This window comes from Echeneis naucrates, chromosome 21 (genome assembly GCF_900963305.1).
Source record: "Echeneis naucrates chromosome 21, fEcheNa1.1, whole genome shotgun sequence".
NCBI classification, from domain to species: domain Eukaryota; kingdom Metazoa; phylum Chordata; class Actinopteri; order Carangiformes; family Echeneidae; genus Echeneis; species Echeneis naucrates.
The window spans coordinates 9,286,228-9,403,897 of record NC_042531.1 but is presented as its reverse complement, the minus strand read 5'-3'; the positions used below and the strand labels follow the sequence as shown (position 1 = coordinate 9,403,897).

Sequence of the window (117,670 nt, the reverse complement as noted above, 5' to 3'; positions counted from 1 at the left end):
GCTATCACAGAATGATTCCCCTCTGAGCTGCTATTAGATTACTTTGTCTCCTAATTACTCCGTCTGAATTAGCATAATATTTCAGCTCCATCCTCTGAAAGTTTACAACGTAAAGCTGCAAGCAATTATGTGTCACCAACTTCAGTCGGGAAAATTGATGGTCTGACCCCACTCGACTGAAAATCAAGCTCAACACTCGTACTACTGTAGGCAATGTCAAATGAGACAGCTGGGGCTAATTCTGGATGACACGCGTCACTGAGTGACTGCTAAAGATGTACTATTTGTCAAAAATAAACTAAAATCTCCTTTTACACAAAGATCTCTGTTCCACTGTGTTTCAAAATTGCTGCAAGGCAGCTCTGAATGTATCCTAAACTGGAAAGATCTCCCGTGACGCGCACAACTGTGGCAGTGACATGCCCTTTGTCCTAAATGTACGAGCTAGTCTTTCTGCTAATGTGACCCAAAGAGTTCTCAGAAAGTGTGCTCAGGATTGACTTTACTCACAGAGTTTTGACAAGAAACTTGGCGATGCTGCCAATTCTGAGAGGACTTCAGTGAATTGCCCACCAGAGAGGCGGCCAGATATTCTACAAGACTACAGTAAAGTTTATCATAGCTTGCTTCAGTGCCACAACCTTCACTCTATGAAGGTTGTGCAATTGAACCACTCCTTAATTGCACATCAGTGAAGATGTTTGGATTGCTTTGTAAAGAGAGGAAATCAAAGACGGATTCCAACCATAGAAATGTGTGGGATTGCTTGAAAACAAGAGGCTTAGAAGTTTATTGATAAATTAGTGGGCACATTGCACTCCAGGCACATCTAAACCTCTTCAAATGCATCTACAGCATTTTGTTTTAGGGCGACTGTGTTTTTCATTAGACAAAAAATAGATTTCATTTCATTAAAGGAGATTTTCCCTTGAAGTTAATAGCTGCTCATTCAACATTACCATAATTTAATGTCCATTTAGCTTTTTCTTATAAGAGCTGTACACAATTATGCAATCTATCTGAAGGTTAGAACATCTCTTAGGAGTCCTATCTGTCCTTCCACAAATGAGGATCTTAACCTCATCAAAGTACAAGTAATAGTGGCTTTGAAGTAATGAGCTGTGGCGCTGTCATCTCAGCAGTGGCGTGTGGACGGAACAAGTTCACATCATCTCTTTGTCATGGAGCATAGGGCTCAGAGGAACCTGCTTAATTAGAAAAATAAGGCAGAGATGTGACTTTTAGCTTCGGTTGTGCAAATGCAGTGGTTTATAATTCTGGGCTGTTTGGTCACCCCATAGCCTCAAAGGGCTTTAAGGAGTACATTCTAAACTGACCAGCTGGTTAGATTACAATGACCCTTCTCATTCATTAGTTTTTCCACTTGTCTGTTCTTGAACTGTCTGGCTCTAACTATATCCAGTTTCCATTTTTATTCCGGCTAGTAAGTATTCACAAGGGATCAATTAAAGGAATTAAAATGCTTTTACAGCTAAAGACAGTGTAGTTGTTCTCTCTCGAACTTTAAAATTATCCACATTTCAATGTTAAAATGGAAAATTTAAGAAATTGTAAGTGCCAAATAAGATCCACAAGAGAAACATTAGGGAGGTCAGTCATCCCATTCTGATTGGATCACAGTATCACATAGTATTTCACTTTGATGGTTCAATAATTTCATTTTCAGTTAAGTGTTCTTCTCCAGTTTAATTATCTCCTTTATGAGTCGTCTCACATTTTCTTTCCTTAAAAAATATATCCAACCCTAAATTTTTCTTCATACATAACCATCTAGTGATTTTTTTATTTTATTTTATTATTATTATTTTTTTTTTTATTTGAGTGATTTCGTTGCAAACAATTTCATTTTGTCTGTATTTGTGTTTTTAATCTGCATGCTGTCTAATTATCACAGGATGCTCATCGGGTTCTGTCTAATTGTAAACATGTGCTTCCACACAATGCTATGTATTTATCAAACATTACGCCTGCAAGAATGAAAGAGGAAAGAAATGATGTGTGCAAATGAGCTGCAAGATCTGTGTTTTTTTTTTTTGTTTTTTTTTTTTTTGTTTCATGTAAATGACAGCATCAACATTAAAGTAAAGTCAATAAATAACTTGTAGAATTTGCAAAGACTCATTTTGAATGCTGTCTCTTTTTTTTCTATTCACATATTTTCATTTTGACTGTGTTTTGAAACGTTTTTACAGAATTGTCGGTAAATTTCCGTCCAAGTATTTTAATCCAAACCTTGATAACTTTTTTTTTTTTTTTTTTTAAATCAACATGGTTGGCTGGCAAACATCAAATGTTACATTCATGATGTTTGAAATCAATAGCAGCAAGCACCGCCTCTCCACCCAGCAGTTTCTACAGAATTTGGTGTACATTTTAATTTGTAGAAAAACAACAGTCATAACAGTTAGCAGTTAATCGTGCCAAATCAGCTACTCCTGCTCAAACATGAACACACGTACCAAAAGAAATGTAAAAAGCTACCACGATTTAAAAATGGGATTCTATACCTCTTAAGTTATTCTTCATATCCAGGTGATTAATAACGCTTATCACCTCTTTCTATAGGTTAAAGATTTTATGGACTTATTATGATATTATGGAAATAACTCCAAACATATTCCCTCTCAGTGGCGGCTGTCTCCCAACCAAACACCAATGATGAAACGATAGTTCTGCTCTAATGGGCAGTGCTTGCATGTGAGTCACTAAAGCCACAAGGAAGAAGCAGAAGGCAATGCCACAAAACCAGGTTTCATGCTGCAGATCGTACAGTCTCTCATGACTCGAATAAACTTAGTCTGGCCCTTCTACCTTGTGGGATATACAGTGATAAATGCTAATAATCATGGTTTCAAACCTCCCTTTGTCAATGACCAAGCATGATATTAGATTTTTTTTATTTTTATTTTTTTTTTCATTTAGATGTACATGGCTTCTTCATTAGCTCTCTGCTCTGATCCATTGATTACCCTCTTTAATCAGCTTTTTTACCGGCCGGTTTATTTATTTCAATTACAGGCAACCATAAAGGGCCAGAAATCTGTCGATTGCTGATGCAATATCTTGGCTACAGACAGAAGCTGATTAATGTACCATTTATTTTTATAATTCCATTATCTTCTTGCCCTTGAGTTACATCATTTCTTCATGTTTGATTGGGCCTGCATTGATTTCACGTGCAGTATGGAACAATTCAGCTCTTTCTACCGCCAGCTGGGTCCATTTACAAGTGAGTGTGAATGTCTGAAAATCTTTTTGGAATCCTTTTTGTTTTTTTCATAAGCAATACCAAGCAGATTAGCTTCCTTTACTTAATATTTTAATTTGCCATAACCAGCATGTGTTCCTGATCAAATGTTCAACAACTACGTTCCGACAAAATGGCACAAACCTCAGGAGTAATGATGTTTGTATATCTTAGGCCTCAGGTCTTGCCTTGAATATGTGCACTGCTCCAAGGACTCATTGCCACTTTCCACTTATTGTTGGCCTCAGCTTATTATGAGGTCAGAAGCTATATAATCATGAACTCTACACTCGGTTTGTATTGAGTTGCTGTGACCTCATATTGAAGGTGTGCTGACATTGAACGTTGTGCAGTTCAGCTATGAAGTTTTTTTTTTTTATTTTTTTTTATTTGTTGTTGGTGGGTTTTTTTTTTAAGAAATCTGATCGCTAACCGACCCGGGCTAGACAATTTTATCAAGAAAAACAAAGAAATATTTCCAACATTTATTATCTGATTAAAAATGTTTGGTGGCACCCATTCTTAGGACGTGAAGACTGATAATGTTTCAAAACTTGTCAAATTTATCAGGGATTCCTTCAGCTTTCCAGTCACATCTAACATGCAGTCATTCAAAGGGTTTTTCATTTTCTTTTCAAGTAGTTTGATGTTTGAAATTGAATGTATTCCTGATGAGGGAAGCTGGGAATTGGCTGGCTGTCAGATCAGCTCTATTATCTGCCTTTTAGGCTTGAAGCAAATTAGACTCGGGGTCCCCAAGGTGCCTGGACCCTTGCATTACTGGCGGTGTTGGATTCTCACAGCGTGTCACTTCCCTGATGGAAATTCCCTTTAATCAGAAGGAGATTCACAACCCCTCTGGATTTGTTCACAGCTTTTGATTTGTTTTAAGGGCGTGTCAGATACCACAATTTTACCTGGTGCAAAGAAATGCTCAAGTGTTAATTACTCTCCAACTTCTTGGCCAGTTACTTATCTAACAGTGGCACACAACTTCAAAACGTTGTTACACCCAACCTTGACACATTATAGGCCCAGGAGTGATACTTAGATACTGAGACAAGATGCAGAGAAGTGACCAAAAACATTTTAATCAAAAGAGTATGGCAAATGAACTTGTAGGTATGCAGTTGAAGATGCATTAGCATAATTATACACAGTTTCACTGGCGGGTGTCTAAACACAGGGAACACCAAACACAGTTAATTAGATCCGTAGTTGGCTAATGTGCACTGAAACTGTTTCCTCTTAATCGTGTTGATCTGACAGTTTGGTGCGGTGCCTAACAGGTCATTCTTAAAATATAAGTATCTCTACAAACTGAATGTACTCTGAAACCAAGCCCATATTTTAGTTAGACATATAAGCAAATTCAAGGGCTTGCAGGAAGCTGGTAGTCTGAGCTCAGTGTTAACCAGCACTGTGAAGTTAATACACTCTCACTGATGGTGCTAAAAAGCTGATGTTCAACAGATGTAACCTTCACATCTTTTAACACGCTAACAAGCTAAAGTCATTGGCTTCAGTAGGACTGCGTGGCTTCCCTTTTTTCAAGTTGGTGCATTTAACAGATGTTGAAATATTTCAGGTCTTGAAACAAAGCCGTGGTCCGCTGACCTACAAATGTCTTCACCACCCAAAGTGTCAAACCACAAATAATGCTTGAAAATAAAAACTACGCGTCGCAAGCGGCATAATGTGCTTTGATTTCGCTTTACGCAGTCTCTCTGAGCTTTAAGTTTTGTTCCCTGTCAAACATCGGTTTCAAGAACCCAGAATGGCAAAGGGAAGTTGACCTTTATTGTTGGACCACTTTAGTGTAAAATACATGTACAGGGGAAGTGATTTTTCTCTTTGTGTATTGGATCTTAGTAACCCCATACCAAAATGTAAATGAAACACATGCTGTCAGTGGGCTTGCATGAACATATCCATGACAAAACAATTTGGATCTTGGTGCTCCTTCTCTCTACCCATCTGTCTTGTCTTATCTGTGTTTATAAGCCATCAGGTGTGTTGTATCTTACTGATTCCCACAGGTAATATGTCTTGCAATATATTTTTGGAACGTGCAGGCATGTGCATAGTCCAAATCATTATGGTTCCTGGCAGATACAGAGCTGTTGAAGGATTAAAGCAGAGAGAAGCCAAGGAGTGTTGGGATTTAGTTTGTTTGTCCCAGCTGTGTTGTTTAGAACTCCCCAATGCTTTAGTCCGTTCAGCCCAGCACAACAGAACACAGACAGTCGAGTGGCGTCGAACTCCAGGAGCTTTATCTCCTCTCACACTCATCTGCAGGCGCTCTGTGTCCACCACTGGAGAGTGATTGACCGCTAGCCTTAGATTGAAATTGATTGCATAAGGGCTATAACAATGAAAGGCTGTTGGTATTCTGGCAGGGGTATTGGAAGAGTGTCAAAGGATGGGATACTGCTGTCACTGGAACAACTGGGTTCTGTATTAACGTATTGTCTCGTAGTCAGATTCTTAAGATCGTAGAGGGCCTTTGATCCGAGAGATACTGTGTCTCTAATTGGGTTCTATTGATCCGTCCTGCTCTTGTTCATGACAGCGAAGTCTTGATGAATGTCAGTCTGCTGTGCTGAATGAATAACTGGAGTAACCAACCAAATATTGCTTCAAGTTCAGCTGGGTTGACTGCACAAAATGAGGTGCCAGATCTTAGACGTTTAGAAGAGAATGAACCCTAAGAGGCAGAAAAGAGATTATTACCTGCCTCTTTCAAAGTTTCGTGTGTGATAACTTTGAACCAGTTCAGTATTTCGATTCCTTTTTCCCTATCATCAAACATCATTTTTTTAAAACCAGTTCAGTCTTTTGACAAAGACTGAAAGAAAAGTCAGATGACATCACATCCAAATGTTTACTGGAAGAGGGTGTATATGCACGGCTGTTGTGGGAAATGCCACAGCAGCTAATAAAAAAAAGGAAAACAGTTGTATCTTTCGTGCGTAATTTGAGTGTATGTTTCCTTTAAGACACACACTGCTTAGTGCTGTGAGTATGAATGATAATCGAAGGATAAACCTCATCTTGCCCCGAAGCCCATCGAGTTTATGATGTGTTTATCATTTTGACATTCATGTACGAGTTGTACAACCATCACTTTTTATATGTTATGTGACATTCGCTTTAGTTGCTCTGAACAAATGGCATTAACTCATTTGTCAGCTCAATATGTTGCTCTGAAAAGTCATCTGACATTTAGAATAAGTGCCACAGTAGTACACAAATACATGACATGTTTTGGATCATTTATGAGAGTTTCCTAGATCCATACTATTGACGTTGCCACAGACTTTATCTAAGACTATCTACCACTGATTCATTATGCTGCATTAGCTGCCCTGGGAGGAGGAAAGGGACAAAGCTTGAAGGATTGCGCTGCATATTAAATCTGTCTTGCTGAACATCAGTGGAATGAAAAAAATCCCCATGAATATCCAAATGCAGATGTGAAATAGCACATCGCTGGTTGAAAACAAATTTGACTCACACGCAATTCCAGGAAATGGAGTGAAGCATGAATTGGAAGAAGTAATATGGGAGGCAAAAAAAGGGGGGGGGGTTAATGTAATACTTACTGTAGGAATGGGTGACTTCATTGATAGATTTTTGTTTGTTTGCTATTTTAAAATTGAATTTTAAAACATGCGTATGTCTTTCTGCAGCCTCAATCATTCAAAGCACAATACAGCAAGTGAAGTATGTGAAGCACATCTAAATAATTAGGGTGTAATTGAGGAAAACGTATCATTACATCTGGTTATGGATGCGTGTCCGCAGGAAATGGTCTGACAGTTGTTAAATCCATAGCAGATTAATTCACAGTTCTTGATTATGGCCAGCTAAGTATTGGTACTTGAATCGAACCAAAAACTCTTAAACTCCATTATCATGAAAGAGTCCAGACTCAACTGGGACTGCCAAGGCCATCAGACTAAATATGTATCATCCAAATGGACAGGTTTAATGACATCACACTGGTATTTATGTGCTTGTCTTTATTGCTTTACCCTTTGCAGGCGCTGCAGGATCTGTCAGGTGGCATTCCTCTGCTCCTGGTGGTCAACATTAAGCTCCAACTGCTAACCAGAATGCTAATTCATTTCCAGCCGTACCTCAGGGAGGAAAGTGTCTTGAGCTTTACTTTTCTGCAGCATAAAAAAATGATAATGATTCAGTGTTGTGAAATTTGTGGATTTCTTTTCAAACTGGCAGCAGCTTGAGGAGAGCGCATGAAAGAAGGCTAAATGTAAGCAAACAAAACATCTTGATAGGCGAGAATTGAAAAGAATCGTCAATTTCACAAAACGCACAATTCAATGCGCACAACCACATCGACAAATGGGCCGAAAATGCACACAACACAACAAAAAATATGGAGATGAGCTTTAACTACCACAGGTAAGAATGGAGATATTTCCAGGAACTGCAAATAAATGATGGTCAGTTACTCGCCTCTGGTGATGACGGAAGTTTAGTTTTTTGTAGTCATAGCCTTTTGCTTATCATTAGCCTGTCCGTTCAGATCACATTTAGGAAAATTTTTACTCACAATCAGTTGATTTCATAATTAACATCCCAATGGCATTCATTTTTTGTGTCACCCAGAATAACACCAGTTGTGTTTTTTTGTGCTATTTGTAGCACATTTGGCTGTCTGGTTTTATTTGTCTATTTGCGCTTGCATTTGCTGTCAAACTGATGAAGATGTTGTCTTGATTTGCTCGTGCTTAGCCTGTGTGCATGTGTTTCAGAACAGGGTTGTGCTACAGTGCAACACGGCAGACAGATTTATCATGAAGAAAACGTGTTTAGCTGTTTGCTGTATTTGCATACTGTAACTGTTGATCATTCTTCATTATGTAATGGATCCATTTCTCACAGTCAGTCCAAGACATGGCCTACAGACATGTTTGTTTCTAGTGCAATGAACAATTGCTGAGATGATGAAGAATGAGTAATGAAAATATATTCTGTTTTCCCTTGCCTCGGGCTTGCAGAGAATGTGTGGGACCTCTCTGGCCATATTTTACAGGCGCTTCATTGGTGAACCAAAAGAAGACAACGAGTACTGATGCTGTCAAGACACACACAGATTTCTAGAACTTTTTTTTTTTTCCCCCACTCATATCTTTTTTTTTTTTCATATATGCCCTTGTATTGGATGTAGGAGTAAGGAGTTATATTCATAAATGTAACATGTAATTAGTTTGATGAGGAGGGTGAAAGTAATTGGCATGTTGTACAAATGCCACGTTTTGCGCGTCTTTACATAATAAATGCATATTGTACTAATATTATGTGTGCTTGAATAAGATGAGAACAAGCTCTTAGAGATCAGCTTGATCACCGTCGTGGAGGTAATGATATATTTAGAAAAGATGGATGGATTTGCATTATGTTAGTTAAAACTGATATCCTGAGAGTTTTGGTTGCAACTGTTTCAAATGGTGTGTTCATTTAGAACAGGGCAACCGATAACTAGGGACAATCTAAAACCTGACACCTTTTCTCAATCATGGCATCCGATTTTCATATGCATAAGCACACTGTGTGAAAAGCTAACATCCTCATGCTTGACAGTGTTTGCTTTGCTCTTTTGGTGCCGGGCTGCATAGGTTTTTTTGTTTTAGGAGTCCTAACTGTACATAATTGTGACAAGATTAAAGGCTCGCATTAGCACAAAGCCCCCCGCACAAAAAAAGAAGTAAATGTATGGACTGGCTGCCATAATCAGTGTACTTGTAAGGAGGGAGAGTCTTCGTGATTAGTTTTATCTTTGTGGGACCATCCATCATGAAGAAAGAGTCTAATATTATCAAATTATCTAACGGGTACGTTTTGGTGGTCATAAACATGACCATGTGGAGCTCAATAGTAGATTGTTACTCATGCTTGAGTGTGGTGGAAATAAAAGTACATCACAAGTAAGCATTGTGCTCTATAAATGTGTTTCTCTAGTATCTTTTTTTTGGTGTCAAATTAAACCTCATGTTTCAGAGGGGAAGTTCAGAGTTCAGAGGGGAAATGATTAACCTGCCAGCATCTAAACTCACTTTAGATGAACTTTGCATTTTACTGCAATGAGCCACAGGTTGAATGTGTCGGAAAACGTGTTTATTCTTTAAATGTACAGTGCAGTCACACTCTAGCAAATTTTTTCATTTATAAAATCTTAAATATAAGAAAGTAGGAACCAAAGCCAAAAATAAATTGATATCATTAATCATAAAATGAAGATGGTAAATTCAAATCTAAACATATTTCTGCATTTCAACTTCATCTGCTGCGAAAGCGTTTTTACGTTTGAGCATTTTCTTTATTTCAATTTGCCATCTATACCACGCAGCAAAATCAGTAAAAAAATGGTCTTATCAAGAGTGATGATGAGACGTTTCATTTCATGCCTTCTCTGGATACATGAGAATGAATAGAATGTAAATAAAAAAAATGACTTCCATTGATTTAATTTTTTGACATTTTCCATCTGAACCTGCCGTCCTGCTGTGCTGGAGTTTGCAAACTCTGCTAACAAGATTTTAACGCGCATGCAACCAAAGTCGGAGTGGTCTCAGGTGGAGGTTCTTACAAAAGCAATTTAACAAAAGCCTTTAAAACTATTTAATAAAAACCAAGTGAACCTCACCTGGAGTGGCGGCTTGGGATCGGTGCACCCAGCCAACGGTTCGGTCACTAGGTAACCCCTTCAGCTCAAGAACGGTCTAATTATTTTCATTGCTAATTTAGAAGCCAGTGTTTGTTTATTCCGCTCCCAATAGATCTTCAGCTCCCCACCCTAATGAAACACGGGGGCTGATTTCCCCGGGAGTGGATTAAGAGTTACCGTCCTCTGAGCATCCGCTCAGCGTGCAGGAGGAAATGTTGTGTCTCCCACAGCTGCAGACTATTCATGCAAAACCATGTGTTTCCACATCTCAGAGAAATGTGAATGAGGACACAGTCATTGTGTATGTAGACTTATCCAGACTATTTCTCTCAGGAAAGGTTTCAATTTTTGAATCCAAAAAAAATAAATAAAAAAATAAAAAACATTACAACAGAAGGCTGGGAGAATTTCTAAGGGGCCAATAGAGGGAGAAAAAAAAACATATAAACAAAGAAACTTTTTACATGCACTTATTTCCCATAAATACTGTGTTCAAATACTCCCAGTGAGGGGTGAAGTAGTTTGGCACTTAGAGAAGTTCACTGCATAATATGGTTGAAAGAAAATGGCTTTGCAACTGACTGTTGGCGGGCTCTCATTTTGAAGTTGAAGGGTTTGTGAAGAGTTCCTTCCACTTTCGGTGCTTCGGAGCGTAAATACAAAATAAAATATTTTTAGTTTGGAATAATCATCAAGATGAACTTCATACTTTCTAAAAGCTGGGGTGAACTCTTTGAAAAGTAAAATTTACAACTAAAAATTCACCTTTCCAGATTTTTCCAGATCTGTTAAGGCACCTCTCAGAAAGTGTTTCACAGAAAGAAGATGAGCAGGTATGTCCTTCCTTTCTTCCTTCCCGCCTCACTGACAAAAATCACATTAAGACATCTGAATTGGTGCGATGATTGCATAATAAAATCCAAAATAAAATGGTAGCTGACTGAATGGGTAAATGCCTGGTAGACAGGAACAAACTTGTGCAATTGTCAATGTGATTCAGGCATGTAAAAGCTATTACCAATATCTAAAATAAATGATGAAAGAAGCCAACATTTTTTTATGTCTTTTATCAGTGGTATGGTGTAAAAAAAAAAATAAAAGGCTGAATGACTGCAAAAAGACAAAGGGACACAGCAGTACACTGAATTAGAAACAACATCAAAACAACATCAGATTTTTTTTTTTTTGTTTGTTTGTTTGTTCGGCTTTTTTGTCTGGCTGAGCTATAAGCACACTGTCTGTCGTTTCAGCTGCAAAACAGAGCTGTTTCTGTTGTTCCGTTCTGAAGTGTCAGGGAGGTAGTGAATGATTATAATCAGGTTAGCTGACACTGTGACGTGAAGATGAAATGGAATTTGATACTGAACAGAAACGCTTATTTGGAAATGTGATGTAAAATAGAAGCCCTCATCCATTAATCAGACAATTCAACTCAGCCGGAATCCAGGACTTCTGCTGAACCAGTCCCATAAATCCCAATCATATAAACATCCTAACAAGACTAATACTAATTACTGTTATCATTATCTGTACGTAAACAAGACCACTGGCCACGCTCGGGTTTTTCCTTTCTGACTATCAAATTTTATCATTTGAGAATAGCAATGGCAACGACTGCAAACAGGAAGAAGAACAAAGAAAATAGAGGAACTGTAGCAGCCATTTTAAGAACTGATAAAATGCTCCATTACATTAATATTATTGCTACTAAACTCTGCTGTACTATACTATAGCTCTCAGTGAATGAGAAGATGATAAGATGAAATGTGCCAAGTAAGTAAATCATGTAATTGCTGTTATTTCTTTGTTTTGTTCACAGTAAGCACTTTTTAATGAAATGTATGCCTCAGAAGCTCCATCTGACAGTGCACAGACTAGGACAGTAGTTATAATATGGATTTCTGGTCAGAGAGATGATTTCCACGGCAGGACTCTTGAATTTAATACGTCAAGTTGAGATACGAGTAGACTTATTCCACCACGGACGCGGTCTTTGTGATTGACAGTGGCTACATTAAAACTGGAAAACAGGAACAATATGTCTTGTCTCCTTGGCATGTGCTTATTAAAAACCTCAGGTTTTCATGTAAACAATGAGACTATGATATGCTGTGATATAATTTCACCAAATCGTTGTAGATATTGCAAACAAACCGTACACACTGATCAAACATGATGGATTCACTTCATATGCAGACTACAGACTGAGACACTGGCAGCAACTGGGGCACCTGCTGCGGATTTTCTTGTAAAGATGTGACTGCTCTCAGATAAAACAAACAACAGCGGTCCACACTCTACATGGCACCAGAGCAACAGAGGGCGCGTGTCAGTTGTCTGTTTTGTGTTTTATTTAATCAGACCTGAGAGCATATTTATTAGGCCTCCTGGCTGGCAGGGGAAAGGCTGTCTTCAGATGAAATAAAAAATTGAGCATAATCATCATTATTATTTTACGCTCATAATTGTCACGATCATTATTTCACACAGCTTCAACAACCTCTGATTTAAATAGCATTTGAATGCTAATCATTTTTGGGCGACAGCGATTGTTTCTTCATTGTTGACACAATTTGGAAGCAGCACCTGTGGAATATACAGACAAGGCACAATCTCTCAAGAAAAGCTAATGCCAGGCGGGCATGAAAGGAAATTAATTCTGCTGCTTGATCCTTAGATTCATGAGTAATTTCAGATTGTGGAGCAACACACAGTGTTTTTTTTACTTCGACCAAGATAATTAAGGAATTGCAGCAATACATGTGGTGGCTTAAGTAAACAAGCACATGGAATATAGATATATAGATGTATATAACTTGAACTTCTACCAGCAAAGGCTTAACACTCTTTTTTGGTTTTTTGTTTATGGTGTTCATAGACACAGTCAGTGTGTTGAAAAACAACGCGAGTTTTGAGTCAGTCTGTTATTTGCAGATGATTCTGGTTTCATTAGATCGTGGCGTCAGCTCTTGGTCTCTCCCTGCCTCCAACTCTGACACCTTGGTTGCTGTTTGGAATAAATATGAATCTTTTCACCCATGTGTGGAGTGTGCATTAGGATGCCGCTCAGGGATAATACTTTGACTCTTATTCCAATATTGAGTCACTTTCTTGTTTCTGTTGTCATAAAGGACAGAGATGAGGTCATCTGCGCGTGACGGTCAATCAGCATCCTCTATATCACTATTCATTTTCCAACTAAATGCAGAAAAGTTTGAAAGACTTTGTCTAGTTTTTTTTTTTTTTTTTTTTTTTTTTTAACTCTGGGCCCTTTTTGTTTTTCCACACTTAGCGGCCTTTTAATTGTGGTCTCAACAAAAGTGGTACAAGTTGTGGACTGTGGTACGATAGTCACAGATCTTTCTTGATAACGAGCCCCACCTACAAACACAAGGGTTTGCAGTGAGACAATTCTCAGGTTGCTAGTCTCATTCTGACATATAATGAACCTGTGGTTTGTCTCAGAGAATCTCGATATCTTCTAACGGCCTTTCCACATCAGATGAATTCCAGCTGAGGTGATGCAGGTGGAGGTGGAGCTCTCCAGGGTGCTGATCACGTTGCTGGCTGTTTCAGATGAACTGCCTCAGGTACTCTACTCTAGCTTTTCTACCTTTTTTATTTATTTATCTATCTATCTATCTATTTATCTACAGATATAATGGCAGAAGTCAATAGGAAGTTATGATTGACTAGCTCTTTTATCTCAGAGATTGGTTGTATATGTGGTTGCTTGTGTTGTATCCCCCCGGTTGCAGAGATTTGGAGAGCTGCTCCCACGAGCCTTCTCTCGATAATGTGTTCATTGCATGTACCGTTTGTGTGACAGCTCACCTCATTTATATCCAAATTCTGCCTCTTGCCTTCTGAAATGTCAGTGTGACAGTTTCCAACGTTATAGTTTAGTCAACTTGATAGCTGCATACCATTTACTGCTTTCCAAAACAGGGCTTGCGGTTTTTTCCATCATCATGAAATTCAATTTTAAGTGCATCCGCCGTCTCCTACCTTTTAACTGCTCTTGACTTTGTGACTATTTTTTACACCTTCCTTCGGAGGAGTACTGGATATTACCAGCTGGAAGGAGAGCCTAACATAAACATAGAGTACACTTCTCTAGCTGGTCTGGAAATCTCTGGGAGCCACAAGAGAGCTGTAGTATCTTACTGATGAAAAAAAAAAAGTCACAACATGTCACAACATGCACACACAAAAACCACTGCTGCAGTGGTATATAGTTTCAATGGGCAACTGGACAGAGATCTTTGCTAAGATTTTTTCAGGAAATTCATGTTTCATTTAATTCATTCATGAAAATTTTCCCCAGAGTCCCCAGAGTTGGGTGTATTAATAAACCGTGACATGTCCTGGTCAGTAGTGTCAGACTGAGTTCCTCTCTACAGATTGAAACCTATTTTGCTTTGTTGCATCATCTTTCTTTCTTTCTTTCTTTCTCTTTTTTTTTACAGAAAACATTCACATTTGCAGAAAACTTGCATTGATATGAACGTAATACTTATTTTTTATAGACTAAAGACTGTCTTCCAGAGTGACCTCCTCAAGAGAATGATGGAGATTATTTCACCACAAAATAATCAAACCTGTCTAATCATTCTCCCCTAAACTTGAATGACATCTAATCCAAAATCTTCCAGGGCAGCATCCGCCACTGAAGCAAGCCAATGTCACTTCAGAGCACCTTTCAAGATGTGGCTTGCCATACCAATAGCAATTCTTGCACAGCCGTGGCAGCCATGTTAATCCACTGTTGAGCTACCCAAAGATCAAGCTGGTCCAAAATCAATAAAGCCATGCAAGCTTGCCTTCTGGTCTTCGTCACATCTTTTGCTTCCCCTGATTAATACAGTTTGAAACTGCACTTCTGGTCTTTTCGATCTTTATAGTTTGTGAATTCTGCAAAAATCAATATGTCACTGGAAAACCACCAAACTACATTACAGGCCAAACAGCCGAAGGTTGTTGAATTTTGAATTTTCCAATGAAGATGTATGTATGTACATTTGCAGTTACCTAATCGCTGTGTAGCTTTACTCAAAAACACTGTTTTTTTTTTGTTTTTTTTTTTTTACCCTGATTGACTTTTTTTTTTTTTTTTTTGGGAAGCTGTTCGGTGGGCGGGGCCGACGTTCAGCCCCGCCCCCTGCCGGAGCGGTGCAGGCTGGATTCCGGTCCCTGATTTGCGCTCCGCTTCGCCCCTGCCGGTGGATCTGCTGTGGACTCGGAGCGCTCCCCCTCCGCACCGCATTTCCACTCCGGCACGCCGACCAGGGGCTGCGTCCGCCCAGCGAAGTTGGCTTCAGCACGCCGGGATACGCGCCGTCTGGATTCATGAGGCACCTCCACACTCGCAGTCAGCTCTTCTCCGCGGACTCCGGGGGAATCTGAACCTCCTCCTGCCACAGCAGAGCCCCGTTTATTTGTTTTGTTTGGTTTGGTTTCGCGGGGAAATGCGCTGCTTGGCTCTCAGAGTTTAGTTGCAACCATCACTGAGTACCTGCTGGACCTGCTGCAGAGGAGTTACACACCGGCAGGCGGGACACAGTCCACCGCAGAGAGCGTCTAAAGTGTGAGGGTCTTCCCAGAAGTGAACCATGCTCAGACTAGAGACAATCATCTGCACTTTTTCTGTGCTGTCGGTGGCAGCGAGGGCAGATTTCAAAGCGCGGAACTGCAGCGAGGTGAGGGAGGCTTGTGTCACCAAAGGCTTCGGCTTCGCACATGTTCCCCTTCAGGAGATCCCAGGTAAGGTTGGACTCCAGGAGATCTGCCCGTCCGGCTCAGGACACTTTCACAATCATTAGGAACGAAAAACAAAACGCCACATCTGCACTGAATGTTTAGTTTTGGGTGGAAAAGTTAAACGCCTCGAACCGTCCAGCTGCGACTCATTCACTATGCCAAAGAAAAAAAAAAAAGAAAAAAAAAAAGTGGGGATTTGCCGGAAACTGCATCAAACTGCGCCCCAAGCACCTGTCAGGCGCTGATGAAAGTTTTTAACCAGTTGGCAAAAGGCTCATAAATGACCTGAAAGGAAGGTGAGCAACAGCTGGGGCAGCGTCCTGCAGCCTGCAGCAGTGAAGTGACAGGCCTGCTGCGATGAGAAACGGTGCAGCACACGGCACCAACAGTCACTATGCTCATGCAGTGTGGAAAATATCCCATAATGTGAGCCGGTATCATGACTGCGCTGTGCTTTTTGTTGTGCTTTTGCTATAATTTTATACTACCTCAGCTCAGTTTGCTCTCCGGGTTGCCATTGTTGTGATCCCGGGCCCATAAGTCCTTCTGTAAAGTGGGGAACCTGGCACGGTGAAAGGCTGCATGTTTGATAGCGGGCACACCTGTTCAGAGATGGGCTGAATAACAAACTGATTAAATCCTTTGGATCCACGTCCCTGACATCACAGCTAATCTCGCAAATGAGTGGGGAAAAATTAGATCTCTCTCATCCTCCGATTGATGTCACCCTGAATAAACGCCTTTTGATCTGGCCTTCCAGTGAGACATAACCTTACATGTCTGCTGGAGAGACAATGTATTTCCAACACTTCAGCACATTTAGACAGTGATGGGCATGTCCTTTGGGCCTCTGACTTATTCACTTTTAGTCATACGAACAATTTTGAGCGACACCAAAGCATGACTATCAATGTGGAAATGCCTTTTTTCTAAAGCCGACCTCAAGAGCTGATCGAAAAGTGACAGAAATACTGTCGATATCTTTGTTACTCAGATCTACCATCTCCAGTTTAGTTTTTTTTTGCCCCACAGTAAATATACATGTAATCGATATCATCTGACTCTGGGTGCTCTGATTGACTTGTTTATTTGCCTTTAAGCTAATGGTTAGTTCATTTCTTTATATTTGCATAATTTCGATGTTGTGCTTTAGGTTCTAAAGCACGCTCAAATACACAAGTAGCAGTTGCAGTCCTGCTCTATTAAAGGTTCTGCGGAGGCCACGGGGGGTGTACACGCTGCCAGGTTTGTAATATGAGCTGTTGAGGAGGTGGCACTGAAGGGGTTAACAGCGTCCATATGGCAGGTGGGGAGCGTGTTCAGTCATGAGATTAGTTTGGAGTTAATATTCCAGTACTTGTACATTAGTTGGCCCCTGTGGGACTTGGTCTAGAGCGGCCCTTGAAGCTTCCCCCTATAGCTTTGTGTCCGTGACCGTCTCACACTTTATTAGCACCCTGATGATTTGGGGAAAACGTGAGCTGTCACATCATTAGACCTCCTATACATACAGGGCCTTTGCTTCTTTTTATATAGCATATGCATTTGTCGAACGACACCTCTTTGGCGTTGGATTCTTTTAAGTCCATGTTAGCTTAGCCGATAACCTTTGACAACAAATTGTTACAGCAGATGGATACGTGTGCGCCTGATATTGATGTCAGTTGCCACTGGAGACTGTTGCATATTAAATTACTTTGAAAACACATATGATGCTGATATACGCCACTGTTTCTAATCTGTTTAATGTTGATCACGTTAGATGAAAGATTTCTTTCTCACGTTGATGAAAGCTCACGTTGTCTGCACAAACACATTGTTCTCATATAGGGGGAATCTATTATGTGTAGTGGTTGAATTATTCCTATTATCGTAGAGAAAATACAGCAGTGCATACCGTGCACACTGCTCAGCCACAACTGCAGAATGCTTTTCGTTGGAAGTCTTAAAATCACAGATTTTTATTTTATTTTTTTTCTCCATTGTGTTTGGTCAAACAGAAGGAACCAGGTCATGACAGCCGTGAAACAAGTGCGCTATTGACAGAAGTGTTGTTGAAATCCAAAAGCCTTAAGGTTCAGCTGGTGCGGTCGTTCTATAAGACTTGGGCAGTGTTTGTGACTGCTGACCAAACTTTCAGACTGCTCTGAAGGCCTTTTGAGAGTTTACACATAAAAAAAAAAAAAAAGACCCAGAGCCCCTCGCTCACCACAGCAAACTTGACTTTGTCTGTATTTAAAAAAAAAAAAAAAAATTGAAAATAAAACTAAATCTAACTCTAAAACTTCCTCACTCTTCATTGCTCTGGCGAAAGATCAGACCTGCGTTTAGTCTTGCTCCGACTGTCTCAGTTTTCACTCGGTGGATTACACAAAGTCTGAGACACGGTGAGAAGATATGGAAAGTGATTCATGCTGCAGACTGCCGGATTCGACAGGACTTCCTAGCATGTCATATTTTGTCATGCGGTCATTTGACATCCAGCTCTGTTTACTCCCAGCCAGGGAGATGGAGATGGGACTGAAATAACGCTGCTGATATTTTATGTGTTCCTTGGCCCGCCTGCACAACGTTGCAAATGATCTTAGCTGAGGCGTGTAATGTGCACAGGTTCTCTGCTGTCATGTAATGGGATGGAGGGGATTAAAAAGGGCTAAATGGGAGTGCCTGCAGAGGGGATGGCCAGGTGACTTTGTTCGGCCCTTCAGCGCCCGTCAGTATCGCTGTGATGTATTGTCAGATTATTGTGACCTTGCTGTCAGTCACATGTGTGGAACTAGATCTCGAAGTGGAGCCCTGAGAGGGATCGCAGTTTCTGTCGCGTTTATGGCGTGTTTATGTCTTTTTAAATTTCATCATCATATTTTTGATGGCGTTTGCAGATAATTGGACTTTTAGATTTCAGCTGTTATTGTTTGGGTTTGTATATATTGCCCCAGCGTTCGAGGCTTCACTCTCCTATATAATTCATTGTGAAAATGTCCCACTGAGAAGCAGAGGGGGGATACTATCAGGCACGAAGAATCCAAACAATCATGGTTTTTTGTTTTTTTTTTTTTTTCCTGCGGCAGAGAGGATTTCTCAAATGCTGCCTCCATCCCTCTGTCATCAATCATGCTCATGAATTCCAAAATGGCCTCATGATGGCCTCTCTCCGCGGGTGTTCCCTCTGTGAGCTGCAGGAAACATTTGTTCCTGCAAGAGTCTCAGGGTTGCAGCATTGGTGGCAGGACCGCCCGACTCTGAAAGCATGTCAAAAAGCTTCAGGGGAATGTTTGATTATTTTGTAATATAGTTGTTTTTCAACCTTTGCGTGTCGCTTCAGATCAATGATAGGTGATTTGCTTTTCCCCTGAATAAAACTGAGATTCAGCAGAATGCAGATGAGTCACGAGTACAATACACCTGTACAATTTAATGCTATCGAGCCTTAGCTGGGAAAAGGTGAAAGTATCAACTTCTCAATACTGAATCATAGTTCAGCAAAATTTTTATTTTTTTTTTATTTGACTCTTGCTTTTTTCTTCATCAGCACTGTCTCCATCATGTTCCAGGAAAATATGAAAACGGTGATGGATGATTAATCTATTTACAAATCTAAATCTATTCATTATTTCACATTTTCTTTTTTTTCCCTGCCAGTGCAACAGTGAAAAATAATCAGCAGATGAGTCAGTAATGAAAATAAACATTCATTGTAGTCCTATATTATAGTCGTTGTAAAGCTTTGGAGGGGCAACCTGTCTTGTTATTTTGAGTTATTGCCAAACAGCTCTTGTACATAATAAGCGAATTCAAATCATTCTTGTGTTTTATATCCATTCAGTGTTTGTTCTTCAGTCAGGTTTTGCGTCATGTATACCCACTTTGTCTAACACTGTCAGGGATGCTATATTTATTGCCATACAGGCTATTTGACTTGCTCACATTGTAGCCATGGAAAGTGCCCGTGTTTGTCGTGCACTTTTTCACAAAGGTAATTTCATTCTTCCGCTGAGGAATTTACAGTTTATGTAATAATGCTTTTCTGCAGTTTCCCAAAAGGAAAATATCCTCAGCTGTGAATTTTGATGTGATGGAGTTTGTTTAGGAATGAGGGAGAGTCGAGCCTTCAGGGCTACTGTACATTTTTTAACACCTAAAAGTTCTTTCTGGTAATATTTCTAAACCCTAATCCTGTCTCTGACCCAAGCCTCGTGTTTATTTTGTTTGTGGCCTTCAGCGGGGTTTATGTCCAACTTTCTGTTGCTCATAACTCTGGTTGCTGAGATTTTAATACAACGTACGTGTTTTAAAAACCAGAAGGGATTTTAGTTGGCAGTTGGGCAGTTTATAGCAGCGCTGTTTACTTCATGCTAATTTATAGTGCACATTATGTGAAATCATTAATCACACGTTTTCAGAAAACTCTCCACTAGTTTTAGTTTTACCGGGTGGCGTCAAAGCTCAGTTCTTCTGCTAGAAAATCTCATTTCTGAATACATTAAGAACGGGGACAAAAACACATAAAAGAGACACTGGTTTACTGAGGCTTGGCCAAATACTTTAAGCATGATGTGCCATATTTGCCTGATAAGCAGCATTCGCCACATAGGTTTCTGGAGAAGAGGAGGCATGAACACAGCCATGAAGAATTAATGTCTGTCAAAGTCATTCTAGACAAATCTGCTGTGACAATCAAGGAAATGGATTGGAGTTGTTCTCCCGAGACGGCTTGGCAATAGCTGTTTAATGGTTTAAGAATTATTTGAAATGTGAAAGATTGCGTAATCGTGTTGTCAACAAGAGATCGAGTAGATGTTATTTTGATCTATTACTTCCTGTCAACAACTGCCCAATTAAACCCTAACCTGGAGCTACTGAGAATTTACGAAGCTGGATTACACACATTTCTACCAAGCATTGATTGATATTGATTTGGAAGGGAGTGTGTTTCTGTGAGCCTTTCTTGTTAATTCCTTAAATAAATCCCCTCAAATCAGACACAAAATCAGCTTTGACTTTTAGTTTGAACTTATCACAATCTAGCAATTCATGGCCAATATTAATTTGACCTCTCCCACACTTGGATTCTAAACTTTGATTTTTTTTTCATACAAATCTAATTGGATAAAAATAATGACAATTTATATCCAAAAGTGCAAAGGTCAGGAAAAAAATGCGTTTTTCGAACATAGTCCAACCATAACTGTGAAAATGTTCGGATTACTGAGTTTCCGACACTAAGGTCAGTGCACACCATGAAACTGGTGATTGTGTAGAGCCTCTGTGCTGTCAAGGCGAAGGTTTGTGTCAAGCATCAATGCTTTCATGACATGTGAGTCTGAACAGACATGGATGTAAACTGCAATCGACTGTTTGTGTACAGCTGAAAGGCGGCAGTGCTAGTTTTCGCTCTTTCCTATCCGAATAGACACCTACAGTACAACGTGCCGGATTTGTTATAAAAATAGAAGCCCTCGGCTAGTTTTAGCAGGTTACATCGTACATCTATTACAATCAAATTCCACTGATCCAGTGGACATAACCTCTCTAAACTTGCAGGCTCAAAATATAATTTCTCCTCAAATTGAAGTTGAAGGAAGGAGGAAGAATGCCAAACCACTAGTTATGTTTCTTTGTGTTTAACTGTGTGTTTATCTCTTTACATGATTTCTGACTAACTTGTCTAATTCTAAGTATTTTTCTTCTGTTAGAATTGTTACACTTTCCAGTAGATCACGTCATTCGGGTGTCTTTTTTTTTTTTAATCTGTCCACGGATCACAGATTTCCAGGAAACAATCCTCAGGATCGATGTGTGTTACTTCATTGATATGGGAATAAAATTTTGGCTTTTGGCGGTAACATAAAACTGGTACTTTTCCCCAACACCTCATCTGCCTGTCAAAACCAAGCCATCATGAAATACAGCCCCCTCAGATGCCTCGTTTCTGTCGTTGGATCTATTTTTAGCCACATGTCTGCCACTGCTGTCTTGTTGATGTCTGACTAGACCTGATGTGCAACTGGAGAGGATGTTTGCCTTTACATTGCTCCTGAGGACGGTTCAGTTCATGCGGTGCATTGCCTTGCGTTGCAGCAGCCTGCTGTGACTCAGAGGACCCTTGCTTATCAGAGCTGATAATGTCCGGTGTTGGTAAATTAAAGTGTGGATGCTGAGTGAAAGGTAACGATCAGAGCAGCTCTCAGGTCTCTCCATGTCTCCAAACAGCCACCAGGTCCTCCTCCATGCTCCACTCAGCAAGGTGAAGCTGAAAAGAGTGGCTTGCCTGCTCAGGTCTTATTCTCAGGGGCTTCTCGGCATGCTGACCATGTGGATCGAATATCCACGCTGGTCCCCTCATGCCTGCACTCGGCTTTACATTCTTTTCAATAATATCAAAGCCAGACATGGTGCTACATATGCTTATTATGCTGTCCCTGGCATTCCTAAATGTGCTGCACATGGTGTTAAAGAAATCCATACATTAACATAACATATTGGTGCACCTTGCAGAAGCACATGAATATTCCATAGCTATTACCCTTGAGGTCAAACATATTGTACTCCTGGGCTGTGTATTTATCTTCATGGCAACTGTTTGTACAAGGATAAAGTATATTTTTAACATGCAGGATTGCTCCATTGAAATATGTAATATGGCACTGGAAGGAAAAAGAAAAACAAGACGAAAAACATTGTAGATTCATGTGCTGCGTATTTTCTGAATTGTTGGTATGTGAAATTTCAGTGGATTAGGGAAAAATAGTCAGTTTATTATCATTAAATTATTTGACGAGCTGGACGCCCAAAAACGTGCAAATTCGCTTAAGGATCTTAAATTACTTGAAACCATTGATCAGTTCTCAAACTCGAGCAAAACGATTAATCTAAAAATGTATTAATCTCAAGTGGAGTGTGGAACACTTTTAACTTGCATGGTCATCTCCACATCCAGAATTCTTGTCTTTGAACCCAGACAAGTAAGTATCAGCTGCAGCCTCAGAGACGGTTCTACGTTTCAATGTCACAGCGAAGCCCAGAATTGGGAACGATCAGCATAAAAAGTAAGTATATTGTCTAGAAAAACCTATTTCTCCTCCACAATTTCTTCAATGGCCCTTAAAAATTGTTCCTTTGCAGCGACAGAAGACAGTTGTGCATTTGCTTTTTTCCCCTTCAAAGAGTTTTTAGAAATATTTCAATATGAAACAGTACAATCGAGTCGACACTTGGCTATTTTATCCACACGCGCAGCCTTCCACATGGCATGTTGCAGCGGCATACCTTGACATATTCATATAAAAATAAATACAAAAAATATAAATAATAAAAAAAAAAGCCTAATACATTTCCAAGGTGTATGAAATTGTTCCAACATCTTTATTCCTGTCTTTTTTCCCTTCACACCGACTCTCCTGAGGATGAAGAATACCACCGTATCATTGTGCTGTGCTGCTTTTATTGTGGACTGTTTTATGTCGGTGAGATTTCATTTCCTCTTGAACCTGTCCTCATTCACCCAAGGACGTATGCACCTCTCTATCAGCGTTCCCCAGTTATTTAAAACACAAGCGTGCCTTTCATTATGACTTCTGACATGACCCAAAATGTGATTGGAATAATGTCATTCCATTCTGATTGATGCGCGCTCCAACTTAAGTGAGAAACTTGGCTATTCTATACACAAAATCCTCTGGAGAGGTTATTAAAAGTGCAAAGGAAAGACAGACTTAAAGATCCATTCTCATATTCATTTGCATTTTATTTCATTCTTATGTACTGTCTTTCCTGGGGATTTAATGTGACTTTTTACAGGCCGTTTTCTCATCAGGGTGTGATTATCCCTCACTTGGGGGGCCAAGGGTTTCAGTGTGTTCTGTCTATGCACATCAAGTAACTTGCATGTCTGGACGCATATACGACATTAATGGAATATGATCAGCAGTAGATAGGCCAGCAAGTTTTAGCCACCTCTGGCTAACCTCTTGATTTATTATTGACAAGAAACTGACACACTTGAGCTAACTTAGTCTGTTTAGGTCAGCTGTAATGAGCTCCTTGCAGTGTATCACGTGGAAACGTGATCCTCGTGGATCCAGAAAATACCAAACTCACTTGACAGTTTTTGTTTTTTTTTTTTGTTTGTTTGTTTGTTAGTTTGTTTTTTTTTGTTTGTTTGTTTGTTTGTTTTTTAGCTTTTTTTGTGTTTTGTTTTTCTTTTGTTTGTTTGTTTGTTTGTTCTACTTAACTTCATGTGGGTTCACCTGTTCAAACAACGTCCTTGCTGAAAAAGGGGGAATAAATCCCCGGACAGCAATGTGATTGAAGACAGTCACAGTTACATGAATGATATGCATACAGTATGCGGCCAAATTGTTGATCAAAAAAGATCTTTGCGAATCTTGGCAAATAAAATCGATAATGGAGACAGCTGGTGTGCTGAGAAAATAATCAGGCAGATAATCCCATTCAAGTTACTTAGGACACACTCAAAAAGGAGAGTGAGAATATTGCACGCTTGGACACAGGCTCTGATGAATCCCGGAGTAAAATCTCAGCTTGACAACATCTACAGTTTCTGCTGACTAAAAATTTGACCCAGAAATGTGAAAATAAAAAAGCTGCAAGGAAAACAAACAAACATATGAACTATCAACCTCAGGGCGAGCAACTCCTAACAAGCCACTAAAATTAAGAGCGCTTTGCATCTGTTGTCTGTTGATGAGATGGCGTGACAAGGAAAAAGCAACTTCCCTGGTATTAGAAACGTTGATCTCATTAGGGCAGACTGTAGCTTCAACTGTGAATGCATAAAAAGTTAGTCGGAGGGGACTGTGGGACACAGCAGATGGCAGAGCACATATGCTGTGGGTGTCTTTGGCCAGGTACACTGATGAATACTTCTGAGAGTTGGCCTACCTTTGCTGGTGTACACAGGAACTACTCTAAGCTGTCTCACAAATGAGTTGTGGTACGTTACCTTCTGAACATGAAATATATTTTGATATAAACGCAAAAAAAAAAAAAGATTTTCCATAGAAAGACTATCAGACAGTTTCAGTAATTTTACAATGTTACTGAAACGGAATTGGCAGCATGTGTGCACCCACACCTTCCCCGCTAAATTTGTCCCATTTCACTTCCTTATTACATCAAAAGCTTAAGTGCAAGAGTTGGTAATTGTTTGCAAGCTGGATATTAATATTCCTACTAACTTAAAAAGGTGCGACTCAGGCAATTATTAAAATAGAGGGAATTAGAAAGGCACCCATGGAAGGAATATTAACCCTAAACCTGACCAAAATGAAAGACGCTCGGAAAGCTTCAAATGTGTAGACATGAGGCATGAAATGTCCTTAAGAGTGCCTAGCTATTAATACGCCATTGCATGATATCATGTAGCATCATGATGCCTCAGTGTGAAAGCTGCTGAACTCCGGTGAAGGACAGGGAAAGGACTGCCGATACTTACGACAAAGTAGACGTCTAAATGTACCGCAGTTACAGTCTATGATCACATGAACTGACACTGCGTCTTGAAATGGCAGATATTCACTGTTGTGTATGAGCTGTAGTACATCAGCAAATCTCAGATGGGGGACAGCTGAATAGGGCTGCTAATGGAGGAGCTCCATTGGCACTGATAATAACCTGGTTCATCTGACTTCATTTGACTGCAGACATGGGACTGACATCAAGTGATTGCCTTTTATTTTTATATACAGTAGGACTGGGAATCTTCAATTCTGACTTTTGGGGCTACGATTCAATTCAGAATCGATTTTTGATTCATAATGATTTCTGCTTCAATCTGTAGGTGAGCAAAGGATCCTCATGATCTACTCCACTCTGCTTTGCAAGACAGAGTGACAAGTGGAGACATTGAAGTGTCTTTATCACATTTATTAACTTTTAAGCTTTTATCCATGCTTAGATGGAATTGTTTTATAAAAGCAATATCACATATTGCTTAAGTTACAAAAATAAAAGTGTCTCTTTTATAAAAAAAAGTATTGCAGTTAAACATGGGTTCCTCATTTTGCAAACCTTGCACACTGTGAAGCTCATGTCAAGCTCGGTCACCCAGGACATTCAGTAAATGGAGCCCTATAAAGGCTGCGATCACAGAACCACGGAATTAAACATTAAAAACAGAATTCATTATAAACATTTCACATAAACTTTACATTTTTTTCCCCGGAATAAAAAGGAAAGTATCTGTCGGGAAAATGCTCCTGGGGGGGGTCACTAATAACGCACACCCCCCAACCCATGAATGAATGAAAATATAAACAAACAAATAAATAAATGAATTAAATGCGGTCACTTCAGCATAGTGGGTGCAGTTCGATTCCCAGTGGGGGCACCTGAATATGATGATCATGTTCAAAGTGGAGCTGTAGTCAGTAAAAAGTATGCTGATGTAGGACTCTTTATTTTCCAGGTGGGAGAGGGAGTAGTGAGGGGCAGCAGCGATGGCGTCCGAGGTGGCCCTGTTGGCGTACTGCAGGGAGTCCAGGGTGTCTGACATGCTGCTCTGAATGTGGGCCAGCACCACTCTCTCAAAACACATCTTAATGATTGGCTTGAGTGTCAGTCAGTGAGTTAGCAATCAGTGGTGCTCCCCTTAACAGTCATCATCATCAGCCGTGGCACTCCCCAAATGCTCACCAATCACCTGTGCTTACAAAATCATCAGCAGACCTCCGCTCCATCTGTGGGTTGCTGCCTCTTAGATTCCTCCAGTGTGAAGATACAGCGAAGTACTCGTGCTTTAACATTCAACGCGATGTGCAGCCCGCCATCTGACAAAAACATTTCCACGTACACGTACCTGACTGTTTATCCCGGGCTTCTGGTCGGGAAACTTCTTGACTTGTACGTTGGGCACAATGTCGTCAACATACGTGCTAATGTACCCAGTCACATACTCAACACGGTCCTGCCTGCTGCCAGAAGAGTCCTCCAGGGTGGCTGCAGTTTAAAACACATCCCACTCTGTCCTGCAGGGTGCTCTCAGTCTCAGGTGTCCAGAGTTTAATCAGTTTGATGACAGGGTTTGTTTGTTTCAGTCATTATCAGGAGCTAAGAGATGTGGTTGGAGTGTCCGAAGTGGGGGCGGGGTGCAGCCCTGCATACAACACGTATGCTGCATGGTCCAGTGCGTTCTTATCATGGGTGGGAATGTCCACGGACTGATAATAAAGTAAAGTATGGCAAAGTATGGCATGCTCAGGAATCACAGACAACTTTAGGTGGAAATCATTCTTGATACCATACAAGACAAAAGTGAGCAGAAATCCCATCTGTGTACTACTTGGCTAACTGCAGACCTAATGAGCAAAGGAACAAGGGGACTATCCCAAAGCTGTGCTGAGACGTTTGCTCGAAGAGGACTTTGCTTTTCAGAAATTGTTTCCAAAGACCCCTTTGCGAATCACACAGGTCTACGCTCACGTTGATTTTGTTTGAAAGCTGATAAAACCGTAACACGTCAAACTTCCTTAAAGGAAATATATCCAAATCTGAGGAACTGTGATGTTCCAAGAATGTGACTGGCCACAGATTGTGTGTGTGTTTGAGTGTGTGAGACATGGAGACTTACATTACTTAGACATTTTTATCAATGCAGAGAAGCTTTTTAATGTTTCACCTCTCTGCAAAGGTGCGGCCTTGTTGTGAACCACAGTAGATTACTGTCATTGCCAGTTTGCAGTTTATTTGGAGAAATTTGCTGAGTTCTGCAGAACTGATAATAATGGAACTGTATTTATCCAATAATGTTTGGAGGCAGACTTGGGGTCACCACCGACTCCCATCTCCCACTTCCCACATCACACAAGATGTTTTGTTTTTTGTTTTTTTTTTTTCATTCCAAAGCTGTGAACCAGCAACACTCCATTATAGTGGAGCAGTTAGTGCTCACAAGTGCGACCTGTGACTTTCACCTGTTGTCACTGCAAACACAGGAATCATTGGCAGAGACCTGCGCTGGGCTGCAGGACTGGTCTGAAGACCTCCTGAGCTTTTCTATTCGTTGTTTCTTTGGGCCTGATTACTACGATGTGCGTACTTAGGGGAAAAAATATCCAGAAATAAGCCACTCTCTGATCACAGCAAGAAAATCTCGTAAAAAAAAAAAAAATAAATAAAAATGGGTGATGAACTACATTCCTGCAAAAGTTGTGGCTGAAGAAAGAGCCGGATTCGCCATCGATTCTTCCATTCAGGTTGTTTGTCCTGATGCGACCTACATGAGCAGAGTGACGGCAGACATGCCAGACCATTGTTGCCAAGGCTGCTGTAACAAAACACGCTGCTATGATTGTAGAACGGCTACGGTTTGGTTAAGTTTAGACACAAAAAACTACTTGGTTATGTTTAGGGAAAGCTGGTCAGTTAAAATAAATATTTTCTCAGGAGTAGAGGCCCTTCCCGTCTTCGTCATTGTTACAATAATGTGGTTATGGTTGTGGGATGGCCTTGGTTTAAAGAAAGAATGGTGAGGTCTCCTTTGTTAACATCTCGTGTTTTGTTGACGCGGTCGTTCATCCAACCCAACCTACCTCCCAACAGCAACTCTGCTGCTCTGTATATTGTTTTGCCCGTTAGAGGTCACCCTGCAGTAAAATAGAATGATGGGTTACGGGTTACAAAACCTACAACACCGAGCTTTTTTCAATTGGATAGTCTGAATGTAACAAACTCTATGCATTAGAGAAAAAAAAAAAAAACCCATCAAAGAAATGAAGAGAAATCAAAAGTAGCTGAGTGTGAGCGCTGATAAAACATAGAGTGCACTGAGAGGAGATGAAGCTTCAATTGAAGCGTATACACTTAGAGAACTCAGGTTTAAGTGCGCGTTTAATTAATGAAGCGCTGAGTGCCGAATGAATGCATTTGCTGAGAAGTATCATCAGAGGCAGAAAAGACATCACACTTATAATAAATTCCTGCAGCCACGTTTCACCACCTTCTAGACCCTTTGGGAGACCCAGTGATATGCCTGAATGCGTTCACTTCAATGGCCCCAATGTCACCAAAATATTAAAGTAAAATAAAAGACAAAAAGCTTCCAATTAGCCGTAGACTAAAGTTATGTTATATTTGGTTAGGTAGACATATCAGGAGAAAATACATTTTTATTTTAAAAACAGTTTCCATCCAAGCAAACACATCCAAGATCTGGTCAAGCTCATCTCTCTGTTGCTTTTAGTCAGATTTTTATGGAAGAGCAGCAGCTGGTCTTTCCAACTTGTTACGCAGAAGTTAAGTTAATGATAATAATGACAGCATTCTCAGACGTTTAGCTGATTTTGTAAGAGAATGCTATTGGACTGATTGTGCTATTAAGATATCAAGCTTGTGACAAGCATTCACGACTGCACCGACTTAAGAGACAGGAAATAAATATAATTTGATCCACTTCTCCAAAAATTAAGTGAAATGACTAATTTTATTATCCGAATTTTATCAGTTATATCCATTTTAGGGCGACTAGACATCCAAGGGACACTCTTTTTGGTGACCTGTCACTGGTTCTGTCCCTCTCTCTGGTTCTGTTTAATATATGCAACATGTTGCTTAAATAATGAAAAATGTTGTCAAATCCTCATGTGTGTGACACTACTGCAGTGTTATTGTTCATGACAGAATTGCATTTTGGTCCATACCCCATCCTGTTTGATGCTAATGTGTTGTCTGTTCCCAAGTAGTGGGTTATCTCTGAGAGTACAGTGCTGTTTTAACCTTGGCCAGGAAGGTCGTGGCACTTTGCTGAGTGGCAGAGTCCCCTGAAAGCTCCTTCTTATATGTTGATGTGTGACAAGTGCATTTTTAAGTGATGTTATGCTCTGTTGAGACTGCTGGAGCACACAGTAGGGTTGTCATGTCAAGATGGATTTTTGTTCCCCTTCTTGACATTTCCGTAAAAAAAAGGCGCACACAAAATTTGTAGCCTGAGGGACTTTACAGAAACATGTCTCTGACTTGGCCACTCTAACGTGATTGTTAATAAATATCTCACCTGCTTTGCAGTCAGTTAAGGTGCTGGCGTTATGAGCCATTTAACCAAACAGCTGGCCACCCGAACGCACCAGTGACACAGTTGCACTTAAATTCCATCCCGAAGAAAACGGTAATTTAAGTAGGCCTCTTGATATTTTCTTTTAAATGCCGCTTTCTTTTTTGCTGTCTCTTTGAGGCCCCTCTGGTGTCTCCTCGTTGGCTCCTTCTCCCCTTATCAAACAAACACTCCAGCGACCATGTTTGCGGGCCTTTTTTGCAAGCGTTAGCTTGCCAACTTAATGAGGCATGGAAAACAACTGGGAGTCAAGTGCAGCAGGGAGGCGCGGGCCGATGTGGCAGTTTTTCATAATAAAATACCCGGAAAACTATTGAAAATAAAATGCATATCATTTTAAACAATTTTACTCTTTCTGTGCGGCCCGGGGTTGGGGACCCCTGCCTCAGTTCAAAGCTTTTCTTTTTTTTTTTTTTTCCATAGTGGATTATACTGTGAGTAAATTTCTTATATTGCCTTGTTTTCTCGCAATCTTCTTGTTTCATCAGAACCATGAAAATACCATTTTCTTTGGAAATTAACGCTAACACAGTAAATGTTGAAATTTATTTCAAGATTCAGCACAATGATTTTGATTACAGAAAACTGTGTGTGTATTTGTAAGGTGTCGTATGGTTATTTGATGGATTTTGCCGTCATGGGTTTCAGGGGCATTCATGAAAATAGGAACAACACCAAAATTATAAAATAGACAGGTAAAATAAAGTGAATGCTTTATATTACACATTGAATTCTATTTAAATATTCTATTCTAATGGTAAATAAACACCCATGGCTAAAATAATGTCTAAAATCATCTGCCTGTTGAATAGTAACATTTGTGTTCAGTTTATTAACACACGAGAAATGAACTTATTTTGCTTTTATTTTGCAGTTGCTCGAAAGCTCTTTTCTTTGCATTCATACATTCATTGCTAAACTTTCTGATCACCATTTAAATGTAACTGCTGTCACTAGACGCAGTTTAAATGTTAAATATTGAACTTAGTAAACTTAGCACTTGGTAAAAGTAAAAGGCAGATATAAATCATCATCGTACTTGAAATTTAGCGATTTGATGTTTTTCACATTTTTATATCTTCCCTTGAGTCACTGTTTTCTGCAGAGAAATCTCAGTACTGCTCAGGTTATTTCTCACTTTAAGATCCTCACACAGTAAAATTATTTTTCTCACATGCCATAATGCTGCGCCGTCTACATGTGTCTGTGGCTGCATGCAGTAAGAATCTTGGAGTTGCCATCAGCTTACAGCTGCTTTTCTGATTGAAAGCCCATGATCATTGTCAACAATGAACCTGGAACATGCATTTTTATGACAAATCTGATCCCTTTGAAGTGCTTTGCATGAAAGAGAAATCGGTAATGGCAAGCTACGAGCGTCTATGAGTGTCCAGTGTCCATACAAGTCAGGATACAATTGAACACAGGAAAGATCCCAAACCAAGTTGAGTTTAGACTTGAACTATGGCCCCCTTGATGTCTTCACGAAGAATGTATAGTCATCTTGATGTGGCATTATAGCCATGTCATTGTATTTCGTTTTCATGTCCTGTTGTGTTTACCCTCCCACAGTGATATTCAGTGTTAGACTGTGAAATGCAGCTATAAGTGCTGTTACAGACTGAGTTTGTAATATCTCAATGGACAATGGAAAAAATGGAAACTGAGGACGTTTGATTCACTCGAATAATCACTCAGTGTCATGAATTAGGTGTAGAAACCCAAGTGAAAACATCATTACTTACATAAAAATGCTTCCGTTGTTGTACACATGTATATCTGACAATGGCAGCCCTGAGATGTAAATACGCAAGTGATAAAAATGTGGACTGTGAATTTACTTGCTTTCAGAAGTTGTTTATAGTGGTTGGAAAAAAAAAAGTCTGTAATTGCGTATAAAGTGAAAGAAAAAAAATATTTCCTGCTTCCTGGTTGATTTAGTTACTGCTCAGGTGAATGAGGAGCCACACAGTTGAAAAGAGTAATGTTAAAGAGCCTGCAGTGGATGTTGTACTCCGTACAGAAACAATGTCTAACTTGGCAGAAAGAATGAAAAATATGGTAGAAGTGCATGCTCGTAATGGTGGCCAATGACCATTTCCCCGTATGAAATGAGATGGATTTCATGTTTGACGTCTGACACTGTGTTTGGGAGCTGCAGTTGTGATAGAGCGAGCTTAGCAATAATTCAGTTCTATTGCTTTATGTACTCCACTCCCCATTCTCTGTATTGTTTCATTCCTGAGATAGTTGAATAGAGTTTAATCTTGTCCTTCGTGAATTGCATTGTCTCATAATTAGTACACATGTGCCAAAAAAAATCGATTCATGTCGTGTCAGTTTCTGGAGGGGGGTCTGATCTGGTTGAGCCTCTACTCTCTGCAGGGGTCCGGTCTCTGGTCTGGTCTAGTCTGGTTTAGTCTGGTCTGGTCCGGAGCTGGGGAGGTTGCTGCTCCTTGTTATAGCCCAGTCCATTACTTGTTACCAATGAACCTTGACATGTTCAGGTTACCCCCACTGGGAATTGATTATTATTTTATTTTTTTGTTTTTATAAAGTGACAGTTTTATTTTTGTTACTTAAGCAATATGTGATATTGCTTTTATGCAACAATTCCATCTAAGCATGGATAAAAGCTTAAAAGTTAATAAATGTGAAAAGGCACTTTAATGTCTCCATTTGTCATTCTGTCTTGCAAAGCAGACTGGAGTAGATCATCCACACCTATAGATTGAAGCAGAAATCATTACAAATCGTTTTGAATCGGATCATGAAACAGTAAAATATTCCCACTCCTAATAATTGCCATTGTAGCGCTCTCTCTCAAGCTAATTTATTTTGCAAGGGAAGGGACTAACATATCACTAGCCAGGTGCATTATGGGGTCACAGGTCATGAACAAGCCCCATTCACTCACATGCTGTGCATACGCTGACACATTCAATACGAGGCCAAGACGAGGCCAGCACATGGTCACCCGGTGGATACCGTGCGAATATACATTACCCCACTAGAACTGTCATGACTACAAGAAGGGTTAACACCATCGGGCAACTTGTAAACTTGCCTCCCCTTAGGTAGCATTCTCAGCAGTCAATAGTGAAAAAAGTCCTCCTTTGCTATGAAAGCCTGGTCTTCCTTGTGCAAATGTCACTCATTCCATTTTTATCTCTGCGGTTTACCTCCTTTTGCCCCTCTTTGGATTTTTTGAATTGTTTTAGGCCAATTTTATTGCACTGGGAAACTGTGTGACATCTGTGAGCAATCTACTATTGATATTTCCCCCCTAAAGGGGGGGGGTTAGGGTTTTGATTCAGTCAGTCCTGCTCTGCTTCCTATCATGAATAGCTTTCTGTCCTCTGGATGTGATCTTTTTAAAAGTGCTCCCATTCATCTGAAGAGAACTGATCCCTAGGCTTCAAAGACCTAGACAATTTCTAAACCACACAAATCCTAAAAAGAAAAGAAGGTAGAGCCTGACCATCTTTCACGGACACCTAATAAGAGTGTTGTATTTTCTTGTTTTTTGGAAGTGACGCAGCATTGAGGCAGCTCTTCTTATTGATACAAAGGATTTACCAAGAGCTCTCAGTTCACGAGCACGTTTTTTCTCGACCCTTTGTCGCTGTTGCATGAGCTCAGTGCAGCATCCGATGGCATTGATTACGCCAGAGTCAGACAATGGCTAGGTTGCCCATATATATCATCCATCACCACAACGTCTCAGTTCATAGCGACGTAGAAAATACACGGCTGTACATGTAATTTAAACCTTCTGGCAGTAGTTTTTATATCACCACTCGAGTTAGTCAACAGTTGTGCTATGAAGAAGCCTCAGATTTTCCAAAATTGAGCAGCTAGAATACTGTCAAGAACACACACTTCATACGTGACACCACTCTTAGCTTTTATTTTTCCCTTCCCTGAGGTTAGCCTAACTCAGGTTTGCTATCTTTAAATAGAGTAGCCTTTCTTGCCAGCTCGTATACTGCAGTCCTCATCATGTAGTGGTTCTTGTCCTCTTTTTGTGTTTGTTTGTTTTGTAAACCATCCCTTTAAATTTTCAACTTATTGATTGACACTGAAATCTCATCCCTCATTCCCTTATCAACTTCAAGTTTTAATTCAAATATTGAGTAGTTCCGAGCATCCATCCAGTGAGAGCAAGTGAGAGCATTGGATTTTTGTGTGACTCAGCTGAGTTTCCTGTGAATTTGCATAGCAGTCATCACTTTCATAGAAAAATCATGCATCCAATATTGATGGCATTGGATGAATTGAAGCAAGAATAAGGACAGCGCTGCACTATGGAGAAGGGGGATATTTGGGAAATGGTGCAGTAGTCTTGCAAATATTATTATTTGGTGCTCTAATTATTAAGAGGGGATGGTCAGTGTCACTTTTGGTGTCTACAAAAGACAAAAACAATTTTTGTCTGTTTTGCAGGTGAACATCTCCGTGTATGTCCTCAGGGAAACACATGTTGCACCCAGGAAATGGAGGACAAATTTGGTCAGCAGAGTAAAGAGGACTTTGATAATCTCATTGGTGAAACGAGTCATGAATTGAGAAGCACCTTTGTTTCCAGACATCAGAGGTTTGATGGTAAGTTTCAATTCTTTTTTTAAATACATATTTTATCCTTATTGATTTTACTGCTTTGTTTCTTTCTTTTTTTTTTATGGTTAGTCAGAGCAGAACAAATGCTAGAAAAAGAAAAATCAGAGGATGGGCATGGTATGCGTTCATTAAAAAAAAAAAAAAAAAAAAAAAAGTACATTTGTACATTTTTATCTGCTCTCCCTCAAGAGGAGATGAAATGTGAAAATCTCATCAATATGCCTTGGAGTGGAGAAGCCTCTTTTTGGATTAGACAAATGTGGCTTCTCCACTCCAGCACAGCATACTGACGGCTTGAAGAGCAGCACAGAGCCAAACTCTGCATTATTAAGGTTGTTTGTTGGTCCTGTGCTGTGTGTGATCCCGTCCTTATGCCGTGGTGACTTGACCGCCGCACATCCTCTGAGTTTCTGCCACGGGAGCAGACACATTCATTACAGGAGCGGGCTCGCTCAACCTCTCCCTCTCTCCATCTGTGGAGTCAGCTCCTCGTAGTTACACTTTAATGAGAAATAATAATCACTCCAGCTCTCAAGATTAGCGTTTGGAGAGCAGAAGCTTATCAGCATGGACAATGGTGAAAGGTGGTGGAGGTGAAAATTGTGGAGCACAGCCACCTGTCAGCATTGTCAAACAGTTCATTAGGAATACAATATCAAGCCCGTTAATACGTTTTAACTCAGAAACCTCAAAAAGATGACTGAATAGTTTTTTGGTTTTTTTTTCTAGAGATGAATGGCAGGACAAAACTATTCAAAAGGAGAAGACAACACAATGGTTCCTTTTTTTAGATTCTCTTTTTGGCTTAATATATGATATTAATGAGGAATAATACAGAAGAAGACAGCGGCCATTGTCGTTACTATGACGGCCACTTCGTTGCTAATTTCAGTGAGTCCTCCTGAAGCAAAGCTGTCTGAAACAATCAAACTTTGGCAACCTTCACAGAAATAACAGGTAATTTCTGTAAAAGTAAACATCAAGTGGCAGAATAAGCAATCATTATTTATTGATGCACTCTCCGCAACTGTAACAAAGTTTATATTAGAGGAAACCCAGCAACAGTTTTGAACAGTAAGTAGTACAAAGCTGAGGGAAACCTCCGTTAATCACACTTAAAGCTGCCCTGTCTAATAAAACCAGCAAAAAATCCTGTCTCTGTTGCATGTTTTAACCTTAATACCATTCCATTTGAACAAATTAAAAGATGTCCCTGATGAGCACGGATCCAAGAGAAACGCTTTAAATAATGCATTGCACTTAAACCGAACCTTTCAGATTATGGTTAACTCAATCTACTACAATTTTTGTCAGACTAAAATCACTATGGTGTGTAGTCGACTAAAACTAGAGAAAAATGTAAGCGTTCCAGAAGGCAAAAATTATGACTGAAGCTACATGGCATCTTTATGAAAAGACTAAAAATATAAAAGAAATTAAAGTTACCTGTCAAAATTAACCCTGGGGTGATTCCAGGTGCATAAGCAACACAAGGCAAACCAGCTAAAAATATAAAAGTGACAATATTCACATCATACAACACATCGTATATGTTTTCACAGATTTTGATTTGTTTTTTTTGTTTTTTTAATGGTTGTGCTTCAGAATGGGAACTCACTCAACTCTAGTTTGCTTTATAGTATAAACTGTAATACTAATCTTTGTATCAAAGTGGGTGGCTAAAGCATAGATTTAATCTAATATCTGTTACAACTAAATAACATTTGAGTGTTTAATAGTGCAATTTAATACCCAGCAGTCAGTGCAGTCATACATCCTACCTCATGCTTTTCAACCATTCACCATATTGTATTAAACAAATAATATTGAGTTACAGTATGTGACAGTAGATGATTGTGCATTGCCCAGAAACTCAGTCTCACAATGCCTGGGTGATGGCTGTCTGTTGTCTTAATATATTTTGTATTTTTCTTTTTTCCTTTTCTTTTTTCCCAGGAATACACACATCTTGGTCTTATATGTGATTCCTGGAAGCATGCATAAATAAATAAGTGTTATTTTGATCAGCTGCTGTCAGGATAGTGAATGTCATAAGGAGGGCTCCAGTGAGGGAGGAAATAAGGTTTGTCCGGCAGCACTTAGATGCATGACTCCAGGCGCCCCTCTCCCTCCTGGGGTTTGCTGCCACTCTCCATAATTTCATCAGGGTCAAAGCAGATGTTATATGCAGGTTGCAACTCCAAAGAACCTCCAATGTCTGGAGACTCAGTGTCTGCTGAGGTTGTTGACTGGCCACCTCACTCGGGAAATATGAAGTATTTCTTGGCAGATTTAAATTTAATCTGTGTACGTATATATGTCATTAATTGAATCTGAGTGTTAGAAGTTGTGCAGTTGGTAAGCAGGGGATATCAAATTTAACAAACCAGAGCCATTGGAAAAATAAAAAGAAGAAGAAGAAGAAGAAAGGAAAACAAAGAATACAGCATACTTTCTACTTCAGCAGTTATTTATTTAGGAATCTGTATTTTTCATTTTGGGTCTGTGTTCCTTTTTACTGAAATAAGTGTGTTGGTCTTGATACAGTGCCAGAATGTATAGCTAAAGATCCAAACAATACAGGAATGTAAGTTCATTGAGATGCACTTTACCACCTATTTTGCACCTGGCTCCGGCGTGCCGCCTACACGGAGTCATTATGTGTACATTTCCCTCTCTTTATGCAGAGTTGGTGATGAGAGTTAGCGTGGCTGGCAGTAGCCGGCCAGCCCACGCGTACCTGACACCGCAGCCTATGTGTCACAGTGAGAGGGCGCAGTCTCAACTCTGCCAAGTCTGAGGTAGAAATGCAGGAATATCCACAACAAGCCAGCTACATACTGTAGTACAGCTGTGTGGCTCTAAGAGAGAAACAGAACCACCTAAAAACAAAAAAACAACAACATTTCCTCCAAATCATATGTGTAAGCTTTTTGATAAAATGGCACGTTTCAATCTTCTTATTGTTTTCATCAAAATATGCATCAGAAGCCACAGGAAACCACAGGAAAGATTTGGCTCCCTCTCTTGCTTATTAAAGACTATATCAGGAGGGGGGGGGGGCTTAATTGCTAATCAGTGGTGGGGCTTCTGACTATAACACCAGGGTTCTGGGTGTCCTTGCAGAGCATTAATGTGCTCCACCATCTCAAATTGAGCTTTATATTTGCAGCCTCGCGCAATGATATGTTATTGGAAGGTTGTTGAATACGTTTTATATACTTGCGCAAGAATATAAAACGTGAATTCTCTCCCCCCCTTAGCAGCCATTGTTGAGATGCCCTTGAGCAGAGCACTTAAACCAGAATTACTACAAACAAGCTGCCAACCATAGAAGACTGTGCTGTGCTGGCTGGATACCAGGTGTAGATGAATGTGAAGCTGGGTAGTGCTGAAAAGGGCATGCTGGTTCAGCGAAATGAGTCTTTTGCTAAAAAGCCCGACTGAACAATCCGGGCCGTGTGTGCAGGGTTCAAAAATTCTACAATACACTGTAGAAATTTTACTTAGAAAACATCTAGGACTGTAACACTTCCTCACATGTTCTGATTCTTTTGGAAATTCGGCATATTATATGCACTCTTGTTGGTTTAGAAATTTTCACTGGAGTTTTTATGTAAGACACTAATTCAAGTTCACATTATAAACCGCTTCTTTATGTATTAAAATTTACACCGATGAGTTTTTTTCCCCAGCAGATATATTTGCAATGAGGCTGCAAATAAATTTTTTTACAAATGCAAGAAATCCACACACATAAATAAATCAAAGCATTTAAGTCCATAAAGTTCAGTCTAATGAGGTGGAATGGAACAGTAAAAAAAAAAGTGTTCAATACACCAGCTAAAGCTTATTTAATACTTAGTGGAGAAGCATTTGCTTGTACTGACAGCTTCAAGACGCTTCCTGTATAAAGAAACTAATTCGCAGCGTTGCTCTGCGGTGTGACAGATTGTCTTTAATTCTCAGATTTCCCGAGGGGACCCTCTCATGAACCCTGATCTATAGTTCCTCCCTCAGACGCTTGAATAGATTTAAGTCAGGCGATTGACTGGGCACTTTTAACAGCTTCATTTTCTTTCTCTGGATCCCATAGAAGGGGAGCTTTATGTTTTGGATCATTGTCTTGCAGGAAGATCCTCTCACGTCTAATTCCCATCCTCCTGATGGATGCCAGGAGAGTCATTTCAGGAACCCCCATTCATTGTTCCCATCTGCTTGTACAAACAAAATGAGAAATAGCCCCATGGCATGATGTTTCCACCTGCAAACTTCACTGTTGGTGTAGTGCTTTTTTATTTTTTTGGCTGATGTGGAGTGCCATTTGTCCTCCAAACATGGTGTGTATGACAGCAAAAAAGTCAAATTTTCTATATATATATAATTTTTTTTTCCTTGACTGGCAGGACTACACTCTGGTCCCAGCTTGTCCAAATGGTCTGTTGCGAACTTTAAACCAGCTTCAAGATGCTTTTTCTTTAGTAATGGAGTCTTGCTGGATGAGTGGGCATTGAATCCAAGGCGTTGGAGTGGATAGCCTATTTTTTTTATTTATTTATTTTTTTTTTTTTTCTGTGACAATTTTCTGGAGCTCTCTCTAAGTGGTCCTTGGCTATTGGGCTAAGAAGTTCTGAAATACACCTGCAACCATTTCCAGTGAGAATCAATTTGCAAAGGTCTAGGGAGAGGTCTTATCCATCATGAGATATCTGGTGTGACACCCTGGTGACAAAAAAATCTTTTTATAGCCCATTAATGTGTACTAACCTAGTCGATATTAATTTGCACAGATGGGAGGTAGAATTACTTTCTAACTACTGATGGATTCCGACTGCTTTTTGCCTTTTCTTTTTACATTACATTTACATTTTCCTTCATTTCTATCATCAAAAATAACCTTGTATATGGACTTAAATATTCCGATTTATTTATATATGTACAGTAATATCACAAATACATTTACAGGGCCATTTATTCATCTCAACAGCAGAAGGTAAGAGGCCCATCTTTGAGGCAGCTATTAATAAAGCCAGGCCTTTATGTCTAATGACTTCATTGGTTATATTAGGGTAAGAGGCCTCCTGTTGATATGCTCCCATTTGCCCTGTTAAAGTCTGGGCTCAATACTTATAATTGTTTCAAATTAGGGCAACTGTACAATCTAGATCAAGGTGAAGATGAGTAGTACAGAACAAAGTGTTCACAATAGCAGGATTATAAATTTAAATTAATTGGTGGATTACATGAAAGTTTTTGTTGGTTATCTGTGCCTGGACTCAGCAGCATATCATTCCCTTTTTTATTTATCAGCTGTAGGCTTTCCGTTGAATCATTGTGCTTTTAACTGTCAGTCTCAATAGGCACGTAACAGAGATTAACAACATGTCATGTCCTCTGCAGCTGCGGAACACTCAAAGCAGCTCTCGAAAGACTAATACTTCCTGTCAGACCCATCAGTGACCCATCTTACGATTTACATGTGCTATTCAAAGGTTTTGACAGAAAAAATGCCAGCTTCAGTTTCCCGTGCAGACACGAGAGCTCAAAGAGGCTGCCAACTTATACGTGCACTTTGTTTTGTGCAGTTTTGAATAATCCTAAAGTGAGAGGTGGGCTGCGGTCCTGTCGGAGAAGGCCCTGACTGCTGGCGGCATTGGATGCTGGATGACGGCCAACAATGTCATATTTTGAGTTTACACAGGGTAGCTCCACTAATAAATTCCACATAGATCCTGCAATGCTCCGCTTGCAGCAAAGTGTTTTGCAAAGGAGACAGCAAACGTTGTATTAAATTAATTATTGTCTTTGAGTGTATTCGGCTTCCTCTCTTCAACTCAAACTTCACTTCAAGAGCTATATGGTGAAATTTTAGTATGGATTAGTTTCTGAAGGAATGCCTCATTTTCTACTCGCAAAAGAGAAATAATTTCCTGCTTGTTGTGTTGATATGGGATCTGTGAGCAGTTCCACAATATTTCAAGTGTAAAGTATAAAACAATCCAATTCACTGCCAATTTCGCAGGCCAACATATATTAGTCTTCAACGGTGTCTCGTCTCAGACGTGTTGTTGCATATAATTCACCAATGAAGCCGCTGCAGACATTAATTTCTTACTGCAGAAGGGGTGAGTCATTCGTAAAGGTTTTACTGAGGACACGTTTTTTTGGCAAATAAAGATGAACAAGAGACCAAATCAAGTCAGATTGCTGGCACACACTGCTGACATTTCTGACATCTAAGGGAGCATCCATCAGTAGGTTTCTGTGAGAGCAGGCACCTGTGGAAGCACCGCCGCACACACACACACATTCTCTCTTCACGGCAGAGAGGATGGCTCTGTGTAACTCGCTCTGTGAAAGGTGAGGAATAGGAGGCAAACTGAGCTTTATCACTGAGACGTAATGAACTCCCTGCAGTTGGGCTGTATAAGAATTGGCCCTGTCTAGCTTTTCAGCTTCACCATCCACTCTTTGCCGCTCCCACAGCCTTTCTTTTGGACAGACATCTTAATTACTACCATGTGTTAAGGATTTATGTAAGCTTTCCTGTTCATTTTTAGCCCCTGACATTTCACTAAATTTGTGCTCCCTCTCATGAAATTTCACTAATAAGATTAAGATTTCTTTTTTTATATAAATATGGATATTTTAGGCACTGAATTGCACCAACCACACTTAATGTAATTATTAACTGTAATCACTCCAATACAGAGGTTAGAATTACATTATCTATACTGTCCACACTGACAATGCAGTTTGCCTTAATTACTTTTTTCCTATTAAATTAATATCGTAGTTGACAGCCGAAGCTGTCAGCTGAGATAATGTCATATGAATTTTTTTTTTTTTTTTTCTAAGCTGCACCTTTTTAAATAAAATTAGTAATGAAGTGAACATTAATCAGTGTGCAGGTTGCTCAACACCGTTGACTGTTTTCATAGCAAAACATTAGCAGAGGTGTAAATCATGCTTGAAGCTTTGCATATTCAAGCAGCTGCTCACTTTTCACTGTTTTTCATTCACTCTATAGTCAAGTAAATAATCAAACCGTCATTGCCACTAATCCCGTGCACTATCGTGTACACACGAAAGGACTATAAAGTCATTATTTGAACAAAAGTAAAAGCATCTTTGAAAATTGTATAATGTTCCTTTTTATCAGATTTTCCTACATTTTACTTCATCTTCGGTTAGCAACATATGTCTAATCAGATGTGAGTTGCAGTGATAGCATAGACAATCATGCCATTTCGTTTCTCTGCTTCTCTAATCTGTAATTTCACCTGCATTTCTGAGCACTAATGACCACTTCAAAGCCATTATGGCTTTTCAGGGCCATTCTGATAAGTGCATGTAATGTGCGTGGCTCAGTGGTGCCAGATGCATCTCGGAGTGTCATGTGTTCAGAGAATGCCGTGTGACATAATAGGTGCCATGAACTGGTTTACAGCTGCGTTTCAGATAGTCATTTGGGAGGAGACCCACCTCTAACATTTAATCCTAATTAGGAGGAGATCAGTGGATGGAATCAGAGCGACAAAGTTCATGTCAGGACAGATGAACGAAATGTGTGTGTTTTATGATTAAATGAAAGTCCTCAAATGTTAGGAAGTACTTATCTCGACCCAAGTTCTTCTACCTAATCGGATAGCTTTTGTGCTTAGCGTTGCCATGATATAAAATGCCCGTGTGTACGCTCCCCTGATTGTATATAGGCCTTAACAAACGGCAGGGACAAATTGTATATGAACAGAAAAGACGTGCGTGGTCATTCGGGCCGATTGCTGGTAGATTCAAAACATATTGTGAGATATACAAGGATTGTAGTTACTGTAAAATTTATGTTTCACCTAGTATACTTCAACATCTGCACACTGTTAACTGTCCACAACTTCATCTGCTGTTCAAAGGACCGCCCACAAACCTCCTGATTTTTAATTATTAATTCAGTGACTGTGTGTGATGGTGAAAGATGTCGTTTTCGGTCACAACTCCACAGAGAAACTACTTTCAATGTTGAAGCGTTTGCATGGTTTTGTGGGTTAAATATTGGGCTTTAAAAATTTATGTTGTCCAGAAATGGGGCTCCAAAGAAATGCTAATGCGTCTGGCTGAAGTGTAAATGGACAAAAGTTCGCTACATAAATTGGATAGGACAATATATGTGTATTGCTTTTCCAATACCTCCAAGTGGCCTCTCAAAAAAAAAAAAAAATCATTAATCCTGCTTTAAAGTATTGGATTGGATTTACTGGCCTGTAAAAACACAATAATTTAGGAATATAAAAGACTTTCTTTTCCAGTATCCTTCATAAGATTGGAGTCTCCTCTGAATTGTCGTGAACTATTTCACTTTGCAGCTTTGAAGCCTATTTAAATTTTAATCTTGGTCCTTGAAAGCCAGAGCTATCATTGTGAATAGCAGATGGCCAGAAATATTATCATCTCATCTCACTTTCTGGCTTATTCATAGAGGTCATAAGGCAAACAACATGGTGCCTAAAAGGAAAATGTAGAATGGCTGCAAACCCTACAGCCAAACCGTATTGTTTAATCAGCATGTTACCGAGACATAATTTATAGAACAGCATATGAAAATCTGATGTTTCCGGCATGTGGGGCATTGCTCCCGTCGGAGGCTGTAAATAAAATCATTCACTAGTATATATTAAGGTACACACATGTATTTGGGCTTCAAAGGCAAGCTATGGGCAATACAGACCACATGCACTGCAAACACTGAACTTATTGCTTTCCATAAATATATGAGGTAGGCTCCTATTGCAATGTCAAAAGTAGAGTATTGCAGATAAAAACTGACAATGCTGTGAGGCATCTTCAAAGTGAAATCAACATCCTAGATGATTTGCTATTGGTGTTTTGATTTTTTTTTTTTTTTTTTTTTTTTTTTTTTTGCAATCAGGCAAGCTTCCTTCTACAGAGCATTTCGACTTGCAATCAGCAACGTTTAATGGAATTTTTATATATTTCTATTTTAATCACAAATGTAAAGAGGGTTACTTTTGCATCTTATGCTGTTATATCAATGACTGCCATACACTGAGTCCTTTTTATATAGAATATGGAAGAAGAAATGTTTGATGTCTTCAGTAACACATTTTTATTTCCTCATAACACAGAATTCTTCCTGGAGCTGCTGGAGAACACAGAGAGGTCTTTGAACGAGATGTTCGTGAGGACTTATGGAAAGCCTTACATGCAGAACTCAGAGGTCTTTGAGAATTTGTTTGCTGAGCTGAAGCGCTATTACACAGGAGGAAACGTTAACCTGGAGGAAATGCTTAATGACTTTTGGTCGCGGCTACTGGAGCGCATGTTCACCCTGCTCAACTCCCAGTACATCATCACTGAGGACTATCTGGAGTGTATCAGTAAGTACACCGACCAACTCAAGCCCTTTGGAGACGTGCCCAGGAAGCTCAAGGCTCAAGTTACCCGGGCATTCATCGCTGCACGCACATTTGTCCAAGGGCTCTCTGTCGGTCGGGAAGTGGCCATGAGAGTGTCTAAGGTAAATGTTCAAATTTAATTGCAATTAAAAAACCCCCACTCACATGCTTGTTTCTGTCAATTCAAACTTAATTTCACATTACTGATTCTAAATGAAAATATTCATTGTTTGACCTTTGCTGAGTTAGGACCTGCTCTGTATCCACACAATTTTAACAAGCCCAAGGTCTTGTTTGCTTTTTCTGCACACATTTCCCCTGGGTTTTTCACACGTACAAACCCCTGCCAGATTCTTCTCTGACTAATGTGGGCTCTGTTGTTGTATATCTTCAGAAAGTTTGGGCCCAAGGCGCCTTTTTTTCAGGTACTGTCTAGAAAGAGTTGGTGAAGGGTACGTGGATTACTCTGGGCAAATGCCCAAACAGTGAAAAGGGAGAAGAATGAAATTCCTTCCATTACTGTTTATTGCTCTCTTGCCTAATGTTTGTCTAGCTGCGATAGAAGCCATTATTCATGCTGTAGCCTTAGAACTACGCTATCCTTGATGCGGTTGTAATCTTAACACAGCGTATCATGGCGTTCTGTGTTTGTAATTTTGATCAAGTACAGCTAGATTAAATGAAAAGCAAAATGCTAAGGCTTGGATTTATCAAGCCTCAACAACAGGGCTGCTTCTGCGAACCTATTTGTGGGTTGAGAGAAGCCCTAAAAGCGCTACATTACTAATTCCTCCAGCCACTATGGTTTCTTTTCACTGCTGTATTAATATCAATTGGATTGGACAATCAAAACTGTTATAAATATTTATGGAGCTGCTTTAAGTGCAGATGAATCGGCCAATACAAATATAGCAACCCTCGTAATCATCAGTGGCAAAACACTAAGCTGTTAGTCCCAGCGCACTTGTTGAACTTTAAACACGCTCTTGTCACCATCCGTATCAGTTCCCCCACCCTCACCAGTAGTAGTGGGGAGGCTCATCTAGAAGCAGCCAAGGAGGATGTGTTGTTAGTATGCGTTTACTTCGTTACACCCCGCGTTTATTACAAGCCGGCATGTCCCAGCCTCACCTCTTGACATTTCAGTGGGACCTGAGATCCGGGTCATGTGTCTGGGACTGCAGCCCTTTGATCCCCAGGGTATAAACTCATCATGAGGGATTGGGTGTAGGCATAATGAAATAAGACACCCTGCTAGAGGTGTCTGTTGCACAGCATCTCTAAGATGTGACAGCTATGTTTATTGCTGCTGGGGTATATATTGAATTAAAGAAGATGATGTCATTCTTTATTTCTTTTCACAGCTTAAGAGATAAACCACAAAACTCAGCAGAGCTTTGAGGAAGCAGAAATGCGTCTCTAGAGTTTGCATCTCACAAACAAAGCTCAAACTTATTCCAGATCATTAGCCAAAAAGTACAGTACATCTGCGTCTGATTATGTGAAGTGACAAAAATCTTATAATTATGTGCCTGGCTGTTGATTCTGTCTCCTATGGGAAACAAAAAGACGACGGAAGAACACGATTATTAATCAGAGCACACAGACTGTCGGAAGATGACAAGGTATATAACAGGTACAAACGTGTTGATTAAATGGAAAAAACAAAAGTTAACACCTGGGCTGTTGCTTTGCTGACATACTTGGAAGTTGAAATATGACGGTTTAACAACAATAATAATAATGATTATTATTATAAAAAAAATCATATTCATATTTACACTACCAGTCAGACATTTGTGTGGCAGTGTAAATATGCCATCATATCAATGATAAATGATGAATCGTATCATTTTTACAATTACTATTCATGGAGACAGTAATAACGGTATAGCCTGTCACCTTGTTATTTTTTTATATAGATAATAAAGGTAACAATTATCTTTTTGCTATCCATAATTTGCAACACTGTATTCACTTTTGTGTTGAGAAATGGGATAGACCTGTGATTTTGGTGTGGTTTTACGATGGTCTACATAAACTATCTCTCACCAGTTAGTTTGTGTGACATGGTGTGTGCACCAGCAATGGCAAATTCAGCTGTAGATAAATCATATGAACTACATAAGTACTTCAGATGGTGTAGTCGCATGTCTTCAGAAGAGTTGTGCAATAGCCAAGCCCTAAAAATAAAATAACCCTCACCCTAACTGAAAGCTAATTATCAAATGTGCCTGTGGTTGCTTAGCAATAACATCACAATAATCCGGATGTTCCATGTAGACATGTACAGTTTAACCAAACTAATTTAACCCTGCTGAGTATCAAAGGGTTTAGGAACCAGGGTTATTTATTTTTTTATCGCTTGCTTCTTGTAAGGCAATCAAATTTTTGAACTTTGAAGAACACATAAATCTTAGTTATCTAAGGTGCAAAACATTGTTGTAAATGTAGCAAAGATTAAAAAAAAAAAAAAAAAAAAAAAACCTGTCTCAAAAGCAAAGGGAATAAATTATTTCATCACTTCAAAAATTCAGCCATTAGAGGAAGACATTTAAAGTGCCGAGAGAAGTGGTTGGTAGAAGCCTACACAAGTTTAAAACCTCATGGTACAGCGGCAAATATTCCTGGGCGAGGAAGAAAGGGTGACATTTTGCAGGAGCGTATCAGACATTTAAAAACAGTGAAGAAAAGAAGCCCATTTACTGGCAAAACCGACCTGATGAAAGCAGGAACAAAAGTATTCATCAGTTTCAGACGATAAGAGGAGCTCTGGCCACATTAAAAACAAGTTGAAAAAATTGGGTGGGGTGCTGACTATTGCAGCAGCAAAAAAAAAAACCTTTGTGGGATTTAAGGAAAGCAGTGGCAGAACAGAAATCAGTGGACGGGTTGAAACTTTTGCTCGTGAGGAAGGGATGAAAGTGCAGAGAGAGAGAAATGTTTAGTGGAGCTCATGGAGGTCAAAAGTTGCTCAACAATGAGAATAATTTAGCTCGTAGGTCATTTTGGAGAGAAAACACAGTTCATCTGTGTAAGTAGCATATTATGACCTCCTGGTAATGTTTCACTGTCCAGCTGATAATTATGGTGGAAGCAAAGAAATAATTGTGGTGAATTGATACATACAGTGAGTGTTTGGTTCGCAGGAGAGGTTGAGGGGGATGTGTTGACGTGGGGTCATGTGAGGTACTCGTCCAAAGTCAGCTGAAAAGAAAAGATGGATTTTAGCCACAAATGTTCTGAAGAAAAGAAATAGTTCATGTGTACGAGTTTTTGGAATAATAAATAATAACTTTTCCTTTGGAGTAATTGCTGTACTCCTGCACACAACCACACCCATAACAGCCTTCTACCGCACAGATTAGCTTTCTGAGTTGAAGATGCACATGCTGATGCTGCTTGTGCGTTTTTGTGCAATTTTTCAAGTTGCAAAATACGATTTGTTCCTCCTTGTTATCAAAGTTTAGTTTATATTTTCACTCCCAACTTTCCCATCTTTTCCCACTTAGTTCTCTCGCCATTAAATTCTCTCGTTTTATCGTTATTCAATACACCTTCCCTTTTCTTTCCATGTCTTATTCTTGTCCTTGATTGGATTTCAGTTCATGTGTTGCCTTGAAATTCTTCACACCCTTTGCACACAAAACAGCCAATTTTCCTTTGCATGACAAGCCATGACGAGGACATACAACAATGAAATGGTTACATTCAGGTGTTTGTTTGTTTGTTTGTTTTTTATTTGTTTTTTATTTGTTTTTTTTCCCTCTCTCGCTCTCTCTCTCACTTACATGCTTACAGTCCATCACTTGCACTGAACTGTGTATATACTGCAGTTAATACAGTGACTATGGAGTTAGAGTTGTCCTTGTGTAACCCCACATCAAATAACCAGATTATGACTTTAGGGAAGTTCCTTCTTGCTATAATTCAAACCACAGTAGTTTCCTGAACCTAAACAAGCCATTTTTTTCCCTCAAACCTCACAATAACCAATCAACATGCGCAAAAGTTGGATAAAAAAAAAAATATATATATATATATAAAAGCTTTTTTGACAATTTAACAAGGTCTTAGTTGAGGTGTCTGCACTGTTTTGAGGGTAAAGATTAAAATATTGCTTTCTTTGCTCTGCAGTTGCATCAGCCTTCATTTCCATCGTTTTTCTCACCCAAGTATGAAAATGATGATGTTTTGTCTACAACTTGATGCATATTCACATTCCTGTCACAGTATTTACATTGTGTTCATTCAGCATTTCATTTAGTGTATGCATCTTCTACCGTGTCCTCAAACGCCTTCCTCAGTGCAACACTGTGGATGCTTGCTATTGATTTGGTTTCTTTAAGACATTAAGAAATGCTTCCATTGCAACTCGGGGTGCAGTATTAAACGGCAGATTTTCAGCCTGAAAGATGCTTATTAAGATGCTTGTTGGTGCTTTATGGAACACTTTAAAAAAAAAAAAAACAAATCCATTAGCTGTGACCCAGGAGCTTTCATTTCAAACGTCTTGACAGGGCTTAAGAGTGCACACATTTGAGTGCAGAGAGTAAGAGTGTTGAGTGCTGCATGCTCCTCGGAAAATCATGTAATAAAATCAGTTTTAGTAGGTCATGCAGTCAAGCTTGTATTTGCTATCTCAAATACCGCTATAGAAGCTCACACACGGCAAAACGCTGATAAGGTATTGCACTTTGGATATAATACAGCAGAGCAGCTGATCCAGCCAATGGCCAGCTTTGTCCACTTGCTCTGTGGGTGTTTTTCTTCACCATCACATCTCCTGAATGAGGCATAAATAGCATAAGTTTGAGTAAGTCTTGACCTACAGCACATCGAGGTCCCACCAGTCAAACAAAGTATGTTGGAGTTACTGGAAACGATCTCAAGCAATCATCAATTTTATACAGCGCACAGCCTTCACTCATCTAATGAAACTGTTTCAAGAAAAGAATCTGAATTCACTGAATCCTTATAATTTAATGTGAGTCTAATTAAGCTGCAAATGTATCTAATTTATCTTTTCTGCCAAAAGTATGTCTACGTTTGCACATCCTACTTCTCCCTAAAATAAATCAGTCTTGGGAAATGGTTGAAAGCACTCAGTGCTGGGGGTTGTGCAGCATAGTGTGTAGCTTTGGCATGGGGGGAAAAAAGAAGGCATTGAAACACTCAATTATGACCACAGCTGATTGTTAAACTTCATGGTTATGCAGTCTTTATCTTTCGCCCTCTCAGAAAATCTTCAGATTCTTGTGACCAAAACTACGCGAAAATGGCAATTGCCGAACTAGGATGCTGCAGTAGGATGGAGCTAAACCTGGAACTTTTATTAGTTTAATATGTATCAAATGGTCAGACATTCTTTACAACAATATAACGTAGAAAGTACAAATTTTAAGGCGTTTTGTTTGCAGCTTTTGGCCTATTGCTTATTTATGCTTTCTGTCTTTCAGATTTTATTGCTGTGGACTCATTCTCTGTGATAACACATTTCACATCTGTGATAGTATTTACTATTCTACTAGCTTTTTTTTTTTTTTTTTTTGAATGTGTGTTTACAACTCTATGACTAATGAGGCTGTCGTGCCATCTTCAAAGCCCACCTGTCACAGAATAACATCATATCTTTTTGGTATGTGAAATCAGAAAAAATACAACATGGAGGGGAAAAAGGGACATAAAGAAAGTAAATCAGGAGCAAAATACCTGCCAGGCAAAACCTGACTGAAGAACAGACAAAGGAATATATTTGTTTTCATTTAGTTTTGGCATTTAAAAGCAGGCCAAATATGACTGTCACTGTGATTGACAGCGATTGGATCTGATAAAACATTTTTTGTTCAGCAGACACTCTCTGACTTTCACTTTCGAGCTTTGGCGACATTCGTGAATGTACACAGCAGCACAAATCTTCGGCGAAATACATTGGAAATGCAGGAGAGGGAGATTGCAAAAAGCACATTATCCACATGGCTGTTTACAAGTGACAGGGTATAATTTAAAGGATGGTGGATTTCAATGGGTCTGTCCAGGTGCTAATTTCACACTCTCTGTCTCTTACAGGTAAGCAGCACTCCAGCATGCACACGAGCGCTGACAAAGATGCTGTACTGCCCTTTTTGTCAGGGCATGCCAGCAGTTAAAGCCTGTAAGAACTACTGTCTGAATGTCATGAAGGGCTGCCTGGCCAATCAAGCTGACCTTGATCCAGAGTGGAATCTGTACATCGGTAAGTCATTTTTTTGTTCAGTTATGTAGAAATGGATGTGGTGGGTAATAAACACAGAAAGTTGTGTATTAGCACTTACAGTAATGAGACATTTATATTCAATTTTCACCTTCAGTATAACCTTTTGAATACCGCTATCTCCTTTTACTCTTTTTGCTGCAGGCAGGAGTGACAATTTGGTGATATCAGCAATATGTTAAGAAAATCGCTTAAGTTGGTTCATATTTTCTATTTTCATTGAAGAGTGAACTCATTAGTGCTGTAACACTAAGATTACAATACTTTGAACTTAAAGACGAATGTCATATGGGCGTAAAGAAGTACCATAAAAATTGATTTGGCATTGGAATATTTTTACTTCATAAATGCATGAGGCAGCCCGGCGGCATTGTGGTCAGCACATTTTCCCCACAACAAGAAGGTCTCGGGCTCGGTTCCCGGCCTGGGGCTTTTCTGTATGGAGTTTGCACGTTCTCCCTCTGGGTTTCCTCTGGGTACCCTGGTTTCCTCCCACTGCCCAAAGACGTGCGTGTTTGGGTTAACTGGTGGCTCTAAATTGTCTGTAGGTCTGAGTGTGAGTGAGTGGTTGTTCATCTCCGTATGTCTCCGTATGTGTGTTGGCCCTTTGACGGACTGGTGACCTGTCCAGTGTGTGCCCCACCCTCACCCAGTGCGAGCTGGGATTGGCTCCAGCACCACCCAGAAACGGATAAGCGGTCAAAGATGAATTAATGAATTCATATGAGAAATAAAACTTTATATTTATAAAGGACTGACTTTCCATTTGAAGAGAAGTTAGAGTTAGACTCTGCTGCAGTTTGACAACATCAGATTCTTTAACGCATTTTTTGCCCTCAGATAAGAAGGTGTTTGGTTTTCTCTCTTCTATCAATATTTTCCTGCATGAAAAAGGTTTTATTCATTCTGCTCCCCTGCTGGGCTAAATGGGGAGATGTAATAGGGCAGAAGTGCACTGCGGGGAGTGTCGAGTTCTGCGAAGAGACTTTCAACAGGAACTTGTTCGACTCTGAAACAAAGAACACAAACATGTAATATTTATATTTTTTTACGGAATGTCTCAAAGAATGTCTTACACAAATGATCCCTGCTGTCGGCCTAATAGGCTCAATGTGTGGGGCTGCCCTGGAGAAGCAACAGTGAAAATGTACCTGGGCTGTTGTGAGAAATAAAGTAAGATTTTGGTGGATCAGGGTTAGATGGAATACATTGTATCAACCAATAACCGTCATACAAATCCGTACTAATGTTGGTTTTAATACAGTGATGTCAGGGTCAGAGGTTTATTTTTAGATTAAAGTTAGAAAAAAAAACCAAACTCACATTTGCAGTTCTAACATTGCTGGTGGTAATTCAAAACGTCTTAGGTAGTCAAATAAAATCCCACAGATCTGATCCCATTCCCCTTAAGACCCTCCTCTTCTTAGTACTTGTTATGATATAACGTCTGTTACAGATGTTCGAACAGCAGATTCAATCCAAAATAGGCGACACATTCCCTTAGCTTGTCTATTAGCTCCTGTTCGCTGCTCCCTCTCCTGAGAAAACGTTAGCGTTTTTTTTTTTTTTTTTTTGTTTATTTTGGTTCGTTTGTCCTCCTCACCAGTCCCTCTTCATCTTTGGCACTTGTCGATTTTATGCGTGGAGTGTACATCAAGCTTGTGTAATCTTGTGACCTTGATGCAGCTGCATAAAGCTTTGTGTCAGTCTTTGTGAGAGCCACTGGGGCTGTATGGACCAACGAGCCAAAACAAAGTGCAGCGAGAGCTTCAGGGTATGGCGCTGATTCTCAGTGGGATCTGCAGCATTAGGCTTCAATTATTACACATTAAGGGCTTATTTTATTTCTTGTTATTAGCAAGGATATCTTATAATGAAGCTTTAAAGACACAGTTAATTTGTGTAGACACATAGCTTATATGTAAGCCATTTTTCATTTTTCCCCCCCGTTGATTCTGTCATTTTCTATCCTTCACATCATACCAGTCACTATGAGACAGTGTTTTAGTAGTGTTTCATTAGCTCATGTTTAATATTATTTGTTTTGGATTAGCAGTACCCCTCTGAGTATACCAGGAGACCTGCTTTGGATCTGAAGCAGATCCGTTTCACGTATTATCCGTGGTGGTCTGAGTGGCTCTATGGCACGCTCTATGTCCCGCCAGCTGCAGGGCAGCAGGAGGAACAACAGATTCCCTTTCATCAGAGATGTTGTGCACTATTATCCTGCATAATTAGCTCAAGAAACGCTAATTGAAAGATTGCATTTGGAAACTGCAGTATGCTTTCTGGCTCTATTATGTACTCTAGGGTCAGTAATTTTATGTTCCAGCTGACCGTGGCATTCTCAGACGTGTGTAGAACAAAGCACCGCCTACAAGTGGGAATAAAAGCAAACGGTTTTCTGAGAAACACAGCAGAAGCATTAACTGGTACAGATTCCAAGGGATGCACATGACAGTGGTGGCCTCCATAGACATCTGATAGTATTCAAAGCATGCTGTGTTAGTTCAGTGTACTTTGTGCCAGCTGACATATCCCTGCAGTTTGGATCACATTCACGACTTGGAGGTTAAATTTAAAGCCAACTATATAACCCTCATCGTTTCATAGAGGGACCCTTTGTTTTGTGGTGATGGCGAAGTTTAAAATAAAGTCACTTGAAGTTTTTTTTTTTATTTTTTTTTTTTTTATTGCTAATGTATTCAGTGAAATGAACAGCAGGCTGCTTCATGTGATCTTTCCAGACACGAAAGAGATCCAATTATTAATCATATTAGGTCAAATCAATTTAGACAGAAAATAATAAAATTGCACGTTAACCTGCTGCTCGTATTAAACTCGACAGGGTGCAGTACGTGCATTTTGCAAAAGGATTTCACTTTTAATTTCACTTTGCAGTTGCCTTTGTTCCCTTTCAACCATTGTTATTTAAATTTGAATAGTTTCTTATTTATTCTACTGGAATAAGCACTCCAATTTATATTGTAAGCTTCAGTAGATGTTTTTCAGTCCTTTTAGAAGTTTTTTATTCACTTACATTAATTGTCATTACAGTTGTCATCACGGTCAACATTTTATAGCTTACCTCAGATTTAGCTCACATTGCGTACCAGCACAGAATTAGAGGGACAGCATCCTCCAGGCTTGGATGTTCCATCGTCAAAGTCCCACAGTAACTAAGTTCACTTCATAACTGGATTGCATCAATCCAGGTTCCATAGTTTGGTTGTCTAATAGTATTTTAACTGATGCACACACATTAGCCTAGCAGGGTCATTGCAGTGAGTGTCAACTTGTCAATGATGGATTGAAGGTAATGGCGTGCTTCTGCTGTGCTGACCTTTGATGGGAGTTTTTAGATAAATCAGTCTTGTATTTAGCAAGGTATGTCACAAATGGAGGTCAGTCTATTTTAATTGTTATACTTGTACACAACACAGTACGCCGTACACTGCACATGAGTTTTCAACCTGACAGAGATATCGCTGTGAAATGTGTGACCTACCATTAGCACTGTACATCCTTGTTTTGTTACTCTGTGTTGTCTGTACTTTACATACAGTAGAAAGTACTGAGAGCCCTTTCTCCATAAGTGGTGTCAGGCTCCTTTGTACACTGTTGAATTTCCAATAACAAAAAATAACAGCACGCAAAAATAACTCCAATGCATCAAGAGGTGCAGTGTTTATTGGCAATATTAAGTCCCTAGCTGAAACAACGAGTTAAACATTGAAATATTTGCTGCATAGAGAAAAAGAAATAACGTAATATATTTTTCTACCAAATTTAGTCGAATTGTGGCGCTGATTTTTCTGTTTTTGTATAATTGAAAATTGTAAATTGTCAGATACAAAGCATGAAAGCTATCACCTTCCATTTTGGGATATTGTATGTTCATATTTTTACCAAGACAAGAATCAGCAAAAATTGTTACAACCATTGAACTTTTAAAAACTGAAAAAGATGCAGTGCAAATAAAACGAGTAGAACGTCACTGTCTCAAAACAAAACAAAAAAAAACCTTGTGTAGAATTGCTTTTGCCTCTGATGTCTGCGATGCCCGCTAATGTCTGACAGTGGTTGCTAAGAAACACCTGTCAGCACTCACATTCAGTGCACCATGCAACATGTGTCTTAATTACAGCACGTTATTGTTGTTACATGCCAGTGTGTTTGTCTGTTTACTGCAACAAAACCCTAACCCTCACAGACATTCCTTCATTTCTGTGAACTGCGTGAGAAAACCCATTCAGCCAAGACAACATTGTGTAACTTGAACAATGGATTATAAAATGTTCTATTCAAAGAAGTTTATAAAAAAAAAAAAAAAAAAAAAGTCCAGTCCTGCTGTTGCTTCGCTTGAATTCGACTACTTTGCGTTTCTACCTTCAATCCTTGGGCCACGTTCACTCCGTCTTCATTAGAAGTCTCATCAATCGGATTATTCCTTTGAGTCGATTAAATGCCAGTTCTGACATTTCATGCTCATTATTTGATGAAAGATTTTCAATTTGCTTAAGGTCTAAAGATGAAAAAGGTATTGACTTAGCCCTCTGAGTTAAACTACCAGGAGTGTTACAGATTAGTCTAATGTGTACTGCCACATATATGAGTAGTGTAATACCATATAAATCACACTAAACAAATGAGTTGTTCTTTCTGAATCATTCTACGTAGTTATCTTGCCTTAATCCACATTTGACAGTGAATTTTTGTGTAATGTCAGATGTATTTAAAAGAAGAAGTTTAGGCTTGTGTGGCTTTGGTTGGGAAAAAAAAGTGTCTATCTGAGGGGGGGGGGCACAGACCTGGTTGGAGCTGGAGATATTCATCTTGATTCCCGTGGCATCCATTCAGACCAACATCATATACCTGCTCCACTGACCAGAGGAGACAAGATACTGGGGAGGGGAAATCTAATCCGTCCAAAGAGTAAGAAATCCTTTAAACCTGGAGGCTGTGCCTCTGATAGCAATGATTTTTTTTTTTTTTTTCTCCTCCCCCCTCCTGCACTTTCTCACTGCTCAACTCCACTTCAGGAAATAACACCCTCTGATTACGCACATTTCAACGTGTGACAGAAGTTAAGTAAAAAAGCAAAAAACAAACGAGCAAAAAACCCACACCTGTTCACATTAACCAAGTACTCCTCTGTTTATCCATTTATAAGTGTGAAACAAAAAGCAACTGTCAGACTGCTGTGGTGCCACCAGAGGCAAACTGAAACAGATCTGTGTTTGTATATGAATCGCAGTCACACTGCTATATATTCCCAAGACGTGAAACATTTCAAAACATCTCTGTATTCATGTGGCAGTTTTGGGTTTCTCAACTGCACTTTTATACCAAGAGAAACATTATATTGGCTACGTAGTCATTCATGGTTCTATGATTTTATTTTATTTTATTTTATTTTTTTGGGACATTTTGATTTGTGGTTTTCATTCCTCTGAAATTATTTACTTGCGATTGATGCCATTGTGCATAAATGAAAATTTGAAAATTTGTGATGCTTTTCCACAGAAACTTTGTATTTGTATTCTAACAGAGAGTATCTACAGTAAATCTGCACTTACATTTCAGCAACTTTTCAAAGCTATCAAACTTCCATCAAAAGGAATTGGCTGCATAATATGAACATCAGCTAAAAAGAGCTAATGTCCCACCGTAATTTGGGTCCCTCCCTTCATGTTAACTGAATCAAATCTAAAATACATTATACAGTAGATTAAATGGGCTCTACTGAGTATTCGCTCTCTAATCCATCCACTCCCACTGGAGAACAAATCCTTGCTGACCTCTCCCCGTTCCGATTCTAATCATGAGTCGCGCACTGCGTTAATAATGGAGACAGATGCTAATTATGGTATTTCTAAATAGTATGTTATATTAATTCTTGCAGAGAATTGCCAGAATTTTACTTTTTTTTTTTTTTTTCCTGTAATTAGCGCGTTTATTTTTCTGAATTCTCAAAAAATATCCTTACAACAATGTATTTGAAAAAGCAGACCCTGTACAATTTGATAAGATTAAGCATGGGATTAAGTTTTAACCACATTAATTATTTAAAGCTTGGAGCTAATGATGAAGAGTTATCAGTTTACAGTCATCAGTTATCAGTTTCACCTGAGAACTCCAGTCTGAACATAATTAGGACCCGCGTTCCAAATCCTCTGGGATATATGAAGCATTGTACTCTCCGCGTAAATCACAGGATATCTGTTTTGAAATGATCACTCTGACAGTGTTTACTTGTCTGCGTGTAGTTTTAAAAACAACTCTTCTGGTTGGTTGTTCTTTTTGTTGAGGAATGTTCTGAAGCGGGCTGTTTTTAACCATTTTTGATGTTTTGTTTTTTTTTTTTTATCAAGCTGTCTGCATAAATTGATGTCTTCTTCCTCTCCGGTCATTTCAATATCAGTCACACACTGCAGAGATGGATTTTGTCCTCTGCAGTTCGCACCCCACATCTCATTATCATTATTTTTCTTTTTGTGCTGACACGTAGTTGACACCCATGAAAGAGCTCTTCCTCCTGCACCGCCGCGGCAGTCGCGGTGAGACTCCCTGCTTGCTTAAAGTACTTTTTTAAGTGAACTGGCTGAGTGTGCCGCAGATTTATTTGCAGTCAAGTTGGATTGGTGTTTACAGCCTGTTACTGTTTCCTCTGGAGAGTCGTGTCACCACACTGGAAGTGATCTGCATCGATTCTATCTGCTCATTTCTTTTTAATTAGGTGATTTGTTTCACTTGGTAATTGGAGCCAGCCACAACCTCACTGTTTATGAAAATTCAAGTCGGCAACATATTTCGTTCGGAGAAAAATCCCAAATGAATAAAATATTGATTGGAAAGAAACAAAACATTCTCAAACTCAGTGTGAGTGGACAGTCGATGGCAAAAAGTCAGACCACACATAGACCAAAATATTTCCAGCTCATACGGAGGCTTTGAATTTTGTGCTTTTGCCAGCATGGATTCAAATCATGATATACATCATATACACTTAACACTTTACCCTAATTAAGACAAACTAATAGTCCTTTCACGCCTACAGGGTGGTTTAACATGCACTCATGGTGCAGGTCGAATCAAATCATCCGGCCACTGAACCTCATCAGAATCAGAGCTGAATGTGGTTCAGACAATAGTTAAGACCCTTTTTTATCAAGGTTACAGTAGGAATTTAATTCAGTGCTATTAATGTTTAAAATAGATTTAATCGGCACTGCAGCTGATCTGACAAGGATGAGCGAGGCAGAGAGCACATGAGTGGGCGAGGGATGGAGAGCAAGAGCAAGTAAGAGCTGAAACGAATCTCTATTTGGTACTTATGTAATGGAACTGCATATGGAGCTGCAGTAGCAGGCTCGAGTCTCGGTGAAAGGTGAGAGCTGCGGATTAACCTGTGACGGTAGTCGCTTGTGAAATAATCAGTAGAGGAGGAATTATTCAAATCCTTCACTTTGGTAAATGTACAAATCAAGCCTAGTTAACACTGTGCCTGTCGCACCTCCAGCACCTTGGGTCACATTCTCCATCAGCGAGGTGTTAAAAATGAATAAAATTACCTTACATTAGAGCCCAACAAAGAACAAACAAACCACAACCATCAACCTTTACATGCCATTGCTCCACAGACGATACTTATTTATTGATTCAGTTTCATATTCGTTTCCGGGTCGTGACAGGTTGCCAGTCCATCTCAGGGCCTTGCACACTGACCTACAGATAATTTAGTAGAGTCCCCAGTTAACCTAAAAATGCATGTTTTTAGACGGTGGCAGGGAACCCATACAAGCACGGCGAGAACATGCAAACTCCACACAGAAAAGTCCCAGCTCCGGGAACCGAACCCGCGACCTTCTCGTAGTAGGCCAACAGCATTACCCACTATGCTGCCGAGCTGCTCCAAATGATAGTTATGTTTAAAATCTCCTTTATAAAACCTTTTAATATTACCTTTTTAGATGACTAAAAAGTTTAGTATTTCACTGTGAAGTGGAAGGTAAACCTACTTAAAAATAATGAATTATGATGAGTTTGTTGGCCTCAATCCTCCTTTTGATCAGAATTTGTGCAGCGTTTAAAATCAGGGTCGCTTTGTCCTCGTGCAGTGCTGATTTATGTCTTTGTTTTGTTATGTTCATTTTCAGACTCATTCTCTTTCTGTGAGCATAAATAACCATAGTCTAGCATACTGTCTACAAATATCTTGATGAACCTTAGAGCTGAACTTCTTTAGTTCTGAAATGGATCGATGAGGTCTCATCCTGTCAGTGTTGCAGATCTGCACCACCCATATCTAAAGGGTTGAACTGGGATTGATTGACTGGATCTTCACCTCGGTCGGGGCCCAAATTCTAATGCAATGCCATGAGAAAATCTGCCGCACCTGTATCTGATAACTACTGGTATAGTCTGTTGTGTCTGTGGGTTTGGTTTTTTTTTTGTTTTTTTTTCCCCGTGAGCAGGCTGACTTTTCGTCCAGAGGATAGGTGCTTTTGAACAGCGATGATTAAGAATTGTGGTGCCTAAAAGCCATTTCACCCACACCTCTGGAGCGAAATGGATTTCTAATGGTTGTTTGTACTGTCTAATCTTTGTGGCTTCTTTCACCACCCATGGGCAAAAGGTTAAGTCAATATAAAGCTCCACTGTAAAAAAAAAAAAAAGAACAGAAAAAATATCCCTTGGACCAGCACTTAAGATTTTTGCAGCATTACGCAATGTCTCATAATGTATCAAATAAAATGATTATTTCTTTGACTTAATGTAAAAGTCATTTCACTTTAGAGTTTGAGCGTATTTCATTTTCCATGGCAACATTTAATGTCCCCGACAACTAATTAAGGTGCTCATTTGTTAGCAATCAGCCATTCTCAAGAGACTTCATCTAACTAGGAACTCATCCAAAAAGCCAGTACCATAAAGAATGAGGGAAGGGTAAGGATTACGTTGAAGGACAGTCACTCGTGCTGCACTTTATTGTTGACCCTGATGGTTGTGCCCATTCCCACTTTTGTACACTCTGAATTATTTGTCACTATAGTTTCTGTATGTATAATGCGTGAATTGGAAAGCATTTTGTTGCTGGCAGGCAAATTTTATTATTGTTGGTGCCAAGCTAGCTGTTCCTTTCTGTTTTCAACCTTTGTGCTAAGTTAGCCATCTGGTGCCGATTGTTTTATATTGGAAAGAAAAATCTGAGCAGTATTCAGCTTTTTGACCTCATTTAAATCTCGCTTTGGATGAAATGAGCGTATTTCCCCAAGTGACGATTTATTCCTGGAAGTTTTCTGACTCGCTGTCTGACTAGGCTCTCTCTCTTGCTCGGATCAGTTGGGGATTTTCAGTCAGCTTCTTGCTGGTGCCGATTCCCAGCCACAAACCTACGCGCTTCTAACGGAACATGTCTCTCCACCGTATCTCAGCAAAGGAGCACTTTGCAGAGAAAGAGGCTTTCTGCCCAAAAAACTAGACCGTTAGGAATTGAATATGCTAATTTAAGGCCACTATTACCATCATTCAGTTTCTGCTGTGAAGATTATGCATCCATGAAATATCCATCCCTCTAACTCGAGAACTGTGCAGTCTTGAAATATTTTCTCAATAAAAAAAAAGTTACTAAATTAAAAAGTTATTAAACCTTGAAGGTTGCAAAAGTGGCTTGAAGATTTTAGATTATATTTAATACCTTAAATTATATAAAATTAATGTGCCCTTTTGCTTTTATATTTATCATAATATAAGAGATGTCGAAGGTTATGATTTGTACTGTTGTGTTTTTATAGAAGTGTGTGTATTGCATTGGTTTGCCCGGCCAGGGACTGGTTAATCACAATCAACTCATCACAATTATTCCCGATTCTGTGTGAAACATTGCTCCATTATATTAACAAGTGCAGACCTTTTGAACAATGCATCTGGAGCAGCAACTGTTTGTTTTTTTGTTGTTGTTGTTTTTGTTTTGTTTTTTTGTCATTAAACAGGAAAAGTGGATATGGACACGCCCTAAATACAATTACACCATATGCTATAGACCGTGCGCTTTGGACTGTTAAAATAGAGCCCTAAGTCATTATACGCCCGTCTGCGAAAAAAAACTATTAACTTGAAAACTGAGGGCTGAGGAAATTACATATATGCCCTGAACCAAGAGTTATTACTGGCACATTATAGATGCAGCCTGTATCAGCCAGTTACGTCATCCGTCGGAGGAAGTCAAACAAATATTGTAGAACATACTGTGCGCCTTAACAGGCAGCTCTGGGTGAGCATTGTGCCCTTGCTGTTTAATGTGCAAGAGCAGCTGTAGTGACAACTTTAATTTCCATTTTGTTTTATAGTTCTTTGCTGGTCTAATCACTCACAGTTGCATGAATATGTGGCTGAGCGGGTCTAATTACAGATTCACTTTCCACCTGTGCAATTATGAATCAGCAAAAAAAAAAAAAAAATAATAATAATAATAATTATGGAGAGAGAGAGAAATGATTCAGTCTTGTGTATTTCCGTTCATAATTCCGTGTTGCATGTATGTGAATGCATATGAAAGGACAATAAAGGTATCTTATCTCTTCAGAGCTTTGCGGTAGCCTTTGCTTCATAACATGTGGCTTTTACAAAGTGCAAACAAGGATGCCAACTGGGGGGGCTTCGAATTCCATGACAGCCGCAGCTCCATTAGTAACAAGATCTGCTCATGAACGCCTCATTATTGGATTATTGTGCTTAGTTTCATTAGCAGTGCTCTGTCAGTGCAAAACTTGTTTGGCTTTTGCATTGGAGGCCATGCTTACTCGTCTTCATCTATTACAACATTGTATAATACATATAAATATATAAAGCAGCCATAGCATTGGTCAAATGAAATGACTTCATGATATCAGGGTCCTTAGAATTCATCATACAAAAACCTTGAATATCGGATATGAATGTCTGAAATTAATATTTAATTTCACCCCGACCCAAAATGCCAAGTTAGAAGAAAAATCTATGTATATGTAAAGTGAGCTGAATGCATCATCTGGGGGAAATAAATTAATTAAGAACTGTTCTTGTGGTTGTTTTTGTAAAGTCACAACATGCCCTTGCATGAGCAGAGGAAAGTATGTTTTCCGTCTTTTAAAGTCACAAAAAATGCTAAAATTGTCATCAGCATGTCTGTGACCACATGACACCGTTTTTTTTCCTTTTCATTTTTACAGTTTCATACAGCACCATTAGTTGGTTGACTGACCCACAGATGAGCTATGCTTTACAGAATCCAAATTACACTAGAGCCATTTTTCATCCGGTGCTGCTCTTCACAGGCAAAGAGCCATGGATGGGCTTGTTCACTTTCCTTATTTGTCCTTGTCTGCTGGAGGCTTGCCGCTGGCTGACATAGCCTGAATTTAAGTGGACATCAATCTCGATAAAGAGGCAGAGCCCAGAGTAATATTACTTCCTCAGATTTTTTTTTTTTTTTTTTTTTTAGCCTTTTAACAAGACAGTACAAATAAGCATGTTTCACACCACAAACTGAAACAATAACCACCAACGTGAAAATACAAAATATTTGGATCGTGGTGTGGCTGTGCAGCACCGGTGTCTCTATTCTGTGAGGTACAATCTCAATTGTCTTTAGAAACCTCTGTAAAGAATAGAACAAGATGCGTCTGTTTGCTTGGCTGCGTCGTGATGATAACAAGAGATCTCCTCAGGCTGGCCGGTGGCCTATCTCAGTGCTGAAAAATTGATGCAGGGAAAATTTGGCTCCGAGTGGCAGCCGGGCCACAGCGGACTGGACTTTATACACTCTACATAAATGAGAGTCATTAATTCTCCATGTAGGTAGAATTTTTCACATGCTGAGCAGCAGCCCTTCTCCCTCTGGGGAAAAGAGCCATATTCTGGCATGACTCAACCCAATCATCACCACTTGTCATTCTCCTGCACACATCAGAGGTCGGTGGCGCCCCCCCTGGCAGACGTGTTTGCCCGCTCCGCTCTAGAATGCCGGCTTGTTCTTGTCTTTGAGTCTTCCTCTCCCCCTCCACTCTTTTGTTTCTGTCTGCTCTCCCACAGTTAGGTATGAAGACAAATTTCCAGACTCCCTCTGTTTGTTGAGCCCATCTGATAAGTTGAAGATCAGTCACTATTGTTGGCAAAGATTTCCATTGCCTCTGACGCTGTAGGCGTTTGTATTTTCTCTCATTATGATGTAGTTGTTCCCATTTGGTTCCCTTGACCTAAATATTCTGTATTTGAAGTTGACAGTTTTTAAGCTCGTTCTTGAATTCAGATTTTTTTAATTTTTTTTTTTTTTCCCCCTTTTTTATAAAGTGAAGAGATGTACCTGAGGCAGCTGAATGAATTTATATCACGATCAGATTGAGCAGCGAGCTTATACGCCAATGCCACGTTCAAACTATTTTCAAAACCCACAAGACAAAAAAAACTTTCAGCCTGGATTCCAGTGAAGTGGCAAGACACATCACAACTGCTCAGCGTTGGCAGCAACGGAGGAAAAGTAACAAGTCCTAATTTTATATTTGATTTCTCTCCTGGTGTAGGTGCCATCTGCATCTCCACCGCAGTGATGGGATCGAGGCACGTGATCGAACTGAAAACCATTTGGCACTGACATACAGTTCTGTGTATTAAAATCTCAGTGCACATCACAGGCTATTAGCAATCGGCAGTGTAAACAAACAGAGTACCTCTTCAAAGCCTCAGACTTTGACATAATTGGAAAGGAAATGGAGCCAGAGCTCCGCTAATGTTCCTCAGCTCTTTTCCTCTGACATCAGTGATCTCAGGTCCCAGAAGAATGGAGCGCTGGACACATCTTCTATCAGACAACTCAAAGAGCCCAATTTTTCTTTCTACCTATACAGTGTCTGTCTCCTGTTCCCTCGTCCACCACCCGTCACTCTTGAGTGATTGAATGACTTTCCCTTCGCATCTTTCTTACGCAGTTTCAAATATAATTTGTCTTCACAAATTGCATCATTCTCTCGTGATGGGTGGGGTCATGGGAGCAGCAAACCAAATGAAATAGCCTCCTGCAGCATTTTAGTATAGATAAGTTAGACCGTTGAGCCACAGGGCACGAAACATGTCATTGTTTCTGTAGTCTGAAAATGACAGGATAACCTTACTTAGTAGGGAGGTAATTGTGGAGTCATTATGAGAGCCTGCTGGTGAGGTCCCATCCTGGGAGGTCTGTGGATGGATGAGACTCTCCTGACAGCCTGTTTAAGTACCGTCTTCGTGTCTTACCATTGAATAGTTCTGACTTAGTGGTTTGGTGATATCCGACTTGCTTTGCTATCCCATTCAAATGCAGAACTACCATTTCAAAGATTTTGGCACATAGGCATATGATTCCTGAGGCATTAAAACTCTGGTCCAATGCTAGTAAACTCCTCCAGCAGAAATCTGCTCCATCGAAGTTGTAAATACATGATATTTTAAATGTTTTTTTGTTTTTTTTTTCCTAAATGATTAAAAGTTTTAATTGAAACTAATGAAAACAAATTACCTCCTTGGATAGGATAACAACAACAACTTCTGGCTTGTGTCCACACAGTGATATTAATAAGCCATTGACCTTTTAGTATTCATTGCCCACCGGGGATGTAAATAAGTGCTTGGCTTTGAAAAGTTCTATTAAATCTATGACTCATCAGCATTGCTCGTTGCATGCAGCGTAAAAGAAAATAAATAAAAAAATGTTGACTTGATTATATTGATCTACATAAAAATTTAATTTGCCCCAAGAAGGACTCATGCTTCATAAGTTTGTGTTGCTAGATTGTGATGCAAAGGCAGGGGTAATTGACAAAACTGTGTAGTAATCAAAAGCTGAGACACAATAGTTTGTTGTTTGAAGGCATAACCTCCAGTAAAAGGTTACATAAAATTATTATTCATTTTCATTATGGCTTGTGTTAAATGATTAAATCATGGCCTTCTTAATGTCAGAAAATTATATATGTCACCAATTTTCAGAACTCAAAGTGACATTTTCATGCACCAGAGTGCAAAATGCAAACTCTATCAATTACAGGCAGAGAAATCCCCCTTTTTCAGAAGTAGTTTTGGGTGTTTTGATTGAAGCATCATTCAATTCATTTTCATACTACAAATTAACCAGTTTTACCATTTAACTAAAATCAAATAAACAGGGAATACGTACATATCTGCAGTGCAATATGGAAATGAATATATTAATACATTTCTTCAGCAATCGCAGCCTTTTTTTTTGTCTTGCTCTCTGTTCAAGCTAAAAAGATCCTGACATGCTGCAACTTGAGAAAACTGGAAGACGTAAAACAAGACAAGGTCAAAGTTGGGTGTGAGGTTGGACTACGCTGTATTTGCATTCCTATTTATCTGTTTGCGTCTCTCCGAGTCTCTGTGGTCATGGAAAGCAGAAGTTTAATACGGCTGAATTCACAGTAAAGCTGCTCTCATTTACATATGTTTTCTCTTCCTGAGTTGGAATAAGTATGAAATGGAGACTGAAACAAAGTCCATTAAGGCCACATGTTAACTTTCAATCCACTTCCAAGCTGCCGCGCTTGAGACTTGTGTGACATTAATGGTGGCGTTCTTCGCAGGGTAGCTGAAGTCGTTCAAAACAGTTTGAAGAAATAAAAAAAAAAAAAAAATCAGCTGCTGAAGGTGTCTGAAAAGTTAATCATCAAAGGTACTAAGGCATCTACAGTGCTTGTTCACGTGAAATTATGTTAATGGGGCGAGGCCCTGGGGCAACTCCATCATCCAATGGTGTGCAGTAAACTTATCAGTCAGTCACATGATGTCTGAGCAATCAGTGGTGTAAATTCATCAGCCGACCCCGCTGTCGTTTTACAGTCGCACTGCATTTTGGAAATTATTTCAAAGTCACAGACTATCGAGACGGCGCAAATGTGGACAACTAAACTTAGCCGTAGCTGTAACACATTAGAGCCCAGTGATTGAAAATCTTGCATTTTAAACATCTGCAGTGAATTTGCGAGTGTTGCAATCAAACTTGTGTGTGTGGTTTCTTCATTTACTTGGGATTTCCTCAAGTTGCAGTGCACTGTGTTCTCTTCAGTGCTACTAATATTGGACGCTGCCACATCAGACATGACAGGAATGCATAACTAAGCATTTGAAGGGAGCTGCATAGTACATCCGACTAAGAATATTGACTGAAAATAGAGATGGTCACTTACACTCCAATCCAATCATTTTCTAAATAGGCTAAAAATTCAAGAATGTTTGCGCCGTTGAAGGTTATTTTTGTATGCAAAGTACTTTCGATACCAGGAGAAACTGTAACTTGAACTGAATATGTATCCTATCTCCTCCTTTTTTCTTTTTTCTTTTTTTTTTTCACCACTGTCATGACAGATGCCATGCTCCTGGTGGCGCAGAGGCTGGAGGGACCTTTCAACATTGAATCTGTCATGGAGCCTATTGATGTCAAGATTTCAGAGGCCATCATGAATATGCAAGATAACAGTGCCCAGGTCTCCTACAGGGTATGTCAATTAGGTTAATTCCCCAGGGAGCTAAAGTAACACCTCAGACTGATCGCTGAAATCTCGACCTCTTGCACACTGAAGAGTGAGGGATATCTTCTGTAAGTCACACTGGACCAGGTCTAAGGTGTGTAGTACAACACGTTCTAATTATGGCCATGTTTAGAATTATATGTTTCAGTTCAGTCAGAGAATCTCAGTTCAGCTAACAGCAGTTAATGTGTTTCCTGTCTTTTACTGCATTTTTTGCTTTGCCCACAAAATTGTAGTCAGAAAAAAAAAATGACGGTGGTTGTGATTTTTTTTTTTTTCCCCCCTGCCCACACAGTTTTGGATGCCAGATTTAATTCAAAGCTAAAAACACAGTTGGCTTTCCCATGCAGCAGAGTCAGTTTTGTTTATGGTTTAAGTATATGTGGTGTTTTCCCCAAAAAGCCTGTAAAAACTTAACTCTACCATCTTAAATAGCATTGGTCACAGCTCCTAGTTGAATCAGCTATCAACATGGTTACCTCAACTTGCCGTCGAGTACTGTCACGTCGGTAATGTGGGATGAATGCTTCACAAGACCTTAACAAAACAGCATGTTTTCCCTATTTTCCGCATCCAAAGTAATTTAAAGCCCTGACAATTGGGTGCCCGTGTTTTTGTAATTGCAGGTTTTTCAAGGCTGTGGCCAGCCAAAGCCCGCAGGAATGACTAGGTCTGCCCGTGGTGTTTCGGATGTGTTCAACGCCCGCTTCAGGCCGTACAGCCCAGAGGAGCGGCCTACCACTGCAGCTGGCACAAGCCTAGACAGACTGGTAAGGAGACAGAGCCAATGCTGCTATTTTCAGGCAAGACACTGCTTGAGTGTAAACATCATTTGTCTTTCTGCCTTGACATTGTTGATTAAAGCGGGTGATTTGCCATGGAAGCTCCTAGAGCCGGAAATTAATTCTTTGTACTTGTCCTCCATTCAGGCCCCTCTTATTGATTTGTGCGTGTTAACGAATCAACAGTGTTACCCCAGGAGGGGAGTGGAAGGTGCGATGCACTGCATTCAGTCCGCTTCTCAACTCTGTTTGCTTGGACAACAGAGAAGAGGGGAGGAGAGAAGATAGATGGATAGATTTTACGGGGCTGAGCATATCAATTGTTTGCTGTAACGCGCCCCTTTATTTTCTATCAGATTAGTTATATGCTTGTTCGATTGGATCGTGATACATGGATTTCCATCGAGAACAACCTTGAAACCTAAAATGCTGCATCGGGGTAAAGGTTAACATGGCGCTGACAGGCCAATTCAGCTGAGAGACAGTTTTCATCACGGATTACCTCTGCAGCCACCGTGCCCTTCCTTCCTCCTTTCAAGTTCTTTCAAAGCCAGTCTTTTCAAACTGCCCCTCACTTGTGTTGTTATTTACAGCTATTTACATCGGACACTTCAAAAAATATTTGTCACGTTGCTCACCCTTGAAATGCTTAAATCGGTTTAGTGGAATGGCACTCTCTCCAACAGTGCTTTAAACTGGCTTAATGTTCTGTCAGGTTAATAATAGGTTATTAAGTTAATGAATACATAATTAGAAAATATGCTGCCCCCCCGGCCCCACCCCCCCATCTGGCTCTTGGAATCCCACAACAGTAAATGAGTTACTTGTTTTATTCTGTGTTTTCTCACAATATAATTCATTCTCCCCATTTTTGACGCCTTACATACATCAGTTGCTTTTCCAGCTTTGTGTGTCCATCAATAATTTGTTCCACCTACACTGAATTAATTGAGACTTTGCTTGACTCTGTTTCTCTGCCTTTATGCTGCAAACCAGAGGATTGTTTGGAATGCGATGCAACACAGTGTAAGGTTCAAACATTTTTTACTTATCTATTTCTTTGGGGAGGCTTTGTGCCTTGTGATTTTCTTTTTTTTTTTTTTTTTTGTATTATGACTGGAAACTGAAATATGCTTTAGTATTGTGTGTACGGGGGAAGCCTGCATTTGTATCCTAGGCATTGCAAAGCCTCACAGCAAACAGGTATTGTGACCTGGTGATCCCAGTGGTAGGCATGAACACGTGGCACGTTACTGTACAGTCCAATTCCGTCTCATTCTGCTTCTTGGCATGAAGGAGCATTTATTTATTTATTTATTTATTTTATTTTATTTACTCAATAAAGCCCATGTGGCATGTTATGATTTCGGAGTATGAGCCGTTAATTGAAGCATTTTACAGACGAGCTGCTAATTCAGAAGGCATTGTTGAAGACATGCCACGTTGTGCTCTAATAGAGAGGTTGCGTGTTTTGGGGTCCAACGTAAACCTTTCTCATCGGCCACATCTATTCTAGCCACATTCAAGACCAAGACCCTCAGTGCTATAGTTAATAGAGTCGAATCCTCAAGGAAGCCAACCAGTCTGCCGGTGACCTGTGCTGTGCAGAGCAGGCAGAGGGGAGACTTGTGGAGAGCTGGTGGGGGAGAGGTTTGGAGGCAGGATTTGCTCTAATGGTACAGTCAAGCGAGACTCCACACTGCTCATGAATAACTAGGCAATTAGCCTGGTTAGAGACTCCTATAAAATGAAGCTCAGAGACAGAAGCTGACTTTCAATGTGCAGTAACGTGGCCAGTCTACCTGAGGAGAAAATTTCATTATCAGTGATCAGAGTCTAAAAAAAATCTCTATTGTCCCTCAAGAGGAAATTTGCTGTACAGCAGCAGGAACATGCACACTGGACATTAGTCATAATGCGTAAAGCAAACAACCAAATGAAAAAGACATATCTGCTACTTAAAGGTGTCAAACCTTTAGATGGGTCACCATGATAAAGCGCTGCTGAGCAGTGCAGTCAAGGTTTAGTGCAAGTGTGCTTGAGTAAACTACACCCACTACTACACTACTACACTTGTAACATCTCCAAAAGATGTTTTATTAGGAGTTCAGAAAGTAAAAAGGATATCACTCAAACTGGAGTCAGGTTTCAACTGAGACTTAAAGTTCCATTGTAAGTTATTTCAGGAATTGAAACCTGCATAAACCATTTCTTGGCATTTTAAGAATTGTAGTGCCTCATAAAACATTACACATCCATGGGTGACATAGTAACATAAACATTCATTTTGAGTTTTGTTTTAGGAAACTAGACAAATATTTGCCCCCCTTTAGCTCTGTATTTGCTTTCCCCAAGGAAATGTACATTCTGTCAAGCCACTGTGGAAAAACAGCCACTTCAACTGCCTTCTAATAAAGGCTGCGATAAGTTGACTCTTGATAACGTCAGTAGATGTGAAAACAAGAAATAACGTATGTTACCTTTGTGAAAAGTTTGTCGGACAGTGTTGAATCCTGTAGAAATGACCAGACTAAAGTACATCTGTAGGCATGACATAATCAACCGCACTGAGTTGTTCCTCCATGATGAAATAATTAACACAGAGGTGTCCTTGCGGCGGTATGGTTAACCGTACAACTGCAGAGTTCCTTTTTCATTTCAGTTAATCTTTCCAACAGCCTTCCTCGCAATGTAAAACTACACTGAGATGTTGTTGTTGTTGTTTTTTTTTTTGCTTTGTGTTTGAAGTCGTAAACAGAAACTTCTATTTATGGACATCAGAACTTGAAAAAAATGAGTGTGCTAGATCGGACTATAAAATCTGCATTAAAATGTTATCTCCTGGATGAAAGCAGACTTTGTGCTGACTGCATACGTAGTCTTCAATTATACAGTCAAAGAAAAAGGCCACTGTAGCACAGTAAGATGGCCGAAGTTGCTTCGCAAACACAAATTGTCTCTGTTGAGGTCGTGTATTTTAGATACTAAACGCATCTGCTGTGTCCTGCAGCTCAACTTCAGCTGTCAAACAGCTAACAGTATAGAGGTAGCAAAGGCAAGGGCACAGAAAAAATGCAGGAGTGCCTTAGTTGTAACCTTACATTTGTACATTTCTAACTCTAAAGTGGAATTAATTTCTGTTCAGGGGCTGCATTGACATCTCAGCCACTAGCAGAAGAAAATCTAAATTATTGTTCTTATCTCGTAGAATATTTATATCAGTACTGAATGTAGTGGTAGCACACGATCTGAATAATCTTATTAAGGAAGGAATTCAACTTTTTCTACCACATTTATATATATATTTGTATTTGCTAAAGGTGGTATTGCATAATGATCCAGGAAGCTTAGTGCCACTGAATCAGCTGAGCTCTGTTGCCAGCTTACCATTGTTAGCCTGCTGATTTTTAGAGCCGGGGTGAGGCAGGTGGTCAGCGGGAGGTTGCAACCCAATGCGGTAACTGATTTATGAAAAGCCACTAATTAGCCACAGTCATGACCCTTTGATCATCAGTGCTGCAGTGGGTTGCTTGTCATCTTTTCAAATTGTGAGTTTTTAATTCTCGAGAACAGCCGACGAGTGAAAAAAGAGCCAGTTTTTTTTTTTTACCTGAAGCTTAATGTCAGCATAAAAAGGTCTTAACTCAAGCGGCTTCACTGCTGTTTGTCTTTCCCACCTCTGTACATCAGGAATACTTGTCAGTGTACACGTCTCGTCTTGCAGCTTTCTCGTGTCACCTTTAATGTGACAGCATTTATGTTTGTATCCTCCAGCAGGGGACACGACTGGGTCCCCCGCGAGAGCGCATCTTTGTTGTCCCACACACTATTCTCGTTTACATTTTGGCACAGGATAATTACCCGTGACAGTGACTCTGCTCAGCCTTGTGAAAGTTGACAACAGTTAAAAGTGTCCTTTGATGAGAACTTCTTGTTTGGATTTACCGCTGGGTCGGTGAGTCAAGGAATTGTGGAAGGGATGGCAAGAGGGTGCCTGCATTCATTTCTTCTGTTGCTTACAGAGGAGCCTGCAGGACTGGGCCCACCTCCAGCTCAATGAGCCATGACTGTTTAATTGCCTGACATTCTGTCAGAGCACACACCCTCAAAGCTCTGAGAGAAATGGAGATTTTAAAGTCCAAAGAGGGGATAAAGGCACAGAAGACAGCCAGGCACAGAGGCACATTAAAGATAAAAGGCGACGCTTTTAATTTGACATATGTAACAAGTTGTCTGCAGTTCAATCTAGAAGAGTTTTATTGGTCCTCTTTGCTGCCCTTGTGTAATACTATGTTCATATTTTATCTGTGTGGTACAATAAACAGTGAGAGCCAGACACAAACAAGACTGGACTGAGCCTGGAGGGAACAATACTTGTCAAAACCCAAACCGCCGCTTCATGGAGTTGTGTCTACAGAACGGGGTACTTGAAAGTCAACCAGATGTTTAGGATGTTTTTTTTTTTTTTAACAGAGATTATTAAAGCATCATTAGCCACTTCAAGGTTATTTGTGCTCCAATTTTTTATAATTATTATTGTTGAAAAATGAAACAGTCTTGGACATCTCCAATATCCTTGATGAATTCAGTGAGCCGTCCTTTCAGGAAAAAAAAACAAAAAAAAAAAACCATCAAGGTGGGTAAATCTAAATTTGATTTAGACTGGACTTCACCGCTTTCCAATTACGAGATGGCACGGCTCGATCTCTTGCACCAAGTAATTGCAAAGAAACAAAAAAAGAAATGCGTAATCCTATTTTAATAGACTAAGGAGGTGCTAATACAATTGAGGCTTTGATTATTGGTGGGCCACAGTAGATCCTTTTTACAGCTTCTCCAATTTGGTATCCACCTGTTTCTTAATATTCTAAGTCAGCAACTGTATGTTTGTTTCCTTGTGCACGCTAACATGATGGAGGAATGAATAACACACATCAAATGGAAAAGCTATAATTGTAAACAAATTATGACTCCCCTTTCATCTGCACAGACATAATTTACTGCTGACTCCCTCCCCTCACTGTCTGTCTGCCTGTCTCGACCTCAGTTTTTTTGTACCGCTGAATAAAGTAAACATTTCTGAAAACCAAAGTCAACAATCAGCACTGGCTACCCAGCATGCATTTGCACATACACCCCAAGGTTAGCTGAAACTTGCATCAGCAATTCCCGACTTCTGCTCAAAACGAAAATGCAAAATTGCTGTGGAAAATGTTCATCAGGCAGACTGCGGGACATTTTTTTTTTTTTTTTTGAAACACTCACGGTGGTTTCTAACCTCAGGTCACAGGATAAATATGAGGGATTGCATGTGGATTAACAAGATAAACAGAAAGCTGCGTGTTTGTTTTTCTAACCTTGTCCGACCTCTTTGTTTTGTTTTGCTTTGTTTTGTTTTTTTTGTGAAACACTGCAAACTCTTCTCTCTTCAGGTCAATAATATTTAGTTATACAAATAAAATGATGAGAGACATGTAAGACACAATAATTTATGTGTGACATGTTTTTGGTGTTTTTTTCCCCAACCAAAACGTTTTAATTTAATTACAAATCTCGTCAAATTGATTTGGAAATTAGAAAATAAGTTGCCGCCTACTTCAAATTCATGCGCAGTTTAAATTTTCTCATCAAAAATTGGGTCATGATTGGTGTCCAAACTAGTCTCCAAACCCTGTCCATACAAACACGAGTCGCCCTAAATTGGCTGTAAACCGGCAGTGTGCTACTTCCACCATATGTAAAGACGCGCACAGTTAAAGACAGAGGAATTTCCACACTTTCAAGACAATCATTTTTTATTTTGGTCGAACACTTCATTGAGCCTTAGAAACATTTCCTGAATGCCTTCTAGGTGTTTCCACCCTCCTTCTATTTGCGGTAGCCTTTTCAGTCTCCTCAGCACTGATAAGCATGCTCATTAGCAGAAAACTCACTGCTGTGTGTGAGAAAGTTCTCACAGCCAATTAAACCTGCATTTAAAAAATAACAAAATAAATAAATAAAATAAACTGCGTTGGTTGTAGACTTTAGCAACAGTTTGAATGCGTTCTAGGTTTGCATACATGTAAAAGTTTCACACCTCAGCTGGGCAGGTGAACACAGAGTCATTAGCAGATTAATGTTAAAACAACCTATTTGTGTTGTTGCACATCGAGAGACACCCAGGTAAAAAGGGTATTTTCATAGGGAGCTGCAAAAGCCACCAATTTCCCTGTAATATTACAGCAACAATTTGCTTGTGTTGCAAGTCCTGAGATGTTTTGTGTTATTTACTTCACACCCATGTGTACATCAGTAGGAGAAAGACAGCTCATAAAGAAACAATCACTTCCTCGTACTCTCAGTACGAAAAGGTGACAGCATCGTAAATCAACGCTTGGAATTGCTACCTTGCCGCAAAGAAAGTTTTCCATTTAAGTCGTGCTTTCCTCATGTGTTTTTCCATAGGCTCTCTAGTTTTGTACCATGGAGGGATGAAGGCTGATAAATTGGTGAGACCGTGTCGTTGTCTGTGTTTATAGCGTTGCAATAGACTAGAGCTCCACTAAGGGGTTGTTTTTTTATTTATTTATATATATTTTTTTTCTGCTATTAGCTAGTACATTGTCTTTCACAACTTTGGGGCAAGTGTGACTCTCTTCTTTGCCGTGGAAGGTTTTTGGGATTAACGGTGATATCGCTTTTATTCTCCTCTGACTTTTACGTCACAATGAATTATTAAATCAGACTGTTTGCATGTGCATAAGCTGCATCCAGATAGAGAATTATATGACAGATATAAATACTTCTCCTTGAAATGTCATGGAGAAATGTAATTACTTTGGCCTCAGCTCACATGGATTTTAATATTGTTCAGTGGCCCAGCCATAAAATAACTAACCAAACTGGACAGACTAAACCACCAGAGCCGCACAATGAAACGATCAACTCTATAATGATGTCATGCCAACATTTCAACAACAAACCCACTGTTGTTCCACTGCACATGACTGCTTGTTAAAATTAGACATAAAATATGGTATATATTGTTGGTTATGAAATGCCAAGCCAACACGAGAAATGACAGGGCGCACAATCAAATAACTAAAATTAGCTTGCTTTTTTTTTTTTTTTTGCTTTTTCCCTCCTTTGTTCCATGTTCAGTAGGAAACACTGCATAAAACAAGCCATGTGTGGTTTGTGAAGTCGGTCGACAGGAAAAAGGCACAACCTCTCCTTTCCCAAGTCTTGACCCTGGCATTATAATTCTGCAGTCTATGAACATGTCAAGCCACTAAAACATTCTTGTTTTGGATACAGTTTAATGGAAGTAAAGTGGGCCTATCCACAGCTCCGTACTCCGAGTCGTTGGATGGACTGACTCGGGTCCAGGCCATGCAATTATGGAGATTCCACAGATTCTAACATAACTCCTACTTTATCTAAGACCGCATGAAAATAAATAGTCTAGAAGTGCACATATGCCATCATACTTGTGGACATTGTCTGAGTCAGAGCTGCGTTTGACTGTTGAAAATTAAAGCCTCTTAAATATTTCTGTGCCACCTGTTAATGGATTTAAACAGATCTGGTCTGACTCCTTTTATGTGCCGCCATATTGATTTACGAGCAGAGAAATGCAGGGAAACCAACATGAGGGCATTTATCATGTAATTACATGATGGGTGTTATGGAAGGTCACACAGCTCTTTTACATTTTAAAATAATGATCGCTTCCCATTTCAAACTCGCCACCTGTGCAGTTACGATGTCAAGGAAACTTTCTCCACATACGTCTTAACCAGCTGTGTTTTCAGCATGGTGCTCCTGAGTGCTTTGACCACAAAGGCACATGCGGATATTTTAAATATTTACAATAGAATTAAATACATCGACCTATCGTATATTTACATCCGTATTAGTTGTTGTCAAAGTGCTTGTTGCTACTGCATGTTCTCTTTCTTTGTGTATGTGTCTCATAAGAGCCAACATGCAGACCCATTGTGTACTTGGTGTTAGGTTTACGGACAATGAGGAGCCTGAGGTGGAATGTGGTTACCTCACCAGCAAAAATCAGATATTAGTTTAACTTTAAACTGCAGTGCGATTGGATGTTTGTTGAGGAAGATAAACTGCTGGTTTAAATGTTGGGAGTCCTGGTATTTTCTCACGCAAATGCAACAAATATGTAGAACTACCGAATATTTGTGTGCATGCTTTTTTTAATTGATGAAATATGCTTAAAACATGGTTACAAATACGGTGATGAATAAGATTTCTCAAATATATAAATAAATATTTAAAAATTTTTAAAAATATAATTTGTAATTAAAAAACAAACCTTAAACCACAGCGGCCATTTACCGCTGTATTCATGCATTTATTTTTTGGCTAGCAGCGCTCCTAATTTCATTTATAATACAGGCCTTCAAACTTTACTATGGCAACAGATATAGTGTCCAGTCGGCAAAACAACTGACCCATTTTGAACCAGTAGCTCCCTTTTACAAACCACTCAATATAAAAGCCACAATGTCTACAGTTCCTCTACAGTCAGTATAAGTTTTCTGCAACATTAGCTGTGTGTGATTCAGTGTATGTTTGAAACACAAAGCTATAGCGTGGGAGGCCACCTATCTGTTGTCAGCTACCTTCAAATTTTCCATAATATAGAGTCTTATTTCTCTCTGGAGATTTGCTATCACTACACTAATAAAAAGTCCTTTCTTCCAGCATGGCATCTTAGCTCCAGCAATGCAAGCAGCTTTCGTCAGTTTTTCCCTTTCAACTACCAGAAAGATTTATTTCTTCGACTGTGATAGCAGTTTGTGTTACAAACCGTTTTCAGCAGATCTTGTTATGTGTCCTGACAGCTTTTCTGTGTCCTTTTCCTTTGTAATGTCTTTATGTTAGAAGTGGGAATACGCAGCCATGTTAGTTGTGTTATCTGTTGTGTAGGGAACTATTGTCTGACACAACTTAGAGATTTGTCTTGTTAGCAAAGCTTTCATTTTTTTCTCTGCATTATATAAGAAAGCCCAAATACTGGTAGGGCTGATTTTTTTTTTTTTTTTTTTTTTTTTTGTTTTGTTTTTTCTGCCTATCTCTTATTGCTCATGTCTGCTACCTATTGTTGCCATTTTTACTGCTAATGAGTTCCAGGAAACTGTTTTGCATAAAGATTACCTCACCCTCTTAACTACAAAATATGGAGAATGAGCAGAAAAGCTGGTTGGCTATGAATTGTTAACGGATTAGATACATCCAGAGTATCTGCTGTAACCTACCAATGCATTTCATGATATTTTTGTATCACGTGATCTCAAATGTCAACATATTTTTCCATCACTGCTTTAGCAGCAGCGTAAAGCATTCTAATTCATCTAATAATGAAATTAACTAACAGAAAAATGAGCAGAACTTGAACTTGTTATTGAGAGATGGCATTATCTGAAATAGGCAGCAGTAAGATGTGCTAGATTCCCCACATTCTGCCTTTTAGATCCTGTTAATAAATGATTTCAATCTCAATTCATGTTTGTTCTCTAAATATCTCTGAAATATTAGAACAATTAGTTTAACTTTGAAAATAAATGTCGCATTCAATCAAATCATCATTTTCAACACGGATCGCACCAAACCTGCATAATATGAAAAACTATATTTTATTCTTTTTCTTGAGGGCCTAGTTAGTCTATTTAAGACACAGACAGGTCTGTGTGCTCATGTTCTGTAATGATCTGTATGCAAAGCAGAACACGGGACTGTAGAGAGAGTGATGAAAGCATGCACAGTGTCATGTGCATGTCTGCATTTAGAATTCAAATGTGCAGAATCGCTCACTTTTAGTGCTTATAGAGCAGGCTTGTTGTGGCAGTTGTTATGCTGTAGTTTGAGAAAGCCACTGACACACACGGGCTTACTTTTCAAAAAACGGTGTCGTTACAAGTTCATTTCAAGATAACGCATTACCCTCTGAGTCCTTGGTTAGATTCCCAGATGGCAACTGTAGCTCTGTAACGGAAGGGCTGGACGCAGAGGGGTGACATATCTCTGTAAACCACCATGTTAACCCTGAGACTGTCCTCCTTTAAAGAAAAACAACATGCTGGAGGTCATCTGTACATGCAGCTTATTGCATCCCGTGCTGACTTTTTTTTTTAAGTCGGGTGACCTGTAGCAGCTGGAGAAAATTACGGCGGGAGAAAAGGAATATGCAGAGCCTAAAGCTTGTCAGGAGTCAGCAGCTTTTCTGTGGATGTATATGGACGGGCCACCAAAACACCGCCTTTAACAGAGGAGAACAGTGAAAGTCTGAAACTGTAAACATTACTTCTTCTATGCGTGACGGCCGTGGCGCGTTCGCTGTTGTTAATGTGACAGCTAAGGTTGGGAACACTTGCCGTTGCCGAGCTCAGGATCACATTATTGTTAACAGCCAAAGTCTGTGACAATAGCTGTTGGTGTGCTCCTTTGGGTCACATGTAAGCGTACAGAAAAAGAAGCCATACTGTCATTGAGCTTGGAGGAATTGCTGTAGTCAGTCGGTACCGTTGTGGATGTCTCCTTCAGCAAGGCTCAGAAGAGCAGGAACATTTTTTGGTTGTCAGCGCAGTTCTTTGATAGTCTTGTCTTTTTTTTTTTTTTCCTCCCTGAGAGGAAGGAATGTATGTTAATGAAAGGGAAGCAGAGCCGCTCTTCATCATACATCCATCACTCTGTGTCAGGAGGTAAAGCGTAGTAAAATAATGCGCCTGACGAAGCTATCCCATAGAGACACTTCTCAATCAGTGCTATCAGAGACTTTCCAGCTGTAGCTACACAGTAGTCCACAGCTCCATGACCTTGGCCCTGTAGTTAGATAAAAACATCAGGTGCAACAGCCGTAGCATACATATCTACCTGCACGTTTATCATTCACAAGTCATCACCGGTAACATCATCGAGGAGCAAGGCGGAACATGAAAACCGAACCCTGACTGCTGACGCGTTTGGAAGCAACTCAAAGATTTATTGGTTCAGCCAAAAAAAAAAAAAAAAAAGCAAATGTACTTTAATGCTGCGGACAGAAGAATAAACTGATAGAGAAGTTGGGGAATAATTGGCCTCCTTTTGTTCATCGGTGAGCAGCTGTGATCTAATTTTATGCTGCACGCCGCGTGAAAGCGCGACCAGCAGGGCCCGGCCGGAGAAGCCGGTTACTCGGCTGAGAAGCTGGAAGTGTTAAGCCTGTTGCCTGCAGCTCCGTCACACAGCTCACTCTGGCTGCTCCTCATTGTGGCCATTATTTCCTGCAATATTTCAGACTGTCAAAGAATGTGTGCTGCACTTTTTTCTCGACTTCCTCACAATAAAATTAAACAAATTTTTAGTCTGGAAAATGTTTAGAATGTGAAGCTGCGGCAGTTGAAACTTAATACACTTAATACAGCATTTTTTATTTTTTTTTTGTTTTTGAAGAATACAATGATACCAATACTTAGTTTGTAATATCGCATTACTGTCACCAGTGCACCATGGTCTTAGTCACTAATTTGTTAGCTAATCCAGTAACACAGAGCGATTTAACAGACATTTATTTAAATGGCAATCTTCAAGATTGCCCCATTACTAAATGAGAAGTGCAAGAAATAAAAAAAATCATAATTGAAAATTGACCAGATTCATTCTCTGAGACAGGGGGAGGGCTTGCGTGCACATGTGTGGTGTGGAAAAAATCTGTAACACCTCCAAACCCATTTCTGCTGCTCACATTTGAATTCACATTTCCAATGTTGAGTTCAGGATTAAAAACGAAAAAAAATGAAAAATTAAATTAAATTCAAAAGGAACTAATTGAATCTGTTCCTCAAAATGGATACTGTGCCATAGTTTCTATTACTTTGACAGCAAAAGCTAGGAATAAGAAACAATTCTAAACCAATTCCAGCTTATTTACAACAAAGAGTAATATTTAAATTTAACTCTCAACTAGTCACATGATTGATCAAATGTTCGGGGAATTGTGAGTTGGGCAAGGATTTAACACGGAGCAATTTTTTCGTTTTTAAAACAAAACAGCGTTCAGCAGGAGCCTGTGAGGCTGCATTTTACTTGAAGTATCTGCGTGTTACATCAGGGAAAACATATATTAAGGTGAGTAGAGAAATATATCAGAAAAGGAATGCATGGAATGACAATATCGACAAAATTAGCACCAGCTTTATTCTTTTCATTTGCGCAATTATTGCTCCTAATAAAAGAAAGAAAAAGTGGCTCATGAGATAAAATTACCTCATTTGGATGATGCTGTTTGCATTAGTCAGGTCACCCTGGCCAGGGATACAGAAAAGTATATTACACGGGAACGTGATGTGGGGTGGGGGGGGGATCTCAATTCAAAAGCAAAGTAATCTGGTTTCAGAATCTCAAAGCTGTGTGCTCGTCTCCTTTTCTAAGCTGCAGTTTGATAAATATATGCCTTGGGTCTCTGCGGGTTACCTGATGTTACGAAGATAGTGGTTCACAAAGTTATATCATGTGGACCTCAGCACGAGTGTAAAAGGCTGCGAAAAAAAAAAAAAGAAATCTGTCAAGACTCCTGTCATGATTGAAACCGAAGAGTTTTTCATATGTTTTAAATGCCATTCAAAGACAGCTCAATATCTCAGCTGCAGTCAGTCAGTCAGTTATGTGTGGCCATCCGTGATCCATTTGCTTGTGGTTTTCAGTCACAATGTCAAAATATGATGATGAATGATGCAAAAAGATGTTTTGCTGAAAGATGTTAAGCTGTTAATATCATTCATTTATTAAAAAAAAAAATCTTTAATAGGTCACACGTTCTTTTTACTGAATGTAAGCAGAACTGGAAATGTCTCTAAGCTTTATCTCATGTATAGTGTACTCCTTTGATAGTTAAGGCTTAATAATTGACACGCCTATAACTAAAGTTTGTCAACATATGGAAATGTTTTTAGAATATATTTTAATTTGCACAGCCTAAAACATCATCAGACATTCAGAGATAATCCTAAAAGCAGATTTAGAGAGCCTGCTCAAACAATTGGGGCAAATAATGTTGGTCTTTTTTGAAGGAAATTGCACAATGTTACAGGTTTTAGAGTGGAAAAAACGGGCAAACTTGTTGTTTTCAGTTTCTAGTGTGATGCCTAATGTAGGTCAAGTGTCTGTTCAGATGGAAATTAGCCAATTCCTCCCTAAAGAATAGTTTCACCTCAACATGGTGCATTTCCTTGCACGGTCCTTCTTTAACATTTCTTTGGGATTAAGGAATTCGGATTAGGTTTTGCTAAATGTTAACTGCACTCTTCTTCATCCATCCTTCGGTAGAATTACTTTTGTGTGGCTGCTGCATGACTAACCTTTAACGGAGATCTAGTTCATGGACAGAATTTTCATTTTCCTTTAGGATTCACTGGTGTAATTAAAAAATTCTTTGTTCCGTCAGTAATGTTAAGCCATTCTGGCACAGATGCAGTAAAACAAACCCAAACCATCATACTTCCTGCGCCATGTTTCACAGATTGAATAAGCTACTCGTGCTGGAATGTACTGTTTTCTCTTCTCTAAACAAAACATTTCTCGTTTAAACCAAAAAGTTCTATGTTGGTCACATCCGTCCACAAGACGTGTTTTGAATGGCCTTCTAGCTCGTCCGTGTGATCTTTCACAGACTGCAGATGGGCGGCGGGGCTCTTTTGGAAAGACGTGGCTTTCTCCTTCTTACCCAGCCATTCCAGTGTTCTCCTGACGGTGGAGGCACGAACATTAACGTCGGCCAGTGTGACAGACGTCTTTACTTGGTTAGTCCATGCCCTGGGCTGTGATCTTTGTTGGTCAACCACTCCAGATTAACAATGGTCTTGAATTTCTTCCATTTGTAAACAACGTGTCTTTTTCTGGATTGGCGAGGTTAAAACTCTGCAGAATAAAACTAATTTTCCCAGGTCCACAGAAACCTCCGAGGCTCCATAAACATGATGTGAAAATTGGACTTTTCTACAGATCCCTACTCTTTAAAACGCGCTTCATTGTTATCCCATCGATTCAAAACAGCTCTAACTTCACTTTCAATTTTTTTTAGCGAGGTTCAATTTGTCACTCGCAAAATTGGATAATTTTCTGAAGATAAGTCACTCTCTTTTTTTTTTTCCCCCCAATTTCTTTGAATGTATTCTATTTATCTGCTTTCAGGAAAAAGAAGTCAAGTTTACGCAGAGATATAGAAAAATTACCAAATATCATATTGTGCTTTATTGTGAATTATTATTATTAGAGTCAGGTTTACTATTTTAGTACTCATGTTGCCTTGTAACTTTGAAGTGTTTAAAAATAAGACGAATGTACAAATATGAACGGCTTCTCATACCCCATCTTTTAACCTGGTATTAAAAAGTGATGTCTATTTATACAAATTCTAAAAGAAAGTGGAATATGTTACATTTGGAATGGATCAGGCCCCCACTGTGTTCAGATCTCATGTCCAACCAGTTGAAAGGTTAGCTCACTCAGCCTCGAACAAGCCTGGCAATAAGCCTCAGAAGACCCGACTCTCTGGGCTGGCTAACTCTAATTTACATATGCCACAAGAAATGCATGAATGCAGATTTCATATCTAGCTAGCAGAATGCATATACAGCACGTACCGGGCGTAAACGGAAAATTTAAAATGATCAGAGTAAGTGTGGCTTCTAGGCTTGTAGATAACTGGATACTGCAGCTGTTGTAGCTGTTCTGGGTGTCTTTGTAGTTTTAAACCAATTTCAGTAAATCATACAACATCATCAATTAAATGAAGGCTGACAGCGAGACGGAGGTGAGGAGAGAATTTGCACATGCTATGTTGATAAAAATAGATGACGATTTTTATCTATTTCCATGCGACGGTGATAATCGTTATAATTATCCCTTCAACTTGTGAATTTGTAAGCTATTTATTTATTTACACTCAGAGGTTAAATCACCCGGACAGCTACTGGAGTCAATCCATACATTGTCCCTCCTTTTTTTTCTCTTTATGGCTCCAGCATTGGGGAAATGCTGGAGCCATAAAGGCTCTGCTGCTTTTCGTATCTGTCAATGCATTAATAAGGCACATTGGCCCCATTTACACTGTAGGCTGCCTGTCTCTCAGGGAAACAAGGGCAGTAGGGAGAGGCCAGGCCTGCCGATGATTGCTCCGTTCTCCACAGAGTATAGCTTCCCTTTAATCATCTCCCTTTCTCAAACTTCTCCTGCCGGAGCCTCGGGCGAATCACAAACGCAAACTCGCCACTGGTTCATCAATATTCTGTCATTTTTCCTCACCACGGGAGCATTGTGTGATAAATTTCACTCACCATGATAAACAATACTGCCTGTCTGTGTAGTTGCCATGGGACTGAGTAAACAGTTTGGGGCAGTATTATGTAAAGTGGGCCAACGGATATACAGTACTGTACGCAAATACATGAATTAGAACAATACTGAGTGATTTGTTATTCATTAGAGAAAGGACTTCTCATTTTGTGTCAAAGATCCAAATAGATGCCAGGTTGGACTCACACACCATCTCTGGACTGACCTGTGAGAAGTGAAACATCTCATATACACGCACATATAAATAATTGTTGGATCTCGTCTCATCTGACACACAACACAGTTTCTGCTATTTTTGGAGCCGCTTTCCTTTCTGTTTTGTTTTTTTTTCCTCTCTCTCTCTGTCTCTCATGGTAGAGAATGACTGTCACATGAAATTAAAGGCATGATGAAGTTTCTCTCCTACAACAGATATGAAGACTATAAGTTGGAAATAAAGTTACCCCTTTAAGGTGTCACAGATAGAACTGAACAACTTCACTTTCTTTCACTGAAGTATCGAAGATGAATTTGAAAACACTGACAGTATGGCAGCAAAACAGACACAGTGTATGGTACAATATCATCCACGTCCTGAACAGTATTTATTTAAGAAAGAGGCATTATATTTTAATATATGTGTAACACTGGTGGTAATAAATATGCATTGCGCTTGTTTATTGCCTCAGTACAATGCTCTCCTCAGTTTCTGTCAGTTACAGCATTAGGATGGATCTCGCAGCTTCTTCTAGTGGAATGTAGTGGAACCAAGGCTGCAAAATCAAAACAAATGCAAAATAATTACCACTTTTGAATAGCAATAGAATTTCACTTTTTGTCAAGTATCTGTTCCCAGATGACAGCATAATAACAACCTCACAGTGTTATCACTGATGGTGCTGTCACCGGAAGATGTAAGAAAGATATATGCACTGGCCCCGGCTGAGGCTTTGACGGGATGTCAGAGTGAAATTATGCTGTAATGTTTTTCTGGGGTAGATTTATGTGAGGATATAATCGTTTGTAATGAAGGAGGGCGATTTTTAGCGGATAGTCGAAGCCGGGATAGCACTAACAAAAATTGGTTATCATGAACGCAGCCTGTAGGCCGGCGGCGCCGGCGGACAGAAAACCAGCGCCACACTGTCACATCAACCTTCATTTAGTGTGGTTTGTGTGCAGTTTTCCAACCTTTGTGATTTACTTTTCCATTCCCATGTGCGTGAGTACTGCAAGACAAAGAAGGTAAGCGATACCTTTTCTAGTCTCATCTGTTGTGAAGTCACAGAGGGGAAACATGTTTGCTCTCGCCCTCTTTTGATGGCTATCGATTGGATGAGGACAGCCCACATCTATATGCTCTCTGGTAGTTCCCTGCTCTGCGCAACACCACCAGTCACCTTTTGCCCAGTTTTCAAACAAGGGCAAAGCAGACAAAGTGGAGGCAACTGCCTCTCAAAACAATATCGCAGAGGTCATTCACTGGGTATGTGTTGGTCTACCCAACATTATTTCAACACTACTGACTTTTTAAATATGCTTCTAGTGCTTCAGAGCCAGATGGCAGGTCGTGGTTGAGAGAATCTGCTGTTTATGCATAGAACTGAACCAATGAGGAGGACTTTATGACATGTTAGACACCAAGATTAAATGGCCGTGTCTGAGGATATACACCCAGAGGGCCTCAGCGCCCCCTGATACTCGACACTGTGGCAGTTGATCTGTTGGCTGCATGTCTGCGTGGTGCCCCCCAGACTTAGACAGGAGGATGGATGCATTAGCATTTTCGAATTGGTTCAGTCAACAATATAACTCCAACCAGAATGTGATGAAGAGGCAGAATTATTCTTACTGTGGCCTTCCAGCTTGTGAGAAACCGTTCGTGCTGCTCCCCGTAGCGGTCACTGGTCAAGGAGAGACGCAAGGCCTGGCCAAGGTCTGGGCTATGAGGAGTGACTCATTGACCTCTGTAATTGAGATGCAGGAAGAATATAGCATTCGTATCAAATGGAAAAACTATTTTAACGCAGACTGGAGTAGCAGTTGCCAAGGAAAATAAGTTGATCGAGGAGTTGTCTGCTCCTTGTGGTTTTGTGGCAGGACCTGCTGCCGAGTCTATGATTAGGTTGAGAATGCACTAATTTAGCTCAAACTCGCACCAGTAGGGATACGGTCTGTGTCATGGAGCGATTACATCCCCAGATAGGTGCTTGAAAAATCATAATTGCTATGTTAAGAAGATAGGAAGTGTTTTAACTGTTGGGCACAGAGTGCCCAATAAGCTGTTTTTATTGCTTGGGTGAGAAAGAGAGGGAGGGAGGAAGGAAGGGAGATTTAGCAGCTGACAGAACAGTCAGGGGAGATGGTGAACACTTTAGCTCAGCACCCGGCGGATGATTTGTGTGTTCTTTTCAGAATAAAGGTTAAAGAGATAGTCTATCAACATACTGCATTTTTTATTTATTTAATTTTATTTTTTTAAAGGCAGATAACACGTCCGGGCGTCATTCCACAGCTCGATAAGAGCTTGGGCCCCTGACATTGTGCCGTTGGCAGGAGTGTGACTGCAGCTTCAAAGCTCGTGACACATCAGCTTTTGATCTGAGAATAGGCAAGGGCATCTGAAAACTGCTGGTCAAAGTACAGATCATTCACATTTGTATGCTGAGCTGAAAGGTGGCAGCTGCGTGCCACCTTTCAGCTCAGCATACCGGGGAGGGAAAAAAAAAACAAAAAAACTGTGATTCGCCTCAGCCTCAGCATGTACACAAAACAGAACAGATGATAAATATTGTAAGGAATACTTTGAGTGTCTGTAAACACACAGATTTCAAGCCCACTAACAACATTATCTCATTGGCTCGTGCTGCAGCTTTTTGGAAATATTTATTCTCTGTAAACATTTGACTCGTCCAAGCAAGGCGGTTACCTTAAACAGCTGGTAAACATTGTACTGTATGCCCACTGTGTTTGGTTAGATTTCATTTTCATCGTGGCAAGTCAAACTATGTGAGCTGTAATGCATTATAGGCCACTTTCAGCGCTGTTTACTGCCGAATTAATCTCTTCTATTGTGGCTTAGTGTTGCTTTGTAAACTTCCTGTTTTCACATTCCTGAGGACATGGAGAGAAAGAATGGAAGATTTGATTAAATGTCAAATTAAATATGAGTTTGCATGAAGTTGCATATACATTGGGAGCATTTACAATCAAGCCGTACATTTGTTTATATTTTGGCTCTCGTGATATTTAAAATAAGGACATGGTCCAAAGGTGAACAAAGAGACCTGTAAGAGCATTCCAGACGTGACTGAGGATCTACTGTTTACCAAGAGAGACAACAAGAGAGAAACACCAGAGGCTTTATTCAAAAAGAGCCTTAGAGCAGGACTCTGTTCCAGGAAACCTGCGCTCTCACTGACAGCGGAGGTAGCAGGGAGAAAGAACAGACAGGGAGGAGACAGAAAGAGAGGGATATAATGAAGGAATAAATGGTTCGTAGTGAGACAAAGGCCAAAAGAGGAGAGAGGAGTATGGCTGAGAAGGAACGAAAAGAGCAGGCACAGCTTCACCTTACTGTCTTCGTCTTCTTCACTTGAATGAGTTTTAATTAGGAATAATCCATCCACTTGTTAAAGTGCAACTTTCCAGCATCAGTCTGATCACGTTTCGTTACCGTCATCAAAGCCCAGGGAAAGTCCAAAACCAGCAATGAATCGACTCAACCAGCATGTAGTGTTTATGTAGCCAAATCCTTACATGGCTTATTCTTTCGTACCACAGAGCTCTGTTGTTTAAGACGCACACGCACACACAGACACACACACAGGCATTTCTGAGCCAGCCGGTTGTATTTGGTGACTCTTCATTACAATAAACCTGGTAAATATAGTTTATTCTGTGTCAATCCCACATCCACTGCGCTGCTGCTGTAAATGCTCATTACAGCACCAAATGTGCCTGGCACATTCACTGTTTCTGCACTGTTTACTGCTGTTGGCTTGTTTGTTGTCCAGCTGTTTCAGCCAACTGTTGTACCTTTTAAAATATATGTATATATTCAGCTTGTGAGCCATTCATAAAGAATGACATGGTTTTTTGTTTTTTTTTTCTCAAAAGTGTGTTCAGAGTATTTGGGAGTGAGACAAGTTGTCCAGCTCAATGTGTGAAACTTTGAAAACAATATTTGGTCAAAAGTAGCTGTACTTTCAGTTCGATAATGGGTATAAATGTATTTAAAAAAGAAAACATTTCGAAATGTCCCACAATCTTTAGCAATGAGAAAATTCCAATAAAGATCAGTTTTATGCATCCCAGGGCACACATTTCCACAAAAGTGTAAGGAACATTGTATGCAGCATGCCTTGAAGAAACATAGAATATAGATGATGTGATGCATAAAAGAGAAAGAAAGCAAGGCCATGCACAGCTCTGTCAGAACTGTCTTCATCACTGAGACCTTGGCAAAGTTCTTTTTCTTGGTACAAAACAGGGTGTGACACAACATGTGACGCAGATATCACCGAACTGATCATACATTTTCAATATAATACGCTCGCAGGACAACCATAATTACAACCTAATTGCCGTACAGTGAGATGGAAAGAAAGGAAAAAGAGAAATAAGGCTTCATGAGAACTATATCGTGTGATAAATCAAGTCGAGTTGAGGGTGGAGTTATCTAATGAGCTAATTAAACCAGCGTAGAAAAGCAAAGCTTCCTTTTTCTGCAAAGTTTCAAGTTTCCCTTTTTAACTTTATCGCTATGAATAATTAATAATGTTATGTGAGTGTAATTTTTCTAGGATCAGTTAAATGTTTGTGTGATACTTAAAAATGCTAACTAAGGAGAGTTCTACAAAGTTGATTTCTGGCCCTAGGACAACATATTTCTCAGATAGTATAATGGTCTTTAAACGGTTTATTATCCAATAGATAACCGCTGAACATTTTTCTCCAGCTGAAAAAATACAAATAACCAAATGTGGAGATTTTTTTTTTGTTGTTTTGTTTCCTTTGCCAATGACAAGCACAGTCTTATACCAAGTGCATGTGTGTGGCAATATGTCTCTGTGATGGAAGAAGGAAACTAAATGTATTGCCCCCCCCCATCTTATCCCTCAAGATGTAAATGCTGGCTGTTGTTGATGTTTTGTTGAAGCTCACAGGTTACTGAAGTGAGAAAAAAAAAATCTAATATAAATGCTCCAGGGTTGAACCTCCAATTAGAACATGATCAACAGCCTTGTTATCCTTCAATATGGAACCATAGGTGTCACATACTAATGAGACTTTCACTGTCATCAGGAATCAGTACAACTATCATACATAATCATATGTCATCTGCTAGTATGTCATTGAAAACAAACGCAGTGTAATGGCCTGCTGTGAGGTGTGTGTGTGTGTGTGTGTGTGTGTGGGGGGCGGGGGGGCGGTAGTGAAAGGGGTTGGGTTTTTTATCTAACATCCTCATGGTGCTTTTTAATGAGCACATCCACACTGTCAGAAGTATGACGTTATTTTAATGTTGATCTTGGCTCCACACCAGTCTCTGCTTCTTCACATATCATCATCATCATCATCATCATCATCATCATCTCCGTACTGTAACACGCTTTTCCTGTAATGCCTTCTTTCTCTGCGGGGAATGAGATCACATCCAGTGTCATGTAAACATGAAGACAAACATGATTAAATAATTGGTTTCCCCTGAAAATGTGCTTCTCCATGGATTCCCTCTCCTGTTGCCTTCATCTCCCCCTTTCTCAAAGACATAGTGCCATCTAGTGTGCACTGCAGCCGGTTGCACGTCAGCGCTGCTTGTTGCAGTCTTATTACTTATTCATGGGCAATGCGCAATGAAGTGAGACTTTCCCCACAGGCACATTTATTACTGTGTGAAAAGACCTTTCAACATTTCCTCTTCTTTTGAGTTTTTGCTCCTTTAAGCGCCATCCATTTGTGGTATTTTAAGTTCATCAAGCGCTTGCATTCTTATTTCCCGTGGATGTCTCTGGGTGCTCTGTCTCAGTGCGGATGTTTTATACAAATTCCAGGACTAAAAAGGGAAAAAAGAAAAAAAAAAAGCAGCATGAATTCAATCTTATAGTGGATGTATGTCAATACTGCATTGGGATGAAATATTTAAAACATTATCATTTATCACGTGCTAAAGTCGTGTTTAAGGTACACTATGATGGATGCATAATGGAGCTGCTAATTCAGTTTTCACTTCCTGAAAATGTAAGTTTGTCGTTCCCAGTGTGATTCCCCTATTTTAACAGGCCTGCCTTTGCTGGCAGAGCCTGAGAAAAAACTGTGAATCTCACTAAACTTAATGTGCGAGGTTTAGTCAAACATTGCCAGTCAATCTCTTGCATTGAGTGCAGCCTTGACCCTCTGGGCAGTATCAGAGCTGCTGAAGTGCTTTGGCATCAGTGTGACAGGATTAACACATCAAAAGCAGTGTCGGGGCCTACAGCAGCGTCGCACACTCAGTACAGCACCTTTCATGTTCTGCTCAGGTTCACTACAATTTCACGTAAGCCAACAGCAAGTCAGACAGAAAAAGATAATGGGCCAACCTGCTGCTATCAGGCTTTCCCTCAGCTTCAGTGAAATATGTCAAATTCTGTGTGTTTGATGAAAGATTGGAGTTCAACAGGCTCAAGTCAGGAAGCGATATCTGACTGTGTCACATGGCCAGGATGCAAGGGATCATTTAAGTCTGACATTCAAGATGAAATTATTGCTGCAAGCCTGTTTGGTCTCACTTTTCATGATGCAAACCTTCAATAGTCAACATGAAAGGGAAATTAAATCCATTTTTGGGAGGGGGGGGGTCAGAGGTTAAAACATCTCAAGGATACATCTTTATGACTAAAGTGTTTTAAATGCTTTGAGGACAGCAGCAGCTTATAACTGAGGCTTTATTCGTGCTGTGTCTTTTCCAAAATAATCTGATTGTCAGTGTGTCTCCCGGTTTATATCACACAATATGTGTAGCTCTTTAACATTAACTTTAAGGCTGCTACACTGAAACATAAGACTTGACTTCTTTCTTTCTTTTTTTTTTCCCTCCTTGTAACAACCCCTGTCCTTATTAAGGTGGTTGACATAAAAGAAAAACTGAAGCTGTCCAAGAAATTTTGGTCCAACCTGCCTGAGGCGATGTGCGTGGAGGACAAAGTGACCGCTGGAAATGCCAGTGATGAGGAGTGCTGGAATGGACACACCAAGGGCAGGTAAGGGGCGCCAAGGCCGGGGATAATACAGGTTTATACAAACGGTTATTCAGAATTCAGCAGTCTGGTCAAATCGGCCAATCTTAATCAGTCTAATCCTGGAATTAAGAACCAGATTATTGACTTTAGTTGGATCAAAGTCATTGTAAATTCAGGACGTGGCACACTTTGACTGTAATCTGTCACCTAGATAAAGAAAAAATGGACTCTAAAATACAGAGGAGTTGATTATTTTGGTTCAATTTGGTCCAATACACGCAATTGGAAAAATTGTAATTTTCATTTTTGCTATTGTGTCTCTTTCTGTGCTTTATTTTTTCATGTTTACTACCCGTAGGATCTTTTCACTATTCATCTTAATGCCTTTCCAGTGATTTCATAAGAACTCCAAATACCTACAGCCATGATTTGTGTTACAGTTAAATGATGGGTGCTACTTTCACACATTATATCAAATGTGTTCAAAGCAGGTTCAGCAGTTTTATAACTAATACTTTCACTCTTTAAATCCATGTCATATCTGTTAACTGCTGCTATCTTCAGTGTCCAAAAAGAAAGAAGAAAATAATGTTTCCTCTCTGTGTGACAATGTATGATCCCATGACCAACTCATTCAGATGATTTGCAGAATGGCCTCATGTGATATCCAGCTGCTTATTTATCAACAGGAATGCAGGCAGCTGACGCACACTCTTTGGAGAAACGGCTTGCTTGTATATCAAAAAGTTAGCCAGCATGATTAGGGCCAAATGTTTGTTTTTACCAACACTCCTCTAACACGTCCTCTACCCGCTGCATGACACCTAAACATGTAGGTGTCATGCAGGTAGATGACACCTACATCTCAAAACAGGTCTGCTCTTTGCCTCCCACTTAGGGTGCAGGATGCACTCGCTCCGATATGTCAAACTAAATTTCTTTTGTGCCTATTGGCGTTTAGTTGTTGGATGACAGATTATATTTTATTTGCCCAGGCTTCTTGTTTGACTTAAGCGGTTCCACCTTGATGCTGGAAAAAATGTTACATATCACTACAGTAATGATGAGACACTGTGTGTTGATGTTGTGCTATTGGCAATAATACGTTTAACTTTGCTCAGTCAGTGGGTTTGTCTAGCATCGTTCATATATATTTCATCAAGCTCCTTTGAAACCAAAAATACCTCTTTGTTTATTTAACTTTTCTCTTTAAACTGTAAGTTACTTCCCTGAGGTGCAAAAGGATGGATTGACCAACCAGCTGAATAACCCCGAGGTTGGCGTGGACATCACCCGTCCGGATACTTTCATCCGCCAGCAGATCATGGCTCTGAGGGTGATGACTAACAAACTGAAAAATGCCTACAACGGCAACGACATCTACTTTCAAGACTCAAGTAAGTGAACACCATGCAGACGTACATGACAGCATGCTCATGTAGTTGTTTTCTTTAGGCATGAAATGTATTTTCTGCTTCGCCATCCCTGACTGACTCGGTCAAGTACACATTGCAGCTTGTCACTCATATTTATAAGCTGTGTTTTGAAATCGTGCCTAACCTTGATGCAGCAGTAATCAGCATCTATGAAAGAGCAGGACATTTTTTTTTTTTTTTTTTAAAGCAACAAAGAGGCTGTCTGAAGTGAAAAACAAACAATGCCAATAATCCCAGTTTTCACTGAGGTACTTTTAACACTGATGAAGTCATGGAGTGATTTGGAGGAAGCATATTAAATGCATTCTCTTTAATTGTCCTTCAAAACGACTCAACCGTCACAGTTGGGGTTTTTTTTGTTTTGTTTTTTTTTTTTCATCTTCTTTTTCAAAAGTCATATTCATGATTACATAAAGTACAGAGTCGCACAGACTGCTATTGCATATGATATTCTTTTTTTTCATGAACTTTGATGACTTACTTTCTCTTAATCCGGCAGCTGTGTTGACATTAATTTGATGTTGACGTAATATAGTCAGTCCTCTTTTAGGTGTTTGGGTTCACTTACCTGTCTCCATGTTCCATTATGCTTATCAGCTAGTATCTAACTTTGTGGTCCTGCCACTTGGTGGTGCGCAGGCGGTGCATAATGGATCTGTAGAGCTGCATCTAAAAAGAGAGCAAGCCAAAGTAGATGAATTGCCGGCCCTAAAACCAAAATAGTGAGATAAAAAAATTGCTCCAGAAAAGCTCAATGGAACTGCAGATAATTCTTTAGGCTCATCTTGAGTGTTATATGAGAGCATATAGTTATGACTTAATCCAAATTCTAAAAATATATAATTGTAGCGTTTAACGTCATTGTGAAAAAACATGTCGCAGCTTTAAAGTGAGAGTTTAGGTTGGTAGAATGTGTTGCAAATTGACTAATGTCACTCTGCTGTTTCAGAGTTGTGCTCAGTCTGGCTTGCATTCTGTTCTGGTGTTGCAGGCGACGAAGGCAGCGGCTCAGGCAGTGGCAGCGGCTGCACAGAGGTCTGCCCCACGGACATGGACGGTGCCACCACTGAAGCCCCAGTGGTGAGAGCTGACCGAAGCGAGCCCGTGGGTGCCTCTGCCCCACTCCATGCACCCTCTGTAGCCCTGCCAACCATGTTAGCCCTCTCAGCCCTGGCACTCCACCGACAATGGAGATAATGCTGGAGGAGTGGGCCAAACATGGACTGCAGGGTTTTTGGTAGTTTTTTTTTTTTTGTTGTTGTTTGTTTTGTTTTGTTTTTTCTTGTTTTTGGTAGTTGTTTTTTTTTTTGCTGTTTTTTTTTTTTTTTCTTTTTTTTTTTGCAGTTTTTGTATTCAGGCAAGCAGACAGTATTCAGGCTGCTGGCCTTAAGGCTAGAGGAGTCTGCTCTGAAAAAGAGAGCAGTCATGCTTCATGATTTCCCACTTTCCCAAAGATCGTGCAGTGCCATCCTTAGACTTGATATTTTATGGCATCGGTTCACCATCTAACACGGATGCCGAGCCAACTCAACAAACTCTCTTTCAGAGATTGAAAGAAAAAAAAAAAGTATTTCTTGCACACATGGCAGGTATTGGTGTAGGTAATATGGAAAAGTTGAACACGCACTTTGATTGTTTTGATTTCTTTTTTTTTATGCAAAAATTGTTTGTGTTAAAAAATGTTGAGAATGTGGTTATTTGATGCACCTAAAGAAAGGCACAACGAGTTTCATATGTGTTTTTAAAACAAAGGCGGAAGATAATAATCTAAATGGCAAAAATTTCAGGAACATGTCATTTCCATCCAAAATTTTTCTTGACTCGTAAATCCATTGTCACTCAGACATGTGCCAAAAATTTCTTTTTTTTTTCTTTTTTTTTTTTTTGAGCTGTTGAAAACTCATCAACATTGTCTTGTTTTCATGCTTGTTTTTACAACAAATGTAGCTACCAAGTCTTGTTGCTTCAATATTGTTTATTAGCTTATTTTACAATATCTTCAACCATGGAATTTGGCAAGGTTGTAGGCTTGCTGTATCAGCAGCCTTGTGCTGAAAGGTAATGTTGTGTTAAAAGGGATAAAATTGAAATTTTCATGTACTCATTTGCCTTGCAACAAATTTATTACCTGCAAAAAAAATAATTTTCTCATATGCCAGTTTCTCAGGCTTAGCTTGAAGAGCAGGCAGCCTGGAAACAGTTATTATGGAGCATGTACTGTCCTACGGAGACAGCATGCAGCAGTGCCGTCGTCATCAAGCTGGTTCTGTGCAGAAGCAGGCTAAACTAATTCATGTATAACAGTTGATTGATATATTTCTGTTATGTTTCCACCTAACAGCTGTAAACTGTCTGTGACCTTCGGGCACAGAGGAGGATAATTAAGTAGGTATTAAACATGCTCTTATGAAGGAAGCCTTATGAAGGAAGCCCTACATAGGAAGCAAAATTTGTGAAGGAGGTCTGCAGCTGTAATTTTATAGTAATTGGACCCTAAATATGTTTTTTGCTGCATCCTCAGAATGCTCAGTATTGTCAACCCCCACCATTTGTAAAAAAAAAAAAAAAAAGAAAGAAAGAAAGAAAGAAAAAACTTACAAATGCAGATATAATTTAATAGGTAAAGATTGTTCTTTAACTGCTGTACCAATTTACATAAAATAGTTATTCAAATGTGCATTTTAGCAACAAAAGTAAAATGCTGTCATAAAGTATGAAAAAGTCAAGTGGTAAATCACACACAGACAAAAAAATGTGATTACCAAAGTTATGTAAAAGGTGAGAGATTTATTAAGAGAAGAAGTAGCAAACAGCACGTAGTGGGTACTGGAAATGCAAAGAAAAGGTCCCTAAATTTATCTGCAAAGCTTGAATGGTTATGTCTGCAGCACAGACAGGCTTGAGGCCGACCACAGTCACCTGTGAAATGAGAATCTGTGGAGACCGGACAGGGCTGAATGCTCCGCTGGAGCTCCTCAGTAGAGCGTACTTACAGAGAATGTGAGAGGCCTGGCACTGCTGAGGGGGGCGGACAAAAAGCAGCCTGTATGTACGTCCACTGTTCTCTGAGAGCCTGTCAGCTCCATAACCAGCAGGTCAGCTAAGCTTACATAGCCACAGAATTAGCCTGTGTTATACCCGCCGCAGTATATCAACGGATATTTGTTGAGCTCCTCTTTGTTGCCTTTAAGTCAGCGTTCGCAGCCACATTATGAGAACAAAAGAAATCTGTCAAATGTGTCATTCGAAAGGATTCTTTACTATGAATATTGACCTGAAAGGATGCCCTTTTTATGTTTTGTATCATTGAACTTTTAATGGTAATATTTTTGCAATAAAATGGTGAAAATGGTTGTCGGGTCAGACAAATTATCTGAAAAATAGAATTAGCAGGAAAACGTTATGAGTCAGCATTTTTTTACAACCGATGTATCGCTGTATCGATTCAAATTCGGTCGAGGTTAAAAACAAAAAGTCCGGAGTTTGAATAGACTTTCAAACTTAAGAGGAGGGTGAAGAACTAGAGCAAATATGCCTTACTGTTTTTCAGTGCAATTCATGATGATTGCATTGCGTGTTTTGTTACTGTTCTTGAGAATAAATATTTATTCAAAACATTCCAATAGATTCGTATTTGTGGCAAAAGTTACAAAGAAGATTAGTTGGTGTAAAAAGAAAGGGCTGGAAATTAAATCACAATTCAAGTTGGCGGAAACAGTTTCGTTTTATTGGTTTCACTGTCAGTGTTTTCCAGCACAGCGTTGTTCTTGTGTGCAATTAACAATGATCTGTTAGTCGCACACATTAACAGATGGTCGCTCCCTCTGCCCCAAAGAGCAGATTGCTCCCTCTCTTTCAGGTAGGTATAAGTGCTGGAGAGCGTTGCAGAACAACAGGTGAGATCTAGGCTTCCTCTGTGTACTTTTTATTTGTGAAGTCTGCTTTTATCAGAGGTTCAAAGCCACTGTTTCTCCGCTGACGCAGGTAGAGCACAAAGATAAGGAGAAGCACCAGGAGACCGATGAAGACTCCCCCCAGAGTGGAGCCCAGCACAAACACAGTGGCCCCTCCATCTGCCTCTGTAAAGACGGAGTACAGGCGGAGGTGAACAATGGGAATCTTTTTTTTTTTTTTTTTTTTTTTTAACTGCAGAACAACAACATTTAAATGGTATCCAACGTGTTAAAACGAGATGCTTCAAATGTTTGCTTTCACGGAACAAAGAGAGTTGAGAAGGCAGCAAGGTTTCTTTCTGTAAAAGTGTGTGGCACAACAGAAAACCAGAACATTAGCACGTGTGTCTTCTCAAGCTAAACATAAAAAAATTCCCATATGTATATGGGAATTTGCAACTGGCCAGAAATTTGTCATAAACCCATAAAATCATTCGGCATTTGAATGGATTAATTAGGGATTATTGCTCTCTTATCCTCTTTCTAGCTAACTGTTTGGCTGTAGCTTCACATTTAAGATACTATAATGAGAACTGAATTAATCTCTTAATCTAACCCTGGACCACAATGTCTAACTTTTTCCACTTTCCCCAAATGTTCCTTTAAAGTCAGTCTTTGAACACTTGCTCACCATCCAGGGCGATGGCATAAGAATATCCCAGTTGATCAGACGTGACGTAGATTTCTTCGTTGGTGATTGGGGGGAAAAAGGGAACCATGTTGTAGTCTCTGTTGTGACCGATGGGGGCCATTTCATCTGGGAAGGTGGCGTTGGATGGAATAAACCTCCTCATCCACTCGTCAAAAATGGCATCAGTGAAAGTGTGGAGCACCTGCAAATTCAAATAGCACAGCGTGCACAGGGTTTAACGTCAACGCCACCACATTGTTTCAGCGTAAACCTTGAAAGCAGACTCGGACCAGAAAGATGGGGTCATTAGCTGCAGAGTGGGACAGAGAGCTGGTTCCATTGAGAAAGGAGTGGACGAGGTTGTGAAGGTTGGTGACGGACTCGTCCAGTTCTCCGTTTGGTTTTTCGTACCCCTCAAGAGCATTTCTGTGAGTTACAAAGCATAAAGACTGTTAAACAAAAAAAAATCAGGGGAATAAAACACTGTTGATGATCAAGAGTAGAAATGTACCTAAAACTAGAGGAAGAATTGGTGAAATAGGGAGGGCTGTCAAAGTCCCTGAGTCCAAGACAGCTTCTGACGTCATTCATGGAGGGCAAAGACATGTTGCTCTGTTCTATTATCCCTCTCTCAATGAAACCCTCACTTGTACCGTTACAAAGAGTCACCAGGCGATTGTAGTCATCCAAACTGAAGGAGGGGAAAAGAACAAACAAATATTAAACAGCTGATGTGTGACATCATAAACAGAGAAATCTTCCCCACACTTTGAAGTTTCACTGAGATCCCATGTTGTTTCACCCACGACCCATCTTTATTGTTTTTATACGGACCTGTTACACACCACACCCCATCTGGAGAATCTGGACTGGTTGCTGATGAGCGAGGGGTTTTCTGGGTTGCGGGCCCCGAGCAGGGAGTCGGTGCACACATCACACTCTCGCTGCCCGGTGGCAAAGTTCCAGTAAGGGATTGCAAAGTTCTCGTTGCCAATCAGCCTCTACAGGGAGAAGACACGTTTTCATTTTCATCAGTATCAGATGAGGAAATAACATTTGGGCCGGAAACCTTGCTGCGTTAACCTTCGGATTTTTTCATCCATATTTAAAAATTCCTAATGAAAAACAAAACAAAAACAAACAAAAAAAAAAAAAAAAAAAAAAAGATTTGAGAGATGTGTTTTTACGTACTACATATTGTTGGTTTAATAACATGTTTTTCTAAAGATGTTACATATACCTGTAGCTCTCTCTCCAAGCTCAGAAGGTGATACCGGTGCCAGGTAATGAATGCTGGACCTTTGTGTGAGAAATCGATGGCTTTGAACGGGCGTCCTGGACCTGCAGGGAAATATATTTTCGCATGATTTCCTCTTTTTTGGACCAAGCAGCAATAATGCCGATGTAAAAATGAATGTAAATACATTTTAATCAGTGTTTGGGTGAATAAATTATTGAAAAACTGATCACATTCAAATCAAAGGCTTTGCATGTTTGTAAAAATCAGCTGAGACAAAATGCGTGGATAAAATTTTTAGGTAAAACTGCCGTGAATATCAAGATGCCATTAACTGGTATACAGGAAAAAAAACATTAAATCATATGAGTCTAAACTTTAAATTACAAATAGTAGCTAGAAAAAATGCTACATCCACAATTTAATCTCAAAAACTCTGGACCTTTTTTTTTCTCAAGCCACAAAAATTGAAAAGAGGCATCTTCTTCTTTCACATTTAACTAAACCGTAACAATATCTTATGGTTTTATACCCAGAAGAGTGTCGCGGACAGAGTAGTAATGTTGCCACACAAAGAAGTCGTAGATGGAGATGTTTGCGACCTGTGGCTCGGTTCCGTTCGGCCCCAGCAGTCCCAGCCAGTGCTGAGTGGCAATAACATAGTCGGGGTGGAGGGTGGTCTTAGCCAGATCCAGGGCATTCAGGAACTCCTGCTGCTCTTCAGGGGTCAGGTCGTGGATGTTCTTCCTCACCACTGGAGCTTTTCTCTGGTCACAGTTGGGACCGGTCCAGCCAAACTTACACTGGCTGCAGTCAAAACCTGCAAAGTTACCTGTAACACAGAAGGCAAAACTAAATCACTGACGTGTGTCTGTCTGAATCCACCTCTTCATCAGCCGTTCACTAACTTCCTGCGTCTGACGTTTTACAGCACTCACCAAAACATCTGCAAGTCTGGTTGAAGAATTTAGTGGGCCACCTCTCTCTGTCGTCGACATTTCTGAGTCTGTAGGGTCCTCCCCAGGGTTTGTTGTCGACTCGAACTGCAGAGCAGATCCCTCTCCCGGTCAGAGAGCCGCACACGTTGGCAGGATCTGAGCCCGGAGCAGGGCAGCACTGCTTGGACAGGATGCCCTCCACCGTGCAGCACACGCGAGGGAACTGAGCCTCAGTCGACTCAGGCCAGAGCAGTAAACAAAGAAGAGCGAGAGCCAGGGCGTTCATCATATTTCACCTGTCTGTTTCCTCCTGGTGACTAAGTTACACAGTCAATTAGTCTCCACAGAAGAGCGTAGAATCTCACTCTGCTACGGTTCCCCGTTGTGTATCTTCAAATTAGATCCAGAGATAGTTTGAACATCAGTGGAAACAACACTTAGAGCCGAATCATGTTGTGTTCCAGTTGGTTACATGCACATTAAGATAGAATGTGGTTTCTCGTCTTGCTTTTGTGGAGCTGAGGGGGATTAGGCCATTGGTCTTGTGATGATCACCTGACAGCAGAGCTGTGAGCTCCACTAAGAGCTGGATGCCTCTCTGTACTGCCTCAAGGGACGAGTTAGTATTACAGTTATTCAGTACCTAAAGACCATGCTATGCCTGATTTAACAATTACTTAGAGTAAATCAGTACAAAGATAAAGAAGCATGTCAAATTTGCCTCAAGCAGAGCAGATTGTAGAGCCTCTTCAGTAAATACACAGTATGCATGTTGGATGAAAAAAATTAAGAAATTAATCGGACTGAAAAAGTAACACAGTTATTGGTCATTCTTATGTATGTGACAGTGGGGCAGGAAATCAGTAGATTGGTTTTGTAAACTAATTTAAAGGTTTTTTTTTTTGCAGGTTTCAGAAATATTTCAGGCTTGCTACTTGGATGAGTCTGGATCTTTGAACTTCCTGTGTTATATTCACACCCCAGACGCAGCTGACTCCCTTTCTGAGGTGAGAAAAGTTTTTTTTTTTAATTATTAATATTATTAATATTTTTTTATTTTTTTATTTTTTTGGGGTGGTCCAACGTCAGACTCAAACTCAGGATACTGAGATTAAATGGCACGCTCTTTAACCATTCAGCCTCCAGTGCTGCCCCACTTTTAGTAGTTTTAGCTCTCTGAGTTCAAAGCATTGTGCTTTTTTCTTTCTCACACTGTCACACTGTCTCGCACTGTCATGTGCCTGTGGATGACAACCAACAAAACATTATAAAAACACTCGCACTGTGATCTTCCAGACAGCAAAGGTGGGAGTAATTTTATTTAATATACTCAAGCTAATGCTGGGTAGTGTATTCCTCAGGGATCTATCTTGGAAAGTCTTCTTTTTTCCAGTAATAATCCACCATTATTTTGTAGCGTGTTTTAATAGAAAATACTAATAACTGGTAATATATTTACTAAAATAATCCAATAAATGCAGTGGAGTAAAATATAAACATATCTGTAATGTAACATAAAGCCCAGTCCACAACAGCACATCCATTACAGTGTCACATGAATTAAAATTTCACAAGAGTTAAGGCAAATATAATGTAAATTGTGTCCTGTGAAATGGGCAGTAGTAATAAAAGGGTGCTTGTTTTTGGAGAGGCACCCCCCCCACATGATAACCAACTGAGTGAAGGATTAAGTTATTGCTTTCATGTGACCATTCTCATTCATCACACACAGAAACTCATGTTCTCAAACACAAAATGTCCTCTATACTGTTGTTAACTGTGATCTACCAATAATGTATAATAATAAATGTATTTCCTGAACAATAAAACAGCCTTTGATTGGATCAGCAGCCACTCAGACTGGAGTACAAACCAGAGGAAAAAATTATAAATATATATATTTATATTATTTATATTATATATATAATGTTTATACTCACAGTCACATTCAAGCATTCAAAAGGATGCACTTGTGACTGGAAACAAGACAAGTCAGTTGATGGCAGGTGTTCATCCAACGTCAGCACAGATAATGACGAATGATTCTCATTCAACTGTATAAATAAATCTACTAAAAAATGGTATAGTTGGGCATTTGTTAAGCAGCTTTTGTAAAGAGGCATGAGAATAACATAACCGTCACAGAAAGCCTTGATACTTTGATGTGTGCGTTCGACCTGCGCTGTTGATACATTCCAGCTGCCCGGTATGTGACTGCTGACCATTTAAGTCCATGTAGTATGTAGAGTTAAGGGGCGTCTGTATTCCCCCAGCCTGAAGAAACTCTTTACATATTCCACATTGTTATTAAGTTATTAGTATTAATTTCATTATTCTGGGGAAATGAAAGCATAAATGTGAATTTGGTCTAAAAACACACTCTCTCCCATGAGCACGTTAAATGTCAATCAAATATCGGCAAAGATTTGATAGTTATTATATTTCTGTGCAATTGACAGATGTCAAAGAGGTGTGTAAGTAAAATAGAGCATCTCTAAAGTGGCAAAGAATCAGATTAACACGAGTCTGGAGCTGCAGCAGACCTAAATACAACCTTATGAGAAAATCCATGTGTGACCACTGAGTCCTTTACACAACCGGGCCTGTTAGGTTCACTGCACACAACAGGATTAGTGAACAGGATTCCTGGAAGTCATATGGAATGTCCAATAGAGAGTATTTCACGTTTATTTCTGTTAATAAGTTTGTAAACATGTGAGTGAGAGAGCGAGAGAAAAAAACAAGTCTGAGTGTAACCACTAATTTCATTGTCGTTCAGCCTGACAAATTCCCGCAGGGACTATAAAAGTTTCATTTCTTTTCAGTCATGGCTTGTCATGTGAAGGGAAAACTGCAGTTTTGCATGCAAAAAGAATAAATCTAATGAAAGTTGAGATAACATGTAATTCTATCAAGTGAAAAACAAACCTACTCAAAGGCAGATTGGGAAGAAATTAAAACAACAACAGCGTGCGCTTCCATGCAATACATTCTACAAATCATCACACGTGAGCGGCAACTGCTCTTTGGCCTTCAAATATCATGTCCTCAATGCCTTTGTAATTTCAGATCAGGTATTTCATTTTCCAACAGCACCGAACTGACCATCAGATACTTGAAAGTGTTCCCCAAAGATATTATTGTCTATTTTTTCTTTTCTTTTTTTTTTTTTTTTTTTTAGCTATCTTTCAGATATTTCGCTTGCGTTACTTGAAATGCCTGATGGAAATACCTTCCTCCCCGAAAGAGAAAGTGTCAATGTGTAAATAAACAGAATCCATTATTTCTGCAGAAACACAGGATGGTGCCAGAGAGCCATGGAGAACAAGGTATGTGTGTATTATTGGCTCGCATGACATTGTGTGTTTGACTGAATAATTACAACCAATAAAAAGATGCAACGTCTCTTTAAACTAAAAAATATTAATTGCTATTACATTTTTTAAAAAGTTGAAATGTTTTTTTATGATCTGCTTCAGGAAATCCCAGTTTCAGAATAAGATTGCAAAAGGGAACTCTGAGGTGACGCCACAGAAATATATTTACAAAACAAAGCAAGGAAGAAGTGGAAAGAACGATTTGCATATCACTCAGTGGTGGTAAAGCTTATTGCTCCTATTTATTGTCATTTCTTTTCACATATTCCCCTCTCAGGTGCAACATAAGGATGTGCATAATGGTCCGTAATGCATCTTTGAAGTAGAACTAATGAAACCATTCTGTAAATAGTCTTTCAACACAGCCAGAGGTGAAATTATTCACTCGTTACCATGTGGATGAAGAAACGAATCCACTGTCTTGACAGTATTGTGAGTGTTGCACCCAGCAGCACATAACCCACTCAGCATACATTTTATTGGATGATGTGTTTACTAAATAATTGAGGACCTTTTTAAAAATTGAATGCAGACCACTTCAGTTGCATTTACAGAGAACAGAGCTTCGTGTTGTAAAAGCTGAAGAGAAGCAACCAATTTAAATGTTTTTGCTTGTTTGTAATTTGTATTTTATTAATGATAAGTAATGGCAAGAGCCACTCGACAAGCTCTTCAGGGCTTTTGGGGTTTTTTGGGGGAGTTTTTTTCTCCATATTTACAGCAGTCTTTTAAATCGGCCTGTATTTTCAACCTTAATGCATTGAAGGAGAATGGATGCCAGCTCATGCCAACCCTGCTATGGTCTAGTAATTTCTACTCATAAGTCTGAAATAAACTCTTATAAAACAGGAGATAAGGTTGAAGATGGAGCTGGTTCTGAACAAGTTTCAAATTGAAAGCTCCCTAAAGTTGATTTTAAGTTCAAGACTTCAGCTCTGCTCGTGTGATCCCCTCTAAATGATATCTCATGGCAGCCATGTGCTAATGTATCAACTAAATCCATCCAATCAATGCTTGTAAACATTAAACCATTAAGATAAGCTTTGCAAATCTAAAAAAAAAAAATGCTTCCTTCTCCTTGAATGGATATTATTCTGATATAAATTATCTGATTAACAATAATAATGCATCCCTAATATTTACAATTACCAGATAAAATATCTGATTTATGTTTTGTATGAACTTTTTATCCTTTTTGCGTATGAAGAAACCACAAAATAGAAAAAGCCAAAAATAGCTCACATTAGCAGGAGTACTCCACCTTCATATTGACTGTGGCACTACAGTGAGAGACAGAGTCATGCAGTGTGTGCAGACAGCAGCAGGGGGGCAGTGTTGCTGTTCCCGGTGCCCTTCATTTCAGCCCAATGACTGGCCTTTACAGTTTGCATTTCCTTCAGGATGCTTCCGACCAAATATGCCATGAAATAGTGTAGGATTGGACATCTTTGTACTTTAACTGTCACCATTTCAAATCTCAACCATGCCAAGCGGTGACTGACAGTATATACAGTGGACTGGGTGGTATGCAGTCTTGTGAAATGAGTAGCCCGTATAGAGTTTTAATCCTCTTTAAGACTCCTATCCATCTCCAAATTGATATCTAGGGGCCACGTATCCGCTCTGCACTATAGTTTGTACTCGTATAACCCACTTCTCCGGCAAACTGTTCAAATTATTCACTGGAAAATAAGATTAATAGTTATGCTGTGAAACATGCTTCAGGTCAATTATTTGGGAGATTCCAAATGATATACTCATTACAGTATAAAGCCAATTCAAGGACAGGCAGCATGAAGAACTGTGTAACTTGTAGATTAATCACCAGTAAAGGTCAACATGCGTTCAAATTGACGGAGATGCTATCCGTTGTCGTCAGGATGAAGTGCGGGGTATATGTGAAACCTATAATTCTCATTACATGCATTTAAACGGGCCTGTCCTAATTACTAATCAGTCTCTTGTACCATTAGAGATGGAAATTAGAAATACAAAACAGACCCCTGGGCATCATTCGCTCAGAATATATTAGACTATCCATTTATATTAGTGTTGGCATTTTGAAAAAGGATAAAAAAAATTACAACTCTGAAGACTTTGTCAAATATTACGGGATCTGCACTTTTCATGACTTAAGCTAAAATCTCTTGTAGTGTGCATCACTGAGGGACAATGGTTTGTGAATAAAACAGAGTAGTGTGATACATTCTTGTTCAACTGGCTTCTAAAAAACAAAACTATACTGTTTATTTTGCTATGCCCCAATCGGAATATTGGCTAGACCCTTCAGTGATTCTTTCTTCAGTGATTCCCGCCCACCTCTCTGGCAGCTTACCGATTTACATTTGAGCATAATGCAAGCATTAGAGGAGGCACAAGGCAGCCCTGATAAGTTACAAAGTGCTCCAGGGGTAAACCTCATAAGAGAGGGTTTGGAGTTATTTACAGCGTTCAAATCCTTCAAAAATTCATGTCTGGAGGATGAGATTGGTTTTGCAGTTGATGCTTTGCACACAAAGCAAACACAATACATATGGAGGGTGTTTAGCTGTAAATGACCAGATGACATTAATTCTAATTGACTGATCTCATCCCATGCTTAGGACCAATGTGTGTGATACTACTAAGGACACAAGGGTCCTGTCAAGGCACAATGTTACACACAAAGCAATAAAACAGAAACACTAAGACTGGCTTATGAAATGAGCAACACAGGAGACTAAAAATGATTTTTAAATGCAATTTAATTTTCAATGAAGCAATACTTAAGTTGTATGGCATTTTCTATTCAAAGATATGTTTTGATTGTGCAGTTCTCATAATAAGAGTGCTCAAAAATTGCAAAGCCATTACAAAGGAGGTTAAAGGCAATGGAATTCCTTCTTATCAGAAATGCTTTCTGTACAGTTGTTCCATTTGAAATGCATTTAATTGCAAATAGAAAAGAAGAGAGAGAAAGCCAACAATGCAAGGGGCTGAAGCATTTTTCTCATCTGCTTTGAGTGAGCGTATTCAAATCTAAGCGGGCAGACAATGAAGGGAAGGAATCGTGCTCTGAATAGCTTCTCTCTCTCCTTTTCATTCCCAGGCCAATCCACAGCCGTCTTCTTCTCTGCTGCGAGGGGCGGGCTTTCCACTCGCAAGCTCAAACTTCCACTGTAGAACAACACATCCACCTGATAGCACAGGGAACAGCAGACATGTGGGCTCTATTCATCATGTTACTGTGTGGGAGGCTGGAGTCCTCTGTAAATATTTTCCATGACAATTTTTTCGTGACATACTTGAAGTCTGTGTGCTTGCACAGAGCTATTCAGCCACTTGTTTGACAAGGATGACGCTCCTTGCTTGAGTCAGGCTTTTTCAGGCCCTTCCTCTAAAGCCATGGCCAAGCCCTGACCCGGGATCCCTCTCCCCACTTATTCCAATGAGGGGAGGAGTATCTGAGGATCATGGGGCAACAAAGTGCTTGAAGCCTGCGCCTTTGTTGGGGCAAGCTGAGGGAGAGCACCCCCAGCAGATATGCTGACAGTCTCGTGGGAGCAAGAGAGGAAGTTGAAGCAAGAAAGTGCACCCTTCAAACTTTCCAGTGCAGTGCTAGGAATTCTATTTCTTCTCAACAAAGATTTATACATATTTATACAAGCCCAAATACTGATAGGAAGGTGGTAGAAAAAAAAATCTTGGAATTGCAGAGGTAAACTATATGTAAATGCCATAAAGTAATAGACTTGTAGTGCAAATCACACCATTTTATCTTTAATTTTGCTTTCGTACCCTCCCCACCCCCCCACCCCCCACCTCCCCCCCCCTCATCCTCTTTCCTCTGGCTTAAAGGTGCATCAGAGATATGCATTTAAGCATATTCAGAACACGGGGCGTGAAATTAAATGTGTGGCAGAGTGAGAAAAATATACAGACGCTGGAGATGCCTTAAAAATAGTCATTTATGCAGATGGAGAGGAGTGAAATCATTTGCAATGGGATGACCCTCTCTCCAAGCATTTCTCCCCTCACTGTTCTTCCCTAATCTTGCACTGTATCTTCATTTTTCATTGAACTCGCCAGTTTGCTGCTAAGCAGCCTTGTAGATAAGGCAAAGTGCTAAAAGGAGACGACAGAAGGAGCTCAGTGGGCCCGTTTCTATTGCACTTTCACCCAAGGCAATGGGCAGAATTTAACGGATTCCTTCCAACATATGTTTTTGCCAGATAAGTAAACAGTGTGTGTCGGAAATGAAAAAAAAGCATTTGCAATTTAATGACATTACAGCTCCCAGCTTAGCCCGCCGTGCTGCGAGGCGAGGAGCAGAGAAAGGGGAGAGCGGAAGAATGGAACCGGGTGTCATCAATGTTTTTTTTTTTTCTTTTCCCTTGCAAGAAGCAGCACTGAATTCTTCTTATTCTTTTCAAACCCCTTCCCTTCTCCATCCCTTCCTGCTATTTTGTTCCCTTGCCCATAGTTTCCTCGTCTTTGTCGGAATGAAATTATCTATTATTTTATTCAGAAAACTTGCCATCCCCTGCCATTCTACCCTCTCCAACATCTGATTCTCTCAGATTTTCTGAGCTAAAACACATCTTCCTTCGGCCACTGTGTTCTCTCTTTCTCTCTCCCTCTTACACTGTCTATCTCCAGCATGCCCCCTTTTCTTACCATCCTTTGTCTGTCTTCATCAAAGTGCAATAGATGCTGGGCGCAATCAAGAAGAGCGAGCCTCCATGTTGTCGTAACATTAAGACCTGAAACGAGGGCCAGCAGTAGGTGATGACATGGAGAGAATCACCTCTGAGTCTATATTTCAGTGGCAGTAAATGATCCATCCCTCCCGTGTTAAACTCAGTGATTTTCCTCTCTTCTCCCTGGCGGCTGTCAGGCAGCTGCCTTATTATAGGAGGCTAATTGTGCAGGAAAGCAGATTATGAGAGTGGTAGGATGTACTCCTTGACCATGTGCTAATGTGATGACAAGTTTGGGGACCCTCTAAGCAAAAGGCGTCGCACGCCAGGGCACTTTTGGCACTGGCTATAATCTGCCTTTGGTATTAACTCAGCAAACCGGCTTGTTTGAGTATGGATCAATCGCTCGCTCATTATTTTTACAAGAAAGCTTTATATTCAAGGCGCTTTCCTGGTGTTGATCTCTCATTAACCATGCTATGTAAATGCACTGCCAATCCCTGTGTAAGGGATACGTCACCCCGGGGCCCGGGCTTGCAGAAGCATGTTAAGGGGGAAATGAAGGGGCAAGAAATTTGGGTCAGTTGCCTTCGCCAAAAGTTGAATTTCAGGTTTCGCTTAAAGCCCCCTGCTCAGCTTTTCTCTTTTAATGTGTTTTTGTTTGGTGATGTTATGTTTTAAATGTCAGCCCCGGAGCTGTCCAGCAATTTAGGAGGCACAAAAAAAAAAAAAAAAAGAGTCCTGTCTCAGTATCGCTTCCAAGTGTTCATGTTACCTCGGTAATCACTGCTGGCTGCAACGTTACACACACTCTATTCACACATGGTCTTTTATCACCTCTGAGTGTATTGACAGTACAGGTAAAAGGTTAGATAGGGTCAGACTGAGGTGATAATATTACAGGACAAACTAAACCGGCTGATACGACGTGTTGAGTGGCGATATGGTGTTATTAGCAGCCTGCCACTAAACCAACGTATTTATCAGAGCAAGAAGGGACATGACATGTGACACTGGGTCTTGAATCAGCCACGAACGGAACTGAATGCTGAATGCTGTCAGAATGCATTGTGCATCAAATTAAGGGGGGAAATATTTCAACTTGTTTATTCATTTCTTACATACGTATACAGCAGACATCCGTTTGCCTGACAGCAGCTCGTGAGGCGTGTGGTATATGAAATGGAGGATTCTGCCATATTTGGCTTCACTGTGCACCGGCGTGGTGAATGACGCAACAGGGAAGTGAACCTGACAGCACCAGGCATCGGCTTGGCATTTCCCTTTGCGCCCTACATACATAAATCTCTTATTATTGCTCTGTGTTAGCCGTGTATATTTTTACACCTGTCTACACTAATATCAAAGGGCAGAGGTTTGCTTTTGGAAATTAAAGTTCATTTGTGTCTCCTGTAAGAGTTTGTATGGGTGCCATCTCTCTGAGGGGGAAGAAAACACGCTGCCATCTCTCTGAGGAGGAAGAAAACATGCTGCTATTCCCAGGTTTCATTCTGGTTTGAAAAGGACTGTCAAAGGGCACTGTTCCACTTGACCCATTTTTTTTTTCCACGTGAAAAAAGTGTGTGTCAGTATGTTTTGAATTAATATGCTCAAAGTTCCATACTTTTCCATTAATGTGTCATATGAAGCAGCAACTGACAGTTCAGTGGAATACTTCTTTATTTGTGCCACACTTGTAATTGCTATTGGTAACTTAGACAGCTATTTACTTTGCAGGAGGAGAGGCTGAATAAAGCCATGTCTCTTATGTGATGAATGATTAAGAAAAAAAATTTTTTTTCTCGAGATGAGAACCTCTCAGTGGCTCAGAGGAGAGAGCAGGAGAGGGGGAGAAAGAGGCAGATGTGTCTGCAGGTACTTCAGCAGCTCCTAACCTTGTAACATTTTTGTCAGCAGCACTATGAGTGAAGGCCAGACTTTTGATTGCTTTCCCTGTCTCACATCCTTTTATAGATTCCCATTCTTTCCTGCACACGAGCAAACAAATCAAGTATAAACACTATGTTCAAAGCCATTACCTTCAATGTATCCTTATTTGTGGTCACAAAGAACATGGAAAATTTCATACGCACAATGTGACTTGGCACGGCGTGGCGATGTGGCTAAAGTGCATGGGATGTCTGAAGGATCCCTGCATGTGATATCTGGTGGGACCATTAATAATAGATTTGTTCGGAGGGCCTTCGCATTACTTCCCAATTAAGGTATGAAGTCATGCTCCTTCATCAGTATAACTAATGGCACATTTCATGAACCAGCCATGTTTTGAGATTAAAGACGTGTTTTGCAAGTGTTGGATTTTCTGCTGAATACGATAAGCCCATAAAAAAAATACCACTTTGCTGCCATCCAAATACATACATTCAGGTTCTCGATACTGTCATTGCTAACGCTTCTATATGGTTGTTCCAGAGCATTACACCATGGCTGCAAAAACGTGTGTGCACGGGGAGGAGGGAAGGGGGAGGGGGACGTCTGACAGCTACAGACATGAGATCAGTGTCAGCTCTATTAAACAAGCACCACTACACCTGACACTTTGAAACTTGATAACATTACAGCAATGAAGAAATCACCCTTGCGCAGTTTGGACTTTGACAGAAAAGTACTGCAAACACGACGACAAGTCATCCTCCACTGATAGATCAAGACAAAATCCAAGTCCTGTCCGGCAGATGCATTCTACGGCATTCCAATATTTTCAGTGCACAAAGATTAGTTATGGAGTGACATATCATTTGGCAAGGATCTATTTTGCCACTGTTAATTACAACAAGTCTGCAGAATCTGACTGCTAAACCTCGATATCACAATAAAGGGTGTGAATCCCAAATCAAGCTTTTGCACACCATAATCCTGTTAAAATGTAATAAATAATCCCTGTGAATTAATGCTGGCAAAATTTCATTTTAATAACTTCTTGTAAAATTGAGAGAGAGAGCGAGAGAGAAAGAAGGGAAATTGATGGCATTACAGCTCACTCACTACAAGTGTGATTGTGAGTGTGCATGAAGAAATCATTCCTTCTCATTAAAGGTGCAATCTACGAGCCCCCCAGATCTCTGTTGTAATAACTGGGGAAAATAATCTCTTTTATTGATAGGCACATGTAGCAGAGAGTATGCCAACTGACAGGTACTTATCTTTTGCCTCTGTCCTGTGTTATAGAAAGATATAATTCTTTGTGACTGCTCCTCGGGGCATCAGCTCTTCAACTTCATTATTTCTACTTATGATAGATGTATTTTTTCCTTGAAAACCTGAGAATTAATACGAGAGCCAGCAATCTCTGCCAGCGGTCATTTGGAAATGGAACAAAAAATGTCATGTCAGTTTAAAGAACATTTTTTCAGGCTGCTCACTGACATTATTCTAATTTATTGATGGATTCATAGAATAAATCTATGCCTCGTGTTTTAGGTTATTAACTTAATGATTTCACTTACTACCTGGCAGCTATAGGACCTTTTTGAAAAATGTCTAATCTTGTCACTCCTCAACATCTGTGCTTGAAATTTCTGCATTAACTCTATTCTTGAATTTTATATATATATATTTATATATTATATTATATTTCCAGCCAGTCTTTGTAATGTCAAAATATGGGGTGGAAAATAATAATCCTCCAAAATAGCACTGACTATGAATATAAAGTTATTAGTGCAATGAGTTCCTTTAGACAGCAGTGGGAGCTTTAGAGTTAGACAGCCTGTTCAGAGCAGAGTGAGTTTCACTCTGTACAGTCATCCTCAGCTTGGTCTGTTTTTTTTTGTTGTTGTTGTTGTTGTTTGTTTGTTTATTTTTTAGAAAGATCTCAGGACTGTTTATACTTAGATGCTCAGGGGGGAAAAAAATACTGTTTAATGGTGATGGTTAAAATCAATACGTGAGAAGTGGAAAGATGGATTTTATTTGTTTTGTTGTTGTTTTTTTTTTCAGTTATTTCACTTTGACTTCAGTGCTGCGATGATAATATGTATATGTTGTGTTCTGTTGACATTGGCTTCCCTTTTTCTTTTTTTGCCTGTCATAAATCTCACTGCCTTGTGTGTAAAATAAATAATCTTAAAACCTGCAAAAATCAATATCTTTTTGCTTCAGATATTCTATTTTCTTTTCTCCTGACCTTGTGTGTGTGGAAGAGTATTGATGCAACCTTTGCCTTAAACTTCTTCTTACTTCTTCTCTCACATGTAAGGAAAGCAACAAAACATAAAATACGTCAAAAGCAAAACCACAATTGTGTTATTTTCTATGGATGCTATTGTATGTCCTATGATGAATAGTCACCAAAACTTCATGAATAGATTTATATTTGTGCATTAATAAGACATCAGATTCTAGACAAATAAAATAAAATGGACTCACCAGTTTACATTGAGGGGTTTTCAGAACAGATTATTCATTTGAGGAAAATTCGCAAAGGTATTAAACAACAGTAAAAAAAATGTTGTTTAACCAGCTAAAGAGGGTCCAAACAGAAGAATGGGGTTGAAGAAAGGCAAAATTAGCCTTTGTATTCTTGTACCAGCTATTAGGTCGGTATCGTTCCACACAGAAATTTATGAAAGAAGAATTTCATAAGCTGCGCTCTGAGTGTAAAAATCAAATACATCTTTTTAATTATAAAAATAGATTAACATGCCAAGATAAATAATAGTGGGGCTATGATATTGTTGTTGTATTAGATGTGTCAGTGCCAGGCGATGTGGAGGGCACTTCTCTCACCTGCAAAACTCACGATTACCTCAACTACCCACCCACCCTACCCCCCCATTACCAATCACCTCCAACCCACCTGCCCCCAAACTAATTCAAGTGTTCCCCCTCTGAACTCCAGCAAGGGTCCATCCACTTATTGCATTATGTGCTATTAAACAAACTTGGACTTCTTAAAAGCAGAGTCAGACTTCAGAGGCTGTGTGGCATGTTTATGGGGATGGACTGTACAGTACACAGAGATTTCTCATTTCTCCTGGTGACCTTGGGCACAGCGACATGTATGGTTTTGAGGCTTTGATTTGCCACGTTGAGGTGTTGCGGAAAAGGTGCAATGCAAGATAATTTTGGCATTTTTTCCCTCCTGGGAGCATAGAGAAGTAAGAAATACAGCAGTTCATACTCTGGAGATTACAGGTAATATGGCACAGAGCCCTCATAAACATTCTTGACCCAACCTGATCACACAGATATTGCTTGAGGAAAGACTTTTCACACTTTGATTTACCTAAATGAGATGGAGAAGTCAGTGATCAGACTCTTTGAGGTTCCTCACAGAGGAGCCAGCACAGTCTGTATATCTCCCAGCGTTGGACACAGCATACACATGCTATGACAACCAGGTGAGCAGGGAGCAGACTCCTGCAAACAAATAAGAGGAAAATACCCTCAAAGAGATGATATTGATGTATAATTCATGTCAGAAAAAAAAATAGTAAAATGATCCATCTAAAGCCATTGAAGCCAGGTGATAATCCACATGCTTGTGGGGCAGCCCTGGGCAAATTAGGGATGAGGAACCCATTGTATGTCCCTCTAAGGTCAACATGGTTGAACCGGTGATACATATGTATGTTAATTTGCCTAATCTCACTTCTACAAATGTCTTACAGGCACATAAAGGGTTTAATACTAAGACATAATGATATCAGGGCATCACATGGAGGGGGGGCGCTTATAAAAAACATGAGGTTCCAAATCACATATAGACACATTTGGAACAACTGTCAGTGTAGCTACAGCAAAATAGAAAAGGCAAATATAGTTATAGATTTAATTTATCATTTAAATATTCACAAAATTCCTTTTCTTTTAATTCTATATTTTAAATATTCTTAAAATGTTCATGGTTTGGTGCGTGCAAACAATCTCAATAATTTCTTTGAATTTAATATACTTATACTTTCCTGTGTATAGTGTTATTTTAACAATAAGAAGAAAAAAAACAGAACTTGACGTTGATGTTTTATTTCTGGCTCAAACAAACACTAGACTGGAAGGAATATTACTGTAGGCGACTTTTGCAGGAGGAGCAGTCAACAGCACTGTTAATGGTTGATACATGACTGCTGCTACACCTTTCAATCATGTACTAAATCAAACCGAAGTCCTGTGCCAGTTCAGCACCTTCACAGCTTTTCAGTTCCAGATGCTTATCGGTATATAGCTACTTTTATTTAATCATCTGTTCAGCCACACACAACTGCCTTTCATTTGAGCCATACTGAGGAATGAGTCCATTTCATTTAGTGTGTGTGCATATTCGGAAATTAAAAAAATGTTATTCCTACATTATGGTTCTTAAATATGAGTGTGTGAGAGGTCAAGAAAAATCAGCATGGATGAAACTCAAGGAATTTACTTCTGCTGAGAGGAAGTACGCAATTGTGTTTAATAACCTATTTTGCAAGAAATGCAAAATGATTTCAACAATTAATCTTCTGGGAATCAGATTTTATTTCTCCTGGTGTCTTGAAATCAAGAGTGGAAAACATTTTCTAGGAAAAACTTTTCTCCCACTTATTTCCAAAGATGCATCTCCACCTTTCCCATTCAGCTCCCGTCTTAGAAATAAAAACACAGGCTATCTATTCAAAAGGCATTTAGTCCATTTCTTTCTTGGCCGGTAAACCTATTCATCAATTGTTCTGGCTTGTAGATTGCATTCTAATGCTAATCTAGCGTGTTAAATATCTTTTTGTTCCCCTTTCACCGTCTTGTCATTCAGTTTATCCAGTTTTGGCCACCCATTTTATTTATTTATGCGCCTGCTTCTATTCATGCGCTCATGTATTTTTTATTATGTTGTTTCACTGTCATGCAGTGTCAACTCACTCTATTCAGTGTGGGCTACTTGAAGGGCTTGGAGGGACAAAGCGTGTACACATTGCAGTGCTATTCACTCCGGCCAGCTGGATCGGCTGAAAAAAACCTTGTGAAAAGAAATCCTCCACAATGGACACAGAAGAAGTGCACAATGCTAACAGTTTTCCAAATACCACTGATTGCTTTCATCACAATGAGGGAAAGCAGCCGCTTTTGCTGAGCTCCACTTCAACAAACAACACTCTCACAAAACCTCCCAACCCACGTTTTGTTCCCAGACAAAACCTCCTCGACCATCTAAACGCTCCCAGAGCTGAAAAAAAGGTTCTTTCAGCTTTCTTCCCTTTTTCCTCAAGAAAAAAAAAATAATAAAAAGGCCAAAGACACACAAAGAAATAGCCACATAACTCGTAATGCACGTTCGTTTTAAGACTTGACGACCTTCTCTGTTTTTTAATCAGACAGTCACAGGATGTGACCTTTTAACTAAAAACCATCTGTGAAAAATTGGACACTGGCGTCCTCAGATCACACGTCAGTCAAGTCTATTTCATTTTCTGCCATAATAAGAATACACGCAGTAATCATTTTAATAATAACTGAACAAGGAGAATAAAAATGTCTTGACTTTGTCCATATATGTGTATTTATGCATATAAAGGAGCAAAGTTTCTACTGGAATGTTTGAACATTAAGGATAAATCCCACCAGTTCTGACGGATATTTTTTTTCATTATTACTATGCTTCTTTTTTTGGGGGGGTAGGGGGGGTGTTGGGTTTTTGTTTTTTTTTTCTTTTCTTTTTTGTCACAAGGTCACTGGCGCGTCATTTTGTAGGCCAAGAAGGAAGTTCCGTGGAGAGAAGTGATCGGGGTGTCACAATGGAGAACAGAGTGGTGAAAGGGTTTAATTAACCGTGACGGAGATAATTATCCCTGGACTGTCCAAATTAGTTTTGCATAATCGCTTCTGATCCTTATGAATTAATCTCTCAGTGTAATCTAGGAGGGGCAGTCTGTTTAAATAACCTACAATACACATTGGAGATCCAGCAGGAAGGGGATGCAACTTCTGTGCAATACACATAATCCTGCCCCTGCCCCCCAACCCACCTACACACACACACACACACACACACACTCTTAATTCCAGGTGATCAAATTAAAATTGTTTTAAGACTGATATGATATGAAATGCACTTTTTTTTCTTTTCGGACACACTCGGCTGTGGTTCTTTTAAAGCCTTAAAGACGAGTTTGTTCTCTCTCTCCTGTCCCTGGGAAAATAAAGCTCAGAGTTTTATCTTCCTCTCTATTCACGATTAAAATTGTGATAGGCTAAATAAGGTTTTGGCTCTTGATTACAATGGGCTGATTTAGACACCCCCTCCCCCCCCCCACCCTCCGACAGTATCATGGTATTCAAAGCGCGGACAAAAGCGGCCTTTGGAGGATACCTTACACTTCACCTGGACGGAGGAGGCAGGAGGAGGAAAGGAAAAGATAACAATCTTGTTCATCTCATCAAGAACTACAGCCGCGATTCCCTTCCGTTTAATCCGAATACGCTTTATTGTAGTCCTTTGCTCAACAAGTGAACAGTAGCAATAGGTTGAAGTACATAACGGAGGTTAAAGAAAAACACAAAAAACATACAAATTCCATAAGAGTTAGTTAAAAACTTTTTTTTTCTTTTCTGCTGCACATGATACGAGGGGTGGGAGGGTGAAGGGGGGGGGGGGCAAGAAAATGATGAACTCCTTGAATAAACTTCCATTTGCATTTAATTTTTTTTTTTTTTTTTACTGATTTAGAAAAAAAAAACTGTCTGTTGCAATGCACTGAAAATTCAAAATAAATTACATCCTCTACGTTTCATGTGCAAAATATTACAGAACTAGTCTTGTCCTTTTTAAAATTGTCTGGGTCACCATAGATTCCACTAAACAATAAATATTACAGACATCTATAAAACGGTTTAAAAACTCAAAATATACACCGGATTTCTAGTGAAATACGTGGGTTCCTGGCCCTATCTCAAACACTAAGCCTATATCGGCAAATAAACTAGAATCATTTTATCTGTACACATTTACAGTCACTGACGAGAGGAGGGGGGGGGTTGTTGTGACAATCCTCCTTGACCCATGAATTAGAAGCCTACAACATGTCAGCCTATCTCAGAGGAAATACTGTGGTCCTGTGATGTGAATGTGGTCATTGTGTCTGCCGCCATTGATTCCAACAGGTTAGTCAAGCAGGTGCAACTTGCGAAAAAACAAACAAAAAATAAATAAAAATGAAAGAAAGAAGGAAAGAAAAGAAAAGAAAAAAAAAAAAAACAGAAGATAGGATAGAAAAGATAGGAATCGAACAGGGTACCTTCTTTGAAAATGAGTTTGCACAAACTTTTATGGTACCCCTTCCTCTCAAATGTGAACAGGTCTGCCATCGTTTTAGTCCTTTTTCCTCCGGGCTGAGCGAGGCGATGGCCGGGTAGTAATAGATTAGAGAGTTCTCTAAATAAGCATTACCTTAGATAAAGGCATTAATCAATATACATACACATGTGATATCTGAGACGACGAGCACTTCATCACATGTACAAGTTTATGCATGCATAATAAAACTCTTGCATGAATAGCTTTTTTTTGTTCTTTCTTGTTTTTGTCATGTTTTCACATTTGATTTTTCGCAGAAGTCCAAAGTGGGCCTATCATAACGCCGCAGCATATGCGGGGTACGGTTCAAGTTGAGGTTTCCCCATTCCGGGCAGCAGGATGTAGGCTAAGGGCGGCTGGAGCCCCGCCGAGGGCCAGGCCGTACAGTTACAGGGGATCATATAGCCCGGGTTTCCGGGGGACGGATGGGAGTGAGTGTGGGTGTGCGTCCCGCCACCTACACCGCCAGTCCCGGTGAAAGCCGTGGCGCCTCCCGGGGGGTAACCCAACGGGGACGCGTACGGAAACGAGGGCGGGGAAAGCTCGGTCATCTTGGATCCCAGGTCGAAAAAGGAATAGGGGTTCGCTGACATGGACGGGTTGAAGAAGACCCTGGCCGCCGCGGCCGCTGCAGCCGCCGCCGCCTTATCCGGGTTCCCAATGACGGACTCGGAAAGTGCTCCAGTGGAAAGGCCGTTAACTTTGAGCGCGTCGTGCTCCCCCAGATTGTAGGGCACCGGGAAAGAAAACTTATCTTTCTTCATCAGAGTCTTGGGCTTCCGCCTCGGTCTGTATTTATAGTCTGGGTGCTCCTTCATGTGCATCGCTCGCAGCCGCTTGGCTTCGTCGATGAACGGCCTTTTCTCGGACTCGGTGAGAAGTTTCCACTCCGCTCCCAGCCGCTTGCTGATCTCGGAGTTGTGCATTTTGGGGTTCTCCTGAGCCATTTTTCTGCGCTGGGCTCTGGACCAAACCATGAAAGCGTTCATCGGGCGTTTAACGTGATCCATTGGTTTAGACATGTTGGCACAAACGGGCTCTAAAGGATTGGAGAAGACGCGCATTAGGAAAAAAAAAGAAAGAAATAAATAAAAGCCAAATAAACACATTTTAAGAACAGCACTACATAACAAACAAGAGTCCAACAGTAAGTTGAGCCACTCATTTAAATCCCACAACAGCTAAAGAGCATGCTTTGCCTACTTACTTCAGACTTCAATTCTTCATCCCACCGCTGATAATCTTCTGAAAAGTAGAAGTGGCAGCGTCCTTATGAGCGCTCAACTTGTTGTGTTTTCTGCTTCACGGTGGCATCCATCAGCGATACGCCTTTTGCAAGCAAGAAGGGACGGGGGGGGAAAAAACCCAAACCCACAAACACATATATATATATATATACACACACGCACACACACTCACTCACACACGCCGTGTTGTCGCCCGAGACTGTCAACCACCACTCGGCAGCAGCAGCATTTACGCGAGTGGATGATAACTCCCGCCTGCCCCATGTGAAATACACAGCTGTGTGGCAGGTAGTGAAAGTGCCACTGGCGCATGCGCAGCAGCGCCGAACACGCACCCGAGTGCTGCGCGGTTTTTTTTTTTTTTTTTTTTTTTTAAATATCACTCTAGGTTTCAAGGGGAAAACATCCCCCTGTCATTTTCATTATTATTATTAAATGCATCTTTAATTATAATGAGAAGGTGCTTTTACTCAGAGGAGTGGCGACTTCGGTGTTGCACGGCCTTATGCTGTGAATTATAATCCTATTTGTTTTTAATGAACAACTCAAACCGGTTTTTATTTAGTCCATTTGAAGTCATTAAGTTCCTCGCTGAGGCGAACGGACGGACTGAAGGCAGTCGGTCTCGGTGGAGGGGACCGCAGCCGACAGGTGCACGGTGTTCAGGATGAGTCTGAAACTGCTGTGAATCTGAGCAATCAGAGAGAAGCAGACACACGCTCTCTCTCTCTCTCTCTTTGATAAAGAAAGAAAGAAAGAAAAAAAAAACAACATTTGTCATTACACGCCTAATCGCCTCTTCTTCTCTCTTTCATTTGTTTAATTGACAATCTGAGCAGCTCGGACCTGCTGGTTGTCTCCCCACTCCCTCACCTTTCATGTCTGTCGCGTCTGTGCGCCCTGCCCCTTCCCTTCCCCATGGGTGGCACTGCCATTGAGAAGTGAGTGTGTAAGACGAGAAGAAAGGTAAATGAATGTCTTCTTTAATTTTCTGATATTGTGGCATTTTGTCGTAAATACGCAATATGCCGAGGAGGTCTGAAGTGTTTCCAATCGCGCTTGGTGAAATTAATTACTTTCCTGAACCCCCCCTCCCTCCAACCGCCTCTTTTTCACTTTCACTTCAAAGGACTTTCCCAAGGGCAGTGAATCGACAACTGAAATTAGGTTGTCGAATATTCAACTAAGCAATTACAGCTATCTGCAAGACTTGTTGAGTAAATTGTAGGTTTAAGTGGTTTGTTCTCGCACCTTTGCCGCCTTACATAATTATAAATGTACAGAAAAAGGAAATAGAGAAGGAGCTCCATCGAACAATATTATAAATGACGAATTAGGCTGTGGGTCAATATAAATGGCTGTCAAATTCAATTCATGCGCTGTTGCACTTTTTAACAGTTTAGTATAATTTCTGGATAGTTCCCAGAATATTGAAACTGGAATTGTATTATTTTTATTATTGTTGTTATTATTATTATTTATACATGTTATTACTTCACATTAGGGGAAAGTGGAGGGGAGCCCTATTCCAAGGTGATGGAGCAGTTCACAAGAGACAGCAGCGATTTCATTGAGTCTGAGATTGTTTTCGGCTTCTAAATTTTCTGTTAACAAGGATTAAGGATGTTTCATTGCATTGCAGACAAATAAAAAGAAAGAAAGAAAGCTCACAGAGGGATGAGTCTTTTGTCTGAAGCGAAACCTGACAAGGTGATGATCCGTGCCATAAAAGACCAGATGAGAGACAAACCTGCAGCCCGAACCCTCAACACCGTGTCCCCCCTCCCCCCCACCCGTATTTATTTATTTTATTTATTTATTTATTTATTTTTATTTTTTTGTCGGCTTGTCATTCTCCTCGATAACATTCCTGCAACGCAGCGCTCCACTCACTCCGCAGGAACATCCTCCTCATGACAAAAGCGAACGC

The 117,670-nt window shown here is 39.9% G+C and overlaps 3 protein-coding genes across 4 annotated transcripts; 1 reads left to right on the top strand and 2 right to left on the bottom strand.

Annotated features, from left to right (window-relative positions):
* Positions 1–15,220: 15,220 nt before the first annotated feature.
* LOC115061799 (glypican-6) lies at positions 15,221–91,622 on the top strand. The gene is made up of 9 exons (XM_029530313.1): positions 15,221–15,725; positions 34,237–34,395; positions 43,551–43,942; positions 49,890–50,055; positions 65,470–65,600; positions 66,260–66,403; positions 88,841–88,977; positions 90,178–90,353; positions 91,384–91,622. Exons 1-9 carry the CDS (start codon positions 15,575–15,577, stop codon positions 91,587–91,589), a joined length of 1,662 nt encoding a protein of 553 aa, XP_029386173.1. The 5' UTR covers positions 15,221–15,574; the 3' UTR covers positions 91,590–91,622.
* Positions 91,623–94,295: 2,673 nt separating this feature from the next.
* Positions 94,296–97,440, bottom strand: dct (dopachrome tautomerase). The gene is made up of 8 exons (XM_029530386.1): positions 97,152–97,440; positions 96,746–97,045; positions 96,217–96,317; positions 95,811–95,977; positions 95,488–95,667; positions 95,267–95,402; positions 94,977–95,178; positions 94,296–94,471 (listed from the first exon to the last, which is right to left on the bottom strand). The coding sequence occupies exons 1-8, from the start codon at positions 97,438–97,440 to the stop codon at positions 94,296–94,298; spliced, it is 1,551 nt and encodes a 516-aa protein (XP_029386246.1).
* Positions 97,441–110,460: 13,020 nt separating this feature from the next.
* Positions 110,461–116,028, bottom strand: sox21b (SRY-box transcription factor 21b). 2 transcript variants are annotated; one of them, XR_003840307.1, is made up of 3 exons: positions 115,701–116,028; positions 114,435–115,532; positions 110,461–110,589 (listed from the first exon to the last, which is right to left on the bottom strand). XR_003840307.1 is itself a non-coding variant. In XM_029492940.1 (2 exons), the coding sequence occupies exon 2, from the start codon at positions 115,513–115,515 to the stop codon at positions 114,769–114,771; it is 747 nt and encodes a 248-aa protein (XP_029348800.1). In that variant the 5' UTR covers positions 115,516–115,532; positions 115,701–116,028; the 3' UTR covers positions 113,464–114,768. The 2 variants fall into 2 exon arrangements, 1 of the variants encoding a protein (XP_029348800.1); XM_029492940.1 differs by lacking the exon at positions 110,461–110,589 and having other exon boundaries at positions 113,464–115,532.
* Between the last annotated feature and the right edge of the window lie 1,642 nt (positions 116,029–117,670).

Bases quoted from the DNA above. Each gene is read 5' to 3' on its own strand.
- LOC115061799 (XM_029530313.1), top strand. From the start codon at position 15,575: ATGCTCAGACTAGAGACAATCATCTGCACTTTTTCTGTGCTGTCGGTG. The intron at 15,726-34,236 runs GTAAGGTTGGAC...TCTGTTTTGCAG, and splicing joins TCCCCTTCAGGAGATCCCAG to GTGAACATCTCCGTGTATGT. The intron at 65,601-66,259 runs GTATGTCAATTA...TTGTAATTGCAG, and splicing joins GTGCCCAGGTCTCCTACAGG to GTTTTTCAAGGCTGTGGCCA.
- dct (XM_029530386.1), bottom strand. From the start codon at position 97,440: ATGATGAACGCCCTGGCTCTCGCTCTTCTTTGTTTACTGCTCTGGCCT. The intron at 95,668-95,810 runs GTCCGTATAAAA...CCCCTCCTTCAG, and splicing joins TGGGGTGTGGTGTGTAACAG to TTTGGATGACTACAATCGCC. The intron at 94,472-94,976 runs GTGAGCAAGTGT...CCGTCTTTACAG, and splicing joins TTATGCCATCGCCCTGGATG to AGGCAGATGGAGGGGCCACT.
- sox21b (XM_029492940.1), bottom strand. From the start codon at position 115,515: ATGTCTAAACCAATGGATCACGTTAAACGCCCGATGAACGCTTTCATG.